The sequence below is a fragment of the Lissotriton helveticus genome, chromosome 2_1 (assembly GCF_964261635.1).
Source record: "Lissotriton helveticus chromosome 2_1, aLisHel1.1, whole genome shotgun sequence".
NCBI lineage: Eukaryota > Metazoa > Chordata > Amphibia > Caudata > Salamandridae > Lissotriton > Lissotriton helveticus.
In genome coordinates, this window is record NC_136059.1 from 1,842,821,624 (window position 1) to 1,842,965,802 (window position 144,179).

Consider the following 144,179-nt stretch of genomic DNA (forward strand, 5'->3'; position numbering starts at 1 on the left):
TAGAGAGAAGAGAACTTTCTTCAGTAAACTTCACAGCCAATCCTATACCCGGTGGGGTAGCATGGGAAAAAACTGATTACGAAATCTATGGTCCGGTTGAGCTTCTGAAGTATCCTCATCAATTTAAGATTTCATTAGGTGACTTTGTAAAACCAAGCACATTTTCTGATGATTGGGACTTTGAAAGTATTAATGATATGATGTCTGATCTAGTAATGTCAGCTAAATTTACAGAACATGATTATTTGCAAGGTTCATCTAATTACGATCAAATGTTTTGTTATAACCATTATGGTAACCATTATCTGCACAAATCTACTCAACCTAGAAATGTTTTAAAATTTAACCAATGGGAACATTGTGCAACTCCACCAAAAGGCAGTTCAAAGACATAATTTGATAAATATTCATACTTTTCAGGGTTCAACACAAGTAATGCAGAATCATTTTATTTCAAATTGTTAAATAAGACAGGAGTGAAAACCATGCTTACAAACACAAAATTAATATATTCAGACTCATTCTTTGAAAAAATGAATACATTTGGTTTTGATTTCTGGAACAATAACATTGAAACGAAAACGATATGGGGCACAAAAGATTGGCAAGTGCAAGGTATAGAATCATTATTTAGAGCCTGCATGATCCCGGAACAAATTATATTTTTGAATGATACAATTCAACAGACATCCTGTCTTGGCCTAGCCAAGATTAAAGACTTAAATAAACCGTCTATTCCAAAACCAACACCTAACAGTAATAGCACTACGGAGGTTGAGATAGACGTATCCCATATTTTAAACCAAAACAGAACACATGCTGATTGGAAGAAATGGTTGATCTGGCCGACAGACACAAATAACTGTCAAAATACATACCTGAACAAAATACAGGGGTTCACATTGACCAGGCCAGACCCAAGATACTCCCAGAGACAACATCCAGGGATTGTAACTACTTATAGTGTGGGAAAACTCTGCCTTCAATGGCTACATACATCCACACTGTCAGAAATTAAGCAACACTTAACTTTACTTAAAGAAGGTGCTGACTTGCGTGATTTCATCATGGGACCACGCAAACAGCGTCTAAAACATTTCATAGCGGCTTCTATATATGCAGCTTACAACGAAGCTTGGAAAGTAACTCAAATTGAGACAGCATAGAAAATACGGGAAATTGACCATGTTAATTTGGAAAAATCACTTTCTGTTGTAGACAATGGGTTAATGACTCTGTCTTCCAGAATATATTCACTGGACAGTATTGTATCTTCTGCAATCGATATAATAGAACAAGACTTACTGATGTTGCAACACGGTCAGTCTCAATTACGTTCTATTGTACAGCTTGGCTGGACGTTACAAAATCTGCGTTCAGGCTATGTGCCTTGGCGTTTAATCAACACAACGTCACTATTTAATATCTTTAACCTTACTGATAAACAAATCAGTTTGGCACAAAAGGGTGCTGACTATACAATTCTGAGCATTGAAAAACTTGAGAGATTACCATTGACAATGTCAGAACGACCTGTCATTGAATGGATAATACATGGGATAATAAATATTCCGATAACAACTTTCCAGTTTCAATACTGCCAAAAATATATACAGGCAGGCCAGTATGAAAGGTTGGGTAAAGGATACATTAAATCCACATGGAACTTGCCCTATACACACACATGTGTCAGTAATAACGGACAGAGTGTATTTCTTAGTGGTAATAATTGTGAAAGATCGCTAAGTGGCATACTTCTGTGTCAGGGTATTAGTTTGCATGGGGCCTGTGAAGGGACTTCAAATAACCTTTCATGTCACCAGTTAGGCACACCTGCAACACAAATAGAACCATTCTTTAGAAGACTTTCGAACTGGAGTTACATTCTAATTGTAGATCACAGATGTTGTGGCTTGCTGCCAGGAAAACCTTATCTCATAAGCGTGACTTCCAGGGTCATGTGCTGTGAAAGAGTATTGTTCCCGAATGATGCTCCAGACAGGGAGGGAAGGTTATGGCCCAGTTTAAAAATCTCTTCTATTCGAATTGATACTTTAAGCAGAATGAAGACTGTGCTCCACCAGACGCCAACCCAGTTGACGTCATCAAAAGAAACGTATGATCTCCAAGTTGCAAGGAAAACGGCAGAGATTCATTCAATGTTATCAACAAATAGCCCCCTACACTTCGCAGAAATGTTGAACGAAATCTTAAATATTTCTGATACAAGTGGTATCGCCAGTGTATTTAAGACAGTTTTTTCAGGCTCTTTAACACCATTCAAAGCGATCCTGGGTATTTTTCCAAATTTCGTCCATTCCATCTTTGGCGGACTTCCTCTCCTGTTGGGACTCGTAGCAGGCATTTTATTCTTGCTACTCTTGCTTCGTTATGGCAAGCCATGTCACAGACAAAACTCCAGCTACAATGGAAGAAACGATCCTAGCTAACCGCTACCGGGACCGCATAACTAAAGTCCTTGGCTTAGCCCGGCTACTAGATCTGAATATGACCTGGTTTCTTTCATTCCGACCCATCTGGCAGAATTGTGTTATGCCTGTATTAAGGTGCATGCTATGCGGCGAAGAATGCGTGTTAGACACCTGTCTTACACTACAATCAGACGTACCATTGGATGCAGAAACTTTGTTGGGTCCAGTAAAGGCTCATGCATTGTGCTGTCCCCAGCGGCTACCTATCCTGATGACGGCATTCGTGGAAACTTCACCACTGCGATTGAAGGGTAGTGAAGTACAAGGTGAAAGCAGCATCGACCAGGTATGACCTTTTGTAAGCAGTTCTGATCAAACCATCAGTGAAAGCAATCATGCGCGTGACTGCATGGTAGCGACATTTTCTAACCTAGTCGAACTCTCACCTAAAGCTGTAGACTGTTTTTTGAGAATCTATCTGAAATGATGTTTTCACCGGAACAGAGAGAATGATTTTAAACAAACTTGCACACGGCGTTCCCTGAACTCTGAATTTGGCCTTCAGTCTTTTGAAAACAAAGTGACTGTGAACTATTTTTTCTCTTCTCCCCTGAATAGCAAAAACTTTTTTTCCAATATTCCAAAATATTTACCTTTTTGGCACTTATCTTCTGCTTAAAGTAAAACTATTCTTAGAGAACAGAACTTCTATTCTTAGGAATACTAGAGTAATTACATTACCTCAACCTCTAGTTTATATGCAATACATTGTGTTTATATGTGATGAGATGGTCTCGCAATTTTTCTTCTGTATCAAGAGCCATTTCATGTGTAATTTCGCAAATCGTTCATGCTGATATAAAATGTGCATCTCCTTATTGAATGATTATACTGCTTGAATGCATACAGTACCTATATTCATTTCGTGCATTTTGCATACGCCATTTTTCAAAACAACAAAAAAATGTATATGTTTTTTGGGGTGGTACGGTATACATATGCACTGTTAGTTATGCTTACTATTGCTTAGGTTAGTAAATATGTACATAATTTCGTGGAGTGGGTGTAGTGTGTTTATCTAGGTACCTATATTGGTACTCCTATTTCTGACCCTTGTCCGGTTATTAATTCACTAGTGTCCATACAATGGCACAGAAACCCGTCTTCAGATTAGGTCATAGCGCATGCTGTCACATTAAGCAAGCACTATCCCTTCAGCCCCCTAGAGAAGCACACCGAGTTCTCAAAACAAATCAAACCTCCAACAGACCTGGGAAATCCCCGCGACCATTGTTTTGATTTCGCTCGAGAACTCCTGCAAAGAATGTAAGAACGACCAGTCCTTATGACATTCTTGCTGACGTCTTATGTCCATCCTTACGTCAAACACGGCACCTTTCAGGTATAAATATACCGACGTTGCCCTAAGCTAAGACACGGTGGTGACGAGCTTGGAGCAGCGCTACTTGCCGGAGAGCCCAGCTGAAACAGAAAAGCCCACGGACGCTGCCCCTCCCTTTTGACGCGCTGAGAGAGACGCTGCCTTTTCTCCTGCCGAGAAATCCAGCCTCTGGCGTTTCCAGCCGCCCTCGCGGGTAACTGGGATATCGAGTCCTGAGACAGAGATACCAACCCTCCAGCCTTCCAAATCCCAGGTACTGAACTGACTAACCCCTTACAGAGAATTCTTGAGTCAGATTCTTGGCAAAGCAAACTTAACTTAAACTGCTACTTACTTACTCCCTCCCAAGTATTAGGCTTAGGTCAGGTACACCGGGGTAGGCGTAGTTAGAAGCACCAGTTGAGTACGATTAGTCAATGTATATATGTATGTATATCTTTTATCCATTTTAGTATCATATGGCTAAGAAACCATATAAATGCTTTTACAGTATTATTTTATAATTCTGTTTTTACTGTATGCACTTTACTTAACTATAAGTATTGCAATAATAGCGATTCATTTCTCTTGTATGAGAAAAGAGACTGATCAATAAATAACATCTTTTATTGAACCACGCCCATCTCTTATTTCTCTACAAACTGGTGAAACTAAGAATGCACGTACTGACTGAGTAAAATAAGTTGTCTTTTGTTTTCACACGACTCTGGAGATATACTCTTGATTAGGGGAGAGCAAAGTTGTCATGTTCTATGGTTGTCAGAAACTAAATCCCTTCTTGTCTATCCAGGGAGGTTAAACTCCTCCTTGCCTATTCGAGAAAGTTTCTAGTGAACTCTGAGCTAGCTGGCACACATAACTTTAAGTCTAATATCATCAGTAGAAGACCTAGTTAACCACAGTCCTACGTCTATACTATTGAAGATATTATTCCAATGCGCAGAGCCTATTGGGAAAATAGGAACTACACTACAATGTTATACATTGCTAAGCTACATCAGTACAAAATGTATGTATAATTCTAGACACTTGACATATACTTTAGTGACTTGAAGTGATTGTTTACATCATGAAATGACCAAAACAATGTTAACCTATTTTACATTTTTGCTAATATTGGTACAACATTGCAGCATATGTTGAAAGACATTGTTTCTTATTTTATTTATTGATGATGATAACTATGCAGATTTTAGGGCCTACTGATTGCACAGCACAAAGGTATTGTTGGTGTAAGTCCTTTTCGGTGACATGAGTTCACTATTCCAAACAACAAAGGCCACCCAGTCTGAGGTGTGCAACAGTTCCTGGAGAGACATAATTATGGATAAGAAACAACATTATTCATGATACTGAAGCTTTCATAAGAAATGACATAACTGTGACCAAGTGTCTTCTGAAAATGCTGCCTACATGCATGTACTTATGTTTTTGTAGGACCAAAGTTTGAGAGGTTTGAAGCAGGTGAAATCTGAACACTTGGTAACTGTTTTGTGGTCAGATTTCATGATATGTTCTGTTTACACAGATCCAATAACGCTATTGTATATGTCATTTTAGTATCATACAGGGCAGGCAAAGAAGAAGTTTTCAACAAAGGTGGGGAAGCAGCTTGCGATGGTCTTTCCAGTGCTGACACCACAGACAGAGAGGGAACCAGTGACTGGGAAGGTTAGGGGACTGCAACAGAGTCCACCAGCTGCTCCACATTTTGTTTGGAGGCCTTCTCCAGTAAGCACTCCTTTGTGGTTGAAGAGCCTACTGCTCCAGTTACACCGGCATCCTTGTCCGCCACCCAGACTAACTACTTGACCCTCCCTCTTGCTCCCCTTGAGTTGGCCCATCCAGGTCAGCTAAAAAACCTGGGTTTTCCTTTGCTGCAGTCACCTACTCCCATGCCCCTGGCTCCCCGGCTGTGCTGAATGAGGATGCCATTGATCTCCTCTAGAGCATTGCTGTAGGCTAGATACAACAAATGGTAGCTTACCTGGAAGTCATTCACAGTGGTATATCTGTTCTACTTCAGTCATTTCAAGCTCTGGCTTCCTCATTCACTGCAGCCTCCCAGCCATACCACCCTTCTGTCCCACCTCCTGCTCCTTCCCCATCCCATTTCCCTGTTCCCAACCCTGTCCAAAGCCCCCTCATTTTTCATGTACCCACTCAAACAGACACAGCAAGAAAGACATAAACACAACAAAAAAACCTCAGGCAGTCAACCAAACATACAGACAGTGTACCCACTACCACAAACAGATGCACCACACTCACAGAAAGCACACTGACAAACAGCACACCCGCAGACAGAACACCTAGAACCACACACACATTTACCACACCCACAGACAGCACACTGACAAACAGCACCCCTACCACACACACCCATGCACCACACCCTCTGACACCACACCCTCAGGCAGCACACCCACCACACACACACATACATCACATCTACCACCAGTACACCGACAGAGAGCAAACCCACCACACACACATGCACTATACCCTCCAAGTGCACCATAACAACACCAAGCACCTCCACAGTGAACACATTCACAGACACAACTACCTTAGAATACACACCTGAAAGACACAGATGCTCACAATCAAAAGAACAACAGACACCTATAACATAGAACACACCCAAACAAGCGACACATACACCCTCAACACACACATACACATCAGACACTGCCACTCCCTATATCTCCCAAACCCCACTCACTCCCCAACAGTCTCCCAGGTTTCCCATTTGGATCTCAGTTTTAGCCTTGCCCTAACCACTCCCACAACCCAACCCACCCCTTCCACATCCCAGTCTGCCACTGCCAAGCTGAAATCAACACCTTCAAAATCACCACCCACCCCTAAAATCCTCAGGAGTACCCTGCCCAAAACCACAGCCCCCCTCCCAAACCCAAGGACAACCTTCCCAAACATAAGCAAACCCTTTCCAATCCCAAGAGCACTCATTTCAAATCCATAGACACCCCTCCCATGGGTAATAGTCATTTGAATTTAGATGCAGGAATTCATAACAGGAATGGCGATTTGCTCCAACTATTTGTCATTAAAAAAATAATTTGGGTTGTGTTACTACAGGTGTGTTTGTTTCACCTTAATTACTGATCATCACAATGACCATATATGCATGACACCTTAATTGTGAGTATTGATATTGTATACAGTACAGGACTTGCACTAGACAAGGGGAAATTATCAATATATGGATAATTTGTGACTGACATTCATTTTACTATTACATTGTAAGGTAATGTTAACACCTTGTCTAGTGCAATTTTGACATCATATTGCATTGCACCTATCCTTATGATGCATGTTGCATATGTTTTTAATGTTGGAATTTTCAACATTTCTTTAGACACACCTTTAGATTTTTAGCGGGATATCCTATTTTTGTGCCAATGTCCATTTATTGAATGGTAGCTTGCACCAAATTCATACATATAATATGTTGCTATAGGTGCGTTTTTTTACATTTCCAAGACATCAACATTACAGACATATGCATTACACATCGGTATGCAATTGCTTGTATGAGTGATTTCTAAACGCACAAGTCCTGTGCTCTGTTCAAATTTTATCAGACTAGTCAATGAGTAACAGATAACAGTCTAGCCTACCATTGATTGCCGATGATGCTTTTGTTTGTCATCAAGCAGCAGAGGTAGGACTTGCCAGATTGGATCCATGGCAAAACAAGGAAGTGTGAAAGTGAGAAAAGGTGATTATCAGCCTTATATCCCATCCATTATACCAAGTCAGGTGTGGAGGTTTTACCATCACGTAGGCAGGAAGTTAGATCATGAATGGGCCTGAGGGGAAACCGTCGGTCCACCCTCTGACAGCTTCTTCTGCCTATTCCGCCATTGATACAGTTCTGCCTGGCAGTGATGGTGGGACTGCGATGCTCTTTCATCTATGGACCAGCTAACATCTAAATAGGGTGAGCTGACTAAAAAGCAGGCGGATGGGAAGACTGCTGAAAAAGCGGTGGTCAAACCGATTCCACCTATATCTACATTAGGCTCTAATAATTTAAAATGTATTCATATAGCTTTTGTACATTTTAAACGATTTTCACTTTTGTAATTTTTCTTGCTTGCATAACTCTGCATAATCTTATCCTTTCATATCCTTTTTTAGGAGTAATGCTAAGGTAGCTTTAGCTGTCTCTTTAGAATTATGTGATTAATAATATAATATAATATAATATAATATAATGTAATGTAATGTAATGTAATATAATATACATTCAATTATTAGAATGTGAGTCATCATGAGTGACAACATTTTGGCCTCTCTGAGTAGGCCTAGGAAAGGGTCTGCAGTTGAGAGGCAAAATAGTCTGCCTTTTAAAGGAGCCATCTTGAAAAGGGGACCTTCATCATTAAAATCATTAAAAGCATTGTGAGTCATGTGAGAATCAAAAGCGTACTTGAAATGTTAAGTAGATATGAATGTAAGTTAAGTATTAACTAGTATAGTTATCAGATCACAGTCTCAAGCATTCTATATTTTTAACTATTAAACTAAAGAATACTTTTCTTGATAAAGAGGATGTAAATAGTTTGATTTAAATACATATTCATCTCATGCTGGTATTGCTTTAGAAGGAAAAATCATTCTTTCCAAGATGGCTAATTTGTTTAAATACTTGAATTATATTTATCCCTCATGGCCGCATATCTCTCCTCCTCAGAGACCTGTCGAGATCTTCATACCTGTTCTAGCTTTCTTTCTTTCTCCATTTGAACAGGTCCCTAGAAGAACCCTGACCCTTCTCATTGCTACTGATCAGAACACTTATGTGAATCATGCTTCTTAATTCCATTTCATAGTTGAAGGCATCCCCATTTAAATGATTCTGGAGACAACCCTGTTTCATTACCCATTACTAGTGAGTGCTTTAGTGAGAGTACACTTCCTGAACCATGCGTCTGTTGCTTTTGAGAACCTAATGCAGTCAAGGTTTCAAGTGAGAGCTCAACATACATAGGTCAAAAATGTAAATGTCGGAATTTGTAAAGCGCACAGCTACCTCCACTGGAGGTGTCCCGGCGCTGTCCATATACCGCTTAGGAACCCTTCCTGGCTTTCCTGGGAAATGTCCACTCCTGGGCACCCCCCAGGTGCATCCAGGCATCCCAGCGCTTTTGGGGCCGTTGTGGAGACTAAGCAAGCTATTGCCCAGTGTTGCAGCACGGGACCCATGATCAGAACAGGCACTGAGGCGAGAATATCCAGTCAGGGGAATTAATGAGCCAGAGCTCTGCATCAAGGGCTGCCTGCTCTAACCATTGAGCCACACTTCTCCACTCAGGTCAGCCATTGCTGCTTTTCTTCTATGGTATTCTCTCTTGTCTCACCCACTGTCAAGGAAAAAGTCTTGGAGGTGTCACCCTAGAACACATGAAGCAATTGTGATAAATAAACTCACTCAAGACCTTTTTCTTGATACTGCACACCTTGTAGAATATTGTACTATTGCTCTCCATCGCCCAAGTACATATCCAGCCTTTGTGCTTCTGTGCCTCTGCCACAGACAACATGGCTTCTCCAGCATGTTTTGTTTACCTTTTTTCACTTCTCCTACTCCAGATCTCAATGTCTAAAAGAGAAGTCCTTGCAAAGAAAAATGTAAAAAAATACTGTTTTCAGTTTGGGACAGCGCTCCTGTGCTGGATGTAGTATTCTTGTTTGCAGATATTTCCCTTTTAATACAAATTCCAATGTTGTACATATTTCCCTTTTAAATAGAATGTCTCTTCATAGCTGCTCATGCACATTGTGCTAAGGATTCCATTTAGAATTGTTATGGTCTGAAATGGATTGGGGTGGAGAAAAAGGACTGGTAACTTGGAGAGTGGATGTACTGTGCTGCAGTTCAATAAACCTTGGATTTTACTTGAAATTATCTTGGATTTTCAACCTCTTTCTAACAAAATTGGCGACAAGGGTGTCTAGTACCTACTACTACAGCAGCAGAGGTGTGGTACACCTGATTTTGAAAGGATTTTGGATTTTTACCTGATCTTAACCTAGTTTGGATTTTATAAAATTTTGAAGATTGGAGCTTGGTTCATTCCTACATAGAAGACGTTGCTATCGACTATCCTACTTAAGGACTGAAGGATTTAAAACTTTATTTTACTTGGAATACTATTTACACCTACTCTCACTGGTGTACAATATTCTATTGGTAACGCTTTTCATCTTGGAGACTGCACGGTTGAGGACGCTGTGTTTACCGTAAACTCTGTATCATTTCAGAAGATTTATGGATGAAAAGCATGAGTGAGGATGATGTCTTGTGCAAAGTGAGAGATTATGTGAGTGTGGGTTGGCCTTCTAAGGAATTAATTCCAGCTGAAATTATACCATTTTACAATGTTGCTGATGAGTTGGCCATAGAAGGAAATCTACTATTCAGAGCTGGAAAATGTATTCTACCTTTTGCGGTAAGAGATGTTATTTTGCAAATGAGTCATGAATGTCACATGGGCATGTCATCCATGAAAAGATTAATTAGGTCAAATTTCTGGTGGCCAGGAGTGGATAGGTTTGTAGATAAATTTGTTAGAGAGTGTCCTGAGTGCATTGAAAGTGATAAGACGTGCAAATGTGATCCGGCACCTTTGACTCCTGTGAAGTGGCCAGATCATCCATGGCAGAAATTAGGGATCGATATTGTTGGCCCATTCAATTTTTTACCACAGGAGTGTAGATTCGCAATAGTTGCTGTGGATTATCACTCCAAATGGCCTGAGGTCAAACTGGTACCTCATCCTAACACTGAAAGTGTTATTTTATTTTTGAGAGAGATATTTTCAAGAGAAGGATTCCCAGAAAGCATTGTATCAGATAATGGGGTACAGTTCAAATCTTCAGAGATGTTGGAGTTTTTGAGTACTTATTGTATAAAGCATTGCACCACTGCTCTGTATGAACCACAAGGAAATGGGCTAGTGGAGAGATATACCAGGGTTCTCAAACAAGATATCCTATGGGCTCGGAAGTTTGGGGGAATGTGGACGGAGAAATTGAGAGAAAAGTTATGGCTGTACCGTATAACGCCTCATGCCACTACAGAAGTTTCTCCTTTCCGCCTACTAAAGGGTAGAGATCCTGTATCTAACCTATGTCCTTGGTGGTTTAAGAAAAGTGCTGGTTATCGCATGGTTGATGTGAATGTCAAGGATGTAGCTGAGAAAGTGGAACTCAAACAGTGTAAATACAAAAGTGATTATGATACTAGGATGAAAGTCAAACAACCTGCTTTTATGGTAGGTGATGTGGTTAGGATTCGTAAACCTGGTTATATTACCAAAGGTGAGACAAAGTTTGGCAAACCTATGAAGGTTGTGAAAGTTTATCACAATAGCGTTGTCACACAAGATGGCAAAAGATGGAATGTTAGAAGAGTATCCAATGTGTGTCCTAAATTTTCTATTATAACCAGTAGTTTCTTTTATGTGTAAGGATTTGTTTTTTTTAATGTTTACGTAGTCACTTAATTTTCTTTAGGGGGAAAATGTGTAGTATTCTTGTTTGCAGATATTTCCCTTTTAATACAAATTCCAATGTTGTACATATTTCCCTTTTAAATAGAATGTCTCTTCATAGCTGCTCATGCACATTGTGTTAAGGATTCCATTTAGAATTGTTATGGTCTGAAATGGATTGGGGTGGAGAAAAAGGACTGGTAACTTGGAGAGTGGATGTACTGTGCTGCAGTTCAATAATCCTTGGATTTTCCTTGAAATTATCTTGGATTTTCAACCTCTTTATTACACTGGACCTGTCAGAATGAAGGTGACCGTCCACCAAAAATGTTGCCCTCCTCCTCCATTTTTGCTGCTCTTCTTTAGCTAACCTTCAGACTCTGTGGACTTTTTCACTGATAAACAGTGCTGAAGTTCATGTGCTCACTGCTTAAAACATGGTAACATTGGCTTATCCGCAAATGGCATATTTAAGTTACTTATAAGTCCCTAGTAAAGTGATACTACATGTACCCAGGGCCTGTAAATAAATGCTACTAGTCGGCCTGTTGTACTTATTGTGAAACCACTTAAATGGCACTTTAAACATGTCACAGGCCTAAGATTGCAGCATGTTTTCACATTTTTAAACTGCTATTTCGACCTGGCAAAATAAACCTTTTTGCCAGGTTTAAACCTTCCATTTTAATACAAATAAGTCACCCCTTTTGTAGGCCCTGGACAGCCCAGAGGCCAGGATCCAATTTATTTAAAAAGTTAGGACATGTACTTTTAAGTTTTACATTTATTGATAGTCTAAAACCTTTAAATTAATTTCTCACTATTGCAAGGCCTACCTATCCAATAGGATAACATTGGAGATACCTTATTATATTAAATTAACTGTAACTTTCAAATGGGAAAAGGAACCCATTCATGTTTAGTTTATTTGGAAATGTAATAAAAAATCCTATCCTAGGGTAAATTTGGATGTTAAATTGCAATTTTGAAGATGCTACTTTTAGAAAGTTTGCATTTCCTGTCTTAGGGATTTAATGCCTGAAGCTTGTCTCTGGGTCATATGCCTGGGTGGAGCTGACAGTTGGCGTTTGTGTATTCCTCTAAAACAGCCAAACACAAAAGAGATATTACGTGTGCCTGGATGGGCAGTCACTGGCAGGATAGGAGGGTCGATCTGAGCACAGCCCTACTTACACTTGATTGGGTTGTACCCTGCCTCCACACAAATTGCTGCATACTCCCTTTTAGTTATTCCGGAGCCAGGACAGGGGAAGGCAGGAAAGCTGTGCACTTCAAAGTGAAACCTCTTGAAACGTATCCCACTTTAAACAAGGCACGTTCTATAAATATTGGACCTCATACACCAACTAGTCAGTACACTTCTGGACCTGTGGAGATGCTGCCAGGAATAACGACTGCTCTGCTGCTGAAAGGACTGCCACTCTGCTCGAGTGCTGCCCTGCAGGACATCTGCCTCGCTTAATTGCTGCCCTACTGCCCTGCTGCCCTCCTGCCTTCCTGTCAGAGGGATTTAGACCTGCACTTGAGCCCAGTACTCTTAGAGTAACTCCAAGGGTCAGTTACTGGTTTCCTGTTCAGTGTCACGGGGACATAACAGGCTACCAACTACCTGAACCAGCACTCAGATCTAGCTGGAGTAAGCCCCTGACACCCAAGGTGGTGCCCCCCATGTCCTCGACCCTTGTTGTGCATCAAAGAAGCAGACTTGAAGATATTGGGCTCTTTGTGACTGCAAACGGGCACTCAGGTACTGAAACTGTACCCAAATGTGAAGTTCTTCAGCCTACCCTTTATGCTACAGCATTGATCACAATTTTTTTTAATATAGTGTGAACTAGACCCGAGACATCGGGTATTAGAGTACTTTACATGAGCACCAGTTTTGTTACAGATGACACATTCATTTTTGTTAAGCACGGGGAGATTAAGTGATTTGCCCAGAATCACACGATGTTGAGCGTCGTTGCTGAGAATCAAACACGGTTCCACAGATTCGAGGTCAACTGCTGTTGCTGCAAGGCTACACCCAGCTGCAAAGCTCTGCCCGACTGCGTAATGACAAAATGAAGTTCCTTCAGTCTGACCCTTTACACTACAGCATCAACCACTTGCAGGGAGCACCACAGTGAAGACTTCAGGTCGGCTCTTCGCAATACATCAATGACTTTCTTTGATGCTTTCCTGCTCCTAGAAGCCCCATCCACCATGAACGGGAGTCTTTGCATTGGACTGAGAAAGCAACTTCAAGCAAGATTAACCTGGTTAGCCTGAACTTGTGACTTTTTCCCAGACTCACACAACCAGATAACCGCATCAGTGCGATGGTCATTTGTGTTTTCACTTCAATCTTTAAAATTATTATCTTTGGTTGTAGTACTTGGATTTGTTTTATTTAGGTCTTGATTTGCGTATTTCACTTTGCTCTATTTTTCTACATTTGTGTGAGATTTTTCTTGTGTTGTGTTTTTACTATATTACTGTTTGAAGTGCTGTATATATACTTTTTGCATTGCCTCTAAGTTAAGCCTAACTGCTCTGTGCCAATCTACCAAAGGGTTGAGCACAAGTTAATTTGGGGTTTGCTTTTGCCTCAACCTGACAAGAATTGTGGTTACTACTTGAGTAGGGTTTCACCCCTTCAACCAGTAACCACATTTCCTACATTCTGCTTCTTCCAAAAACAGCTTATGCACCTTTGTGAACACATTATTCCAATCTACTTTACCTTCATGTCAGCTTTTCCACTGAGGTACATAAAGAGGCAGGGAATTGAATGATAACTCAAGGCAGGGTATGTTTCTCTTGGTTGAGAGACTGATAGCTTTACTGTGATAAAAGCACGCATATTGAAGAGGTCCCAGGCATTTCCTACCTGTGGAGCAGTAATAATAGAGCGGAGTCATTTTCACTGCTTATCAATTGTTTCTTGTTGGAAATGACCATCTTTGCCTGGCATTCCCCCAGATCATGGACTTCTTTTACTGAAGCAATTTTTGTTCACCATACGACTCTGCACATTAATCCTGCTAAACAGTGGTAAAGTGTCTGTGCTCTCCCTGTCAAGCCTGTTAAAATAGATATAATCCTGACTGGCACATTTAATTTACTTTTAAGTTCCTAGTATATTGTACTACATAAACCCAGGGCTTGCAAATTAAATGCTACCAGTGGGCTGTAGCACTCATTGTGTCATACACTAAAGAAGCACTGTATAAACGTGTCTCCATGCCTGCCACTGATGTTTGGGTGTGCAGTTTTAAACTACCATTTTGACCTGTCAAAGTAACCCTTTTGACAGTCCTAACCCTTCACTTTATGACTTATAAGTGACCCCTAAAGGAGACCTTAAAGGTTCATAGTGCAGGGTGCATTATATTTGACATGTCCAGTCAGTGAAAACCATCAAGGGATGTTCTTCACCGTGGCAAGGCTGGCTCTCCCATAGAAAAATAACAAGCAAGTTACTCCATATAGAATTCATTGTAATCATATCTAATAGGTGTCCACAAATCATTTCATCTATTGGCCACCCTATCGAATTCTTGGATGTAACACCATATAGTTCGTGTACGCGTTTCGATGGCCCTTTTGTGATTGTAAGCCACCTTCTTCAGGACAAGGTTTATAAACTGTGCTCTTTCAATGAACAAAACACCCGGTAATCCTAATAAAAAAACATATAGGCAGTGTGTTATTATTTGTTTAGACATATCATATCAAAATTCAAATACATATTCTGATATCCCAAAATTAATAATCTAACCAACCCAGCCCACAATCATAGGACAGAAAGCAGTAAATCACTTCTGTTTCTTATGTAAATTACATTACATTCCTCCATTTAAAAAAAAAAACATGTTCATTTATAGCATAACTTAAAAAAAAAAATATGTAAACAAACTTTTTTGGGGCCAGTAAGCTAAGAGCCCTATTATCCCTCTTTCCACCTTGATATTGTAAAGCATAACTGTCCACGGGGTCCTTTTACCATCATTCATTCATTCCATATACATACACATACATGTCCTCTTTCATACCTATTTCTCATCATATTTCCTGGCCAACCCAGAAAAAAACATGATTCTACCCACCTCGCGATATCACTCGGGGGGATCAGGAAATAACTATTTCACAATTTTAATTTTTTTGCATATCAGTTGTCTTTTGAATATTGTTCTACATAATTGACTATAGGGGCCTTAGATGATTCTTTTTGGTGTTGCTTTCGGTGACACTATAGCTGTTGTGAATGAATGTCGTTGAGTGAAGATCAATTATTTCTACGGATCTCAATATAGTGTTATCTTGTTCCCAGGAGAAATTTGCTTGTTATTTACCTGTGGTACCCCGTCTCTTGGGTGTGGGGTCGCTCCCATTCTTTTTCTAGTCTCCCATAGAAAAGCATTGGTTTACATTATTACACTCAATTATGATCAATTCTGTTTGGGAATACTTAGGTAAAAATGTCAAAGACCTATCTGAACAGTACTATAAAATCCAATTTAATTATAAAATGTTATATTAATGTTTTAGGTAATACACTTTTTTAAGTTGTTTTATTCCTGCCTAAAATAAACGGCTCTTTTTGCCAGTGTCTAACTGTCACCTGAATACTGATGGCTCCCCAGCACTGCTGTATTGCTCCCTCCCAGATACTGGCTTAAGGAACAGCATGTGGGAAGGGAGTTTCCTTCCTTGATAGGATGGCCTGGATGCTGTGGCCAGCCACTTACTGAGTTTGAAAGAACGCCTAGCCTTCAATGGCAGATGAAGCTCACACCTAGGCCTGCCTCCCTTTTGTCTTTCTAGTCAGGCTGGCTTCAAAACCAGTGGAAGGTGGGCCAGTGCTGACAATGGGCAAAAAAGTGGCATCTCAGAACTCTCCTCTAACACTCCTTGAGCTGAGAAGGATCAGAAGAAGAAAAGTCCTGACTCTAGGATCCCAAAAGTATCCACAAGGACCAGTAGGTTGACCTCTTGTTTAATCTAAGAGGTCAAAGCAAGCTTTCAAAGGCCTTCCCTGCAACAGCCTAGATGATTAGCACCAACTGGACCAACCTAGACCTTACTGCTGTTCATCGAAAGGTGGAAGGTGCACTCGTTGAAACCAAACGCGAGCTCACTTAGTCACAAAAAACAATTTTTTCTTTATTCTGGTAATCTTTAACATGAACGGTACACAGCCAATGCATTTAGTTCCCAATAGGAACTTCGTCAGGGCTGCAATGATCACAAAGAAAACAAACATTTAACAAACTACATATATAAAATCCATAAATAAGGACACATATTGTACATAAACAAACAATTTTGAAGATGAATGGCTCAACAGAACAAACATAGAAGATACAAATATTCTATTTACACATGAATAATTACATATATCTATAGAAAAACACTCAAACATTACATTTGAAAGACCAACAATATAGAAACATCATTAAAACAAAACTTTATCTAACATCCATATCTTAAAGCAAGTACCTAGAAGTAAAAAAAAAACAGGTATGCCATTTATATAAATAGAGAACATCTGATGAGAAGGAAGAAAAGACCAGCAAGAGAAGGAAAAGAACAAGAAAGATAATAGTTAAAGATACAAATCACATAGTTTTCAAAAGGACCCTGAAGGACTTCATCATTAGTTAATAATGATTTGACTAAATGAAGAGGTAGACCCAAGTAATAATTGGAAATCTCTAAATACGAATAAAATACAAGATCCGACCCATAATAATACCAGACTTGTGTCCCAACCGGATTGAGGCACCAACCCACCCTCAAAGGGTACACAGAACTACCAACAGTAACACAAAAGAAGGTAAGTACATCTCACCTCCACATATAAATAGGCCACATCGGCATTGAGACTAATCCAAACCAATACAAACAATAAGTTCCAAAAAGCACAGGATGCTGGTTTGCTTCAGTAATAATGATCTGAAAAAAGAAAAAATATATGTGTAAGGAGCAATTGGTGAGGCAAATAGTGCTCCTGTGCGTGATCCTGAGGGATTCTCTAATATGCGTGGGTGTTGAACCACACAGAATAAGAAAAATTATGTAGTTGGTAGAATCTCACCTATTGTGTTGATACAAAAGATGACCACAAAGCAGTAATAATATCCACGCGAAACCACATTTCCCCAGGAGAAAAGTCAAAGAAAAATATGTTCCTATACCTAAAAAAAGGATATATATTTTTGTTTTTTTTACAAAAGAGCAAGATAAATACCAAAACACATATGATGTTGGCCATGAGAGTTAATGATGGCCCAGATGTAAATACCCCAGCCGGAAGGTCTCACCTAATCTATATGAAACCTCGCAGTATCAGGAAAAGGTAGCAGATATGATGAGGATTTATTGCGATTAGAATAACAGATACAGGTGTACTAAAATGTCTGAAAAACAGAGGAAAAAGAAAAAATAACCAAGCTCAATGGTCAGTGTACAAAGACATAATTCACTCTTCTTGCAGGGATAATTTAATATTAAATATTAAACAAGAGACATGTTACGATGCATTAGACCCATCCGCAAGGGTACGCACAATATGAAATATACTCAATAATCTGTCATAATAGCGTGCATACAAGCACTTCCAAGGAGGATTAACCAGTATGAAACATGCATAGTAATTCATTAATTAATTCAAAGTTTTTATTTCGAGTTTTAGAAAAATCATAAAAGACATCATCATAAAAAAAGATTTATGACAATGTTAAAACAGTATTTAAGGGTAAGCAGCAGTATTTGAACAAGATAAAAACCAATTAAAACAGGAGAACAAAGTTTAAAAGATATATACAAGACAACAGCTTTCCTGAAGGAAGAGATAAGGCGGGCATTTCATGGGAGAGCTAATGGGAGAGTTTCATTGTGTTAGCTCTAATCACCCAGGCCCATCCCAGAAACGTTGCCACTGCTACCACTGTGGCTTGTTCCATGTCAGTCCTAAGAACCCTCAGGGCTGCCATGGCTACCCTGAACTCCAAGTTTTTACAGATGGGGTTCAACCACTTTAGTCTGGGGTTTCGATAGGACGGGCATATAAAAAAGAAGTGTGCAGTTGTTTCCAACACTTCAGGGCAGAACAGAGAATGGCCTCCGCATCCGCGTTTCCAACTAGCTATATAGAACCCCAGGGGTAGGGAGCCCACCCTGAACTGATGGTACAGTTTTCTTTCCATGGTGCTTGTAATTAAATCCAAATATGGCTCAAAGGTCAAGGTAATTTTAAGCTCTAAGAATCCTGATGTTAGGGTGTTATTGCTCTGGGATAATCTCCTTTTCTCTATGTGGTTCCAATAAGCTTCTTTTAGTGTCTTCTTTGAGGGGAAAACCACAGAGGATGGAGATTCCCATAAGGTCCTCATACCCATGGCTACTAAGGTTAGTTTAGGCTCCCTAAACCACGGAATCTGGTCAGAAGTGATCATAGACTTGACTTCACTCAAAGCCTGTGCATACTGTGTCAACTCGGGAGTCATCCAGAGACGGCACCAGTAGGCTATGGGGCGAAATCGAGCCTGGTCCCTAATGTTCCTACTGCCCGTGTCAAGATACAAGGGGACCAAAGGTGTGGATTTTGGAAGCCCCAGAAGCGCTCGGAGGAAGTTGTTATGTGCCACAGCTAGGGGTGATAGGTCACTGAAGCCCCATAGTTCCGCTCCATATAGAATTGAAGCTCCCACCCTAATATAAATTTGTAATGCCGGGGCAATAGGCTTAGATTTAGATTGTTTGTGCTCTCTAAGCAGGACACCCGCCACTTGTGAGTGCTTCAAATTCATTGTATCTATATGGGATTTCCAGGAAAAGTTCTTCCCTGTTGTTAAACCTAGGTACGAGAATGTATCTATTTGCTCTAGAGGGGCTTGGTCCAAGCTAACCCTCCCCCTCATGGTTTTGTTCTTGTGAAAAACCATGAATTTAGTTTTGGACACATTAATAACTAAGTCCTGGTCGCGACGGAAAGCCTCAAAACAATTTAGGGCGTCTTGCAATTCCCTTTGAGTTCTCGTCAACAACAGAGTGTCGTCTGCGAACATCAAAAGGGGAATGTGCAACCCCGCAATTCTTGGTGCATCTGTTGGTTGTTTATCAAAATATTGTGTTACTATGTTGATAAACAAAGGAAATAAAGTGGGGGCCAGGACACACCCCTGCCTGACTCCTGTCCTGACCTTGAACTTGCTCATCCCATTACCCTGCTTCCCCCATCGTACCTGCGCGTAGTTAGCATGATGGAGCCTAACAATGATATTCAAAAGTGCTGGTGAAAGTCCCAGCAAACGAAGGGCCTGCCATAGTTTGGCCCGGGGGATTAGGTCAAAGGCTGTTTTAGGTCAATAAAGGCGGCATAGAGCGACCCCCCTCCCAGGGTTACAACCTTCCAATGAATAGCCGCAAACCTGATAGCCTGGTCAACTGTGCCAGTGTGGGGGCGAAAACCGGCCTGTAAGGGTGTCAGAATGGTATTGTCCTCAATCCAAGATTCGAGTCTACCCAAGACCAGTCTTCCCACCACTTTCTGGATACTGTCGATCAGGCTGATGGGCCTATAGTTGTTGGGAAGGGAGCGATCCCCTTTTTTGAATATTGGGATTATCTCCGCTCCCGCCCACGTTTTTGGCGGGGTTGCTCCACTGGGCGCAGCATTGGTCAAAAACAGTATGTAAGAATCCCAAATATCTGGATCCGATGTGAAAAGATCAGTCGGGACATAGTCTGGACCCAGAGCTTTTCCACGGGGAATGCGTTTCAGGACTTTTAGGACTTCAGTTTTTGTAAATAAAACACTTGGTTCTGAAGTCAATTCCATTAGAGCAGTGGAGTGACTGGAAAGGCCTCTAAATTGAGTTTCAAAGTAGGAGATCCACACCTCTGGGGAAACATTGTTTTCAGGAGCAACAGAAATAATGCCCCTGCTCCATTTTAGAGTATGTCAAAATCTCATCATGTCCCTGTCTCTGCTTGCCTCCAGCAGGTCCAACCAATATTTTTCCTCCCAAGCAGTTCGGGCTAACTGTTGGTGATCTCTGTATAAGCGCCGGACCAGTCTAATGGCTGTACCCGTCATGTGACTTGTTTGCTCTGGCCAGGGTCTTGTAAGCCTTCCTACTGGTGCCATTATACCAAGTTCTTCGGGGTTGGGGTCCTTTACTCTGCGTCTGGGGTTTAGTAAAATATGACCTGAGAACCCCAAACAAGGTTTTGTGTAACCCAGTGATCGCACTATTAATGTGCTCCTGGGAATCACAGGCATGGAGAGAAGAGAGAACATCACCAACCAGAAGTTTCATTTATTTCCTAGTCTCTTCATTGTTATTAATATACAGCCATCGAACTCTTCTCATGTTGTTAGTGAGAACGAGTTCCCATGAGCTAGTTTTGGTGGGGCAGTGAGAGGTTGTGGTTGTGGGCTGGAGTTTAAGGCTCAGGACTAAGGGGTCACGATCACTTTTGCATCTTGGTAGGACCACCATGTCTATCAGGGTGCACAGACATAATATCGACTCCAAAATATCGTTTGGACAGAATATCGAGTTTTAAATATCGTTTGGAGAAAATATCGACAGGACAGAATATCGACAGCCAAAATATAGTTTTTAAGGTAAGTGAAGTAATATCGACTGTAAATAATATAGAAAGTGAAAATATCCAAGTATATAATCTAGATAGTAAAAAATATCGTTTTTTAAATAATATGTAATTATTTATAGTGTTTTTATGTTATAATATGTGTGAAAAGTGTCATTTTATGTTATAATTATTTTTAATTAATGATTTTTTTTTTATTATTGTGTAATTTTATTCTGTAGCGGGTTGTGGGTTTATAGGGGAATAGGGTGGGAAGTAATTTAATTATAATTAATTAAATATGTAAATGTATTAATTGGTAGTAATAATTAATTAATTGGTAATTAAATAATATATGTTAATTATTTAAAATTTAATTGGTAATTAATTTAATTTAATTTAATAATTGCTAATTATGTCAATTAAAATAATGTATTTCCTGTAGCGGGTTGTGGGTTTATAGGGGAATAGGGTGGGAAGTAATTTAATTATTATTTATTAAATATGTAAATGTATTAATTGGTAGTAATATTTAATTAATTGGTAATTAAATAATATTTGTTAATTATTTAAAATGTAATTGGTAATTAATTTAATTTAATTTATTAATTGCTAATTATGTAAATTAAAATAATGTATTTCCTGTAGCGGGTTGTGGGTTTATAGGGGAATAGGGTGGGAAGTAATTTAATTATTATTTATTAAATATGTAAATGTATTAATTGGTAGTAATATTTAATTAATTGGTAATTAAATAATATTTGTTAATTATTTAAAATGTAATTGGTAATTAATTTAATTTAATTTATTAATTGCTAATTATGTAAATTAAAAAAATGTATTTCCTGTAGCGGGTTGTGTGTTTATAGGGGAATAAGGTGGGAAGTAATTTAATTATTATTTATTAAATATGTAAATGTATTAATTGGTAGTAATATTTAATTAATTGGTAATTAAATAATATTTGTTAATTATTTAAAATGTAATTAGTAATTAATTTAATTTAATTGATTAATTGCTAATTATGTTAAATTAAAGGGGTATTTTTAGGGTTCAGGGTCAGTTTTTAGTTTTTGGGTAAAGTGGTATTTTTAGGGTTCAGGGTCAGTTTTTAGTTTTTGGGTAAAGGGGTATTTTTAGGGTTCAGGGTCAGTTTTTAGTTTTTGGGTAAAGGGGTATTTTTCGGGTTCAGGGTCAGTTTTTAGTTTTTGGGTAAAGGGGTATTTTTAGGGTTCAGGGTCAGTTTTTAGTTTTTGGGTAAAGGGGTATTTTTAGGGTTCAGGGTCAGTTTTGGGTTTTTGGGTAAAGGGTTTCTTTAGGGTTCAGGGTCAGTTTTGGGTTTTTGGGGTACAGGGGTACAGTGTAAAAATAAAGTAAAATTAAATTTACATTAATTTAATTTAATGAAATTAAATTAAATTAAATTATATTTAAATAATTTTAAATAATTTAAATTAAAACAATTATTATATACTTACCAATACTTACGTTGTAATGGTAGTGCGTTGTAAAAGTTGCGTTGTAACGTCATATATCCACTGTTGCACTCTTTGCAGTGGGAATAGTAATTTTTACTCTTTTGTATTTGTACGTTAATAATATTGGCTATTATTTAATTAAATTTTGTTACTATATATATATATATGTTTTAAGAAATATGATTAAAAAAATATTATTTTTTTACTTTCATTAATTATTTAATTATTAAAAGTTATTTTAAGTATTGTTAATTATATTTTAGTAATTAATTTTTTATATTAATGTAATTAAACATTGTTTTTATTAAAGTCGATATTTTTTACAACTATATTTTTGTAAACGATATTTTGTACTCGATATTTTTGTACTTACCTGTTTGTACATACAAACTCGATATTTTGGTTGTAGATATTTTTTCCTCGATATTTTGGGTAGTCGATATTTTGGTAGTCGATATTATTTCAGTGATCCGTCTATCAGCATAGGCCAAAGGAGCATACTTAAAATAATATAATCAATGTGACTACCTCTAGAACCTAAACTGAAGGTATTTCTGGCCGTTCTGTCCGAAATTGCTCTTCCATTTGCAGCCCTGAGGCTTTTAGCTAAGCAAAAACCCTTAAGGTGCAAAGCAGCATCGGTCCATTTCTTTATAGGCGGGATAGAAGGCTGGGGAATATCCTACTTAATATCCTCCTCCCATCCTAAATCAGTATCGTCACTGTCTAAAGGCTCAAATGTACGATTAAAATCTCCTGTTAGAATAACATTACTTGAGCTACCAAGAGTTCCTAGAAAGTTTTCTAAATCTACCATTGCTGGCGAAATGTTTCCACCTGGAACCCCTCTGGCGTAGACATTGATCAGGAAAAGATCTAGCATTCCCTTTCTTTTAAACTTTAAGACCAAAATATCTGAGCTCTCAAGAGTAACTTCCTGAACAGTCCAGCCCCTGTCTTGTCTAACCGAAACGGTCAAGCCACCTGATGGCCTACCCCTTTTCCCAGGAATTGCTTGCTTTGAATAATTAAGAAACCCTGGGAAGAAAATGGGCATTAATGTCCAGGTCTCTTGAAAGAGCCAAATATCACAGGTCTCAATAAACTCTGCCCAATTGGCAGAGCCAAGTCTTGAAGAGAGACCTGCAATATTCCATGAGACCATGATGGAATTGTGCTGGTTTAATGGGGCTTTAAGCGGTAAAGTTAAACAACCCACCCCTTGGGAGTGGTCTCTCTCAACTATCCCGCCCTGTAGACTGGTACAATTATCGGGAACTAGAGGAGCTAGAAGGGGGTCAAACAAGCATGAGCAAATGGGTTCCTTGGTTAGAACAACCTCATTTATGTTAAATAAAGCCTGGGAATCTTCCCCATTACACAATTTGGAATTCCCTGTGATATCTTCGTCGCAACCAGCGGGTACACTAGGAGCTGAGTACAGAGGAGAGGGCATAGGCCAATGGTCTTTTTAAGACTAACATGCATAGTAGTTTAATGCAACCCCTTTATATACAGTCGTATGGGTGGTTGCACGTTCAGAGGTGAGCTACGCATAACCATCCAGGCACCTACATCAAGGATCAACCAAAAAGGTAAAAGGTAGCTCAATGTGACCACTTTGACTACATTTGCATAAGGGATTAAAACATTACGTGTTCTAAAAGAAAAAGCCCTGGATCTCCGATAACACAAATGTCAAAGAACACGTCCAAAGGACTCACCTTACAAATATATTTGAAAGTTGATGTGTAGACAAAAACGCACTTGTGAACTCCCGGTAATAATACACACAAGGATGGCAAAACGGGTGGTGGCTAGCATATGTTAATCTATCAGCACAAAATGCCATTATTGAAGAAAAAAGAGAGAAAACATATATATATAACAGAACGGGCTATATTAGTGGTAGTGCGTGATGAAAGAGTCATGTGTCCCACTATTTAAAACATCATGACCAGCAGGTAACAAGCGCTTGGCATGAAGCAACTTAAATGATCAAATTGTGACAACCAAAGCAGGTAGCAGCATAGCACATATACGAGGGCTATGACCTGTGTCAGCCCACTACACAGAACCGCTATATTTAAAGGAAACAAAACATGTCCCCCGCAGTCACGGCGGAACGTCACGGGCATTCACAAATTATGACGAACAAGGCAAGATACCGCACCGCACCTCTAAGAGGTCTTGGACCAGTATCAGCCCACTGCACAGACCCGCTATATATAAAAGAAACGACACACATCCCCCGCAGTTACGGCGAAACGTCACAGGCATTTACAGGTTACCACATAGCACTTATATGTGAATAGTTACATCTACGTGCAAAAAAAGGATTAGAAAAGTGACACCCTTACCGTCAGTAGCATAGCGAAATAAGGAACCAAAGTAGGTAACCCGACACCGTTTACAACCCAAAGTTACAGAGACCTGGTTACATGCGGCTCACATCAGTACTCGCTATAAACCCAGACTAAACCATAAGGAGCACATAATTCCCTCCTACCTTCGTGTTGGATGGCGATTCCCGGCATATTAACAAGAGAACCTCAAACGCTAGTAGCAAAACGCTCCTCCTTTTTTAAAGCCCAAATGCGCTCCCGTGTCTGTACGCATATGTAGACCCTACTGCTGACCTATGCCTGAGTAAATCCTGATCCACAAGAAACCATACCTCCCCCAGGTACTGAAACTTTGCTTCATGTCAGACTGTACTCATCCAACCTAAAAACGGCCAGAGTAGCACTCCATGTGAAAATACAGAGGCTTCAGGTGAACAATGAGAGGTTCTGCTGCTTTCTAAAAACGCCCGATCCAAATGGACCTGACCGACCTGAACTTGTCCCCTCTGCTGCTCTAGTGTGAGTGAGTACTGACTCCTAAGTACTGTCCCCAAGGTACTGGGTCCTTAACAGTGATCAGAGTGTACACCTTCCTGCCTAACTGAAAGTTTCACTGGGATTGACATGCCTTGACGTCGAACAGCACCCGATCAATGACTCCATTGAACTCGACATCAACAGAACCCTTTTTACTGCCTACCCAGACTCGACTCAGCGCCAATCCCAATCAATGCCAACAACCCTTGTCGACAGCTTCACTGGACCCAATGCTGAGCAGCCTCCTATTGGCTTCAAGATCTCGTGTAGCAGCTTCTCAGCATTGTCAAGACCTTCCTCAGATCCGTTTGACTACCTGACCCAGCTGAAGATTTCATCCTCTATAAGAGTCTCTAATTCAGAAGGTAAGCTTTTCACAGTGATGAACCTGGTACCTGTATATGCCCGGCGAGCCATCACTGTCAGCCTTAACTTCTGACTCTGATCCTGTCCAGGGCTAAAAGTCTAAATTAGTTGGGGATTTTTATTGTGTTCTGTTCTCACTTTATTACTGTTTGAGTACTGCATAAATACTTTACATATTGCCTCTAGGTTAAATCCGACTGCTCTGTGTCAAGCTACCAGGGTCCTGAGCGCATGATTATTTAATGACTTTAGTGGCTCACCCTCAGAAGAACTGTTGAGATTATTCGAGTTGGGCTCGCACCCTCTCAGCTAGTAACGTACTTCTAAATATGGTACCCATGTTGAAGGTACAACCTGCGGTCAACAGCAGCTGCAGCATTAGGCTGACCCACTGAGCAATTCCCACGGAGCTAATCTGTGCATGGTCTCATGGCAAATGATATACGGTATGAATAAATAAACATGAACTCAACAAATACATTGTAGTGTGTATTTATTTTTATCGATAAAATAGCCTGGTTCACTCTCTGCCTTTCATGCCCTGGCTCACTCTCCCTGCATGCAGCTGTCTTTCAGTTTATTTCATCACAATCCTAAAAGCAGATTCACACCCCCACAGCATGTTTAATCGCTTAAATATTATGATTTCATTACCTGGAGTGACCTGAAGAAGAGCTTCAATGTGACTAATTTAGAGATTTCATGATGGTTTTTTTTGTCACTGATGAATAAGTTTGATCAAATAGAATAGAATGATGAGGTTGTTCTCTTTTCCCCTCGCCTTGGCTACGTTTACCAGATGGCACTGTGTCACCAAGGATACGATGCTCTAGACCTGGTAAGTTATTTTACAAATCATTGTTTCCGGGTGTCTTAGTTCATTTACATCAAGTGAATTGCATAATGCAACTCCTAGAGGACTTTAAATTGTTAAATGAAACCCCATAACTAGAGTTCTGCGTCCTCGTGAAATCTAATGATCTCATTCATGGATCTCCCTCATACCCATTTCCCTGCCCTTTAGAGTGATTGCTGGATGTAAGCATGAGTGTCTCCTTTGACTGAGTCAGGGAATTTATAGGAGGAAAAATAAAGTGAAAAAAATAGTATGTTTGATTCTTGTTCTACTTTCTGCGGGGTGGTGGTATTGTAAAAACAATCAACAGGTTCAATTATTCCTGAAGCAGTACCTTGAAGATGCAACTGATGTATCATTTCCTTTACACATACTTTGCTCAACTTGTGTTTTACTGCATAACCAGAATAAGCTAGATAGAAATACTAATATACCTGTCGGTTAATATTAACGACAAAAATGACACTGTTCCTTCAGTCCTCCTGCCCCTAAGAGTGATGTCAGACAAGGGATTAGCTAGAAAAATGTAAATACCCCCTGTTGGAAATGGCCCTTTTTGCAGGGTTATCCCCGAACTTCTTGCTTCTAACTCCTTTACTTTTCCTGACCAGTGGTTGTTGGCAATAGGACTCTGGGCACTTTACCACTGCTGATCATTGCTATAGTGCATATGCTCTCTGTATAAATTGGTATTGTGATTGGTTATCCATGATTGGCATATTTGTGTTACCAGGAAGTCCCTAGTAAAGTGTACTAAGTGTGCCAGGGCAGGTGATCACTATTGTAAGGCTATCTTGCCCATAGGCTAACATGGGGAATGCTGGCTACAGTGGCTGCCTGCATATCTTCCCATAGGAGCAAGATAGGACATAAAAGTCTAGTATCCCTGAGCTCAGAATTTAACAACACATCTTTTAGGAAAGGTGTTTTTTAAATCCTATGTTTGAGAACAGCACTTTTTTGAAAGTTGCTGTTCTCTTGTCTGACCTTTCTGCCTTGGCCTGTTTGTGAATTGACTGTCTGGTTTGTGAGTGACAGGGCTGGGGAATTCCAGGAGACAGAATGAGTCCGCCCAGTGGTCAATAGAGAGATCTGCATCTAGATGGGAGGGAGGAGTTGCACCTGGGACCTGAATAGGTCTGTGCCTGCCCCCCACAGTGCTAACTCCACCCCCTGTGGTGTATCTGATGTTTCTGTTCTGCAATGTGAAAGGAAAGAAGGAGTCATGTAAACAGAGTGCTCAATGAACACCCAGAACTGGTTCAGACCGGGCTCAGAGCCCTTCTGCACAAAGGGAACAAAGACTTTTAGGGGTATAAGTATAGGACCCCAGACTACAGAAAATGAGATCATCCTGGAATCAAGAAGGAACCTCTGCCAAGGAGAAAGCTGGAAGACTGAAGAAGGAAGACTGTCCTGCTGTTGCTTTGCTGGACTGACCTGCAGTTGCTTTGCTGCCAAGAAGAGGAGAAGGAGTTTGCTTTGTGCTGTGTCCCCTTGTTTAAAGGAATCGCCAAGGGCCTGAAGAAGAGCTCCCTGTTAAGAAGTCCCAGGAACAAAAGGACTTCACCCCCAGCTTCCCTGAACTCTGCTGAGAGAGTTCTGTCCTTCCTCGAGTGCTTGGGCCATTTGTGGTGCCTCTGGAAGTTGTACCTGTGTTGGGAAGTTGGAAACCATGATTTTAAAGACTTTCTACAAGTTATGACGCATTGCTCGCTTGCGGAGCGCATCCCCGTCAGTGCGAGGAAAATCCCGCCGCCGCGAAGGCCGAGATCGTTGCAGCACCTGTTGCCACTGCCAGAGTCATCGCATCCTTCACTTGCGGGACGTACCAGTACGGTGCGGAACGATTACCATCGCCGCGAGAATCATCGCAGAGCCTGTCATCACTGGGTGAAATCATCGCACTGCTTGCTTGCGGACCGCATCACGTTGATGCGAGAGTCATCGCAGAGCCATATCATCGAGGGGGCGCGAGAGGAGAAGATCAACGATGAGCCATGCATCGTTACTGCACCGGAGATCGCCACCGCTCCAAAGATTGTCTCATTGTACCTTGTGCACCGGAATCCACGCAAGGTATCGCATCCCTCCTCATACAGACCGGAGTCACCGCAACACACCCGCTATGTCCAGTGGGGTTGTCACATCGCTTCCCCAGGGACTCAGTAGTGACGCATCGCTTGCTTTTCAACACTACAGCTTTCACTTGGAACTGTTGTCGCATCTAAAGGTACTGTTGGCTAAAACGTGACGCAACTGTGGATTATTTAACTGAACCTTAAGAATTCATTTAAAACCATATTCTGTGTATGTATTTTTTGTCGTTTTGGTCTTGTGTAGTTTAGATTAAAATACGTTTATTTTTCTAAACTGTTGTGGAGTCAGTTTATGGTGTTTTCACTGTGTTACTGTGAGTGTTGGTACAAATACTTTGCACATTGCCTTTGACAAGCCTGCCTGCTCGTGTCAAGCTACCAAGGGGGTGAGCAGGGGTTATCTAAAGAGTGTATCCTCCTTACCCTGACTAGAAGCAAGGGTCCCTATTTGGACAGTGGTACCTACCTCTGCCAACTAGAGATCCCCAGTTCTAACACCCCCACTTTGAACCACATCTTTAGTCACACGGAAGATGGAAAGCAGACCTGACCCTCTGTAGGAGAGGCCCATTCACACTTTCTTCCTCCTTCCAACCATCTTTCCAAACATAAACTCATCCTTCACTCTATCCATCCATCCATTCTTCTTTTCACATTTCTATTCACTCACCCATCGGACTATACCTTCTTCAATCCTTCCACCTCTTCACATATACATCAACCCTTTCACCTATAAATATATCCATGTATCTATCCATTTTTCCACCAATTATTTTCTCTTCCTTCTCCATCTTTTCACCTGTCAACTCTTCCATACACTCATACTTTTATTACTTGTTTGATCTGTTCAACTTATCTCTATTCTTGATTTCACCTTTCCATTCATCCTTTTACCAGTGCATTCTATCCATCCTTTCAGCCTGACATCTATTCTTTCACCCTTCCTTCCATCCCTTATCCTGCCTTTTGCCTTTTCTTCCTCCTTTCTGTTATGTTTCTTCCATCTTTTCACCCTTCCTCCCTCCCCTCTTTCCTTTATTTCCCCTTTTCACATCCCATTCTCCTCTACATCTGAGTGTCCGTATTTTTATCTTTTTTTTTAGAGGTTTATATAGCGCATACTAGACCCAAGCCTTCGGGTATCAGAGTGCATTACATAAGCACCAATTTCGTTACAGATGGACACATTCATTTTTGTTAGGCACCGGGAGATTAAGTGATTTGCCCAGAATCACAAGATGTTTAGCGTCCTTGCCGAGACTCGAAGCTTCCCCAGCTTCGAGGTCGAACGCTCTAAACATAAGGCTACATGCTCTTTTGCATATAGAAAACCCTATTTTACATGTTAGATTTGTCACCCTAAAGTGTGCATTATACGCAGCCATGTCTGGGTTTCTTAATAAATAAAAATGCGGTATTATATAGATATATATTGACAACAGTATGCCCTCATGACAAACTATTACCCAAACGCTGTTTTCACTGTTTAGGTAAAGTAGCATTTTTCATGAATGGGTGTAGCTATAAATAAAATATTTATTTTGTATCTCTACAAAATGCAAGAGAAATATGATTTTGGTAATATTTTACTCAGTTAAAAAATATCAATCAATTGAAAGTAAAATTTTCATAAATTTAGTTGAAGAGGAGTTTATGAAAGAGTATTGCCTGAGAGAAAACTAGTTTAGAAAACGTTTTCCTCTCAGCCCTACTGGAGAGACATAATATGTATCCCTGGCTAGTTGTTATTGCACTCCCTCCCGCTTTACCATGGTTTGCTCTTCGGAACCACAATGTAGGGGTGTTATCAAGAGCTGGACCTTAACAGAAATTAGCGATCTGTGAAGGGGTCAAGAACAGCTGGCAGAAACCTCATCCTTAACGTTTCTTTTTTTGACTTGGTAATGTCAAAATAGGACAGCAGATACTGCTCATCTTTATTCCCAGGGCCATCATAGACTTTCTGGCTCCAACCCCAGCAGAGCATAAAACCAGTTTAGAACCAAATGCAAGGAAGGTCACTCATCTGAAAATAGGGGGACAGATCTACAAGCCCCCTGCGCCACCAGTATGTCACTTTTCGTAATGTACTGGTGGCACAGGGGCCTCCTCCATATTTACAAGGAGAGGAAAAGCCACCCTGCGTGTCTTTTCCTCTCGTTGTGAATACAGCCCTTTCACACGCAGCACTTTGCGTTGAAGGGACGTTCCATGGGTGCTGCTGTGGGTGTTCCCACGAAACACCCATGGAACAAGACGCATCTCCAGATTTACGAGAAATCGTGAATCTGGTGATGTGTCTGAATGCTACGCCACCCTAGAGGTGGCGTAGTGAGGCGCAACAAGGAGAAATGTTTTCATTTCCCTAGTTTTTTCCTCTTTCAATGCGTGCTGCATTCTACAGCACGCATTGAAAGAGGAAAATGCCTGTAGTGATTGTGTTTGGGCAGGAAGGTGCCCCTTCCTGCACAAAAACAATCTCCCTTTAACGCAGGCATCCTTGCACACTGGTGCAAGGGTGCCTGCACCAGCGCATGGCTACGGTTTGTGCGCCAGTGCAGGGGGCAACACATAGATGCAACATATTCTTGCAAATATGTTGCATCCCTGTGCTTTGGATGTGCTGCAGCGTGGCGCAACCAAAGGGCTGCGATGCCACGCTGCCCTTCCTTGTAGATCTGCCCCAGGATTTGCTAGACAAGGACCAGCGTGTCACTCCATATGGGAGAAGGCAATAGCTATCTTGGATTTGGATTTCTAGGAACATTCCGGTAAATGAACATGGGGTAAGTGTGTGAGAATAGTCATGATTGGGTGCAGGACATTTTTCAATCACTGGCTAGTGCACGAGATACAACTGGCCTTTTTGCACCACAGACACAAAACATTCCTAGACCTGGGACCAAAACCTATTTAAAGAAGAAGACTGAAACCTGTATGTAAGAAGACCCAAAGACTCTTGGCTTATGCAAGCAATCAGCTTTCTGAGACTGAAGTGCTTGGCCTACTGTTTGCATGCTACAGATACACAAAAAGTAGCAAACCACTATCTTCAACAGGGCCCAGCTGACCACTGAGGACTGCGCCCTGCAGGATCCCTTGCTGGAGAGTGACCTGGAAGCATATCACATAAAGTGTACACTGAAAGTGCAAATTTAAGACAGGAGAGTCCCAAAGCTTTGTGTTGACTCATGTCTTAAATAATGTAAGAGCTAAAGCGGAGCTAATTTTTGCTCGTCACTGCATTTGTTATGACATTTAGTGCCTTTGGAATGTAGCAGACTATGTCGACATACCTAAAGTAAACAATTAGAGATAGCACAATACCATACACAAATCAACATAACAACACAGTTTAAATGTAATAGGGCACAACAACAATCTCAATAAAAACTGAAAGCAACAAAAAACCCACAGTACAAACAACACAACATTACATTGCAATAATACAGCACAAATACACAGGACAAAAAAAAACAATAAAACATATCACCACCATACTAAAATGCCACATAACCAATATGCACAAATATTCTTGACACACATTACCACCGCCATAAGTTGCTTTTATAATACGATGGTCAAAATATTTACAGCAAGCACTGCTTTACCATACCACTAAGGACATCAAAACGTGCCAGTCAAATATTTTTTATTTACAGGTCACATGTGTTCAAAAGTCTGCCAGAGGAACAGAGAGGTTCAAGAATATCCAGTTAGTGTTCTTTCTGCAGTTTGAGAAAAGTGAGACTTTTTTACACTAACAAGAATGGCCCTCTACAGCTTCCAGCCTTGTACCGCTGATGTGATTTGAGAACTAAAAATGTTCAGAGTGAACATATTGTTCAGAACAAGACAGCAAATTCCAGCAATGAAGCAACCTTAACTGGTACCACAACCAGTAGCTTTAGCGGGAGCTCGGTGGATATGTATCAGACTTTTAGGTAACCTCTCTAGCTTCAGCTTTATACCCTCCTCCTTCTGGAAGACTTTGAGCACCAAAAGTCAGAGTTATTGGTATCTTTGTCTTATTGAACTTGGCTCTAGTTTTATAAATTGGTTCGGAAATGCTAATGTGTAGGTTTCTTGACTTTGAAATGGTTGGTACTGGTTGAACTGAACACACATATTTCCCACATAAGCCGTAGGTTACAGCACGTCTCGTTCTACAGTGGAACGATATGGACCCGATGATGAAGCATGCCACAAAGGGTTAATGCCTGCCTGGTGGGTGAGAGTTTTATAAGAAAAACTTTTGTTTTTCATTCATGGAGAGTAGTTTGCACGAACACAAAACTGAACTGGGTTTTCATATTTTTTGGGATAAAGTATATGTATGTAGAGGAGGACAAAACCCAGAGAAACCTCTTCCTCCCACCTTTTTTGATTTGTTAGTGTCACATGTAAATCGTTTTGGTTGCTGCAATCGATATAGGGTCAGATTTACCATTCTTTCATGCAATGCACCGCACCAAGGTAACACTGAAGTGCGTTGTGTGAAAGGGAGAAAAGAAAACCTCTATATTTAAAAAGAGTTGGAGCTTTTCTGTTTTTCCCCGTGTAATGGCATACTGTGTGCTGCCTAGTGCCAATGCACGTGCCCTTGCACCATAGTGCAACGGTGTGTGCATTATGGGCAGGATTGTTTTTGTGCAGGGAAGGACATGCAGTGTCATATTTCTTTTTCTGTGCATACTGCAGAAGTCAGCAAATGTGGAAAGAGGAATTAAGAAGGGGAAAGAAAGATATGTCTCCTCTTTCCACTTCTGTTGTGCACGTGCACCATTATGGTGCAAACACAGGTTTACAAGTCTTTCTAAATCTGGGTTTCCATCCAACTACATGGGTGGATGTATGGGAGCACCTTTGCTCCTCCACCCGTGTAACACCTCCCCTTTGCAAAATAATGGCAAGATAGCACTATCCGCTGCATTACGTTAATTTGTATTCATCAAACCACCCAAAGTGGTTTAGCCTGGTTCAGCAAATTCCAGTTAAGGACTTGCGTTGCCATGCGGGGACTTGCGAGGCAACAAAGAGCCATATTATCAAGGAAGCTGCGGTAGTTTATCACCACTTTACCGGCAGGAATCTGCCGATAAAGCGGCGATAATGGGTTTGATAATATGCGATTCGAATTTCAATCGCAGCCCAGGTTAGATGTGTGAACATCTAACCTGGGCTGCGATTGAAATTTGAATCGCATATTATCAAGCCCATTATCGCCGCTTTATCGGCAGATTCCTGCCGGTAAAGTGGTGATAAACTACCGCAGCTTCCTTGATAATATGGCCCAAAATCCCTTAGGAAATCTGCCCTGAGGTGTTTATATTTGTTTGGTATGGTAGGGAATGAACCTTTTCCCCAGTGCTATGCTATTTTTCTTTTTTACGAAGTAAACATCCAGCTCGGTATATTTTCTTACATATTTAGGTATTTCATAAACATATAACAGGAGAGAGACAAGTGGTGTAGGTTGTGTCTCCAGCACCACAAGCTGTTTTTACTAATGTTAGGATGCTAACGAAACATTTCCGAAGGTGGTTTGGAATTAATGTTCTTGTTTGATTTCCTTTAAACAGAATGAACATGTGCTGAAAAGCATGATGAGAATATCCATCTTTGTAGGATTGTTTGTTACGTTTCAAACATTAACTTGCACCTGAGGGGAGACTAGGTTAATTGAACATTAGTTGAAGCCAAACACAAGGTGGTGGAAGAGCATGCTCTTTGGAGTCGATCCTAGAAGCGAGTAGGCATTCAACAGAAATCCCTCATGCAAGATTGAGGGGTTTTGCATTTTCACAGTCAGTCGGTGCATGCCTCTAATAACGAAGTAATCAGGAGATGCTTACTTTGCCTCATGCTACCTCAAATATCATTTAAGCAAGGGAGGTTATCAGTCAAGTGAGTTTCTTGATCCCAGCTGCGATAGCGTCTTGTCCTGAGAGAAACATCTGTGTGTCTCGCCTGTTCTACACATATTGGCAGATCCTTACTTCTCTGTAGTGCACTGTCACATGCAATCACAGCCATCGGTTTCATAATGAAGTGAAGGGAACATTGCACATTGACATGAATTGAAATAATTGCCTAATTAAGCCATCTCTGCAGGAGAACAGAACTTCCTTGAATAATGCATGTGAAGTATATATACATGCGTTTCCCAAGTTTCTATTTTGCAGCGTTCATTTGCATCTGAAAAGGTGCGCTCCAATGGAAAAATATGTATGTACACTTTAAATTTGTAATCATACAGCAGCTGCTCGGTAATCATGTTTATAAAAATATACATGTTTTGAATAGAATAATATATAAATAGCATGATGACTGTAGGCTCGTGAAATGCCTTAGTAGATGGAAAAATGCCACCTGGGAAATTTAGTAATAACTACTAGGCAAAGACTGGGGCACTGTGTCCAGGAGTGGTCATGTGCTCTTCATCCACAGTAGTGGATGTGCAGAGGTCTGGATCTGAATATATGTGCTGCACAAGATGGGAGCCCATTCACAAAGTTCATTTTGTAGTAAGTTTAATAGTACTGCAAGAGTACTGCTAACGTACTACAAAATGCTCTTCACAAACCTAGCTGCAGAGGTTCTGGCTCCGCCTCCCGTATCTTTTTAGATGCAGAGATCCACTCCTCGACTGCAGAGACTCTGAACATGTAAGTATTCATTTTAGTAGCAAATGTGGGAGGGACAGTAAAGACTGATTGGAAAATAGTGAATACTTGCTACTAAAGGTGAAAGGTTAAGGTAGGAACAAAGGGAGGTTAAGGGAGAGATAGAGAGTGGTTTAGGAAGGGCTGTGCACCCAACCACAAAAGAGTAAGCCCGTTGCTATTCATAAAATACACTTCTAAAGTTACTGCTGCCAAAAAAGACCCTAAACTGTAATAAATATACACCAGCTTAGAGTTGGAGTAAGTCCAGCACCTCAGATAGCCAACCATGGTAATACAACACTTTCCCAAAGAAATCAATGGAGGGAGAGACTTAAAATGGAACCCTGTAGGTAATAATGTTTATTCAAAACTATTTATTTCAACTTTAAAAAAAAATGAATTAAATGAAATGTTACAAAAATATCTAAAAATAAAACATTATTATTCTTTAATTTTAAAATATTTAAAACCCATTTATGTGTAGAAAATGTAATATAACTTTAATTCTAGTAACATATAATTAAATAAGGGGTTCAGTGTAATCGTAGGCCTAATTCGTAAAGATTGGTGCATGATTGTAAGAAAATAGGTTATTATTTTGGGTGGGTGCCTGCCCACCTGAAGGAATAAAACCACTTCTTGAAAGGGTTAAACCTCAAAGTTACTAAATCAACGTGAGGGCAAACCACTGATAGATATAACACAGAGTAGATAGGTTAAACTTAGTGCACTGTGTAAATTATTTATGGAGTACCAAAACAGTAAAACACCATCCAATAAAAATCCAAAACCGAAGTAGAAAAATAAAGTAAAATTAATTACCAAAATTACATAAAAATGACAAAAATCCAATAAGGGTATCCAGAGATTAGAAGTCTTAAGTAGAAATATAGACTAAAAAAAGCTCTAAGCTCCAATGATATTCTATTGAAGCCGCAGAACAGGGCTCAGGAGCCCTGATCAGATGCACCAAGAATATTCGTCCTGGTGAAAGTCGGGAAGACAAAAAGTTCATTGTCCCACTTCAGGAATGGACTTTGTTTCTTTTCTGAAGAAAACTGTTGAAATTTCCTCTAAGTCTAAGAATGTGATTTTATCACTATTGATGAAGAAAAACCATTTCCGTGTGGGCCGCTACTGAAATTGCTGGTGCCGTCATAGAACAGAATGCTGGATAGCTGAAGCACTTTGGTCAACCTAGAAATCTCATACTTTATACATTTCTCAGTGAAATTCTTTTAAGTCCCAACACAGATTAGAACCTTTGAAAAGAACAAAGCTGAAAAGGCAATCTGATGCTGTGGAACTGCTATTCAATAAAAAAAAATTCTGGCAGGTCCCACTGAAGCTCTGAATGAAAGTATTCAAAAGTGTTCATACTTTTTCTGATGCCCAAATAATCACATACCTACACTTCCAAGGCCACCAGGACAACAGAGGAAGGAACTTAGAGGCACTCTGTGCATCAAGCAGATGCCAACAGCTTAGTTCAGACCAAGTCCAGTTGCCACGTGTCCACTGAGCATTTAAAGGAAAAGACCACTTGCCACCTGTTGTTTCATTCTAGCCATTTAGGAGGTCAACCAACTGATCCTTAGACTGCACTTCTTTGTTCTGGGCTCAAGAGGGAGTTGGTACTGTCTTTAAGGCAACCTCTCAGGTCACAGACAATTGGTCTTGTCCTCTTCTGAGCCTTGACAGGCCCGGGAAAAGTTGTCAGGATGCTGTCTGAGGATGCCACATATATTCTTTGCACAAGCTAGTGAATGGAGTGACACCTGATGATTCTGTAACCAATGGGGTAAATGGTCCAAGGGGTAATAATATCCACTTTTTCAGCAGGTCCTGTACACCTTAATGCCAACAATACCACAGAACCCCTCACTCTAAACATTCAAGGTAGGGAAAGCCTTCTCCCCTGAGCACAGTGTGTGCACCCTTGCAGAGGTGTGGCCAGGGAAATGAGCAGTCACCTCTGTTGTTGTCACTCAAAACTGATTATAAAGGTAGTTTCCCCCACTGGGTTTTGTTCCAGCTTGGCTATGTGGACAAAGGATGAGCCTTTCAAGGTGTTACCTAACATTTGCTTTTGACAGGGCAGACCCCTTTGAAGTTACCAAAGTTCCAGGGTCCACCATTGCAGGTCTTCCTCTGAGGGGAAAACAGCACCTCCCCTCTCCCAGGTCATTGTCTCTGCTCTGACTGCAGTATTCACACATCTTTTACACCTAATTCAGGCCAAGTGCAAGCTGGGCAATGGCTGGCGTGCAAAAGCAAATTAGTCTCCAGCAGCTTAAGGAGGGGTAAAGTTAACTTCCAAAACATATGGTTCCAATATGATGAATTCAGATCTGACTTCACCATTAGATTGGATGTTTATTAAATCGAAAAAGTCTTTGAACAGAGTCTGTGGCTGGTTCAGGTCAAAGGTTATAGATTTAGGTGCATACTCTATAGTATGACTTTTCCTATGTACAAGATACAGCCTGACCAGTGACAATGTCATTTTCAGCCTAATCAATGGGCTAACATATCATTTCTAATGTTACACATGTCCCACTTTTAAACATTATGCTGCCTACTTTGTGGGCAACAAGTTGTGCTTAGGGGTGACATAGTTAATATTTAAAATAAGGTTTTCATACCTGCCAAGAAGGTGATTTTGACAGGCCTCTGCAGCAGGATTCAAGTCCCTGCTGCCACGCTACACAGGGTAGGCCCGGAAGCCATGTTTTCACTGCCACTGTAGTGGTGCACACAATAGATGATGTTGCAGTTCACAGGTGGCAGTTAACTTCCCATGCCAGGGGTGTGTTTTTGCACCATATACCATGGCCTTTTAGGAATGTTAAAAGTGCAAATCAGGTTTAAGCCAATTTCAACATGTTTAAAGGGGAGCACAGAAACGTTACTCCTGTTTAACAAGGGCAAAGTTCACAGATAAGGCATACAATAGAGGACATCACACAAAAGGTGGTAATTTCTTGCAGCGACTAAGGGCCTGATTACGAGTCTCTTGGCCTGATTTGTAGTGGTGTGGCAGTGGCAGTCCAGGAACTGCCACAGCGGTGGTCAAACCACCTCATTATTAATTGGGCAGTCGGACTGCAATGGGCTGCTGCCAGGGAACCGTCATTCCCTGGAGTTGGCGCGACAGTCAGAGGGCGCAATATGCTTGGCGGACCGCTGACATCCTGCCAAGCATATTACGAGTTTTCTCTACACAAGCTGTGCCATGGAGGTTCCTTCTCCATGTTGAACCCTGGCGGAGGAAACAGATGGGTCCTAGAAGGCCCTCCACCTCCCCTGCTTGTACATGCTCATAGGGGGGCATAACATGTGCCTGCTTGTGTGCATGCACAAGAGGTCCTGCATTGCATGGGCTTTTTAGTCCATACCATGCAGGAACCTTGTGAGGTGTTCCCATTGTGGTGCCTTTTTCAAAGGTGGCCTTTGAAAGAGGCACCACCCTGGAAATAAAAGCAAACACAAGGAGACGATGGACGGAGTGCTGTAACTTTTCAAACACTTACCTCCTGTCACAGATCTGGGTTGAATCCATCCTCATTCTTTAGCTCACTTCACCACCCCAGTTTGGACCCAGCAATATGCAAAACAGTCTTGTCCCTATGCCTCTTGGGAACAGTCCAGAACGAACTGCCAGGCCAGGTCCTCACTGGACCGGAAACAAGCATCCTGGAACTGGCTTTGGGGTATCACCCCTCATCAGCCAGGCTAGCTGGAATCCAGTGGCAAAGTGAGCAAGGGACCCACGTCTGGGCATACCCTGCCAACTTAGGGCAAACAAAGCAAGCACTATGAAATGATGGACGCAGTGCTGAAACTTTTCAAACACTCCTTACAGTCACAGATCTGGGTTGAATCCACCATCATTATTTAGTTCACTTCATCACCCCAGTTTGGATACAGCCATATTCAAATAAGTCTTGACCCTGTGCCTCATGGGAACAGTCCAGCTCGAACTGCCAGGTCAGGCACTCACTGGACCGGAAACAAGTGTCCTGGAACCGGTTTTGTTCCAGTCCAATATTTGTGTGTGTTTTGTTTGCTTGCCCCTAGTGCTCCGGGTATGCCCAAACTTGGGCCCCAGGCTCACTGTGCCACTGGATTGAAGCTATCTTGGCTAATGAGGAGTGAAACCCAGAAACCGGTCCTAGGATGCTTGTTTGCGGTCCACTGAGGACCTGGCTTGGCAGTTCGGGCTGTACTGTTCCCACGAGTCACAGGGTCAAGACTGATTTGCACATGGCCAGGTCTAAACTGGAGTGGTATTGTGAGCAAAAGAATGATGGATTTAACTGAGATTTCTTGACTGGGGGGGTATTTATTCCACATTCCGTCCATCAGTTGCGTGTCTTTTACCACCCTGGGAATGCCACACCGTCCGCTCGACAGCCTACAAATAATTGCAATCTGGCGGGCGGTAGCAAGTCTTGATGGTGCTGGGCCGCGGCGGTGGAGTACCGATGCCCTCGCACTGCCAAAACTTGTAAACGGGCCCTAAGTGTGTGTTTTTTCTGATAGTTTTCCTGGCTTACTCATTAATTTCAGGGGTAAGGGGGTAGTACTTCGGAGTCACTCATATCTCCTTCTTGAATCCCAGAATACTACAAGAGTTAGTCACAACCCATACATTTTTTCATCATTGCCAGGTTCTGTTCTCAAATGTTTTCAGCACCCTTTCAGAGTAAAGTATGCTAATCTTTTTTTTATTTGCAAAGTTCTGTTTTAGTCATAATAATAAACGAGCGACCAAACAATAGCATCCTGTCCTTTATGTCAGGACATGGCTCTGTAGGGGTTCCAATAAAGGCATGCTTGAAACTTATTCCAGCTTAATGGTTTGCCCTTAATATTCCTCTTGTTTTTTTTAAATGCCTTCAGTTTTAACATTCTTTTTTTATCTGATGTTTTTCATATTATGAAATTTCCAACCTCTTTTCACAATACAAAAATATACATATGGTAACAATATAAATATATATATATAACTTTGGCCATTTTCTGTGGAGCATCTAAAGCACCCTGGGGTCTTATGAAGTGGGCATGCTTGACCCACATATATCTGCAGAAAACTGCAGAACAGTGCTGGCTCTTATTTGCTCCATAATTCCATCACATTAACAACTGCAGCATGATGTGTTTTGGATGAATAATCACATGTTCTCATATATATACGTTTATAAACATATATACACACACACACACACACACACACACACATATATATATATATATATATTACCTACTGGCAATAGCCAGTAGGTATTTATAGTTAGGACCTAGCTACCACAGGAAAGCCGCAACATTCTATTGGGAATAACTTTGGCGCCGGTTGAGGAATTTGCATGTAATTTTCCAAAATTGTGGCCAGCTCTGCTGCGCTCCTTCCCTGAAAGTTTCGGGGGGATTAGTGAAGTGGGTGCTGAGATAAAAGGTGGGTCCCAAAACGTGTTTTCCTTATGTTAATTTCCATAGGACGTTCTGACAAGGCTACAGCCCGAACCGCTTAACGGAATTACACCAAACTTGGCAATATTGTAGGGACTGGTACGCAGAAGTGCCTTTGCTATATTTGGTGAAAATTGCTCAAGTGGTTTTTATGAAAATTAACTTCAAAAACACATATATATCTGGGCGGAGCCTAACCACACATCTCACCGTGAGATCTGATTGGCTGTCAGCACTTCATCCAAGAAGTGTTGGCAGCCATCTTGGGACCAATATACATGATAGCACCTCATTAAAAAGCATTGTAGTTAATAGAGGGTTTAAGGACTTTAGTTACATTATAAATCATTTGTTGATGGTACCATACTCATTTTAGGAATTGTGGTGTGTTCTAAGGTGATTTTACCATGTGAAAAAGCCTTCTGCTGGAATATCATGAATCATGTTTGAAAGAAAACTATTATCTCATGCTTTTCCCACAGTGGTTTGGAAGGGGATCTATAAGCTAAACTGAAAGCATATTTTCTGTAAATTCACATTATCTTTCTCAGTCATGTGAGCATGAAGTCTGACATCTCAGTCAAACATGCACATCCAACAAGGACAGAGACTGTCAGTTGATTCCTTTGTGTGCTACTGCAGCCTCCTAGAGTGTTCTAAAGAATAACTAGAGCGCTAACAGTCCTACTTATTACAAAGGTATGGCACACCTGAAGCCATCTTGATTGGAATAAAGTGGTAACTCTTAAAACATTTAATTTAAAAAGGAACACAATGAGGGGGTATATTTTCCCATAGAAAGTATGATTAGTGCTGCAGAAAGAAAAATTAGGGCACATTTTGAGTGACTTCCCAAATCCTCTTCTATTTCATTAAAAAATTCTGACATGCAGTCTTCCAAGATGGCCACCAGAGACAAAAGAGCCCAAATGTAGCCCAAATATCACCCAGATGTAACCCAAGTATAGCCCAATGACAGAATGTCCCAGAGTGTTCTAAAGAACAACTAGAGCGCTAACAGTCTTACTTATGACAAAAGTATGGCACACCAGAAGCCATCTTGATTGGAATGAAGTGGTAAGTCTGAAAACATTTAATTTAAAAAGGAACAAAATGAGGGGGGAATTTTGCCATAGAAAGTATGATTTGCAGCAGACTTCCCTGGTGAGCAGTAGCTTTACTACAGTGATCTAAAGAGCAACTAGAGTGCTAACATTCAGAATTTATGGCAAATGTGTGACACATCTGAATGCCTTTTTGATGGAACCAAAGTAAACAAGCATTGAAAATGCAATAGATCTCGCCCTCGTTTAAGTTAAAGCCATTCTGTTTGTAATGAGGTGGCTTTTTAGCTTTGCTTTTATTAGTGTTTTTAAAACTTTCATGTAAATAACATGCATATGTATGCATATATGTATATGTATGCATGCATTTATATTTGTATTTATATAGATATGCAGATTATATATGTTTATATATGTTTGTATATATATATATACGCATACATAAATGCATATGCATATATATGCATATATATGTGTATATGTGTGCGTGTAGAGAGAGGTAGAGAGGTAGAGGTGTAGAGGTAGAGAGGTAGAGGTAGAGCGGTAGAGGTAGAGAGGTAGAGACTAGTAGAGAGAGAAGTAGAGAGAGGTAGAGAGGTAGAGAGAAGAGAGTAGTAGAGAGCAGTAGAGAGAGTAGCAGAGAGTGAGTAGTAGAGAGTAGTAGAGTGAATAGTAGAGTGAGTAGTAGAGAGTAGTAGAGAGTGAGTAGTAGAGAGTGAGTAGTAGAGAGTAGCAGAGAGTAAGTAGTTGAGTGAGTAGTAGAGAGCAGTAGAGAGTGAGTAGCAGAGAGTAGTAAAGAGTGAGTAGTAGAGAGTAGTAGAGAGTGAGTAGCAGAGAGAGAGAATAGTAGAGAGTAGTAGACAGTGAGTAGTAGAGTGAGTAGTAGAGAGTAGTGGAGAGAGAGTAGTAGAGAGTGAGTAGTAGAGAGTAATAGAGAGTGAGTAGTAGAGAGTGAGTAGTAGAGAGTAGTAGAGAGAGAGTAGTAGAGAGTGAGTAGTAGAGAGTAGTGGAGAGTGAGAAGTAGAGAGTGTGTAGTAGAGAGTAGTAGATAGTGAGTAGTAAAGAGTGAGTAGTAGAGAGTGAGCAGTAGAGAGTAGAGAGTAGTAGAGAGTGAGTAGTAGAGAGTAGTAGATAGTGAGTAGTAGGGAGTGAGTAGTAGAGAGAGAGTAGTAGAGTATTAGATAATGAGTAGTAGAGAGTGAGTATTAGAGAGTAGGGGAGTAGTAGAGAGTAAGTAGTAGAGAGTAGTGGAGAATATTCAAAAGTTTGGCACAGCACCACTTGCACAATAAGTCCAATCAAATCATATCACTTAGAATCCTTATTGAAGCGCTGAATCTTGGTGTATATTCAAATGCTTTTATTTTCCTTACGTTTATGTACCACAGTCAGCTGACGCGTTACGTTCTGTACAACAGAACTTCTTCAGGGCGTTCTTATTTCCTTCAAGTTATGTCGGTATCCTGTTGTCATATAACTAGATATTTCTTCCAAATGTTAGGCGAGACGTAAGTACATTCTTATTCAAAATGACTAGGTATCAATTTTACCCACACAATTCGGGCAGACTTGAGTAATTTATAGCATCCTCAAAGTCAGTCTTTCAAAAATTCCAAAGTATAGGACATGATAATCCAAATCCAAATGTTTCTCAAGAAAAGTCATTTTCAATCGTTCGGAATTTCGGCGTTTGGGCAGATATGACCCAGGGACCCCCAGTATGCAAGGGGAATTAGTCCCCCCTCTGCAAACTCGCCAGTGGCCTGCGTTGCAGAGAGGTGTAAAAAGAGACATAGCCTCATTACACCTCTGTGCAATGCAGCCCCCAGGCGCCTACTGGAGGTTCTAGGTGGGCTAGTTGGCCCCCGGGACCCCCAGTATGCAAGGGGAATTAGTTCCCCCTCTTCAAACATGCACGGGGGCTGCGTTGCAGAGAGGTGTAAAATAGGGTGTGGCCTCATTACACCTCTCTGCAGTGCAGCACTCTGGCGCATACTGGAGGCTCCTGGTGGGCTAGTTGGCCCCCAGGGACCCCCAGTATGCAAGGGGAATTAGTTCCCCTTCTGCAAACGCGCCAGGGGGCTGCGTTGCAGAGAGGTGTAACAAGGGGCATAGCCTCATTACACCTCTGCAATGCAGCCCCCTGGCGCATACTGGAGGTTCAAGGTGGGCTAGTTGGCCCCCAGGGGCCACCAGTATGCAAGGGGAATTAGTTCCCCCTTTACATACATGCACGGGGGCTGCGTTGCAGAGAGGTGTAAAAAGGGGCGTGGCTTCATTACACCTCTCTGCAATACAGTCCCCTGGCGCATACTGGAGATTCCTGGTGGGCTTTTCAGGTCTTATATAGTTAGGAATTAGCATAAAAAACCTTTGAAATTCACTGAAAAAAACATAGGTTTCAGGCCTTATATAGTTAGGAATTAGCATTTAAAAAACCTTGCAAATTCACTGAAAAAACCATAAGTTTCAGGCCTTATATAGTTAGGAATTAGCAGTTAAAAAACCTTTAAAATTCACTCCAAAAACTATAAGTTTGAGGGACATTTGACTCATACAAAACCATTGAAATTGCTCCTATATAGTTAGTTGTACTAACTATATTTCGCGCACCCGCAATCCACTGCTGATGATGTCACATATTACATCATTCATGACATGGTCAGGACACAAATAGGAGGAAAAGAGACCCCAGAAACAACAAAATTAAGGGATGATATGGTGACAAGATTGGCTAAGGAAGAAGAAATAATCAAGGCCAGAAAAATTCATAAATTTAAGAGAGATAGAAACGATTATGCCAATGGGCAAATATTTACATTTGCAAGACGCTATGACAATGTAAGAGCGGCCACAGCAAGTAAACGGGGCACAAAAAATTCAAAAGTAGCCCAACCGGAAGATGATGAATCGGTGGTATACAGCTCCGCTGTGGAAAGTGGTTCAGACAATGAGGGTCCAAGAAACAAAAGCAACGTTACACTAACCTTGGGGGAAGATTTGGAAATTTTAAAAGACAGCAGAAGGGACACCCTAAGGTCACGATTCAAGGGCAAAACAGCGCAACAAAATCCCAACGCAGGAGGGGCAGGCGCAATGCCGCAAAACAAAGGAGATCAAAGCAAGCGTGGTCAGGGTCGGGGAGCCACCCGGAAACCACGACAGTAAATACCTCTGAAGAATCAGGAATTGGGGATAATACTCAGGCAGAGGATGTAACAAACACAACCAAATTCAAATCTAAATCTATAATTAACCTGCGTACCACAGCACTAACCAAAGCGGAGGAGCAACTCTTTAGTTTGGACTTAAGTTTTTGCCCGGAATCCAACTTCTGTAACACAAGAACAAGAGCTGATATATATCAGTATATACGGAAGTTGAAATTGAAGAAACAGTTTCATCACAGATCTTCAAATACAACTACTGAACCACCTAAAACAAGAACGGGCAATGAAGAATTAACAGTGCGGGATATTGGCCTTTTTCATTATTTGTTGCAATTGGGAAATGAGGACAGTATGGGGACACAGGAAAGAGTTGCACTAAGTGGCCACATGAAACCAACGACCCCATTTAAGCCAAAGTAAAAATATATCCCCCTGGCAGCCCGTGATGGATTAGATGCCTTTAGTGAAGCAGTGGTGTTGCAAATAAAAAAACTGGCCCACGAGAATAACAAAAGGGAGAAAAAATATACAAGCCAAGAAAGAAAATTAAATCAGTTGGTGAACAAGCTACATGAGGCAGAATTGGTAATCCGTAATTCGGACAAGGGCAGGAATATCGTCCTATGGCCAATTAAAGACTATCTTCAAGAAGCGTATAGCCAGCTGGATGATATGCAGTGCTACAGAAGAAGCAACCCACAAAAATACAGGACAATGCAGGAAAATTTGTGTAAAAAGTTGGTGGCCTGGAAGGGGCTAGGTATGTTAAGTGGGGATGAGTTCAAATACATCAGGAATGATCACCCTCTAACACCATATATATATTTTATACCAAAGGTACATAAAAATCTTACCAAACCGCCAGGAAGACCTATAATTGCGGCATGTGATGGACCCCTGGAAAATCTTATCGAGATATATAGACTATTTCTTGCAGGCCCACATGAAATCACTGAACTCATATGTCCAAGACACCAGTGATTTCCTGCGAAAGATTGAAAAGATTGAGTGGAAATCAGACTTTCTTCTAGTAACACTGGATGTGAGTTCCTTGTATACCTGCATTAACCATATGGACGGCCTACGGGCATGTGAATATTATCTAAGTTGCATGCCAATGGAATTAACTCACCACACTAAAATGCTTCTCGAAATGCTTTCTTTCTGCCTAGAGAACAACTTTTTCATGTTTAATGGTCAAATGTTCCAACAAATCCAGGGTGTAGCCATGGGGGCCAGTTTCTCCCCAAGTTATGCCTGCCTCTTTATGGGGTGGTGGGAGGAACTGGTCCTCAGGCGAAAATATATGCACTATTGTACATCCAACATAATAACATGGCTTCGTTTTATTGATGACCTTTTTATAGTGTGGCATGGGACTGAAGAAAGTGTTTTAAAATGTATACAGGAAATCAATGTGACTGATCTTAATTTGAATTTTACTTCAAGTATTAGTAAGGAATCAGTGACATTTTTAGATGTGCAGGTTTTTTTAGCTAACAATGTTCTTAGTACTACCCTTTTTAGAAAACCGACGGCGGGTAACACTCTTTTACATGCAACGAGTGCCCATCCACAACACCTGATAAAGTCAATCCCATCCGATGAGATGCTTCGCATCCGCCGTATATGTAGCAATGATGAGGATATGAAGGTGAAGCAGAATGAAAGCCTGTCTAGATTTGTGAATAGAGGTTATGGTACTAGACTAGTAGAAACCGCCATCAGAAAGTCACGAGTAAGAGCTAGAAGTGATCTCCTAAAATGCAGCCCAAAAGTGAGTCAAACCCAGAGTGTAGATACCAACCCAGTTCGTCTAATACTGACATACTCCAAACAAGAAAAAGAGTTGAGGAGTATAGTCAGACGTAACTGGCACTTTGTAAAGGATGATCCAACTATTGGAGAGTTGATACCCGCCAATCCGTCAATAACCTTTCGCAAAGGAATGAGTTTGGGCACAATTCTAACCAAGAAGAGTCAGGAATGCCTCGGTAAAGAACCCTGGAGACCCATCAGTAAAGGGTTCTACAAATGTTTTACTTGTAAGGCATGTCAGTATGGTGTAAACACCAAAAAATACACTACAGTCATTCCAAAGACAACCAGGGAAATCAAACAACACCTGACTTGTAAAACAGAATATTGTGTATACATCCTTGAATTTGAATGTCGGTTGAAATATGTGGGCAGCTCCAAGCTGCCGGTTCATAAAAGAATCCTGCAGCATATACGTGCAATAATCAATAAAGATCAAAGCTACCCAGTTGCGAGGCATTTTGAGGCATGTCACAACAGTAAGCCCCATGTCTAAAATACTACGCAATTGAATCTATCCCGGTAACAAAACGAGGAGGGGATAGGGAGGCCCACATGCGTAAAACCGCAACCAATTATATTCTGGAGTTTGACTCTAAGTGGCCTGGGGGATTGAATACTACGGAAGACCTGCACACATACTTATAAAAGACCTATAAGTAAAGCTATATGTGAGATACTCAGTAGGAATATGGGGTTGAAAGTTAAACAATATAAACATTTAATATAGAGTATGGTATAATAGGCTGAATTGGATTATCAACTTGCTAGATTTGCACAAATTTTGTACTTACAATATTTAATTCTTTTAAACAATTATCGTTTTTTAGATATAGTACATGTGTAGAAATTTCATCAGCAGTAGCCCACAATCAATTCCAGTTGCTCTTTTAGATATCAGGGTAGGTTTTATCTAGATGTCTATTAGATAGTTGGTTTTAATTGTGTCACCGATATCCTTCCCCCCCTTTTTTACCAATGTATGGTATGTATTAAAGTGTTTTAGCGCAACTACAACCTTGTAAACCAGGGTGGTATATAATTTAGCTACAAACTAATTATACCGCCAATCAAATGAAGTACTGTATAAATTATCTGTGAACACGATCATTAAAAGAACATCAAATGTTATGAATTTTCTCCCTCCCCTCCAAATATTTCCGATATTACACTAAAAACCATGAACAAAACTTATATTATTATGAATTGACGATTGATAAGTTTTATGTGGTTTGATCAATTTTGTAAGCATGAGTCACTTTAGTAGATTTGCACTTTAGCACAAGGGCACTTTTAGCGGTATCATGGGAGGGGACCCTCCTATGCAAGTTAGACAATTATGTGATAAACGCTACAAGTATTCTCTATTTATTGCTGAGAATAATTCGTCAATAATGTTTAATGACTCAAGGTACACTTTCAAAATTAACTCCTATGAATTCTTAATTTTCATTATATTTTAGGATTTTTTCAAAGTTGTTTTTTATTATGATTTACAGTTTGTGCACGAGGGGGTGAGCACGTATTATAATTAACAAACATGGCAAGTTGTTACTGATTTTGTGAATGATGACTTGGATTATGGAACAAGCATTCATGCTATTAGTTATAAATAGAATCCAGTCATCAATTTGTGCTAAAGACATTCACAATTGACTAGGTGATTAACTGTCTCTCTAAATGTATACGTATTCATACTGTGAGAAATGAGACAATGTAACCAAGCTTTAACAATGTATTTAAACAGGTAGTATTTTTTCCAGTTTCATTAGCGCATGTGATGCACTTGCACTTTAAATGGTGCTTAGTAATTGGCATTGTCATGTGACCAAGGCCGCAGGGACGGCCGAAACGCGTCATGACTAGCTGTTGGGGAAAATAAAGTATATGCTACGAAGAAGTGGCCCATGCCTTGTTTTTACACCTAATAGGTGGAGCGCCGCGAGGTATTGCGGATATATATATATAGTCTGCTTGTATGCTGCTTGCAAGTGTTCTACGCGGGTAGCGGTCTTTTCGAGCAGTTATCCGGATATATATATATATATATATATATATATATATATATATATATATATATATATATATATATTCATTGAAAAAACCATAGGTTATAGACCATATATAGTTAGGAATTAGCATTTACAAAACCTTGAAAATTCACTGAAAAAACCATAGGTTATAGACCATATATAGTTAGGAATTAGCATTTAAAAAACCTTATTTTACTCACACAAAACCAATGAAATTCCATATATAGTTAGTTGTACTAACTATATATCGCGCACCCGCAATCCACTGCTGATCATGTCACATATTACATCATTCATGACATGGTCAGTGACATCACTGATGACATTACTGATGACATCTCAAATGACATCACTGATGACATCACTGATGACATCTCAAATGACATCACTGATGACATCACTGATGACAACATCCAGTGACTGTATTTTTCTGTAAAGTTAAAATATGTCTTACATATTGAAGAATGAGTGGATGTATAAGTGTCTGGATGAAGGATTTAGTAGGTGCATGACTGACTGACTGTATGAGTGAGTGGTTAAATGTGTCTCATTGAGTGCATGGGTTAGTGACTAAACTGTCTTAATTTGTGCATCATTATGTCTGTTGTTCTGTAAACTGCTGCATGTGTTGATCAGTAGCTATATGAGTAACTATATGGGTTATTGATTGGTTGCCCAAGCATTTGTATGGGAAACTGGGAGTGTGTGTGGGTGGCTGGGAAGGTGTATGACTCTGTGCATAATGTATGGGTTCAAAAGTGCATGTGGAAACAGCTGTATGGGTGGTTGACTGTGTGCATGACTGTATTGGTGAGTGAATGGATATCTCAGTGCTACATGTCAAAGTAAGTACATATGTAAAACACAGTACATGTGAGAGTTGACATATATAAATAACTGTGCATAAGAGCCAGTGAATGTGTGAGTGGCTGTATGGATCATTGTGCTCTTGTATCCAGGATTGTATAAGTGAGTAAATATGTTTAGTATATGTTTGAATAAGTAAGGTGTGTTTAACTGTATAGTTAAGGAAATGGAGGTGTGATTGATTGTTTGCATGACTGACTAGGTGTGTGTGTAACTTCATGGATGAGTGACAATCTGCGAGTCTGTGTTTACACTGAGTGTATCTAAGGTTATATTAGAGTCTGAAGAGGTTCATCGTATTATCACATGAATGATGTCATCAGTGATGTGATCAGTAATGTCAAATGAGATGTCATCAGTGATGTCATCAGTGATGTCATTTGAGATGTCATCAGTAATGTCATCAGTGATGTCATTTGAGATGTCATCAGTGATGTCATCAGTGATGTCATTTGAGATGTCATCAGTGATGTCATCAGTGATGTCACTGACCATGTCATGAATGATGTAATATGTGACATGATCAGCAGTGGATTGCGGGTGCGCGATATATAGTTAGTACAACTAACTATATATGGAATTTCATTGGTTTTGTGTGAGTAAAATAAGGTTTTTTAAATGCTAATTCCTAACTATATATGGTCTATAACCTATGGTTTTTTCAGTGAATTTTCAAGGTTTTGTAAATGCTAATTCCTAACTATATATGGTCTATAACCTATGGTTTTTTCAATGAATTTCATTGGTTTTTTAAAAGCTAATATCTATAGCTGTAAAATTTATTCTTCTTTAATTTCAAAAATATATTTTATATGTTTATTAATAATTTTTTTTAAATATTTTTTTTGTTTCGCTCCCGGTCCGCGAACCGGGAAGCTTCCCGTTAGCTCAATTTGATTCCGCGATCCGGTCCGCGAACCGGTAAGAAATCAACATAGTGACGGTATCGCGTTGCCGCGTAATGCGTCTTATGACGTACTGCGTTAGCGCACCCGGAAGTGCCCCGGGGCGCGGACCGAGGCGCGAAACGCAGCTCCCCGGAAGCGATCCGCGGCGCGAAAGCGCGACGTATCGCGTTGCCGCGAAATGCGTCTTGTGACGTATCGCGTTAGCGCACCCGGAAGTGTCCCGGGGCGCGGACCGGGGCGCGAAGCTTAGCGACCCGGAAGCTAACCGGGGCGCGTTCCGCAGCGCGTAACATGAGCGTGAGAGGTCATGTGACTTGTTAATAAAACTTTTCATTGGTTCATTTCACTTTTAGTTTCATAATTATGGAAGGCTAGGTCAGGTGACCTAAAAATAACACTTTTCATTGGTTGAGAAGTATTGTTTTTTCCAAATGATGAAAACCCCTCCTTCTTTCCTCACTCTGACTTTCATCATTGTGAGAGGAAGACCTATTTTGCTTGTTGGAAGACCTATTTTGCTTGTGTGAAAATGGCTTCATTGGTTGCTTCAGCTGGTGGACCCCCACCACCACCTCCACCTCCTCATGGGAAGAGAGGACCACCTCCCCAGGTGATTACCAACACTGAGGAGGAAGATGAAGAAATGGATGAGGAGGGAGAAGAACCACAATTCCTGGAAGAGTTGCCCCGGGTTTCCAGAAAGAAAGCCAGTTTCATCTGGCAGTTTTTTTCGATGCCTCGTGGACAAAAAAAAGTCAACGCGAGATATGTCACCTGCCTCATATGCAAGGAACAATTGTCCAGAGGGACGGACAAAAAATACAGTTATGGTAATCACACCATGCATAGGCACATGACGAGGAAACATCCCCTAAATTACAGCCGGGCGGAATTAAGGGATATGCTGGACAATCCTAGACCAACTCCTGTGGCCAGACCAACAATACCGGTTTCTTTAACACCAGAGGAGGCACGGGAAACTGTGCCAAATATCCAAGAAAATTTTAGTCATATGATACATTTATGTATGCACTGTCGTGCATTATTAGCTTGTGGCAACATGAGCATCAATGCACTCAACCTTTCATATGAACACCATGATTGCCCTAACCGCCCCCAGTAATTTATTTTTGCTCCTGTTGAGCCCTTTTCAACGCCTGTTTTTTGTTGTTTCCCCCCCCCCAAAAAAAACAAAAAAAATATAAAATTGTTCAAAAAATACAAAAAAAACAAAAAATGTTCAAAAAAAAAAAAAATATATAAAACAACAAAAATATAAAAAAAAAAGTTCTTTTCAGAACTACCTTCCCTTTCAAAAAAAATTGCTACAATGTTTAGCACTCTGACAAGCTCTATTTCTTTTGGTTCGCTCCCGGGTTAGCTTCCCGGTACGCGGACCGGGAGCTAACCCAAATTTTTATTTTATTTTTTAAAAAGTGTAAGTATAAGGAAAGTAAACAGAGAGTGATGTTAAAAGAAAGACAGCTATAGGGAGTAAAGAAGAGATACTGTTTAATAGATCTATTTACCGAAGAAAAGACAGAAGAGGGTATAATTGTGAAAAACAAAATAGATAACGAAGTGAAAGAAAAAAAAAGAGAGTATAACATTAACAAAGAAGAGTTTCTTGGAGAATGTGAGTGAATGTTCAAAATAAGATTAAAATATGGGGAATAACAGAGAGAAAAAATAGAAAACAGAAAACAAAAAATAACAGAAAAAGATTAATTGAAACAGCAAAGAAATGTAAGTAACATAGAGCCATATCATCAACATAGGCAATAAAAGTTTTGCAGCTTTTATTGGCAGAAATGTGTCGCTAAAGCCGCTTTTGCGGCAGAAAACTGACGCTAAAACCACTTTTTAACCAGTTTTCTGCCAATAAAAAGAGCAATAATTTTATTGGCTGTGTTCATAATATTCCCCTTAGAGTGCTTCAACTACACAGAGAAAGCATTATGAACAAGTAGTGATAGAGTGATCAGTCAAAGACACTAAGAGTAATAGAGACGGAGTGAGTGAACAAGAGTGAGGAACTATGAGAAGAGAGGGACTGAGAAAAAGAGTGGAAGGAGTTGAGTAAGTAGATAATAGAGAAAGGAATGAGGGAAGTAGCAAAGGCAGGAAACTGAGGGTTAAAGAAATGAAGCAGTGGAACTAATAGAAGTTCAATGTGATAGAAATGTAACGAAAAGAGTACAAAATATTTACCTTATAATTGTCGTTAAATTACTCACTTTTTGTTTTTATACTTTCAATCTGTGAAAGAGAGAACAAACATTTGAAAAATATTAAAACATGTATTTAAAAATTACAAAAGACAAGGGCAAAGATTGAAGGACAAACAGTTTTTCAACAACTTTGACACTTACAGAAGCTTCTGCTTCTCCAGGCCCCCTACACAGTCCTAAAGATATACATTTTAAACTAACAGTATCTTGATGCAGATGAAGTGAGGCCTATCTTAAAACATGGTGCATATTTTGCATTGCTGTTGTTTCAGAAAAGTGTCGCAAGACACTAAAATTTTAAATAATTGCTTCAGGGTGCCAATAAGATGTCTACTATCCAGAGTTTTGTTTCAGGTGAGGCCTACTCAGGGTTGCAGATGAAATTTTGAGTTGTTGAAGAGAATAGAGGACATAATACATGTGAAGGTCTACCAATGAAGTGAGTCATGTCCACTGCACTCTTCAACAAAGTCCAAACCTCCTATGTTTCCCTGGACAGACCTAAACTTGATCTGCACAATGTGATTCGTAATGATAGGAAACACAGGTGATCTAATTGAAATACATGCAATTTATTTTGCTCATTTCTCAATCACATCACTTGCGTTTCCTTTGCTTAGGTATCTCATTGTGCAGATGTAGTCTAGCATATGAAAGAATACGCAGAAGTGCAGCACTGCATGCAACAACTTTGACACTTACAGAAGCCTCACCTTCTCCATGCCTCCTACACAGTTCTACATATACATCATAAATGCAAACAGTACAGAATTAATTATACATGTTAAATGGTTTATTTTTGCTGTTCTCAGAATGTATCAAAATTCACTAAAAACAGTGACTTGAAGGTATTCATCATGTAACAGCGGGGAAAAAAAAACACAATCAAAATGATTGTGTTTAAAAAACCCATACAACATCAGAAATCAAAATTCAGAACTCCTTAAAGTTAACTTACTTTCCATGACGTCCAAGGATGTCCTATGAACAGCTTACTTTCTTTTGTGCTGTTATTACTTTCAGCCCGCCACTTTCTGAAAGAAAATCTCCATAGTTTTTAAAAACACGTTACATGCAATAAATGACTTCTTGCTCTCTACCACAATTTTCCTCAAGGCCAAATCTTGTCAGAGCCATTTATAACTCTTGGATTTCTTGTAAGCCAATCCCGTCATTTGGCATTTCCGCAACTTTCAGAATTAAAATGTTGAAGATCATTTTCACAATCCTGGAATAGTAATATCTTCCCCTTCTTGCTCAGTCATGTTCTACTTTTCCTATGACACTGATACAAGCAGACTTACACTACCTCTATGATTACTACAATTATTTAATTCTCTACATCACTTTTAATCACAAAGCAATGTAAAACAGTAGACAGCATTGCAGACTTACATTCCCTCTACTCCATGTTTTGATTGGCTGCTTCAATTAGTTTATAAAAAGATACAGTTTTTCTGAACTCATTCAAAGTGCACGTATTTCTCCATAATGTCCAGTCCTATGGTTAGAAGTTATGTCTCTGAACTACACTTATCCTCAAGGCCAAATTGTGTAGGAGCCATTAGAACTTCTTGAAATTCCACAGAGCACATCCCGAGATTATTTCCCTAAAATTTTGGTTTTAAAAACACCAGGTAAGAGTTTTTAAGGTCATACGGCAATTTTTTGTGAAAATTAAAACAGAATCATTGCAGAATGACCAGCCATTTCTAGACTTTAAATAAGCTGTGTAATGTCCTGATGTTATTGAAGGGCCGTCATGATATATAATTGCTGCAGTTACAAAAGTCCTTCCTGATATTGACAACTGCGAAGCTACAAAATTTTTAATTAAAGTTGTCAATTTTGTTCCATCAGGCCTACATCGTTGGAACATTAAAATGACATACTGGCCATATGTTCGTATAAATAATGTGGACATCATTTCAGATTTACATTGGCTATACTCCATGTTGTGATCAGCTGCTTTTACTAGCTTATTAAAGGAGACTGATTTACTGTCTGGCAAAGTTAAATATATAAATCTTTCTGAGTCTACACTAGTAGTACTTGATACCATACAGTTCTCGCAGTCATGCTGCCATTGATAAGAAAGCCCAAACAGCTGATCTACATCTACACCTTCAGCATGTAATACATCAAGCATATACATTAAAAACTCCTGACAATCTTGCTGAATATTTTGAGAGAATTGTGTTTGGCCTGAACATCTGTCTAACAGATTTCGAATTTCAGACACACTTTCTATGTTTCTTCTATCAGTGGTACATTTCTCTAACACAGAATTTAACAAACTGCAAAATCTTTGATCAGAATTGACCACAATCTCTTCTTTTACATTTTTTAGAGAAAATAAAACATTAACCACTACATTAGCATAGCAGTTGACACCAGAACTGTTTTCAAACTGAAAACCAACAACATCTTCAACAGAATCCTTTTTGTTTCTGCTTGTAATTTTAGGTTCATTGACTTTTTGTCTTTTTGCTACAACCTCCCCAGTATTGTTCTCATTTCTTCGTTTCCGGCCTACCACACGTTTCTCAAACAAAGGATACTGAGGCAAATGTGGCGCATACTCTCTTCTTAACCTATTGTATACCTTAACACAATCTAGATCCGCACAAATGTTTGTGACATCACACTCAATCAAGTACAATCCCGATAAAGTTCTAACTCGTGACAATGCCACATATGCCATACCCTCCTTGAACACAGAACTGCCAATATTCACCAATGCACTGTCTACACTTAAACCTTGCGATTTATGAATTGTCACCGCATATGCCAAGCAAACAGGAAACTGCTTACGGCGAACATATAAGTCTTTTACAAGCAAAAATCTAGCAGAACAACGAGCAATTAGCTGTACTTCCTCAATGCCATCAAATTTAATTTTTAAAAATTCAATTCCATCTCTATTTCTGTATTTCACAAAATCAACAACATTACCCATTGATCCATTTACCAGACCTCTTTCAACATGTAAATTCCTTCTTAAAATTATACGGCAGTTCAAGCACACATTCAGAGTCTTTTCAAAACCTGCAGTTTTAGATATACTCTTCTCTAATGAATCCAATTTTGTTTTCAGATTCTCAGACAAAATAATTGTTGATCCCATATGCTCTACTCTATCAATAGCTTCCAGTTTCACAATCTCTTGCTTTTCTAAATGCAACATTTTGTTGTTAAATTTGGCACATTCTGCAAGAGTTGGCATCAAACATATTCCAGATTTCTTCTCAGTAATTTTCTGAAAAATATTCTCAGGCACAACATCTTGTTCTGGATATAAATTTGACAGTAATCGTGCATGTAAAGCTTCTTTCCCATGCTCGGTCACTTTTCCAATTCTAACATCTTGTAGAATAGTCTTGTAAACTTCATCCTTCGCCTGACGCATATTTTCATGCAGTTCAGCATAATTGAAGTTTAACCATATATTGACGTTGCCAATGCTGCCTAGGCACTTCCTGGTATCTTCATGCGTGAGCATTTTGAACACAGGTTGCCCTTTCACTGGTGTCAGCTGCAGAAGATCTCCGAAAACAATGATGTGTTTGCCACCAAATAACACATCATACTCTGTTTTGAAAACTTCTTGCATCCTCAAATGCACAAAGGCAAGCATGACATTGGAAACCATGCTTACTTCGTCAATGATAAGAAGTTTCATTTTCCTCAAGATTCTTGAAACTTTAAACAAGCATCTCCAGATAGCTTGTGATATTGTAATTTGTTGTCATGCTCCACTGGCAGCATCAGTAAACGATGTAAAGTAATCCCTTTAATGTTATGTGCTGCCAGTCCAGTTGGAGCGGTGACAACACAAGACAGCGATGACTCTGTCCTTTCCTGCAAATAGCATGAAATTGCTTTAATGAGGAAACTTTTTCCAGTTCCCGCTTCTCCACTCACGTACAGTCGGACAGGCTTCAACGACGTACATGAGCACTCTTTCTTGTCATGACTTAATCCATGATCAATTTGCATGGTAACTTCGTCATATATTTTCCTCTGCTCAACGTTGAGTTGTCTTTCCAACTCTTCTAAGTTAACCGCATCCTCCTGAGCATGTGCCATGGCTCTTTCCACTTCATTCATAGCAGTGGCAGCTTCATTTTCAATAACAGGTCCTCCTAGTGGATCCTGACTCAATGAAGCAGAACTCTGACTGTCCTGAGAACTGTCTATGGCAATCTCGGCTGCAATCGTTGCTTCCTGCTCAATTTCCGCATTCAACATTTCTACATATTTGGGAAAAGCAGGACATTCTATGGTCTCCTTGGCGGCATTGAAAGAGTCTTCGTAACAGAGGAAATCTCCTAGCAGTTCCTCTTCTGCACGCCAAGGCTTGAAAAGTTGCAAAAGTGCTAAATAGAAAAACTCCTTTTTTTCAGGAGAATCACCACTCAATTTTCGATGGTTTACCAAGTGGCATTTTCTTTGCTTGACCAGACATCCCTCACTTCCTATTACAGCATACACTCCTTTCTCAGTATTTTCTTTGATGTTCCTCTTGAATATGTAATTTTGCAGAACCTCATACAGACAAACATTCTCGAGGTGACTGCTTCGATTTGGATAATATGTATCCAACATGTTTGTCTTCAAAATGTCGGTACTGTTTGGCTCCTTTTCCGCCAAATACTCAATTTCCCGCACAGGTTTGAGAACTCGATTACGCGTTGCTGCAAGACCAAGACTCGCCCAAACGATACTCCTGGACTTGGCATAGAGACTTGCTGAAGACAACCGGTCAGAACATTCGTACGCTCCGATTTCTCGATGCGACAACATCTTCAGACTGAAACTGTACAACTTCTTGCTGAGGCTCTTTTCATGGGAAATGTCCTCCCACATATCCTTCAATTCTGTCTTCTCTTTTTTGGTGATGTAAGACGTCACATACCGAGCCACAGCCATACAGTTATCAGCCACAAACTGTATATCCATGTTAGCATTCCACATGGACAAAATCACCGGGTTGTAGTCGTTGATGTACTTGGACTCTTCGTTCCTCTTCAAATTGTAAGTGTTTTTAGGTGATTTCTTCATGACATTGTGTCGCAGCGAAGACATCAAACTGTTTACTCTTCCTTTAGAAATCACCGGTCGTGGAAAGCCGAAACGACATTTGGTGTAGAACTTGTCTTTGTTTCGGAATTTACGACGGCAGTACTTTCCACATCGATGGCTTTGGAAACGCAGAACTTTTTCTCTTAGGCTTTTCTTCTCCTTTGCGTTTGGAACAGCACACGTAGAATACTGTTGGATGAAACTCATCACTGAGTCTTCTGGATCCGTTCCAAATTTAGGTGCATCCTTGATCCACAGCAACATATGTATATGAGGAGCACCTCTTGCTTGGTACTCTTTTCTCCAGAAGAAATCCAACACCTCTCCAAGAGGTGGATTCTTCTTATTCATGATGAAAGACATCATAGCTTCAAATCTATGATTGAAGTACCTACATACATTGACTGGATCCAAAGAGCACAGTTCTCCGGGTGTCTTGAATTCGATGTTATCTACGTTAGCATTTGCCTCTCGTAGAAATTCAAGTAAGTCTTCCCAGCCATACTCGGCACAGCTCAGAGTGAGGAACCACGTGGGAGTACCTAAGTACCTCAGCATACATTTTAAATCACCATGACGACGGTACCAGTACTCATTAGTACCACGCTGACACGCCATGAGATTAATCAGGTGAGAATCCAAAATACTATCTTGGACATTGACTTTATCCATAAAGTCACTTGCCGAGATGTTTTGCATGTGTATACCACTTTTCAAGATGTGGTTCACTGCATATGACAGTCCAGACAGATCGCTTTCAAACAGGAGATGAAACAAATAAGGAATGCATTGTCGAAACCTAGCATCTCCTGCATACAATCGCAAAGTCCGGTATTCAGAAGCAGGAATTTGATGAGGTCGCTCATCATATCTTCCTCCCTGACCTGTTGGAAAAAGCTGTGGGAAACACCGAGCTTCCAAACTTTCCTCCCAAACACTAATGGGACTCCCTTTGGCTTGTTTCATTTGAAACAACTCAATAGCATTCCCCATGACTTCCTTGGAATGCAAAGGATGAACACTATAATGTTCATATATTTCTTCACTAGTAGAGGGTTCTACTTTCTCAATTTGACCAGCACACAAATCGCTATCCTCATCCTCACTTACTTCCTCTTCTGCAACATATACATTCTTATAGTATTTATTATTTTTTTTCAAATACAATGTTGCCTTTTTAACTTTCCTAACATCTACTAAATCTTGCCATATTTTCTTATTCTTTGTCGGAACCCCATTAACTAAGATAACCAGAGGTTCCTCTTCCACTTTTTCTACTCCAATTGTGTTAATGTTTTTCTTCAAATCTAGAGGCAAATAAACAACTCTTCCCTTTAATCCTCTCTGTAAATCTGATGGAGGCAATTTCCCTGTCTTTGGCTCCATTCTTACAATAGCCTGAAAGGGATGGATACTTTGAATCAAAATAGATTCATAAGTATTTAAATCCTTCAATTCAGAAGGAATCTCAACCAATTCCAGATTATTATGAACTGCTCTAGCAGGCATCTGGTTTTGATTTAATTTGCAAGAACAATAAGTACACACACGTTGATCCAATCCCAAATCAAAACAATTTTCTACCATCAAGTATGTTGCAAAATCCTTCCATTCACTATTATTTTCCCTTTCACTTTTTGCATATAAATCCACTAACTTAGTCTGATTCTTATAATAAGTGCGTCGACAACACACACAAGTGAAATTCGGCCTCTCACTTGATTTCACCTCAAACGTCGCAATTTCCCTCTGGAAATTATCTGTACTGGAAACCTGTACACTATCTTCCACAAGACCCTCTTCTTCTTGCTCAATTTCAACATTCTCCTCTTTACTTCCAAAGTAACAAAACTCAATTTCTTCACATATATTCTTCACATCTATTTCAGAACCATGCAAAAGAGCAGCGCATAATTGTTTAAGCATAATTGCTGGACTCTTAGCATAATACAACATTCTAACTAATTTCCTCACTTTGTTATGATGCACTGCTAGCATCCTGAAATGATGAAAAACACTCTGGCATACTCTCCTGGAAAGACAAGCCAGTGAATGTCCATGCAAACCTGTCACTTCTCTTACTCTGCAAGGATCTAATTCTTGCAACAACATCATTTTCTGCTTCAAACTTTTCTTATTAAATGACCGTACAAAATCACAAAGCAAATTGATGGAATCCTGTTGCACACTGCAAATACTACTACACTTCCAGGTGTACACAGGACCCTTAGCACGTCTTCCTAAAACCTCATTACCTAACACCTCTTCTGCCTCTGTTGTCACAAGTTTTTCTTTTTCAACTGGACAACCATCTTTCACTTCATAAGCACGACCACTGGTGTCAACTGCATGCACCAAATCATTATCCTGGAAATAACTCTCCTCATTAAAAAATGCCTCAGAGCTTGAACTATGCATCCATTCTCCAGAAAAAACTTCACAAAAATTACTACGATTAACTATTCTCTTCCATCTACTATTTCTTTTGAAATCAAAAATTGCCTTGTTTAGCTTCCTAATTCTATTGATTATCAAAATAAATAACTTTCGTTTAATTTCAAATGCCTGATCAATAACTTTCTCAACTTTTTTTTTTGTCTTATAAAAAACTAGTTTATGTTGACCTTTCTTAATATTTTTTAACAAATTGCCAATTATCCTGTTCCGGAACATTCGTTTACGAATCTCCCTAAACTGTTGTTTCCTTCTACTATCATGCACAGAGTTATCTCTTGCTCTAGCAGTAACATTTTTCATTGGCCTTTTTTTCCATTTGATTTCCTTCTCGTTTTATGGACTGAAACATTTTCTGTAGTAATATTTTTTTTATTACACATATTTCTTATAAAGTGTTTTGTGCTCTTACCCGGTGCTTTCTTCGTGACTTGACAAATCTTTTTGTTAGAGGACTGCTGCGTATTATTTTTCACCTGCTGTCTTTGACGTTTTGCAGCCTTTCTCTGTCTTTCTATTGTAGGCATGGTGAAATCTTGAAATGATCTGCAGTTGAATCTGTGGAAAAATATAATAAATAATGTTATTAACCATTATTACCAAACAGTAAATCAGTAACAGTGATAAAAAACTTAACACACTACTTGACATTTTAATTAGAAGATTTTTTAGTCGTTGGCAAATTTACAATACAGAAATACCAGAAAAGAAATGACATTTATATTTATGTTACCTATGCTATTTTATATGTGAATCTGATCTAATTTTATGAGCATATTTTAATATTTTATTGAAGACACTACACATAACCTGCTTTTGAAGGTGTCTTTATTTTTAAATTAAACGGTTTACCTTTTTACTTTTTATTAATTATAAATTTTAAAAATTAATGTTTATAGTTCCAAAGGCTTAAGCAGGTCAGCTTCCCATCCTATATCATATAATTCGGACAAATCTGCATCCTCATCACGCTCTTCTTCATCCTCAGGATTTAAATCATCCAATGGATCAACATCCACTGATGTTTCAATTACAAGTTCAATGATGAGGTCAAAATCAACTGATTGCAGATTGTCGCTCATGTTGAGGTTGTCTTTATCTTTAAAGAAAGATAACAACAATGAGATGTTGCAGAGTAAGAGACAAATCTCACAGATTATAATAGTAAAATTGTTTAACAAGAGTAACATTTTGCAGCTATTATTTAGCCATGTCCAGCGATGCTGAGCAGGTGAAGCCTATGTCTAATTTTTCACTGAACAGGACTCATCTGTTCTTAACCTTGGATAAGCCTCACCGACTCTGTGTCCCCTGCACATACTTAAATGTAAAGGGGCAGATTTATGTTAAATGGCACATCCCCAGGCATGCACCAGTTAACGTGCACCACTGCTCTGCCACCCATGGTGTGCCGCATTTACAATCAGATAGGAGAAACCTGTGTCAAAACCCTGCGCCTGCTTGAAGCAGGCATAGGTCTAGACGCAACATTGTGGAGATGGTGCACCCCTGAGCCTTGCTGGAGCTGCATCGCACTTGCGATACAACTCCAGCAATGCGCCACCTTAACGGCACAGATGCGTCAAGCATCTGTGCCGTTTTTGCCCCATGCTGCGCCGCATTGTAAATGCAGCACACCATGGGTGGCGGAACAGCGGCGCAAGATGACTGGCACATCCCTGGTGATGCACCAGTCATCATAAATCTATCCCTAAGCTTCTTATCTTGTTAGAGATGAACTGCCATATGTATCATCAAAATATTTTGCATTTCCTAAATAGCGAATTTTAAGGAATAAATAGCGATTCTTTACCATTCCTAATTTGCGATGAGCAAATTGCTAATTGCAAGTTACCCATTCATTTCCATGGGCTAGGAGGCTCATAGGAATGAAGGTTTAATTTGCGATTAGCAATTTGCTCATCACAAATTAGGAATTTTTCCAAGGGTGCAGGGGTGTCTCAAGAACACCCTGCTGCACCCCTGAAAAAGAAATTTGGGGGCATATGGCACACATACATGCCCTAAGGGCACGTGTTGGCATCATATGGGACCTTTTGTTTTTTTAAAAAAAAGCTTTTTGAAAAGAATTCACAAATTACCACCAATTTACCACAATAGTTTCCAAATCCTTAATGTCATTTTTTACATATTTTTTGTTTGATACATTGCATTTAAGTAGTCACAAAATTTGCAAATCCTTCAGTGCAATTGCAAAATAAGGAATAGCAAATTTTGCTACTCCTTATTTTGCATCAAACTTGTTTGATACATACCATTTGTCTAATTAACATTCGCAAAGGCCAAAATTCGTAGAATTTTGATCTTTGCGAATGCTAATTAGCTTGATACATATGGCCCCAAGTGAGGCCTGTCTTACGACATGGTGCATCTTTTGCATCACTGCTGCATCGGTTTCATGTGGTACGTTTTTTTTACACCATGACATATCTGCCTAAATGCATCAATTTGTAATGTTGTCGCCTCATAGCAAATCTTTTGCACCACCGCTGCATCATAAAAGTGACGCACAGTGGCACAAAAGAGGCATACACCTATCATAAATCTGTCCCTAGCATTTTAAATGATTAATCCAGGATGACGATAAAGTGTGGCCTATCCAGAGGTTTGTTGAAGGTGAGGCCTACTCAGGATTGCAGATTAAAGTTACGCTTGATGAAGAATACAGAGGAGATAATACATGTAAAGGCCTACCAATGAAGTAAGTAATGTGCACTTTATTGCGCCAGTCATCATAAATGTATCCCTAAGCTTCTTATCTTGTTACAGATCAACCACCATATCTACCATCAAACTATTTTGCATTTCCTAAATAGCAAATTTTAAGGAATAAATAGCAATTCTTTACCATTCATAATTTGCAATGAGCAAATTGCTAATTGCAAATTAGCACCGCCGTTGCATCATAAAAGTGACGCACAGTGGCACAAAAGAGGCATACACCTATCATAAATCTGTCCCTACCATTTTAAATGATTAATCCAGGATGACAATAAGGTGTGGCCTATCCAAAAGTTTGTTTAAGTTGAGGCCTACTCAGGATTGCAGATTAAAGTTACGCTTGATGAAGAATACAGAGGAGATAATACATGTAAAGGCCTACCAATGAAGTAAGTAATGTCCACTTTATTGCGCCAGTCATCATAAATGTATCCCTAAGCTTCTTATCTTGTTACAGATGAACCACCATATGTACCATCAAACTATTTTGCATTTCCTAAATAGCAAATTTTAAGGAATAAATAGCAATTCTTTACTATTCCTAATTTGCAATGAGCAAATTGCTAATTGCAAATTACCCATTCATTTCCATGGGCTAGGAGGCTCATAGGAATGAAGGTTGCAATTTGCGATTAGCAATTAGCTCATCACAAAATAGGAATTTTTTCAAGCGTGCAGGGGTATCTCAAGAACACCCTGCTGCACCCCTGAAAAAGAAATTTGGGGGCATATGGCACACCTGCATGTATGGGCGTCATATGGGACCTTTTGTTTTTTGGAAAAAAATGCTTTTTGAAAAGAATTCGCAAATTACCACAAACTAGAAGTTGGTGGTAGTTTCCAAATCCTTAATATCATTTTTTACATATTTTTTGTTTGATACATTGCATTTAAGGAATCGCACATTTTGAATTAAGGACATTTTAAGTCATTTCCACATGTGCAGTGTTTTCAAATTATGATTTGAAAATCGTTTTTGGGGAAAAGTAATGGTTTGCAAATTTATGACAAGGACCTAATGGTGTATGCTTCTCTATAAGGCATTTCAGTGTCTCTGATGTCATTTTTCCCATATTACATTATAAGACCTTTCCCCATGGAGCACATTCCTTGTAAATATGCTCCCACCTGTGCATGGCGAATTTAGATTTTGACTGTTTGAGTCACATAGCCATGTTAAAAGTGACCCAAAACAATTGCAAACGTTTTAAAAAAACACATTCATGTGTCTTAAGGACATTTTAAGTCATTTCCCCATGGACAATGTTTTCTAAGTGGCGCAAAAGAGGCATACACCTATCATAAATCTGTCCCTAGCATTTTAAATGATTAAATCAAGATAAAAATAAGATGTGGCCTATCCAGAGGTTTGTTTAAAGTGAGGCCTACTCAGGATTGCAGATTAAAGTTACGCTTGATGAAGAATACAGAGGAGATAATACATGTAAAGCTCTACCAATGAAGTAAGTGATTTCTACTTCATTGCGCCAGTCATCATAAATGTATGCCTAAGCTTCTTATCTTGTTAGACATCAACCGCCATATGTATCATATAACTATATTGCATTTCCAAAAAAGCGAATTTTAAGGAATAAATAGCGATTCTTTACCATTCCAAATTTGCGATGAGAAAATTGCTAATTGCAAATTACCCATTCATTTCCATGGGCTAGGAGGCTCATATAAATGAAGGTGCAATTTGCGATTAACAATGTGCTCATCACAAATTAGGAATTTTTCAAAAGCTGCAGGGGTGTCTCAATAACACCCTGCTGCACCCCTGAAAAAGAAATTTGGGGGCATATGGCGCACATAAATTTTAACAACATTCCTTTACCTCAAAAACGATTTTCAAATCATAATTTCAAAACACTACACAGGGGAAAATGACTTAAAATGTCCTTAAGGCACATAAAAGCGTTTTTTGATTGCCTTTCCTGCATGGTTGGGTCACTTTTAACATGTATATGTAACACAAACATTCAAAATCTAAATTTTCCATGCACATGTGGGAGCATATTTACAAGCAATTTGCGCCACAGAGAAAGGTCTTACACTAAAATGAGAAAAATAACATCAGGGACAGTCAATTGCCTTATAAAGAAGCATACACCATTATGTCCTTGTCATGAATTTAAAAACAATTCCTTTACCCCAAAAACGATTTTCAAATTATAATTTCAAAACACTGCACATGGGAAAATGACTTAAAATGTCATTAAGACACATGAAAGCGTTTTTTGATTGCCTTTCCAGCATGGTTGGGTCACTTTTAACATGGCTATGTAACACAAACATTTAAAATTTAAATTTACCATGCACAGGTGGGAGCATATTTACAAGCAATTTGCGCCACAGAGAAAAATCTTACATTAAAATGGGAAAAATAACATCAGGGACAGTCAATTGCCTTATAAAGAAGCATACACCATTATGTCCTTGTCATAAATTTAAAAACAATTCCTTTACCTCAAAAACGATTTTCAAATCATAATTTCAAAACACTGCACATGGGAAAATTACTTAAAATGTCCTTAAGCCACATAAAAGCGTTTTTTGATTGCCTTTCCTGCATGGTTGGGTCACTTTTAACATGGCTATGTAACACAAACATTTAAAATCTAAATTTTCCATGCACAGGTGGGAGCATATTTACAAGCAATTTGCGCCACATAATTCATAATTTTCTCCTTAAAGCACACTATTCTCTATCTAAATTAAAGAAATATTTTCTCACCTTAGCAAATACTTTGAGTTTGAAAACAGTCTCAGAAACACACCAATTTGTCTTCAGCAGAGCAAAAGGTATGCACTCCAGAGTCTGCAGCTATCAAAAGCACAGAAATGCTGTAATTCTTCACACATATTTCTCATGTCACCCAATCAAAACTCTTCCCTCACTTTTTTTCAAATGAAAACCCTTCCCCCCTCTGCCCTTTCTGTCTTTTCTGCATGGCAACCACCTCTTGGAAGACTTCTGGTGTTTGCAAGTTCACACAACTTTGTTGCAATTGAACTCTGAACTCTCAGTGCACCTGCATATCCAGTGCATTCTTTCATTTAATGATTTTTTATTGACCATTCAAAATACATCTTTCAAAGAACACATCCGTGCACCCTAACTTTCTGTTTTCAGCAATCAAAATCCACCAATCACTGTTACTGCTTCATGAACACAGAAACTCCACAGTTTTTTTCATTTTAAACTCTCATTTTTTCAAATGCCATTTCATTGCCACACTTCATCTGACTGCAGGAGAACCTTCTCTCACCATGTTTTCTGTCTGAATTGTTGGACATAGTTATATTCACTGGGCTCAAAGGTACGTTGAAAACAGGAAATTACCTAACCTCAATTTACAAGATGTGGAAATTAAGTGGTTTGGCCACAGAGGATTAAAATGTCACCAATTGATACCATTGGTGAAAACCTTTATGCATTTGCCCAAACCTGACCTGTTAATTGTGCACTGTGGAGGTAATGACTTGGGCACTTTGACTGGTGTAGGTCTGGAAATGCTTTTAAAGGACACCTTTGAGCAATTAATGGCACTTTTTCCTCAGACTGCCTTGGTATATTCAAATATATGCCAAAGACAGAAATGGAGGTGGTCAAACCAATTTTGTCCACAAATTGAGAAGTCGAGGAAGCATGTAAACAAATCTGTTTCAGCTTACATGAGAGACCATGGAATGGGCTCCCTGTACAACAATAACTTGCGTTACTACATGCAAGATATCTACAGAGGAGATGGAGTTCACTTCTCAGATGAGGGCAACAGAGTTTTCACTCTGAATTTAAGAATGTGCATTGGTACCTACTTATAAGTACCTAAATGTACCATAAACCCAAAAGCTCTTCTCAGAGCTACCCTACATCTGATCACTCACAATTATTATTTTACTCTAACATTTTTCACTAATTTCCAACAAAGTACGCTCCCTGGGGCGCTACCCGGTACGCGAACCGGGAGCTAACCTCGCGAAATTTTTTTAAAAAATTGTTTTTTTCCGCACATATAAGCCTCCTCAGCCACCCTCACAAAACCTAGGGTGTCAAGATAAGTCTACCGTGCCCCCTTCTACCCATTCTGAACATTATTTGCCCTCCATCTTGTATCTTAATTCGACCGAAACACAAAATGGTGGACTCCCGTTACGCTTAAGGTTCGCGAACCGGGGCGCTCAACGGTTCGCGTACCGGGTCGCTCCCTGGGAAGCGCACCATCAAAAAAGGTGGGAAAGTAGTTCACAGAAAAGCCACTGGAGACAATTTCACCAAATATAGATTAGCTCACACTACATACCAATCCCTACCATTTTCACAAATTTGATTGGAATTCCATTTAGTCATTTAGCCTGTAGACCTCTCTAAATACCCTGAGGTAAATTACTTCACAAAACACATCTGAAGTGTTGGAATTGACAACCAATGAAAATGTTACTTGCATTTTCTATTTTTTTTACCTGACATTTCATTGGTTATATACCTGAATATATATAAAGGAAGAGAAGAAAACACAGCCATTTTGACTACTACTTCTTGCTGTACATTTCAATAGTATTTTCACTAATTCCTTCAACTTCTTTCTAAAGGTAAGTTTTTATTTTTAAAACTGAAGTATATTGTGCACTATAAGTTAATATGGTAAACGTTTTCTGATAGATATATACTATCCCTCTGTAGTAGTTATAGATTTAGAGAGACTTCTCTGTTATAGTTATGGATGGAGTTAGGCTTCTCTTGTATAATTATGAATTTACTTACGTTAAATCACATACACATTTTTATATTCCTACTTCCACTCTGATACTATACACTGCCCAAAGATAAATTCTCTGATAAAAAATGCCTATCTAAAATTATTCCCAACATTGCCCTATCTCTACTAATATATATTTTTTTAATTCAAATTTCAGGCAAAATGGAAGGCGAAAACCAAGTTTCTTTTGAAATGGACCTGCAAGAGAGCAGCCAAGAATTGATTGATACAATTGATCAAATTGACATTGAATTTTTCGATGAAACTTGGGACAATGAACTACTGCAATGTGTACAAGCAGTAGATAACCTCCTTGCAAATGAGGACATTTTACACCCTCAGAGACTACAATGTATATTCCATGATAATTATGAAATTTCTGACAATGAAATGTTAGAAAGTTTAATAAATTATGAAACCCAATCACATTAAAAAAAATGCTTAAAAAATAAAGAAAATAAAAAATAATCAACAAAAACAACAATCAATTAACATACAGCATTTGAAAAGTCTATCATTCATTTTTCATTGCAGTACGCTGCCCAGAATGCTTCCCGGTTCGCGGACCGGGCGCTCCCCACGCAAAAAAACCTCCACATTAAACCTAGGGGGGTCAGGGAGGATCTAGTATGCCCCCTTATGGTCATTTTCGCCTTTGTTTTGGCCTCCTCTTGTCTCTCAATCCTACCGAGAGACAAGATGGCGGCCGCTCCGGACTGTTTAGAATGTTGACAGACACCGGAGAGCCAATCAGCTTAGCTACGCGAAGTTCCGGTACGCTTAAGGTCCGCGGACCGGAGCGCTGCCCGGAGCGCGCTTACAGATATATATCTTTTTTTAAACGTTAATTTCTCAAAATCCACTGGAGCACATATATTGAGACCTAGAAAAGGCACATCAGGCTACCAGTCCCTACAATTTTGCCAAGTTTCATGGAAATCCATTCAGCCGTTCGGGCTAAAAGTGAGGCCAACCGCCCTATGGAAAACTCAATGTTAAAAACACGTTTTGGGACCCCCCTTTTTTCTCGGCCCCCCCTTGACGAAACCCCCCCAAATTTCCAAGGGCTGCTCAGAAACAAAATGTTCCATTTTCCAGAAAATTTCAGCCAATTCTGTCCACAAACGCCAAAGTTATTAGACATAGAATTTTCAAAAATCCCATAGGGAAAAAATCCTAACTATATATACCTACTGGCGATATATATATATATATATCCAAACAAAGATTCCTTCCGCGGAAGGAATCTTTGTTTGGATTTATAGCGGTTGGGCTCAACCGCAGGAGCAACGCGGCCACGATTAGCAGCGCCAATTGAAAAAGAAGCGAGCCATATGGATTAAATATATATAAATATATATATATGTATATATATATATATAAATATATATTCAGGAGTTATTTATTGCGACCACACACAACCTGGTAACGTGTTTCAACCGCCAAGCAGTCTTTGTCAAACATGGGGTTGTAGCCATTTTCTTGTGTTTTTATAGACCAATAAAGTTTCAACAACATTAAAGCGACAGTACATAATAAATCAGTTAAAGTGATACGTGCATTCCCTGCTATATGGTGAATTTTCCTATTCCATGTGCAAAAAGAGCATTGTTGTTAAGTGCTAAAATTGCAGTTCTCTACATAAAATGCACTAAAATAAATATATAACACTGCAACATTTTGTCTATGGCGACAGTTATTTCCAACTGATTGAAAATATAAATAAGTGCATGTAAAATCCCTTAGTCATCATTGACAGTACTAGTCATGGGCCAGTGCCCAATGTCACTCTAAGCTCCCAAGACCACAACTCAAATAAGACACTCTGTTTTGAGTGACCTATTCATTCTCCCTATTGTAGGATAAAGTGACTTGTGCCGTGTGCAACAGGAGCATTACTATTAAAGTGCTTTGGTTAAATTCTCCCGATATTAATTAAAGCGAATACAATCATTTCACATTGTAATGATATATATATATGGTGAACTAAAATGAATTAGAAATTTCTCAATCCTTATTAATATATCTAATATTGGGCCAATGCCCAGCACCACAGTATGCTCCTAGAGCAACACTACATATCAAACCCTCTAAATGAAAGTTACATGTGAATTTTCCATTCTTGATAGTGAAATGACATCTACCTCATAACAAAGAGTATGTTGTTAAAGTGCTACAATAACTCTGGTGCTCCCTTGGAGCAGACGGTAAGTTGTAATTTCAATGACTAATGCCTTTCACCGTCTCCCGCTCTAACAAACTCTTTATGTATGTATAGATTATAACATAGTTTTACACAGTTTGTATAACAGATCAAGTGGATGATTTATACAATTTTCCTGCTGATAAAAAAGTTCATTGGCTTCTACTTTATCACATTCGTAATGGTAATTACAATTTTTTATTTTTTTATTTTCATTCTCTTTTTCTTTTTTTGATAACATATTTATGGAATGTCCTCCTCTTTCATCTACTCAAGATATTCCAGAATCCCCCACGTTTCATAAGAAAAAAGTATACCTGTAGTAACAATGAAAAAAAAAATTTGCGTGTACATATATTTAGTTCTTATAAAATGACAATTCCATTTAAACAACCAACAACTTCGCCAATCTAATAGAAGGGGAAATTACACCAAATTCTGCTATGTCCCATTATTAATGTCAATTACAATTACAACAGTTATTTATTTATTTTTTTGTGAGTGGTTTTTTGTAATTACATAATCAGTCAAATTCCTTCTATATAGTCTCCTCAGAATGTGCTCGCTCCCCATAATTTCCAGGACATCAGTACGTGATCTATCCAAATACAAACTTCTCGTAAGCTTGTTTTCTTCATTTCAGCTATCCATTCCGTGCACTTGGTGCTAAAATATGATTTTCAGTAAATTAGAAGTACTGTATTTAAAGAAGGAATGTCATATGTAGCATTGTCGTGAGTTAGAGCACTGTCTGGTTAGTTGTTGATGGAATTTGATGATAAGAAATTTAATACGGATGCAAGCTGTGTAAGAGAGTACAATCAATTAAGCAGCGCATACGTTCCTCATGTAGGCCATTATCCTGTTTATGAGAAATGTATAATCTGTCCGAAGTGGAAGATTACAAAAGAGTGTACAGATGCTGAAGAAAATAAAGGACACAAGGATAACCTAGATGCTGTTAAGACGGGGAAACTAGAAAATGACGGAGACATTGTAGGTTACCATTGGAAAACAGTTGAGGTGTCAACTGCTACGCAAAAGTTGTTCTCATGTACTGTTTCACTTACCACATCTAGTTAACTAAATTCAACAGAAACCAGATTGGAGATTGTGTTCTGCACTGTATCACTTGCTCCAGTGTTTAATAACTGTGATACATTCTGCTTCAGGTATTCAAGATCTTTTAGATATACGTAGCAAATCAGTAATGTTTACTCTCAACAGTCAAAAAGACGCACAAGAATTTATTATGGTAATGTTTGGCTTTTTAGAAGATGTAAATATTTGATAAACAAAGTTCATTTAGAGGATGCAAATATTGATTCATTCAGATACGGCTACACAAGGAACCATTGCTGTGAAGATAGTTTTATTCATCTACCACTCAAAAAACTCTAAGTATTTTCTCCATTTGACAATACCAGATTCCAAAAATGTGCCTTTTAAAAAATTGTTGAAGAATGCTAACCTAAATATGACTGAAGAAAAGATGTTATGTCTGCGTTAATTATAAGAAGAACTGGAAACTTCCTCATAGTATTTCAACAATGATGCACAGATGATGATTCCAAATTGGAAACGCAATTTCAAACTTCAAAGCGAGACAAATATACAATTCCAGAAGAACCTTTAGTACTTTAGGTATCATCTTTCACGAAGGAATTACTACAATCTCTGGTCACTACACTGTCTAGTTAAAGAGTGAAAATTGATGGGTGGATGGAATGTAATGACAACAAACAGTAATTCAAACCAAACTTCCTTTCAAGATACCAAACTCTCATCTTTACTTTCTTCAACCAAAGTTCTAAGGAGGAATTCTGGATAAAAAAGTGGTGTACGGTGTTTCTTCTACAGGGTTCATCAGTCTTTTAGATATTATTTGGCCTATTGGTGGTAATGTCTTTAAAAACTTGAACAGTCTTTTTATCCACCAGAAAGCACTTAAGATCACATCTAAATACTACACCATCTAATTAAAGTCTGAATCTAAAATCGACATCATCCAATTACAGTACACTTAGGTTGAAAGCAATACACTGCTGTGGTGACTAAAAAATAACGCCTTTTGTTTCATTAATCAAACTTCTAGGTACTATTTGTGCAAAAAAATGACAGTACAGCATTTTGTATACATGAATCATTAGCATTTTAAACATTCTCTGGCCTACCAGGGGTGATGTTTGCAAAAGGATCTCCAAAATGGAGGAGTGTTTTATACTTATTTGTAATATTCTACCAGATGTAATATTTTAAGAAATATTTTCTACATAGATTTGTTTAGATTTGTGCAGTACCTCCAGATAAAATAACTGATTATTGAATTGTAGGGAGTGCAGCACATAGTGCCACTTAATTAAAGTGATGTACTGTGCAATTTTGTTTCTTTTTTTTTACAGTCCATTGATTGTTTTTTCCCCACTGTTCAAGGATAATGCTTCATACAGACCACCGTGTATGATGAAAAAGTATGAAAGCTTATGTTGGAATGTGTAAATACAATGTCAATGAATACCATTATATGTGGAGCCCCAACAACCAGAATACCAATAAATGCAATGTAATGTATGTCATCCCAGTGCCCGCAGCACAATGTCAACCCCCATAAATGCAATGTCAATATATGCCATGCTCTGTGCCCGCACAACAGTGTTGATACCAGCAGTAACAATGTCAATGTATGCCATAATCCATGCATGACTGACAGTGTTGTTACCAGTAGAACCAATGTTGATGTTATGTTATGTTATGTTATGTTAAGGGGATTTTGTATAGCGCACTGTCACCGGAGGTATCATGGCGCTGAAAGGGTGCTGAGGAAACAGAGGGGATTTAGCAGGATTGTGGGAAAAGCCAGGTTTTTAGTGATTTGCGAAATTGAATGAGAGTACCGGAAGTCCTAACTGGGAGGGGGAGAGAGTTCCAAAGTTTGGGGCCGAGAAAGGCAAATCTTCGACCCCCAGATCTACAGAGTTTAAAGGGAGGGACCACCAGAAGATGTAAGTGAAGTGATCTAAGGTTACGTGAGGGACAGTGAGGTCGGATAAGGGATTTCAGAAAAGCGGGGCAGGAACCAGAGAGAGATTTGAAAATAAGACAGCCAACCTTAAAGGCAGCCCTTAGACTGACCGGGAGCCAGTGTAGCTTGATAAGGAGGGGTTTGGCGGACTGCCACTTCGGAATCCCGAGGGCCAGTCTCGCCGCCTGGTTTTGAATGACTTGCAACCTATTGATGGAACATTTGGGCAAGCCGTGGTAGATGGAATTTGAAAAATCCAGGCGGGAGAGAACAAGGGCCATGATGACTTGAAGCAAGGCATCGGGAGTAAGAAGGTAGGCCACCTTCCTAATCCTGCGTAGTTGGAACATGCAGGAGGAGACCACTGTCCCCACCTGCGGCCCCAGAGAGAGCCCAGCGTCAATAGTGACCCCAAGGCTTTTCACCGAGGTTACCGGAGAGGGAGGAGAGCCAAGCTCTGTCGGCCAGAAATGTGGACCCCAGTGGACGGCGCTCTTACCCGGCAGGAGGAGCTCCGTCTTACCAGGGTTCAATTTCAACTGGTTCTGACACATCCACTGGAAGATGTGGGACATGACTGCCTGAAAAGTGGGGATAGCAGAAGAAGAGTTTAGAGAGAAAATGAGTTGTAGGTCGTCCGCGTAGTTGAAGACGCGGACGTCCCACTGCCTCAAAGAAGAAAGAAGAGGGCGAAGATAGAGATTGAAAAGAAGAGGGGACAGAGAGGAGCCCTGGGGGACCCCACAAGGCAGATGTTCCCTTGGGGCCCTAAATGTGCCTAGGCTGAGGGACTGGGATCTCCCCATAAGGAAAGATTTCACCCAGGCCAGCGCCAGGCCCTGGATGCCGGCCTGTTCGACACGGTGGAGAAGGATGTTATGGTCCACCGTGTCGAAAGCGGCCGACAGATCTAATAATACCAGGGCCTGGGAGGTACCCTTGTCAGCTCCGTCTCTCAAGGTGTCTAGGACAGCCAGGATCACAGCCTCCGTAGAATGACCAGGACGGAAGCCGGCCTGGTTGGCCTCGAGAAAGATGGAACTCTCGATGAACCCCGAGAGGCAGGCAGTCACATGGGCTTCCAAGATTTTTGAGAAAAAGGGTAAGAGAGAGATAGGACGATAGTTTGCCGGGACGGCAGGGTCGACTCCAGGCTTCTTCAACAGGGGCACTAGGACGGCCTCCTTGAAGGAGCTGGGTACCGTCCCAGAAAGAAGAGAAGAATTGAGCAGAGGAAGGATGCAGTCGGGTAGAGAGTGGCAGATGTCGCAAAGTATGGAAGGTGGACAGTGGTCGTCAGGAGAGCCAGACTTGATCCGGGCAGCCAGGTTGGCTAGAGATATAGCGTCTAGTGGGGGAAGCTGGGTGATAGAGAAAGCATTATGGGGGGATGTGGTGGAAACAGCATCCAATGAAATGACCGGGATAGTGCCCTTAATCAAAACAATCTTCTGTAGGAAGAAGGTGCTAAGTGCATTGCAAGATTCCTGGGTAGGGGCCTGGGACAGGAGCGTTCTGGCGTCAGACGTGAACTCGTCCAGAACTCTGAAGATCTCCTTCGACTTACAGGGAGCTGACAGGATACGCTCGGAGACATATGCTTTCTTGGCTGCAGAGATAGCGGATTTATACCTATTACGAGCTGCCACATAGATATCTCTGCTTGACGGGCAGTAGTCTCTTCTCCATCTGCGTTCAAATTGACGAAGTTCTAACTGTAAAGTTTTAAGGAGTGGAGTAAACCATTTATGAAAATGGTTATGACGAGAGCGAGGGAACTTAGTTAGTGGGGCAAAGATGTCGCTGGCTGATATGAGCCAGTTAGAAACTTGCCCATCTAGCTCATTAATGTCAAGGTTATTGAGGGAAGGGGGACGTGTGTGAGACAGGTAAGTTAGCAGTTTGGAGGAGTCGACGGCCTTCCACTTACGAGCCATGCCACCCTCCCGCGAAGGGATCCTGACCTGACCAGCCATCGAGATGGTGGTGTCGATAAGGCGGTGGTCCGACCACACGCAAGGTGTAATGAGCGGGTGGGAGGGCTTCACCCCATAGACCCAGATATGATCAAGTATATGGCCACCACTGTGGGTGGGGGAGGTGACTAACTGGCTGAAGTTCAGGCTCGAGAGACCTTCAAACAATTCGAGAGCGTGGGGGCCAGCGTCCCTGTGCTGAAACCAATAATTAAAGTCCCCAGCAATAACTATGCGTGGAGAGGAGGTAGCAATGCTAGCAAGCTGCTCAATAAACAGTGCGGGGAAGGAGGGCATGGATTGTGGGGGGCGGTAGAGTACCATAAAGGTAACTGCGCCCACCTCGGTTCCAAGACTGAAGACAAGGTTATCTACATCGGGAAAGGTCATGGAAGTGGGGGTGATAACCTGAATATCCTTACGTATTACCGCCGCGACCCCCCCTCCAGGGCGACCCCCATGGCGGTTGGTGTTAAGCAGGCAGTAGTCAGGAGGTAATGCTGCCAGTATGTCCGGGAGGGAGTCGTCCGTAAGCCAGGTCTCAGAAAGTAAAAGAACGTCAGGCCTTTCAGTCGTAAGTAGATGGAAAATGTCAGTTTGATGCCTGACTAAAGAACGAGTGTTCAAATATAGTAGGCGGATCTGCGACTCAGGAATAGTGAGGGAAATGGGAGGAGTGAGCGGGCCAAGGTGGGGGGGTAGATTACCAGTGATTCCTAATGAAGTGATCCGCGTCCAGGTGTCAAACGATAAGGGGCAGTCAGCAGCTCGAAGGTGCATAAGGGCGGGGGATGAATAGGAGATGGTAGTATCCACATCCCTAGGCCCTAGGCCCGTCCTGGCGCGGACGGGCGCAGACGGGCTTGACTCTGGTGCGACTCCGGTGCGCCTACGTCGCGCCCGCTGCGCTCGTCCGCTGCGCTGACACATGAGGCCCGTCTAAGTAGGCGATGACGCCGAGGTGGGAGGAGTCAGGAGGGCGGGGTGGGGGAGGAAAGTTAAAACACAAAGTGTGCCACTCACCGCTTGTAGTCAGCGGGGGAAATGAAGTTTGAAGCTGCTAGCACTCAGCAGCAGAGAGGCAAGCAAAACAGAATTAAAATAAGGCTTTACAGCGCTCAGCGCGCTAAACCTCTGCCCTCTGCCACAGGGCTTTGGTTAATCGCGAGGCAGAAGTGGGCGGAGCCTAAATAGGCGATGACGCCGAGGTGGGAGGAGTCAGGAGGGCGGGGTGGGGGAGGAAAGTTAAAACACAAAGTGTGCCACTCACCGCTTGTAGTCAGCGGGGGAAATGAAGTTTGAAGCTGCTAGCACTCAGCAGCAGAGAGGCAAGCAAAACAGAATTAAAATAAGGCTTTACAGCGCTCAGCGCGCTAAACCTCTGCCCTCTGCCACAGGGCTTTGGTTAATCGCGAGGCAGAAGTGGGCGGAGCCTAAATAGGCGATGACGCCGAGGTGGGAGGAGTCAGGAGGGCGGGGTGGGGGAGGAAAGTTAAAACACAAAGTGTGCCACTCACCACTTGTAGTCAGCGGGGGAAATAAAGTTTGAAGCTGCTAGCACTCAGCAGCAGAGAGGCAAGCAAAACAGAATTAAAATAAGGCTTTACAGCGCTCAGCGCGCTAAACCTCTGCCCTCTGCCACAGGGCTTTGGTTAATCGCGAGGCAGAAGTGGGCGGAGCCTAAATAGGCGATGACGCCGAGGTGGGAGGAGTCAGGAGGGCGGGGTGGGGGAGGAAAGTTAAAACACAAAGTGTGCCACTCACCGCTTGTAGTCAGCGGGGGAAATGAAGTTTGAAGCTGCTAGCACTCAGCAGCAGAGAGGCAAGCAAAACAGAATTAAAATAAGGCTTTACAGCGCTCAGCGCGCTAAACCTCTGCCCTCTGCCACAGGGCTTTGGTTAATCCGCTATGACCTAGGCAAAGTTAACTTTGTCAATATCAGTAAAGACAATGTCGATGTATGCTATAACAACTGTACGCACAATGTTGAGAATGTTGATAGAAATGATTTCAGTGACTGCCATATTATTTTTAGGAGTTCCAATGAACTCACATTATTGCTCTCAAATTAATCCAAGATGACCTCCCCATCAATCCAGAGTCAGAGATATGTAGTCAGGCAGGCCCTGCGACCCACACCCATGCCTATCGAGTAACAGGTCACAGGTGGGGGCTCTCTTAACCTAAAGACAAACGCGCACCTAGGGAAAACCCTGATTGATCCCACAGACAGATGGTTGCACCACACACAGGTCCGAGGAAATTGGTCCCAATAAAACATGTTTGGCCAAAGGCTCATGTTGCCTAAAAATACGACAAAGTTACATACTGCATGTAGATAGGAACACTCAGACAATCAGGACACAACATACACACCACACGTAGTGATCACACACTCCTCATGCCAGACCTCCAGACACATATACACTGGCCCATACTAAGTGCTCCCCGAGGTCGAGAGCCATTTGTGTCCTAATCAGATGCCCAACCCTGTTGATTTATGACTCAGATGCTTTTCACCTCACAAGACTATCACCGGAAGCATGCCGCCAAGACTCTCCCTTCTGCTGCATTTAATGAAACCATATTGTTCATAACATAAACAATTGGAACAATGGTGGACTGAGACGACCAAGGTCCCCTGTAGGCCTGGGCGGTGAACTCAGCTTCGTTCGCGGAGTTTGCAAAGATTTCAGCACTCTGCGGTTCACGGAGCTCTGGGAGTGCAGAAACCTCTGCTTCTCGTAGTGCAGTGCCGTTTTTCCCCCACTCGCACTTTTGAACAGTAAGTTCACAAGCACGAGCTGCTGCGTGGGTAGAATTTCTACCCAAGCGGCAGTAAGACCAGCACGAACAGCAGTTTGCACTGAACTCTGTGCCTTGTGGAACTTCGCAGAGTGTTTTTGTCACTTTGCGGAGTACCGCGTAGCAAACTCCACAAACTACGCCATGCCTGGTCCTGTACACCACTCATCCAGTACATGCTGTTGTTCGGTACAACTGTTCAGCAGTTTTTCGAAATTATAGTAAATGGAGGGGTGCACAGTAAGAGATTTGAAGTTTATAAAAAACATACAGTATATATAATCCAAAATAAGATATTTAATCTTACTCTGCTTATATCCAATTTCAACAACATCCAGCCAATGCTTTTCATTCCTGTCACATTTATAACTTGACCAGGGCTATATATTGTAGAGCGCTAATACATCTGTTTTCCATCCAAATCATAACATTTTTTGGTGAACTGCTTTGAAATATATCATCATCTTCCGAGATATTAGGTGCAACATGTATAATAATCCGTGGGATACCTTGGTAAGTATCCATTCTCCCATATACTGTTGCAACCGTAAACCATTTACTAAAAAACTTTATGAGACAGACGTAGATAATTATTTCCCTAGTCAGCATGCTTGAGAACCGTAGCAACATTTTTTTTAGCATGAACAGTTGGCTTGACACAATAATACACCCCTGAGCCTTGGTGCAATAAAGGGTTACTTTTTAGCTTGAACAGTTGGGCGTGTCACAACAGTACACCCCCGATCTGTGGTGTTTTATATAGGGTCACCACCTTCTGCTTATTTTTTTGTCAAATTGGTTTTCTTCAACACTTCATGGGTTTCATAACATAGGGTGTCATTTGAAACGTTAGTAAAAAGTTAGGCTTTGGTGAAATAAGGCACAGCTTGCGTCCAGCCACAGAGGGCCGATAGTTGTCATTTAATTCCTTTTTCAGTACATGTGCTTCTATCTTTGTCCACCGAGCTGATAGTGACAGGCTATCACGCTCACTTAGCTCTGCTGAAATACACGAAGGATCCCCCTCTCCTCAAGCTGTAGGGTCTAGGAGGGGCTAAGGTTTTTTTGGACAAACAAATCATTTTTCTGTCGACTTTTACTTTCTTAGTCTCTTAGGGGCATATTACCAACAACTAGCGATAATTTTTGTCTCTAACTTGTTTAGAGACAAAAATTATCGCCGCACATCGGCGATTTTTATCGCAGATAAACCTTGCTATTAGCAAGGTTTATCGCAAATGCGATAAAAAACGGCCGCAATGCATGAATATCGCTGAAAAGTCAGCGATATTCATGCATTATCGAGCAAATGCTCTTAGCCATGTTATCCACCTCCCATTGGTTAACATGGTGAAGAACTGCTCAGGGCAGGTGTTAGCTTTTGGAGATATTCGCGCCTAGCGCGAATATCTCCAAAAGTTGGTAATAGGAGATAGCGATGTTAGCGACTGTTTCCAGTCGCTAACATCTTGGCACGCCCACTTTGCATGTCATTAGTGATAAATATCACTGACATGCAAAGCGGGGCCCAAGATGGTCGCTATCTCCTATTAGCTGTCACTAACTGGTGTTAGCGACAGCTTGGTAATAGGGAGATAATTTTATCTCCGCTTTCTTGGCTTTTAAAGCCAAAAAAGCGGAGATAAACCCCCTTGATAATATACCCCTTAGTCTCTTTTAGATTTTTCCATTTTATGCATTTATTGATGTTGTGGTGCTGTTATATTTTGTAATATGCTGCATGTTTAAATGTTAACATCATGTTAGTAAGTCTATGCTTTATAAAATAAGAACCATTTGTTCCTAGTCTGAATTAACTTTTGTTAGTTTACTGCTACAAATCAACTCATACATCTCCGAACTAACAATTGCATTCTGTTACAGGTTGCTACTATTTCATTGCATTTGTTTTTGTTAAGTGTTAAATGTTCTTTTTCTAATGCATTGATTAATTATAGAGCTCATAACTAGTAGATTGTTTTTGGTACCACCCCAAGTACGTTTCCCAAAATTAGAGTAGAATTTTATTAGAGTACAACTTGTAATTATTTAAAGAATCTCAAAACAGTCCAAATTTGCAGATCCTTAAAACAAGTACCACAATCCATCATTGAGACTCAATTAAGCCACATGCAAAAGAGGTTGCCCATCCAGGCTAGGAAACTAGAGAAGCACTGCTGTGAGTGGCACATCCATACCAAAGCGCACGTCTTTCCCTGGACTGAGGGGGGAACATTCAACAACAACACCATAGAACATACAAATACATACAGACCAGGTACACAGGACATAAGAAGGCTAAGTGGCAGGTCCAACTAGAACTGTGGGTAAATTTAGGGGGGCCTCGGCCTACAAGGCTTGCCCTTAGCCTGCAAGTAAGACATTTGCACCTCCCCCACCATACACAGGGAGGGATGTGCTCTCACTGATGTCAACCATCCCAGTCGCCCTGGCGCTGGGTTACACCAATCAACTGGGTGACCAGGCTACTTGACCTTCCCCTTGGGCAGCAAGCTACCAGTCTGGGAGATATATTACAGGCCCCACCAACCCTAATAGTTAGAGCTGGCTCAGTCCTGTGCCATGCCCCTTAGGGTTCGATCCCTCACCCATCAGATGTGATCCATCAGGTATGAGACGGACAGGGAGCAAATACTCCAGAGTGCCACACCAGGTGCCATTAGGTCAGAGGGGGTTTGTGGCCCTCCTCTAAGGTGATTCCACCTGTGGAGGTGAAGAAAATACCACCAGTCCTGCAAAGTCCAACTCGGAAGGGGGATCATTGGGTTACACTCCACTCATGCAAGCCTGTAGCACGAGAAAGCATTAGGGAGTGAGCTTGAGGCCAAGACATTGCTAGAAGAACATCACGTAGCACTGAGAGTAGGCAACCCAGGTGGGAGTTTGAGGAAAGGTGAGAGCTATTAATGAGAGGGACTGCCATATTATTTTTAGGAGTTCCAATGAACGTGCATCATTGCTGTCGAATTCATCCAAGATGACTTCTTCATCAACCTCGAATCAGAGATACGTGGTCAGAAAGGCCCTGTGGCCCTCACCCATGCCTATCGAGTAACAGGTCACAGATGGAGTCTCTCGTAACCCAAAGACGAACGCACATCCAGGGAAAACCATGATTGATCCCACAGATATTGTTGCACAATAAACAGATACGAGGAAATTGGCCCCAATAAAACATGTTTGGCCAAAGGCTCACTTTCCCGAAATATACTACAAAGCTGGATACCACATGTGGATAGGAACAATAAGCCAACCAGGGCACAACATGCACACTATACATAGTGATCACATGCTCTTCGTGCCGCACATCTGGACTCATACACATTGGCCCATACTAAGCTCTCCCCAAGGTCGAGAGCCACCTATGTCCCTATCAGATGTCCCAATGTATTTATTTATGACAGAGATGCTTTTCAGGAATGCAGAAATTACTTTATTGTGTCTCAGAAAATGTATATTAAGTCAGCCAAAACTTTGTACACCGAGAGACTTTCATCAGACGCATATTGAAAAAAACTCTACAGGCCGCTGAATTTAATTAAAACAATTTGTTCCCGTTTTGTCAAATGCCATGTGTCTTTTAAATTCTTTAAGGTAAATTCATGTCCTAAAACTGAGAACAGTAAAAAAGGAGATAATTATATTTTTACTACATTGTAATACAGTATAAGTAATGTGTATTGTTATGTTTCTGTAATTTTGAAGATTAAATACTAACATATATTGATGTTTGTTTTCTTTTTCAATAGTGGCAGAAGTTGAACATTGTTAGATGTCTCAAAACACTTTTTCTACGACAGACATATTGGTTAGAGATATCCATGGAGAGTGATTTACAAAAATCAGGCTGAGATAGTCAATTCGCACCTTATTAGTCCTAATTAAGGTAGTGCATGGATATAAAAGATTAACCTCCTAATCTTCCACATAGGAACACTGCTCCATAGAACAATTTGCAAAGAAATGATTAGCACCTAGCATCCATCATGTCAAATACATTAGCATTCCAAAATGACTAAGTTACATTGTGCATGGACTACATCAAGGTTTTTCTAAAAGGGTTCCTTTAGTCACATCTTCATATTCTCTTAAAACGTCTCTTCCATGTAGCCAACATTTTTTGTCCCTTAATAAAGTCTTCTTCAGGGCTTTATGGAATGACAACACATTTGTCAGCCGAAGACACAGAGAGACTTGCAGCATAGCTAGCATTATCTGTGATTTTTTATGACCTTTCCAAGGTGTCAGGTCTCCTATTTGATTTATAATTGGTATTGATAATGTAGGAAACCCTTTATTCCTGTGTCCTAATTCAAAGTCTCCATCTACTGAACGTTCATCAGCGTGTAGTATCCAAGCCCATGCAGGTATCTGAACCTGTTTATGCTGTTAGTTGACAAGTGGCAAAGTGGGGCCAAAGGCAAATTCAAAATTCAAATCACTTTAGAGAATCTTGATGGAGTCTGTGCACTATGTAACTTAATGGATGGGAGGTGTTGTTCATTTCTTTCCAAATTGATTCATGGAGATTATTTTTAAACATAAAGTGCTCTTGCTATAGCTTTCTATTAGTTTGCTTTGCTTATATTGATATTACAATTTTCAGTGTAACAGAGCAGATTTACAGATGATCACACAACAACTGACACAATCATTCATGCACTTTTTCATGAAGGCATTTACACAACCCATCACTTACCCATACAGCCTTTCACACAAGCAGGCACTCACCCATACAACCACGCATATACCTATTATTTCACTCATACAGAAGATCATATCTTCTCAAACAGTCACTGACACACCCATTCACTCACCCATACTCTATTCACGTACTCACATATACAGTCAGTCTCATACCCACTCACTCACCTATACACTCATTGATGCACCCCATCATTCACCAATGCAGCCAGTCACATAGCCACTTACACACCCATAAAGCCTCTTACACAGGCACTAACTCACCCATACAGCCACTCATACTACCACTCAGTCACCCATACAGTCACTCACATAGGTACTCTTTCACCCATACAGCCACTCACATATGCAGTCATGTACCCATACAGCTACTAACACAATTGTTCCCTCACCTATACAGTCACTAAGACACCCACTCATTCACCCATACACCAATCATACACTCACTCATTTACTCACATAGCCACTGACACATCCACTCCCTAACCCATACAGCACACAATCTTTTGGTCACTCATACAACTGCTCACACAACAGCTCACTCTCTCATATGGTTGATGAAACACCCAGTCACTCATCTAGCCCCTCACATATTCGCGCATATACCCATACAGCCACTGACACACCCAGTTACTCACCAGCACAGTCGCTCACACAGCCACTCACTCAACTATAAAGTTACTCATATACCCACTCACTTACCCATACAGTTACTAACACACACTCAGTCACTCATATACTACTGATTCACTCACTCACTCACCCCTACAGCCACTAATATAACCATTCACTCACCCAAATAGCCACTCATTCTCCCATATGGTCTCTCTCACACACACACACTTACCAATACAGCCACTGACATACCTACTCGTTTATCCATACAACCACTCACATACCCTCTCACTCACTCATACAACCACTCACACACCCATTCACTCACCCATACAGTCACTCACACAATCACTTACTCACCCATTCAACCACTCAAACATCAATGCAATCATCCATACAGCCACTACCACTACTACTCACTCTCCCATACAAAAACTCACACAACCACTCAGTCACCCATACAGCCACACACACTAGCACTCACTCACTCATACAGCTACTCATGTATCATCTCACTCACTCACACAGTCAATAATGTACCCTCTAACTCACTCATACAACCACTCAAACATTCACCCACTCACCCATACAGTCACTCACACAGGCACTAACTCACAAATACAGCCACTCACAAAACCATCTACTCATCCATACAGCCACTTCCCCAACCACTCACTCTCTCATATGGTCACTCACACAGCTACTCACTAACCCATATAAACACTCACACTAGCTCTCACCGACTCACAGCCATTCACAGAGGCACTTACTCATACAGCCACTCACACAACTATTCACTCACCCATAAAGTCACTCACACACCCATTCACTCTCACTTCTCCTGAGGCGGAAAGCCGGGAGGAAGCTCGTGCAAACTGCGTTTTAAATTGAAAACTGTGTATTCTGTGTATTGATTTTAACAAATACCTTTAGTCTGTTGTTTGGACCTGTGTCCACCGCTAATTCTGCCGCATTCTCCTGACGCCGCCATCAGCGGTGAGGCCGCTAGCCTCGCCCACTCGAGGCCACGCCCCCTGCCCACCAGCTTATCAGCGCTGACTGCGAGCGCTTGGTAACTCTCACTTCTCCTGAGGTGGAAAACCGGGAGGAAGCTCGTGCAAACTGCGTTTTAAATTGAAAACTGTGTATTCTGTGTATTGATTTTAACAAATACCCTTAGTCTGTTGTTTGGACCTGTGTCCACTGCTAATTCTGCCGCATTCTCCTGACGCCGCCATCAGCGGCGAGGCCGCTAGCCACGCCCACTCGAGGCCACGCCCCCTGCCCACCAGCTTATCAGCGCTGACTGCGAGCGCTTGGTAACTCTCACTTCTCCTGAGGCGGAAAGCCGGGAGGAAGCTCGTGCAAACTGCGTTTTAAATTGAAAACTGTGTATTCTGTGTATTGATTTTAACAAATACCTTTAGTCTGTTGTTTGGACCTGTGTCCACCGCTAATTCTGCCGCATTCTCCTGATGCCACCATCAGCGGCGAGGCCGCTAGCCATGCCCACTCGAGGCCACGCCCCCTGCCCCTTTCTTCTGGCACTCATATATAAATGTGCAACCCTAGGAAGCGCAGCGGACGAGCGCAGCGGGCGCGCCGTTTGCGCCCCGAAGACGCGCCGAAGGCGAGCCCGTCTGCGCCCGTCCGCGACGGGCCGGGACCCGGGACCATACCCCCTGGCCCTCTCCCATCAGGACCATTTTACATCTACTCTAGGGAAGCCCTCCTTAGACTCATGCCATCCCAGCATGCTCACTGCACTATCCTTAACCCTCACTGCCCCCCAAGCACCTGCCAGACCTGCTTGCTTCCCCTTACCTCCCTCCCTTCTACAACCAACATAGCCACTTCTAACTTCCCTCCCGCATGCTCCAAACCTACGGTTGCAGACCAGACCCAAACCAGGATGCTGATTAGCCTTAACTGCAGATCTCTAGGTAAACATAGTAGAGAAATTTTTGATCTTCTTGTCTCGGAGAAACCCGCAGCCCTTTTTCTCACAGAGACATGGCTTAAAGATCACTCTGGCCCAGATATTGCGGCCGCTCTCCCTGACAATTACACCTACGTGGGAAAAAAGAGACCAAAGAAAGAAGGTGGAGGTATAGCCATAATCTATAATAGACGACACTCCTGCAAATGGGAAGACTCTGCAATGCCTAACTGTGAGGCCGGTCTGTTCAAGCTCTCGCTCTCCCCCAACTTTACCCTCTCTGGGCTACTGATCTACCGGCCTCCGGGCCCGGCGAATTCCTGGGCAGCCTCCATTCCCGAATATATAGCACCACTAATTCAGACCTCAACCAATTTTTCTATTATCGGTGACCTCAATCTGCACCTAAATGACCCCTCATGCACTATAAGCAGCAATCTCTTACAAGATTTAGCTGCTTTAAACATTTCTTTACACAACTCTGGTCCCACGCACAAAGCAGGGAACCTTCTGGACCCCCTCCTATCTAACCTGGAGGCCATCGATTGTAAGGCTCCCTCACCCATCATATGGTCTGACCATTACATGGTGACATTTACTATCAAACTAGGTCAGCAACTTAACAACTCCCACAACCCCGCAGAACCCAGGCTATCCAGAAACTGGAATAAATTGGACTTAAACAAATTCAACATCTGTCTCGAAAATACTAGACCTCTTATGGAAGACACTAGCACTGCAACGTCCGTTGCTATAAACTCCTGGCTTACACAGGCCGCCGATGCATGCCTACCTCTACGCATGCTATCACACAATTATCATAATCCTCCTGCACCCTGGTTCACTGAAGCGTTAAAAAAAGAAAAAAACATCTGCAAGGGTCTGGAGCGCAAATGGCGTATAAAATATGACTCATACTCTAAACAAAGCTATAAAGCCGCTTTAAAAAAAATACCACTCCCTATGTAAAGATGGCAAAGCTGAATATGTTAATCACACTATCCTTGAAGCAACAAATCGCCCAAAGACACACTTCAAGGTAGTGCAAAAACTCTCGGGAGTACTTTGCCAGCCCAAAGCTCCCTGTCTTAATACATCGCAATGCAACTCAATAGCTGAATTCTTCACCGCCAAAATTGACACCATCTACTCCAATTTTGGCACCTCATCCCACTGTCCCACTTTACCCAACTCACTGGCCCCAACCTCATCCCTCGAGCAAGAGACACCAGATGACTACAGCCCCACTCACTCCTTACCGACCCCCTCCTTTCCACCTACGCCTTCCCGTGACTCTATGCTCACATCTGATACCTGCCCTCCGATCGCTCCATTGATCGACACATGGGTCCAACTCAACATTGAAACTCTCTCTGATATCATCAATAAAATAAAATCCGGTTCCCCAATAGATCCTATTCCTCCCCAAATTCTAAAAAAAACTGGACAACGCCTCCCTCGAACTCATCATGGAGCTTTTAAACTCCTCCCTAAAAGAAGCTACGGTACCTTCCGCATGGAAACATGCGATGATAATACCTCTACTAAAAAAAAGCCAATGCTGATCCCAGCATTTTAGCCAACTTTCGCCCCATCTCACTTATCCCATTATTTTCAAAAATTTTAGAAAAACATATTAACTCTCAACTCTCCACCCACGTTGAGCTAACGGAATCTTACATCCATCACAGTCAGGTTTCAGAACCGGTTTTTCAACGGAATCTACCCTGCTGGGAGTCTCAGAAAACATCCGTTTCCAAGTCGACAGGGGGGAAACCATGGCACTCATCCTATTGGATTTGAGTGCCGCATTTGATACGGTTTCCCATCCCATCCTCGTTAACGCCCTCCGATCATCAGTCATCACCGGCTCTGCTCTGAACTGGCTTATTAGCTTCCTATCTAACCGTACCTTCCAAGTGTTCTCCTCCTCTTCTGCTTCCCTAACCTTTACATCTGCGTATGGAGTACCACAGGGTTCCATCCTGAGCCCCTTGCTCTTCAATCTATACGTCAGACCTCTGGCATCCATTGCGGAGCAAGCTGGGCTCACAATTTACTCCTACGCAGATGATACCCAGATCATCTACTCCCTTTCCTCAGACCCCCATACCCCCTCATCTGCCCTCTGCTCAGGACTGAGTAACATTGCAGCCTGGATGTTGGACAACAAACTCCAACTGAATGGGGGAAAAACAGAACTTCTTCTGTTCGGACATAATACCACTTTATGGGGACCCCAACACTGGCCCGCCCAAATGGGCACTCCTCCCACTCCCTCTAAATCAGCTCGAAACTTAGGAGTGATCTTTGACGATCAGCTATCCATGAAAAGCCATGTGATTAAAACCTCTTCCACCTGCATCACAATCATCAAATGGCTGCGTAAAATCATCTGGATGCTGCCTGTGGATACCCAGAAAACTGTTGTCCAGGCTCTTATTACTTCTAGACTGGACTACAGTAACATCCTTCTCCTGGGCGCCAGCAAAGAGGTAACCCGTAAACTTCAAACCATTCAGAACATGGCGGCACGACTACTCTGCAGACTACCCAACACCGCCCCCACCTCTAATTCCCTCCGTGCACTCCACTGGTTACGCATTGAAAATCGCTCGAAATTCAAAGCACTCTGCATTATGCACAAAATAAACAACAGTTCGGCCCCACCATATCTCACATCTTTAGTCCATCATCACTGTCCCCCCCGCACTTTGCGTTCATCTAACCAACACCTTTTCTCAGTACCCAGAATCAGAAAAGCAAGAATGGGAGGCCGTTCCCTTGCTTGGCTTGCCCCTTCACTCTGGAACTCTCTCCCCCTTCAGTCACGAAAAGAACCCAATTACCTTAGATTTCGCAAACAAGTGAAACACTGGCTATTTAACATGTAAGCTTCCTCCCCTCTCCCCTTCCTCTCTCTGTTTGTTGAGTTAGCGCCGGGACACCTACGGGTAGCTGAGCGCTTTACAAATTTAAATATAATAATATAGCTACTCACACATCCAAATACTCAAACAGCTACTCAAACAACCATGTATTCCCTCATACAGCCACTCATGATCCATCTCACTCACTCATGTAAGCCCTCACACACTCACTCACTAATACAGCCACTCAGATACCCACTCACCCATACAGTGACTCATGCACTCACTTACTGTACCATACAGCCACTGATATACCCACTCCCTCACCAATACAGAAACTCATGTATCCTTTCACTCACTCAAACAACCACTCACACACCCACTCATTCACCCATACAGGCACTCAAAATAGAGCTCACTCAACCATACAGTTACTCACATACCCACTCACTCACCCATACAGATACACACACACCCTCTCACTCACCCATATACCAGACGTGATCTTTTTTAACCATAAAAGGTGTTTCTGACATGAACCTTTTTTTCTTCTTTGTTATTGGAACTGCATTTTGTTTTGATTTTCTAACCTTTTGTATTTTATTTGTATTTGTATCAAACAAAATGGCAATGGGGGGGAGGGGGGGGGGGTAAAGCATTGTAACCAGAAACACAAAAACAATGCAAAAACTGGGATCACTAAAAAAAATGTACAAGTATGTTGCCTTGCAGCTTCTTGGATGGCATCACCACACTGCTCACCAGGTGTGAGTGTAGTGCTGCAGTCAAGTCAATATGTGCCGACACGCCGTAATTATGGTGCGATTTGAGGAAAACGCCTCTCCACTTCAGTAGGCATTCCCTGCCCAGGGACAGATGGTGTAGCCTCTCCATCTCTGTCCTTCTGTGCCCTCTTCAAGCTAATCCTATGGTTAAGTTTAGTTTATAATATGCAGTAGACATTTGAACAATGACAAAATAATAAGTAATTTCCTAGTATAAAGTAACGCCGATGAGTACACATTCTACAGAGAACTGTCAACTTTTGTCATATCCTCATGTTCATTTTAGTTCACTTAAATCTCTACATGAAACATTCAAAATTATAAACTTAGCACGTGCCCAAGGCAAAGCTCCACTTGAGAGAAATGGAAACACATCCATCTTCTTAGACTGGTTGAAGGGAAACTGTTGGACCTGGCCCTTTTTGCAGGGTCATCCCTGAACTTTTTTGCCTTCCTCTTGTATTGTTTTTGACCTGTTGTTGGCTGTTTTATTACTCCGGGCACTTTACCACTGTTGATCAGTGCTAAAGTGCATATGCTCTCCATTGTAAATTGGTGTATGCATTGGTGACTCCATGATTGGCTGGTTTGGTTTACTTGTCAGACCCTAGTACAGTGCACAAAGTGTGCCCCAGGCTTGTAAATCAAATGCTGCTGGTGGGCTTGCAGCACTGGTTGTGCCACCCACAGAAGCAGCCTGTAAAAGTGTGTCTCAAGCATGCCATTGCAGAGCCTGTGTGAAGCTTTGACTGCCATGCTGACTGGGCACGTGTACCCACTTGCCAGTCCCTAAACCTTCCCTTTTCTTCATATCAGACACCCCTATGGTGGGCTCAAGGGCAGGGTGCATTGTAGGTAAAAGGTAGGACAAGCCCTGATGTGTGTGGCATGTCCTAATAGTGAATTGTAGCAATTTTCATTTTTCACTATTGCAAGGCTACCTGTTCCCCATAGGCCAGAATGGGCAGTTTGATTATTACATCTTATAATCCTAACTGACTCAGGGAGCCAGGTAGAAATTCGAGTTTAGTATGCCTGAACTCCAAGTGATGAAATACATCGTTTAGTGAAGTTGGTTTTAACATTATGTGTTTGAAAATACCACTTTTAGAAAGTAGGTATTTTCTTGTCTAACCATCCAATCCTGCCTCTGCTAGGTTGTGTATTCCTTGTCTGGAGTTTGAGTGACAGGGGCTGGGGATTCCAGGAGACAGGATGAGTCAGCACAGGACTGAATAGAGAGATCTACATGCAGATGGGTGGGAGGAGTTGCACCTGGGATCTGAATAGGGTTGTGCCTTCCCTTCACAATGATGCCTCCACCTCCTGTGGTGCATCTGATGTCCCTGCCCTGCACTGTGAAACGAAAGAAGGAGTCATGTAAACAGAGTGCTCCAGGACTGACCAGAACTGGTTTGGACTAGGCAAAGCCCTCTCTGCTTTCAGAGAACAAAGAGAAACTGTGTAAAAAAAGGGGGACCCAGAACCCAGTACTTTAGATCACTTTTGGGAAACAAAAAGAAACCTTTGCTGAGGACAGGAACCAGAGAGGAGAGACTATCCCTAAGCTGATGTGCTGCTTGGGGGGAATGACCTGCAGTGGTTGCCTGACTGCCAAAGAAATAGTGAGGAACTTTGTGTGTGCTTTCATCAACTTGTGATGGATCTCCAAGGGCTTGAAATAGAGCTTGCCTCCTGCTGAAGTCTCAGGGACAACAGACTTCACCCACCAGCTCCCCAAGAGTTCTTTGGAAGTGCCTGCAGTTGTGTTGGGCTTTCTGAGGAACTGCGTGTCACAAGGAGCTGGAAGCGCGACTCACGAAGAAGAAGCAGGTCGTCGCCGCAGCCGCTGTCGTCACATCGCCGGAGAAGAGGATCGACGTCGCACCACACGCCGCCACATCACCGGGAAGTGTGTTGCAGGGCCTGTCGCAGCTCAGAAGAATCGGTGAGGTGCTGCACGGCCGTCGGGCATGCACCCATCGTGTTGCATCAAGAAGAAGATGCATCTTTGTTACTTTGCACTGGATCTTCATCGCATCAAGGTGCTGTTCATCACATCGCAATGGAAGTGCAGTAAGAAACCAATGCATCACCTCCCTTCGCAGAGAAGAAGCAACGCATCCCCTGCGCATCAGTAGGACCAGGCGCATCACCGTTCTTGCATGTAAGGAACCGACGCATCACCTTCCCTGCAACACTTTAGTTGTATAGGAAGGGTGGGCAGCCAGCTACGCTCCGTGCACGGAGTGCACGTAGTGCCGTCTCCTACGCATTTTGCATAGCGGGCGTAGCCAGGCGGCACTATGCGCGCGCCGCAGACTGTGCGTAGCCGGCCGCCACCCGCCTCCCTCCCGCCCTCCCTAAATATTTAAATAAAATGATAGAAAGCTTTTAAAAACACTTACCTTGTCTGCCGCGTCCCCGGGGCTCCCTCTCGCCGTCCCTGGATTCGCGCCGCAATTTCCGATACTAATGCGCATGCGCGGGCGGCCGCGCATGCGCATTTCTCATGAGAAATGCGCATGCGTGGGCACCCGCGCATGCGCATTAGTATCTGAAATGGCGGCGGCGAGAATCCAGGGACGGCGAGAGGGAGCCCCGGGGACGCGGCGGACAAGGTAAGTGTTTTTAAAAGCTTTCTATCCTTTTATTTAAATATTTAGGGAGGGCGGGAGGGAGGCGGGCGGCGCGTAGTGGGGCTACGCGGAATGCGCGGGTGGGCGTAGTTTTGCACCCACTTCGCGTAGCTCCGCGGAGCCCCACTCCGCACACTACGCCCAGGGTTATTGTATAGCATTACGCATCCTAAGGTACATTGGATTCAAAGTGTTGCATTTTACATCTTAAGAGACATTAGCTCATTCTACCATTTTTAAGTACAGTATTGTGGAATTTTGTCGTTTGTGGTCTTGTGTTAAATCTATATAAAAATACTTATTTTTATACTACAACTTGTGTGGTGTCCATCTGTAGTGTTGTCAGTGGGCTACTGTATGTGTTCACACATGCTTTACACATAGCCTCTGAAATAAACCTGTCTGCTCGTGCCAAGCTATCAAGGGGGTGAGCAGGGGTTATTTTAGGCGTTACCTCCTTACCCTGACTAGACGCATGGGTCCTTATTTGTCAAAAGTACCTACCTCTGCCAACTAGAGACCCCCAAATCTTACAGAAACCAAACATGTTCCCTCTAAAAATCCATATTGAAAAAAGATCTGAAATCCGTAACTGAGGTAAATGCAACATCCATACATTGGAGTAAAATCTGAACTTAAGTGAGTGTAACAAATTAATTCTTTAATGGCATCTCCTTCTAAGAGGACAAAGTGCATGCTTCTTTCCTTTCAAATATACTGAGTTTGGAAATGTGCAAAATCCGAAGGATCACTTGCACACGCACTCACACACCCATAAACTCATTAACATTCACACACAAAGATCCAAAGCAGTGCTCACATTGCCTCTCATACATACAGTCTTTGACATAACCAGTGACAGATCCACAGAGGTGTTCACGCAGTCACTTACAGACCCACACATGGATTCATAGACTACCTCAGATACCCACTGACACACTCCCCCTCCTACTCAGAGATCCACACATACAATAATAAATATTGCCAGCATTTGTAAAGCGCACAGCTACCTCCAACAGAGGTGTCCCGGCGCTGGGGGCCGTCAGGAAGATTAAGCAAGCTGTTGGCCGGAGTCACATGGTGCTGGGCTAACCTGCCGCCGGAGGCGGGGATCAAACCATGAACCCTGTGGTCCGGAGTCAGGCACCCTGGCTGCTGCACCACACCTCTTCCACACTATACCCACTAACAGACCCACACAGGTGCTCACATATCCACTGTGAAATATTACAGGTTTTCAAATATGGAAACATTCTTAGAAAAACCTTAGAAATTCATGGAAACAAACAAACATTACAGGGAAGTTATAATTAGGAAATATAATGTATAAAACCTTCGAAATTCACATAAAAAAGAAAGGTTAAAGGGATGTTATAGTTAGGAAATAGATTTAAAAAAAACGTAGAAATTCACCAAAAAAACAAAGATCACAGTGATGCTATGGTTATACTCAGTTTTCACTTTTACAAAGCCAGTCAAATTTAGGCAGTTATAGTTATCTGACCTAACTATAACTTATGCCCCTGCATTCCACTGCTCATGACCACACATATTATATCACTCATGACATGGTCAGTGACATCACTAAGGACATCACTGATGACATCTCAAATGACATCACAAATCTAGATCCATTGCAGTGCTCACTGCAGCCCCAGTGTGAATCCATGAGGAATCAGTGGACCCAGAACCCAATGAAAAAAGAAATACACCCACGCACATAATCCCTTACATACTTACATACCCTCTTATTCTGAGAAAACTACTCACATACCCACCTATGTACTCATTCAGCCACTCACACACTCACACCCAGACCCACTCAAACACCCAGACTCCTACATCCATTCATACACCCACTGACAGACCCATACAGCTGCTCACTCACTCACTAACAGACCCACACAGCCATTAACACAGCCAATTACAGACTTACAATACCACTCATTCACCCACTCACAAACTCACACAGCCACTCACACAGCCAATCACAGACCCAGAAAAAACCCTCACCTAGCCACTTATAAACCAATACAGTGACTCACATAGCTACTCACACACCCATACTACCACAAACTCATCCACTGAAAGACCTATACAACCACTCACACACCCACTCATAGATACATAAAACTCCTCACTAATCCACTAACCCTTACAACTACTCACACACCCATACAGCTGTCACTCATACACCTACTTACAGACCCACACATCCTCTCACACACCCACTCAAAGACCTAAAAACCTCTCACTCATCCACTCACAAACCCATGCAGCAAATCACATACTCAGACAGCCACTCATATGCTCACTGACTGACTCACAAAGCCACTCACAAACCCCCTACCTGAACCGCAAAACCACTTGCTCATCCTTTCATAAACCCATATAGCCGCTCACACATCTACTCCCATATATATACAGCCATTCGCACACCCACTGACAGACTCACAAAGCCACTCATACATCCTGTCATAGACCCACAAAATCATAGACTCAACTGCTGACAAACTCATGTATATACTCACATCCATAAAGCCACTCACACACTCACTGACAGGCCCTCACACCCACTCAAAGACCCACAACACCACTCATTCGCCCACTCACAAACCCATACAGTAACTCCCACACACCCAGATCCCACTCACACACTCACAAAACCAGTCACACACTCATTCACAGACTCTACATATACTCACATGCCCCCGTGCATACTCTTTCATCCACTCACAAACCCACACAGCAACTCACACACCCATACAGCCACTCACATACCCACTGACTGACTCATAATGCAACTCACAAACTCCCTCACTGAACCACAAAACCACTTGCTCATCCTTTCACAAACCCATATGGCCACTCACACATCTACTCACATACCCATACAGCCATTCGCACACCCACTGACAGACTCATAAAGCCACTCATACATCCTGTCACAACCCACAAAACAATAGACTCAACTGATCACAAACACATATATATATACTCACATCCATACAGCCACTCACACACTCACTGTCAGGCCCACACACCCACTCAAAGACCCACAACACCACTCACTTGCCCATTCGCAAACCAATACAGTAACTCTCACACACCCAGATCCCACCCACACACTCACAAAACCCATTCACAGACTCTACATATACTCACATACCCATGTGCATATTCTTTCATCCACTCACAAACCCACACAGCAACTCACACACCCATACAGCCACTCACATACCCACTGACTGACTCATAATGCAACTCACAAACCCTCTCACTGAACCACAAAACCACTTGTTCATCCGCTCACAAACCCATACAGCCACTCACATACCCATACATCGATTCACACTCTCACTGACAGACCCACAAAGCCACTCATACATCCACTCATAGACCCACAAAGCCATAGACCCAACTGCTCACAAACCCATATACCTACCCACATCCATACACCCACTTACACACTCACTGACAGGCCCATACACCCACTCACAGACCCACAAAATCACTCACTCATCCAATCACACACCCATAAAGTAACTCTCACACACCCAGATGCCCACTCTCACACTCACAAAACCAGTCACACACCCATTCACAGACTCTACATCAACTCACATACCCACTTGCATATTCTTTCAGCCACTCACACACTCATACACCCACTCACACACCCTCTCACAAACCCATTAACACATTCACATACCCACTCACGGAACCACAAAGTCAAACTCACTGTTTTAAATGTGTTGTTGTTTTATATTGAAAGTGTGCTTTTGGTTGGGAATGGATCCATGGATTGGTTGCGGATCCACCTGCTATATAGCCAGCAGACCCCTTATTTGGCTGAGGATACACAATGGATCTGCAGATCTGAGTAAGAAATTGGAAAAAAGAATTTGAAATGAAAATGAACTATTGTTTGGGATAAAGGTTGTCTCTTAAATAAGAGCCCTAGTGTTTATGATGTGGAGATGATTAGACATAGAAAAAAATGATGCCTGTTAAGTTGTTGAGGGACTCCCTTTTGCCTCCTTCTATGATATATACTCCATCCTTTCAATATATTCCATCCATATTGAAGCATAAGTTGTTGTGGTATATGGAGCTCATGTTGTGGTCTGGGAGGAATGCAAAAACAGTTTTATTGACATGTTTCCTGGATTCCTCTAACTGTGGACAAACTTCAGTTGACCACTACAATTTCTGTCTTTGACAAACGTTGGAGAACACCAAGGCAGTATGTGGGAAAAGAATCATTAGTTTACCAAAGGTATCCTTCATTAGGATTACCAGTCCTACCCCAGTAATTGTACAGAGGTTATTCCCACCGCAGTGCACAATCATGAGGTCTGGTTGTTGACAATGTGCAATGCTTTTAACCAAAGGCAGCAATTGCTTCAAATTCAACTCTCTGTGGCCAACCCAAGTAATGTCTATACTGGGTAAACCTAGGTCCCTGTGAATGCCTCTCTGTCTAGTACTCTCTCTGACCCAAACACAAAACTATGACCCACAATCCACACGCTGGCCATTTTAGAAACAAGCGGAAGTAGCACACAGGAATAGTCTGCAGCAGATTGAGGCAGTTTTGAACATTAAAGGGTGTTAAAATGGAAGACTGCACTTAAAATGTAAAAGAACATATTTGATTGGGAGATGGAAATGGTCAGGGAAGTAAAATTTGGTAGTGAATTTAAGAGGAAAAGTAACTAACTATGTGATTGTCTTTGAAAAAATGAATAAAGTTATGTTGTTTGGAATATGCTCAGAAATGCAAACAGTTAACCACACCCCTCATGCACTATAAGCAGCAATCTCTTACAAGATTTAGCTGCTTTAAACATTTCTTTACACAACTCTGGTCCCACGCACAAAGCAGGGAACCTTCTGGACCCCATCCTATCTAACCTGGAGGCCATCGATTGTAAGGCTCCCTCACCCATCATATGGTCTGACCATTACATGGTGACATTTACTATCAAACTAGGTCAGCAACTTAACAACTCCCACAACCCCGCAGAACCCAGGCTATCCAGAAACTGGAATAAATTGGACTTAAACAAATTCAACATCTGTCTCGAAAATACTAGACCTCTTATGGAAGACACTAGCACTGCAACGTCCGTTGCTATAAACTCCTGGCTTACACAGGCCGCCGATGCATGCCTACCTCTACGCATGCTATCACACAATTATCATAATCCTCCTGTACCCTGGTTCACTGAGGCGTTAAAAAAAGAAAAAAACATCTGCAAGGGTCTGGAGCGCAAATGGCGTATAAAATATGACTCATACTCTAAACAAAGCTATAAATTTGCTTTAAAAAAAATACCACTCCCTATGTAAAGATGGCAAAGCTGAATATGTTAATCACACTATCCTTGAAGCAACAAATCGCCCAAAGACACTCTTCAAGGTAGTGCAAAAACTCTCGGGAGTACTTTGCCAGCCCAAAGCTCCCTGTCTTAATACATCGCAATGCAACTCAATAGCTGAATAAATCACCGCCAAAATTGACACCATCTACTCCAATTTTGGCACCTCAGCCCACTGTCCCACTTTACCCAACTCACTGGCCCCAACCTCATCCCTCGAGCAAGAGACACCAGATGACTACAGCCCCACTCACTCCTTACCGACCCCCCTCCTTTCCACCTACGCCTTCCCGTGACTCTATGCTCACATCTGATACCTGCCCTCCGATCGCTCCATTGATCGACACATGGGTCCCACTCAACATTGAAACTCTCTCTGATATCATCAATAAAATTAAATCCGGTTCCCCACTAGATCCTATTTCTCCCCAAATTCTAAAAAAACTGGACAACACCTCCCTCGAACTCATCATGGAGCTTTTAAACTCCTCCCTAAAAGAAGCTACGGTACCTTCCGCATGGAAACATGCGATGATAATACCTCTACTAAAAAAAAGCCAATGCTGATCCCAGCATTTTAGCCAACTTTCGCCCCATCTCACTTATCCCAGTATTTTCAAAAAATTTTGAAAAACATATTAACTCTCAACTCTCTACCCACGTTGAGCTATCGGAATCTTACATCCATCACAGTCAGGTTTCAGAACCGGTTTTTCAACGGAATCTACCCTGCTGGGAGTCTCAGAAAACATCCGTTTCCGAGTCGACAGGGGGGAAACCATGGCACTCATCCTATTGGATTTGAGTGCCGCATTTGATACGGTTTCCCATCCCATCCTCGTTAACGCCCTCCGATCATCAGGCATCACCGGCTCTGCTCTGAACTGGCTTATTAGCTTCCTATCTAACCGTACCTTCCAAGTGTTCTCCTCCTCTTCTGCTTCCCTAACCTGTACATCTGCGTATGGAGTACCACAGGGTTCCATCCTGAGCCCCTTGCTCTTCAATCTATACGTCAGACCTCTGGCGTCCATTGCGGAGCAAGCTGGGCTCACAATTTACTCCTACGCAGATGATACCCAGATCATCTACTCCCTTTCCTCAGACCCCCATACCCCCTCATCTGCCCTCTGCTCAGGACTGAGTAACATTGCAGCCTGGATGTTGGACAACAAACTCCAACTGAGTGGGGGAAAAACAGAACTTTTTCTGTTCGGACATAATACCACTTTATGGGGACCCCAACACTGGCCCGCCCAAATGGGCACTCCTCCCACTCCCTCTAAATCAGCTCGAAACTTAGGAGTGATCTTTGACGATGAGCTATCCATGAAAAGCCATGTGATTAAAACCTCTTCCACCTGCATCACAATCATCAAATGGCTGCTTAAAATCATCTGGATGCTGCCTGTGGATACCCAGAAAACTGTTGTCCAGGCTCTTATTACTTCTAGACTGGACTACAGTAACATCCTTCTCCTGGGCGCCAGCAAAGAGGTAACCCGTAAACTTCAAACCATTCAGAACATGGCGGCACGACTACTCTGCAGACTACCCAACACCGCCCCCACCTCTAATTCCCTCCGCGCACTCCACTGGTTACGCATTGAAAATCGCTCGAAATTCAAAGCACTCTGCATTATGCACAAAATAAACAACGGTTCGGCCCCACCATATCTCACATCTTTAGTCCATCATCACTGTCCCCCCCGCACTTTGTGTTCATCTAACCAACACCTTTTCTCAGTACCCAGAATCAGAAAAGCCAGAATGGGAGGCCGTTCCTTTGCTTGGCTTGCCCCTTCACTCTGGAACTCTCTCCCCCTTCAGTCACGAAAAGAACCCAATTACCTTAGATTTCGCAAACAAGTGAAACACTGGCTATTTAACATGTAAGCTTCCTCCCCTCTCCCCTTCCTCTCTCTGTTTGTTGAGTTAGCGCCGGGACACCTACGGGTAGCTGAGCGCTTTACAAATTTAAATATAATAATATAGCTACTCACACATCCAAATACTCAAACAGCTACTCAAACAACCATGTATTCCCTCATACAGCCACTCATGATCCATCTCACTCACTCATGTAAGCCCTCACACACTCACTCACTAATACAGCCACTCAGATACCCACTCACCCATACAGTGACTCATGCACTCACTTACTGTACCATACAGCCACTGATATACCCACTCCCTCACCAATACAGAAACTCATGTATCCTTTAACTCACTCAAACAACCACTCACACACCCACCCATTCACCCATACAGGCACTCAAAATAGAGCTCACTCAACCATACAGTTACTCACATACCCACTCACTCACCCATACAGATACACACACACCCTCTCACTCACCCATATACCAGACGTGATCTTTTTTAACCATAAAAGGTGTTTCTGACATGAACCTTTTTTTCTTCTTTGTTATTGGAACTGCATTTTGTTTTGATTTTCTAACCTTTTGTATTTTATTTGTATTTGTATCAAACAAAATGGCAATGGGGGGGAGGTGGGGGGGGGTAAAGCATTGTAACCAGAAACACAAAAACAATGCAAAAACTGGGATCACTAAAAAAAATGTACAAGTATGTTGCCTGGCAGCTTCTTGGATGGCATCACCAGACTGCTCACCAGGTGTGAGTGTAGTGCTGCAGTCAAGTCAATATGTGCCGACACGCCGTAATTATGGTGCGATTTGAGGAAAACGCCTCTCCACTTCAGTAGGCATTCCCTGCCCAGGGACAGATGGTGTAGCCTCTCCATCTCTGTCCTTCTGTGCCCTCTTCAAGCTAATCCTATGGTTAAGTTTAGTTTATAATATGCAGTAGACATTTGAACAATGACAAAATAATAAGTAATTTCCTAGTATAAAGTAATGCCGATGAGTACACATTCTACAGAGAACTGTCAACTTTTGTCATATCCTCATGTTCATTTTAGTTCACTTAAATCTCTACATGAAACATTCAAAAATATAAACTTAGCACGTGCCCAAGGCAAAGCTCCACTTGAGAGAAATGGAAACACATCCATCTTCTTAGACTGGTTTAAGGGAAACTGTTGGACCTGGCCCTTTTTGCAGGGTCATCTCTGAACTTTTTTGCCTTCCTCTTGTATTGTTTTTGACCTGTTGTTGGCTGTTTTATTACTCCGGGCACTTTACCACTGTTGATCAGTGCTAAAGTGCATATGCTCTCCATTGTAAATTGGTGTATGCATTGGTGACTCCATGATTGGCTGGTTTGGTTTACTTGTCAGACCCTAGTACAGTGCACAAAGTGTGCCCCAGGCTTGTAAATCAAATGCTGCTGGTGGGCTTGCAGCACTGGTTGTGCCACCCAGAGAAGCAGCCTGTAAAAGTGTATCTCAAGCATGCCATTGCAGAGCCTGTGTGAAGCTTTGACTGCCATGCTGACTGGGCACGTGTACCCACTTGCCAGTCCCTAAACCTTCCCTTTTCTTCATATCAGACACCCCTATGGTGGGCCCAAGGGCAGGGTGCATTGTAGGTAAAAGGTAGGACAAGCCCTGATGTGTGTGGCATGTCCTAATAGTGAATTGTAGCAATTTTCATTTTTCACTATTGCAAGGCTACCTGTTCCCCATAGGCCAGAATGGGCAGTTTAATTATTACATCTTATAATCCTAACTGACTCAGGGAGCCAGGTAGAAATTCGAGTTTAGTATGCCTGAACTCCAAGTGATGAAATACATCGTTTAGTGAAGTTGGTTTTAACATTATGTGTTTGAAAATACCACTTTTAGAAAGTAGGTATTTTCTTGTCTAACCATCCAATCCTGCCTCTGCTAGGTTGTGTATTCCTTGTCTGGAGTTTGAGTGACAGGGGCTGGGGAATTCCAGGAGACAGGATGAGTCAGCACAGGACTGAATAGAGAGGTCTACATGCAGATGGGTGGTAGGAGTTGCACCTGGGATCTGAATATGGTTGTGCCTTCCCTTCACAATGATGCCTCCACCTCCTGTGGTGTATCTGATGTCCCTGCCCTGCACTGTGAAACGAAAGAAGGAGTCATGTAAACAGAGTGCTCCAGGACTGACCAGAACTGGTTTGGACTAGGCAAAGCCCTCTCTGCTTTCAGAGAACAAAGAGAAACTGTGTAAAAAAAGGGGGAACCAGAACCCAGTACTTTAGATCACTTTTGGGAAACAAAAAGAAACCTTTGCTGAGGACAGGAACCAGAGAGGAGAGACTATCCCTAAGCTGATGTGCTGCTTGGGGGGAATGACCTGCAGTGGTTGCCTGACTGCCAAAGAAATAGTGAGGAACTTTGTGTGTGCTTTCATCAACTTGTGAAGGATCTCCAAGGGCTTGAAATAGAGCTTGCCTCCTGCTGAAGTCTCAGGGACAACAGACTTCACCCACCAGCTCCCCAAGAGTTCTTTGGAAGTGCCTGCAGTTGTGTTGGGCTTTCTGAGGAACTGCGTGTCACAAGGAGCTGGAAGCGCGACTCACGAAGAAGAAGCATGTCGTCGCCGCAGCCGCTGTCGTCGCATCGCCGGGGAAGAGGATCGACGTCGCACCACACGCCGCCACATCACCGGGAAGTGTGTTGCAGGGCCTGTCGCAGCTCAGAAGAATCGGTGAGGTGCTGCACGGCCGTCGGGCATGCACCCATCGTGTTGCATCAAGAAGAAGATGCAAATTTGTTACTTTGCACTGGATCTTCATCGCATCACGGTGCTGTTCATCACATCGCAATGGAAGTGCAGTAAGAAACCAACGCATCACCTCCCTTCGCAGAGAAGAAGCAACGCATCCCCTGCGCATCAGTAGGACCAGGCGCATCACCGTTCTTGAGTGTAAGGAACCGATGCATCACCTTCCCTGCAACACTTTAGTTGTATAGTAAGGGTGGGCGGCCAGCTACGCTCCGTGCACGCAGTGCACGTAGTGCCGTCTCCTACGCATTTTGCGTAGCGGGCGTAGCCAGGCGGCACTACGCGCGCTCCGCAGACGGTGCGTAGCCGGCCGCCACCCGCCTCCCTCCCGCCCTCCCTAAATATTTAAATAAAATGATAGAAAGCTTTTAAAAACACTTACCTTGTCCGCCGCGTCCCCGGGGCTCCCTCTCGCCGTCCCTGGATTCGCGCCACCATTTCCGATACTAATGCGCATGCGCATTAGTATCTGAAATGGCGGCGGCGCGAATCCAGGGACGGCGAGAGGGAGCCCCGGGGACGCGGCGGACAAGGTAAGTGTTTTTAAAAGCTTTCTATCATTTTATTTAAATATTTAGGGAGGGCGGGAGGGAGGCGAGCGGCGCGTAGTGGGGCTACGCGGAGTGCGCGGGTGGGCGTAGTTTTGCGCCCACTTCGCGTAGCTCCGCGGAGCCCCACTCCGCACACTACGCCCAGGGTTATTGTATAGCATTACGCATCCTAAGGTACATTGAATTCAAAGTGTTGCATTTTACATCTTAAGAGACATTAGCTCATTCTACCATTTTTAAGTACAGTATTGTGGAATTTTGTCGTTTGTGGTCTTGTGTTAAATCTATATAAAAATACTTATTTTTATACTACAACTTGTGTGGTGTCCATCTGTAGTGTTGTCAGTGGGCTACTGTATGTGTTCACACATGCTTTACACATAGCCTCTGAGATAAACCTGTCTGCTTGTGCCAAGCTACCAAGGGGGTGAGCAGGGTTTTTTTTAGGCGTTACCCCCTTACCCTGACTAGACGCATGGGTCCTTATTTGTCAAAAGTACCTACCTCTGCCAACTAGAGACCCCCAAATCTTACAGAAACCAAACATGTTCCCTCTAAAAATCCATATTGAAAAAAGATCTGAAATCCGTAACTGAGGTAAATGCAACATCCATACATTGGAGTAAAATCTGAACTTAAGTCAGTGTAACAAATGAATTCTTTAATGGCATCTCCTTCTAAGAGGACAAAGTGCATGCTTCTTTCCTTTCAAATATACTGAGTTTGGAAATGTGCAAAATCCGAAGGATCACTTGCACACGCACTCACACACCCATAAACTCATTAACATTCACACACAAAGATCCAAAGCAGTGCTCACATTGCCTCTCAGACATACAGTCTTTGACATAACCAGTGACAGATCCACAGAGGTGTTCACGCAGTCACTTACAGACCCACACATGGATTCATAGACTACCTCAGATACCCACTGACACACTCCCCCTCCTACTCAGAGATCCACACATACAATAATAAATATTGCCAGCATTTGTAAAGCGCACAGCTACCTCCAACAGAGGTGTCCCGGCGCTGGGGGCCGTCAGGAAGATTAAGCAAGCTGTTGGCCGGAGTCACATGGTGCTGGGCTAACCTGCCGCCGGAGGTGGGGATCAAACCGTGAACCCTGTGGTCCGGAGTCAGGCACCCTGGCTGCTGCACCACACCTCTTCCACACTATACCCACTAACAGACCCACACAGGTGCTCACATATCCACTGTGAAATATTACAGGTTTTCAAATATGGAAACATTCTTAGAAAAACCTTAGAAATTCATGGAAACAAACAAACATTACAGGGAAGTTATAATTAGGAAATATAATGTATAAAACCTTCGAAATTCACATAAAAAAGAAAGGTTAAAGGGATGTTATAGTTAGGAAATAGATTTTAAAAAAACGTAGAAATTCACCAAAAAAACAAAGATCACAGTGATGCTATGGTTATACTCAGTTTTCACTTTTACAAAGCCAGTCAAATTTAGGCAGTTATAGTTATCTGACCTAACTATAACTTATGCCCCTGCATTCCACTGCTCATGGCCACACATATTATATCACTCATGACATGGTCAGTGACATCACTAAGGACATCACTGATGACATCTCAAATGACATCACAAATCTAGATCCATTGCAGTGCTCACTGCAGCCCCAGTGTGAATCCATGAGGAATCAGTGGACCCAGAACCCAATGAAAAAAGAAATACACCCACGCACATAATCCCTTACATACTTACATACCCTCTTATTCTGAGAAAACTACTCACATACCCACCTATGTACTCATTCAGCCACTCACACACTCACACCCAGACCCACTCAAACACCCAGACTCATACATCCATTCATACACCCACTGACAGACCCATACAGCTGCTCACTCACTCACTAACAGACCCACACAGCCATTAACACAGCCACTTACAGACTTACAATACCACTCATTCACCCACTCACAAACTCACACAGCCAATCACAGACCCAGAAAAACCCTCACCTAGCCACTTATAAACCAATACAGTGACTCACATAGCTACTCACACACCCATACAACCACAAACTCATCCACTGAAAGACCTATACAACCACTCACACACCCACTCATAGATACATAAAACTCCTCACTAATCCACTAACCCATACAACTACTCACACACCCATACAGCTGTCACTCATACACCTACTTACAGACCCACACATCCTCTCACACACCCACTCAAAGACCTAAAAACCTCTCACTCATCCACTCACAAACCCATGCAGCAAATCACATACTCAGACAGCCACTCATATGCTCACTGACTGACTCACAAAGCCACTCACAAACCCCCTACCTGAACCGCAAAACCACTTGCTCATCCTTTCATAAACCCATATAGCCGCTCACACATCTACTCCCATACATATACAGCCATTCGCACACCCACTGACAGACTCACAAAGCCACTCATACATCCTGTCATAGACCCACAAAATCATAGACTCAACTGCTGACAAACTCATGTATATACTCACATCCATAAAGCCACTCACACACTCACTGACAGGCCCTCACACCCACTCAAAGACCCACAACACCACTCACTCGCCCACTCACAAACCCATACAGTAACTCCCACACACCCAGATCCCACTCACACACTCACAAAACCAGTCACACACTCATTCACAGATTCTACATATACTCACATGCCCCCGTGCATACTCTTTCATCCACTCACAAACCCACACAGCAACTCACACACCCATACAGCCACTCACATACCCACTGACTGACTCATAATGCAACTCACAAACTCCCTCACTGAACCACAAAACCACTTGCTCATCCTTTCACAAACCCATATGGCCACTCACACATCTACTCACATACCCATACAGCCATTCGCACACCCACTGACAGACTCATAAAGCCACTCATACATCCTGTCACAACCCACAAAACAATAGACTCAACTGCTCACAAACACATATATATATACTCACATCCATACAGCCACTCACACACTCACTGTCAGGCCCACACACCCACTCAAAGACCCACAACACCACTCACTTGCCCACTCGCAAACCAATACAGTAACTCTCACACACCCAGATCCCACCCACACACTCACAAAACCAGTCACACACCCATTCACAGACTCTACATATACTCACATACCCATGTGCATATTCTTTCATCCACTCACAAACCCACACAGCAACTCACACACCCATACAGCCACTCACATACCCACTGACTGACTCATAATGCAACTCACAAACCCTCTCACTGAACCACAAAACCACTTGCTCATCCGCTCACAAACCCATACAGCCACTCACATACCCATACATCGATTCGCACTCTCACTGACAGACCCACAAAGCCACTCATACATCCACTCATAGACCCACAAAGCCATAGACCCAACTGCTCACAAACCCATATACCTACCCACATCCATACACCCACTTACACACTCACTGACAGGCCCATACACCCACTCACAGACCCACAAAATCACTCACTCATCCAATCACACACCCATAAAGTAACTCTCACACACCCAGATGCCCACTCTCACACTCACAAAACCAGTCACACACCCATTCACAGACTCTACATCAACTCACATACCCACTTGCATATTCTTTCAGCCACTCACACACTCATACAGCCACTCACACACCCTCTCACATACCCATTAACACATTCACATACCCACTCACAGAACCACAAAGTCAAACTCACTGTTTTAAATGTGTTGTTGTTTTATATTGAAAGTGTGCTTTTGGTTGGGAATGGATCCATGGATTGGTTGCGGATCCACCTGCTATATAGCCAGCAGACACCTTATTTGGCTGAGGATACACAATGGATCTGCAGATCTGAGTAAGAAATTGGAAAAAAGAATTTGAAATGAAAATTAACTATTGTTTGGGATAAAGGTTGTCTCTTAAATAAGAGCCCTAGTGTTTATGATGTGGAGCTGATTATTAGACATAGAAGAGAATGATGTCTGTTAAGTTGTTGAGGGACTCCCTTTTGCCTCCTTCTATGATATATACTCCATCCTTTCAATATATTCCATCCATATTGAAGCATAAGTTGTTGTGGTATTTGGAGCTCATGTTGTAGTCTGGGAGGAATGCAAAAACAGTTTTATTGACATGTTTCCTGGATTCCTCTAACTGTGGACAAACTTCAGTTGACCACTACAATTTCTGTCTTTGACAAACGTTGGAGAACACCAAGGCAGTATGTGGGAAAAGAATCATTAGTTTACCAAAGGTATCCTTCATTAGGATTACCAGTCCTACCCCAGTAATTGTACAGAGGTTATTCCCACCGCAGTGCACAATCATGAGGTCTGGATGTTGACAATGTGCAATGCTTTTAACCAAAGGCAGCAATTGCTTCAAATTCAACTCTCTGTGGCCAACCCAAGTAATGTCTATACTGGGTAAACCTAGGTCCCTGTGAATGACTCTCTGTCTAGTACTCTCTCTGACCCAAACACAAAACTATGACCCACAATCCACACGCTGGCCATGTTAGAAACAAGCGGAAGTAGCACACAGGAATAGTCTACAGCAGATTGAGGCAGTTTTGAACATGAAAGGGTGATAAAATGGAAGACTGCACTTAAAATGTAAAAGAACATATTTGATTGGGAGATGGAAATGGTCAGGGAAGTAAAATTTGGTAGTGAATTTAAGAGGAAAAGTAACTAACTATGTGATTGTCTTTGAAAAAATAAATAAAGTTATGTTGTTTGGAATATGCTCAGAAATGCAAACAGTTAACCACACCTACTGCAGTTAATTTGAAGATAGTATGCTGTTTAGGGAAAGTCTTGTGAACCTACGACCTAGTGCAAGCAGACAGTGTTCCAAACAGAGCTAAAATACTGTGGTGGGAAGGAAACAAAAGAGACTGCACTGTGAATCTAAAAAGCACAGTGGTGTACAAACACTGCTCATTAGGGAGTGTTTTCCTTCTAATTCAGTATTTTTTACAAAGTGAAACATAAATACAAAGCATTAATAGCAGATTGTTAAACAATTGTAAGGGATTCTGTGTAGATCCACCACAATTTTACATGGGGGCTGCACTGGGTGCCGTGGCATATCCGTGGATACATCCCCAAACACTACTAATTTGGAATTTTTTACAGGAGACTTAGAAAGGGTTAAGAAATACTGACCATTTGGAAGTGGTACACGAAAATGAATACATGAAAGGCACTCTGTGATTTGGTAAGTACAGCAATGTGAGTGAGAGAAGAGCCGGAAGGGTAGCCACTCTAGCCGGGTATTTTTTACAAAGTGAAAGAGAAATACAAAGCACTAACAGCAGAATGGTAAATACTTGTAATGGATTCTGTGTGGATCCACCACAAATTTACATGGGGCTACACTGTGTGCCATGGCATATCTGCAGATACATCCCTAAACACTACCAAATTGGACTACTTTACAGGAGACTTAGAAAGAGTAAAGAAATACTGACCATTTGGAAGTGGTGTAAGAAAATGAATACATGAAAGGCAACCTGTGATTTGCTAAGTACAGCAATGGGAGTGAAAGGAGAGTCAGAAGGGTAGCCACTATTGGTAGGGGAAGTCACTTACTTACTGGACCTTGGCACACGTAGAAACCCCTGGAGGGTGATACATGTAAATTGCCTTAAATCCTACAATGACAGGTCTGATGTGACAATGCTTATGGTTAGAGATGAGGAACAGCAGGTAGAGAGTGAGCCACTCCCTGCTCTCCTTTCTCACAACCCTGAAGATGGGTCAGTTGATGAAGCTGTCTTTTCAGACAAGCTCACTACCCAACAGCAGACTGATTGCAGGCAAGTCCTAAAGCAGTTTGCTGAGCTCTTTTACTTGACCCCTGGACATACCATCTGGAGTACACTTGATGTGGACACTCATGACAGCCTACCTGTCAAAACCTAAATATACTGGCAGTCTGATCAAGTCAAGGAAAGCATCAAAGCTGTGGTAAGCAAGATACTGGAGTTGGGTGACATTAAACCCTTAAGGAGCCCCTGGGCAATCCCATTTGTGTTAGTCCCCAAGCTTCATTCCCACTTGCAGTTACCAAGACAGATGTCCATCTAATTCCAGGGGTTGATGGGCTAATTGACAGAGTAGGGGCAGCTACTTAATTGAGTACCTTTGATCATAAAACTGGCAGACAGGTCTGACCCCCGGAGCAAAAGAAAAATCAGCATTTTCCACTTCAGATGGGCACTCCCAGCTCATTGTGATGCCCTTAAGTTTGAAGAATGCCCACTTCAATCTTTCAGACATTGGTGAATAACTTCCATGCTGGATTGGAAGCTTTGCTGCATGGTGTATTTAGCCCTGCCTGGCAAGATCACTTGATCTACCTCCAAAAGGTCCAGGAAGCTCTACAGAGAACCAATCTCACTATCAAGTCAAGCAAGTGCCAGGTAGGGGAGGTCAAGGTTGTATACTTGGGCTACCTTGTGGGGGGAGGCCAAGTTCAGCACCTATAGCCCAAAATCAAGGCCATTCTGAATTTGGAGCTCCAACCACCCATACCCTTCCTTGGCTTGACTATGTACTACATGAGGTTTGTGAAGGAATAGGGGTCCTTTGAGTCTTCCTCACAGAACTGACCTCTAAGAAAATACCCAAAAAGGTCAACTGGACAGTGAGATGTATAAGGCCTTTGATACCGTGAAGGAATAAATGTGCTCAGCACCCATTCTAAAAGCTCCAGATTATTACTAGCAGTTCATAGTGCAGACAGATGCCCCTGAACATGAGATAGGAGCAGTATTTTCCCAGATTTATGATGATGGTAATGACCAATCTGTTGCTTTCATAAGCATGAGTATTCTCCTCAGAGAGCAGCGTTGGAGTACCATAGAGAGGGAATCATTTGCTGTGCTTTGGTCCCTGAAGAAGCTGAAATATTACCTGTTTGGTTCTTACTTCCTTGCCCAAACTGACCGGAGACCTCTCAGATAGCTCATGCAGATGAAAGAAGAAAACCCAAATTGTCCTATAGGCAATTGACTTTACAGTGGGACACAGACCTGGGACTGATCATGCCAATGCAGATGGCCTTTTTAGGTTCTTCCACTTAGAAGATGAAGACTCTCAAGGGAAAGGTTATTCTCATCTTCTTACATTTGGGGGATTCGAATAGGAGAGTGCCTCTTTTCTCATGGTTAGCCCCCACTTTTTGCCTGCTGTGATTTTGATCCGCACCAGGTCCCTGCTAATTAGGTCCCCAGTGACAGTTCCCTTTCCCAAAACACTGTACCACAATTGGTACAACTTCAGCTACCCCTGTAAGTTCCTAGTAAGTTATTCCCCCGGAACGTAGGGCATGAGTACAGAAGTGAATCCTCAGGGCTGCAGCACTGGTTTTGCCACCCAGGGCCCCCTCACAAAGGCTATGCACTCTGTAATTGCAGGCTGCATCTTTTGGGGCAGGAAAATCCAAAGAGTCAACATGGCACACAACCTTTACTGATATGCAACCATACACTGCATACAATATAGGAAATTCACCCCTACTTCAGGCCTTTTGCCCTAAGGCAGGGTACACTATATCCTATGTTTTGGCATATCATCATGAGCTGCTATTCCTATAATGTGCAGTTCGTTCTGTGATGTAAGTGGAAGGGGAAGCCATGAGGCGTACATGGGCTGGATACTTGTCAACACAGGTTTACTAGCTCCATGATGGCATCACTGATTTCTACGATGTTTAGTACCAACATCTTAATTAATCCTCACTGATACCTGTATTGGATGTATTAATAAATTCCCACAGGAGACTCTTTTAGAGGATCCACTGAAACCAAACCAAACACTACTGAGGTATCTGGCTGTTTTTCACCATCCTGCCACCACATGACATGTTTCTGACATCATGGATGAGAGCCAGTGGTCTCAGAGGAAAAGAACAATACTTGCTCTTGGTGGTGGTGCTTCACACCTCCTCAAGGACAGGATGGCCTTCCCGGGCGGGAAGCTTAAAAGGCAATGCTTCTTTTGAAATCCAACACAGATAGTGGGGGAGGCCAAGTCCCCTTGGCAGTTCCACTTTTGATGGGTGTAAAGGCAGGACAATTAGTTTGTTGAGGAAGAGGATCCCCCTCAGCCTGTACCACCCATAGGTTGGGGCAGGCAAGGTGAACCCTTCTCCTGAAGCTACCGTCTTGAGATGGTGAGAAAACCGCTAATCAATAGTGGTTCTTCCCACAGGAAGTGGTCACTAAAGGGTGCAGGCACCCTAAAGAAGATAGCCCACTGGCTATTACCTGTCTCCCCTTGTAACACCCCTATATTCAGTATTTAGGTGGCTCCCCAAGACCTGAACTTCAGATTCATTTGACTAAAGAAGCCCAGGACAAAGAAGACTTGCTTCATGAGAACTGAACCCCTGATGCAGAAGAAAAAGGTGTCAAGCCCAGCCAGCTGCTCCAATGACTCGACAATCACTGCCTGCTGTATTGTCCTGAACCTGCAAGCACTCCAAGAACCCCAGAGCACCGACAACCTTCTAGTAATTACAGAGAACCTCCCTTGGAGTGAATGGATCACTCCCCTCAACACCGCAGGCACCGATCCTTTATAGTCTGGTTTGTGGAGGTACTTGTTCCCAATGACCTCAATGCAGCACCAAAGCAAGAAGAGGTAAACAGCTCCAGAGGTTCAGATCTGCCTCTCCACCAAGTTTGGAGGAACCAGGACCTACCGGAGTTGCAGCATACCGATACCCGGGGTAATGGACACCGAACGGTAAAAACCAAGAAGAAAAGTACTCTCTGGACTCCCAAAGCACCAGAGGCAAGCACCCATCGAGGGACATTGAGACACCTGAGACCAACTTCCTGAGTGGCCCAGCTGTCTCTTGATTGCATCTCCAAGTTGCCTGCTCCTGACCACGAGGACCCTGAAGATGCACTGCACCCGGTTGAACTGCTCGCTCTGCACCCAGATCCACTGTTTCCAGCAAACAACCAACCAGCTTTGCTCCCTTGATCCCCAGGCCCTCGCAACCTCCTCCTTCTAAAGAGACCCACCAGACTTACCTGTAAATCCACCTGTGTAGTGCATTTTCTAGTGGCCCCCTTTGTCTTTGCGCACCAATTTCCAAGACCCTCAGCATTCTGCTCTCACCCAATCCGGGATGCTCCCCAACTTCCCCTGCTGGAACTTTGGACCAGGTGCCAACATTAACCTAAAATGAAAAGGTGAACTTTATGATTCTAAAAGCACTTTTTTCCCCTTTTTCCCCGTTGATTCCTTTAGTGTCCAATTGCGCAGAAAAGTGATTTATTTTCAATACTTTGAAAAATCGTAACTCCATCAGCAATTACCGTAGAACTTTGCTCTTGGGCTTAAAAATATATATATATAAAATGACTTTATTTTTACAAATTGGTCTTGGATTTATTCTTGAATGTCTGTCTCACTTAGTTCCTCTGTTACTACAACAAATATAACACTACCCTCTTATACGCCTAACTGTTAGCACATAATTCTACAACAAGAGCATTGGAATTATCTGCTTTTACCTTTGTTTACCATTTGGGGATTCTCCAACCTCTCTGCCCTGTGTGCTTTTTTGTTAGTACACTATATAGCGAGCGAGCTTCCTTCAGCTTCCAGTTGTCAAACCCCTCTGGTGTCAACTTCTATGCCTAAACATATTGTTTGCATTACCTGGTGTTGTAGATAAAATTGAACAGAAACAACAGAAGGCATTGTGTTCTGCACTGTGAGTCTTGTTGCAACGTCTGCGTAGTGACTGAACTAAAACACAATGTGGCATATTTACAGGATGCTCAGCAAGTAGAACTATCTTTATTTCTCCTTGTTTTTCTCTTTCTTTGTGTGTATTCTGCATCTCACATACAAAGAGGAAAAAGCTGCTCAGTATTGTTTTTGTGCAGGAAGGTGCCCTTTCCTGCATAAATCAATCTTGCTTACAACACAGGCACTCTGGTACCACAATGCAAAGGTCCAAGCACTGGTGCTAGTCTGCCAAAACGGCACCAGTGCAAGGAAAAAGGACAGGACTGCACCATATTGGATAAGTACAGTGCATTCCTGCCTTTTCCCTGTGACACAGGGCAGCACAACAAGGTGACTTGCTGCTCTTCCCTGCACCACAAATGTCATAAACATGCCCCTTTATGTGTCACACATTTGAGACCTTGTAGATATATGCAGTGGATTTGTACATTTCACACAAAACACTAAAGTGGGTGCACAGGAGTTTTTAATGGCGATGTTTGCTCTTTTAGAAGAAGAGGAAATACCTGTTGACAACTTATTTGGACTTAGTTCTTCATGGAACTATTAATGTGAAGATTGCTCATACAGATCAACTACAGAAATTAATTCAGAGCGTTTTATTTATTTAACATTATCAGACTGCAAAAGTGTGACTTTTGATAGATTGCTGAGACAAGCTACAAAAAACAATGGATGCCCAAATATTTGAAGAGATCTTGTATCAACTTTATGTGTAGCAAGAAGTGGCAAGTATGTAATTTTAATGCTACAACAATGCAGAACAGATAAAACTAAATTAAAAACTGAGATTACGAACTTAAAAGCAGGACAAATATCTATTTCTGGTAAAATGTATATCAATCACAAGAATTTGTATAGTGTGCTACTCACCCATAAGGGTCTCAAGGTGCTGAGGGGGGGGGGGGGAGGTCGCTATTGCTCGAACAGCCGGGTCTTGAGTTGTTTCCTGAAGGAGAGGTGATCCAGGGTCAGCGGTAGGTGAGTGGGGAGGGAGTTCCATGTCTTGGCTGCCAGGTAGGAGTAGGATCTTCCTCCGACGGTGGATTTCCGAATTTGTGGGACAGAGGCGAGGGCGAGGCTGGCGGATCGGAGCTGGCGGGTGGGTGTGTAGAAAGTGAGGCGGCTGTTGAGGTACTTCGGGCCCATGTCGTGGAGAGCCTTGTGTGCGTGGGTGAGGAGTCTGAACGTGATCCTCTTGTTGACGGGGAGCCAGTGCAGGTCTTTCAGGTGGGCAGAGATGTGGCTGCGGCGAGGGATGTCCAGGATGAGTCGTGCTGAGGCGTTCTGAATGCTCTGGAGTCTTGTCTGGAGTTTGGCTGTGGTTCCAGCATAGAGGGTGTTCCCGTAGTCCAGACGGCTGGTGACAAGGGTCTGGGTGACCCTCTTCCTAGTTTGATGAGACTGCATTCACTTGCTTGGTCATCGTGAGGGAGGAGTCCAGGATGAAGCCCAGGTTGCGTGCGTGGTCCGTTGGTTTGGGTGAGCTGCCCATGGCAGGAGGCCACCAGGAGTCGTCCCACGCGGAGGGACATGGTCCGAGTATGAGGACTTCCGTTTTGTCTGAGTTCAGTTTCAGACGGCTGATCTTCATCCATTCTGTGACATCTCTCATTCCTTCCTGGAGGTTGGCTTTGGCGGGGTTGTTGGTGAGGGAGAGGATCAGCTGGGTGTCATCAGCGTAGGAGATGATGTTGAGGTTGTGTCGGCGGGCGATGGCTGTGAGAGGGCTCATGTAGACGTTGAAGAGGGTGGGGCAGAGTGAGGATCCTTGCGGGACGCCGCAGATGACTTCGGTGGCTGCGGATCGGAACGGGGGAGGCAGACTATCTGGGTTCTTCCGGCGAGGAATGAGATGAGCCACTCCAGGGCCGCTCCTTGGATTCCGGTGTTGCTGAGGCGCTGTATCAGGGTGCGGTGGCAGATGGTGTCGAAGGCTGCTGAGAGGTCCAGGAGGATGAGGTCAGCCGTTTCCCCATTGTCGAGCAGGGACCTGCTGTCGTCGGTGGCTGCGATGGGGGCGGTCTCGGTGCTGTGGTTTGCTCGGAAGCCGGACTGTGAGGGGTCGAGGGATCCGTTGGTTTCGAGTAAGGCGGAGAGTTGTCTGTTGACGGTGACTTTGGCTGGAAAGGGGAGGAGCGAGATGGGGCGGAAGCTCTTCAGGTCTGTGGGTTCCGCGGTGGGTTTTTTGAGGAGGGCGCTCAGCTTGACATGTTCCAGCTCTCCGGGAAGGAGGCGGATGCGAAGGAGCTGTTGATGATGTTCCGGAGTTGGGGTGCGATGATGGAGTCGGCTTTGTTGAAGATGTGGTGTGGGCAGGGGTCGGTGGGGGAGCCGGAGTGGATGGTGTTCATAATGTGGGTGGTGTCTTTGGTGCTGACAGGGGTCCAGGTGCAGAGGGTGGTGGTTGGGGGTGCTGGTTCGGCGGTTGGGTGCGTGGTTTGTGCGCCGAAGCTGTTGTGAATGTCGGCGATCTTGCGGTGGAAGAACGAGGTGGGAGAGTCGCAGAGGTCTTGCGAGGGAGTGATGTCAGTGTTGCAGGCGCTGGGATTTGAGAGCTCTTTGACGATGCTGAAGAGCTCCTTGCTGTTGTGGGTGTTGTTGTCCGGTCTTTCTTTGAATGCTGTCTTCTTGGTGGTGCGGATCAGCTGGTGGTGTTTGCGGGTGGCGTTCTTGAGGGCGGTCATGTGTTCTGTTGCCTGGTCGTGCCGCCAGGCTTTCTCGAGGGTGCGGCAGGCTTTCTTGGAGTTTTTTAATTCGGTGGTAAACCACGTGGCTTTCCTGCTGCCGGATTTGCTGGGAGGTTTCTTCAGTGGTGCGAGTTCGTCTGCGCAGTCCGTGAGCCACTGTGTGAGGTTGCGGGCTGCTTCGTCGGGGTCCGTCGTGTTGGTCGGCGGGTTCTGGCTGAGGGTGGTGGCGGGCTGGTCGGCAGTGATCTTGCTCCGGCTTCTGCGGGGAACCTGTTGCGGGTGGTGGTGGGTCGTGGTTCTCCTGAAGTTGAAGTGGACGCAGCTGTGGTCTGTCCAGTATAGTACTATTTCTATAATTTTTCATGAAGGAGTTAGTATTAGATCTGGTCTTTATATTGTCATTATATGTGGATAGACCGGATATAATTATAGGAATTTTAAATTTATGTAAGTATTGTCTTGGAAGTTCTATCTTGGTTTCTGGAACCAAAGTTCTAAGGAGGATTACAGTCTTGTTATTCTCGATGCAATATTAGGATTTATGGCTTCATGCAGCCATCAAAGGTTGATGACTTTATGAGGTTCTGCCTATGCTAGCGATTCTTATATATGTAGCAGTCCTTCTAATGATGACATTCTCATTTTTAGCCTATATTTCTTTGGATCAAGTGCAGGTAAAATGATCCTTTAAAAATTTGTAGTGAGTGCAATGTGCTGTGTTGCTTATTTCAGTGACAAACTGTGCATTTTCGTTTTTTTACTACATTCTATACAATACATTTTTTCTCAATGTTCAATGATGATTCTTCATACCGTACATTATTTATTTTTTACAAGTTTAGGAGTGGAGAGCAGTAAAAATGGGAAAATTAAAAAGCTTATTTTAATTGTAACATAGTATAACAACATTACAAATGTGTACTGATTTATTGCTTTATACAGTTATCCATTATAAGCGTAATTTATAATTAATACATGAGAATACTAATTCTTTGTTTTATACAGATGAATGGTACCAGGTATTGGAATAGTGTGGTTTGCGAATTAGTTCTTCCAACGCTCCATTAGATTACATTGCCAGGGTATTCCAGACTGCAATTGAAAAACATTCATCCACTTACACAGTCACATACCCACTTACCCTCCCAAACAACCACTTGCAAACCCATAAACATACTCAGATAGCAAGTCACACACTGATAGACCCACTTACACAGCTATTAACACACCTATAGAGGAACATACACATACATTTACATACCTAATATAGACATAGAGGCACTCACACTGCTACTGACATATTCACACAGCCACCTACACACCCATTATATACTCATTCACACTGTTGCACACCCACAAACACCCCATTCATAAACTCCAATACCCACTCATACACTGATACAGCCACTCGCACACTTAAACACTCACACACTAATACAGACACTCACAGATGCTACAGCCAGTCACACACCCACTCACACATGATACAGCCACTCACATACTGATACACCCAGTCATACCTTAACAGACACTGATACCCCATCTCATACACTCAAACATCTACTTACATACCCACATAGATATTTACATCCAAACAGCTTCGTATCCATACACAGCTACTGACATACCTGCATAGCCACCTATACATCCACCATACACCCCTTCACACTGTCACATACTGACCCACACCCCCATTTACATACTCAGATACCCAGTCACACACTGATACCACAACTCACACACCCACTCACACACTGATATAGCCACTCACATATTGATGCCGACACTCACACACCCACTCACATACCCACACAGTCACTCACACACCTATTCACATACCCACAGTGACACTACAAACGCACTCACATACCCATGCAGCTACTCACACACCCATTCACACACCCATATATACTCAAAGACCCGCAGACACTCACAAATCCACTCACATACCCATACAATCACTCACACAAAATCACACAGCACTACAATCACTCACACACCCATTCTGACACTAATATAGTCAGTCACCCACCCATACATGGATACAGCCACTTTCATACCCACTCACACACTAATACACCTAGTCACACACACGCACTCTTACACCCACTCACACACCAATCCAGACACTCAACAAACCATACCTACACAGATACTCACATACCACTCACACACTGATACAGCCACTAAAACACACACACTGACCAGTTTCTTTAGACCTCTTTACTTTGTGATAAATTACTGTTGTAAAAGATTGCCATAAATTCATCTGTTCACTAAGCTGTATCTCTTTGGTGATGGCTCAGTGTAGTAGACATTTACAACAGACTGACCTTTAACCTCACATCTTTCTCAGAATGAAGTTATTTTACTAGTGGTTTGTAAGACAGTGACCTCTTCACTGGTTGTGTGTTGTAGTGGTGTGTGTAGATCTGACATTTACACTAAAACCTCTTTCCAGTTTCACAAATGGTATTGTTGTGCTTTGCAACAGACTAGCCTATACAGATACACATTTTATTTGGGTCAATCAATCAATCAATCTGGAATTTATGAAGTGCAACTACTCATCTGTAACGGTCTCAAGGCACTGGGGGTTGGGGTTTGCAGGCTTCAGTTCATTGAGGAGGGGGTCCGTCTAAGAGCGAGGTTTTGAGGTTTCTTACGAAGATGGTAAGTGATGCGGTCTGTCTGCGGTGGAGGGGAAGGGCATACCAGGCCCTGGCTGTGAGGAAGTTGAAGGAGCGGCCTGCTGATCTGGTTTTTCTGGTGTGAGGGACCACAGCGTAGGAGAGCTGGGCTGATCGTAAGGTCCATTGGGTTGCGTGGAAATTGAATCGACTGTTCAGGTATGCTGGTCCGGTGTCGTGAAGGGCCTTGTGTGCGTGGGTGAGCATCTTGGAGGTGACTCTTGCCTTGATGGGGAGCCAGTGCAGTGCGCAGGTGCTGGGAGATTTGGCAGTGTTTTGGCAGGTTAAGAATTTGTTCCTTTGCAAATTAAATGTTTTAAGTGTTACCACTTCATTCCAATCAAGATGGCTTCTGGTGTGCCATACTTTTGTCATGAGTAGGACAGTTAGCGCTCTAGTTGTTCTTTAGAACACTCTGGGACATTCTGTCATTGGGCTATAGTTGGGCTACATCTGGCTGATAGTTGGGCTACATTTGTTTTTTTTTGTCTCTGGTGGCCATCTTTGGGCTACATTGGGCTACATTGGGCTACATTTGGGCTCTAACATATATATAGCCCAATGTAGCCCAATATATATTTTTTCAAAGTTAATTTTCGTAAAAACCACTGGAGCACATATCTTGAGACATAGCAAAGGCACATCGGGCTGCCAGTCCCTACAATTTTGCAAAGTTTGGTGGAAAACCATTCAGCCGTTTGGGCTAAAAGTGAGTCCAACCGCCCTATGGAAATTAACATGGGGAAAACACGTTTTGGGACCCCCCTTTTATCTCGGCCCCCGCTTGACGAATCCCCCCCAAACTTCCAGGGAAAGACCGGAGCGCCGCGAGGCAAAGTTAAGGAAAATGTCAGGAAGATTCCTCAACCGGCGCCAAAGTTATACCCAATAGAATGTTGCGATTTCCCTATGGAAAACAATCCTATCTATATATACCTACTGGCTATCGCCAGTAGGTAATATATATACATGTATATGTATATATATATATCTATATTCACTGAAAAAACCATAGGTTTCAGGCCTTTTATAGTTAGGAATTAGCATTTATAAAAACCTTTGAAATTCACTGAAAAAAACATAGGTTTCAGGAGTTATATAGTTAGGAATTAGTTTTTAAAAAACCTTTGAAATTCACTCAAAAAACTATAAGTTTTAGTGGTGTTATAGTTAGCTACCAAAGAAATTGCTCCTATATAGTTAGTTGTACTAACTAACTTTCGCGCACCCGCAATCCACTGCTGATGATGTCACATATTAGATCATTCATGACATGGTCAGTGACATCACTGATGACATCTCAAATGACATCACTGATGACATCACTGATGACATCATCCAGTGAATGTGGTTTGCTTCGTTATTTAAATATGCATTATATATACAGCAATTTACATTGAAGAATGAGTGGATATATATAAATAAATATTTGGATGGAGGATTTAGTAGCAGTGTAATTGACTGTTTACTTGACCAATTTATAATGTCTCACTAAATATAGTGGATAGTGACTAAACTGTGTGAATATCTGTATCACTTTGTCAGTTGTTGTGTAAACTGATGCTTTAGTTGGTTACTAGCTATGTGAAAGTCTATATTAGTTATTGATTAGTTAACTGAGTATTTGTATGGGAGTGTGAAAGTGTGTGTGGTTCAGTGGGGGGTGTGTGACTGTCCAAAGATGTGTGAATAGTTGATTCAGTAGATATATGAAGTTAAAACTACATGTTCTAACAGTTTGGGTGAGGGAATCTCTTTATGGGCGTGGTGATGAGCAAATATATTTCTCAAAGGTACAGGTCCAACAAACTAGAAAAATAAAAGGCAGTGTATGTGTCAGTTGTTGTATATAAATAAGTATACATAAGACACAATGATTGTGTGAGTGACTGTATGGTTAACTGTATACTTGTAATAATGATTTTATAATTCACTAAGTATGACTTACTATCTAAATGAATAGAAGAAGTGGTGTTTGTATAAGTGTTTTGCTAAGTAAATATGTAAGTATGATCCATTGTTTGCATAAGTGAGTAGGATGACTTCATATGTGAATAGGATGCGTGCTGTTGTTTAATGTCGATATAGATGTATAAGTATTTTTGATAGTGTTCTATTGTTCATTGACAGCATGTATGAGTAAATCCATAGGTAAGTGATTAGATGTGTGTATACATCTATGAATCACTGAGTGGATTTTTAGATACTTGTATTGCTGTGACAATGGATTTAAATATGATACTCTGTATTTTACAAACAGTGATGAAAAATTGTAATAGTGTATGAAAAGGTGTATGTGATTGTCACGTGGATGATGTCATCAGTGATGTCATTTGAGATGTCATCAGTGATGTCACTGACCATGTCATGAATGATCTAATATGTGACATCATCAGCAGTGGATTGCGGGTGCGCGAAATATAGTTAGTACAACTAACTATATAGGAGCAATTTCTTTGGTTTCGTATGAGTAAAATGTCCAGCTAACTATAACACCACTAAAACTTATAGTTTTTTGAGTGAATTTCAAAGGTTTTTTAAAAACTAATTCCTAACTATATAACTCCTGAAACCTATGTTTTTTTCAGTGAATTTCAAAGGTTTTTTTAAATGCTAATTCCTAACTATATAAGGCCTGAAACCTATGGTTTTTTCAGTGAATTTCAAAGGTTTTTTAAATGCTGATTCCTAACTATATAAGGCCTGAAACCTATGGTTTTTTCAGTGAATTTCAAAGGTTTTTTAAATGCTAATTCCTAACTATAACTGGTGTGTAACCTATGTTTTTTTCAGTGAATATATATGTATATAAAATTTGTATGGCAAAATTAAACCCCTCATTTTGTTCCTTTTCAAATTAAATGTATTAAGGGTTACCACTTTATTCCAATCAAGATGACTTCATGTGTGCCATACTTTTGTCATAAGTAAGACTGTTAGCTTTCTAGTTGTTCTTTAAAACACTCTGGGACATTCTGTCATTGGGCTATAGTTGGGCTACATCTGGCTGATATTTGGGCTACATTTGGGCTCTTTTGTCTCTGTTGGCCATCTTGGGAGACTGCATATCAGAATGTTTTTCATGAAATATAAGAGGATTTGAGAAGTCACTCAAAATGTGCCCTAATTTTTCATTCTTCAGCACTAATCATAATTTCTATGGAAAAATAAACCCCCTCATTTTGTTCCTTTGCAAATTAAATGTTTTAAGTGTTAACACTTTATTCCAATCAAGATGACTTCAGGTGTACCATACTTTTGTCATAAGTAAGACTGTTAGCGCTCTAGTTGTTCTTTAGAACACTCTGGGACATTCTGTCATTGGGCTATAGTTGGGCTACATCTGGCTGATATTTGGGCTACATTTGTTTTTTTTTGTCTCTGGTGGCCATCTTTGGGCTACATTGGGCTACATTGGGCTACATTGGGCTACATTTGGGCTCTAACATATATATAGCCCAATGTAGCCCAATATATATTTTTTCAAAGTTAATTTTTGTAAAAACCACTGGAGCACATATCTTGAGACATAGCAAAGGCACATCGGGCTACCAGTCCCTACAATTTTGCCAAGTTTGGTGGAAAACCATTCAGCCGTTCGGGCTAAAAGTGAGTCCAACCGCCCAATAGAAATTAACATGGGGAAAACACGTTTTGGGACCCCCTTTTATCTCGGCCCTCGCTTGACGAATCACCCCCAAACTTTCAGGGAAGGAGCGGAGCGCCGGGAGGCAAAGTTAAGGAAAATCTCAGGAAGATTCCTCAACCGGCGCCAAAGTTATTACCAATAGAATGTTGCGATTTCCCTATGGAAAACAATCCCAACTATATATACCTACTGGCGATAATATATATATATATATATATATATATATATATATATATATATATATATATATATATATATATATATATATATATATATATATAAGCTACTGGCGGTCGCCAGTAGGTATATATAGTTAGGACCTAGTTACTATAGGAAATGGCGAACATTCTATTGGGAATAACTTTGGCGTTGATTGAGGGATCTGCCTGTAATTTTCCTTAAATTTGCCTCACTGCGCTCCGCTCCTTCCCCAAAAGTTTCGGGGGGATTCGTCAAGCAGGGGCCGAGAAAAAAGGGCGGTCCCAAAACATGTTTTCCCCATGTTAATTTCCATAGGGACATTCTGACAAGGCTACAGGTCTAACGGCTGAACGGAATTACACCAAACTTGGCAAAATGGTAGAGCCTGGTATGGAGCAGTGCCTTTTGTATGTTTGGTGTAAATCCGTCCAGTAGTTTTTGAGAAAATTGAATGTGAAAATGAGTCCAATACAATATTGCATTGGACCTTTAGACACAGCTACAGCCTGAACGGCTGAATGGAATTACTGCAAACTTGGCAAAATTGTAAAGACTGATATGCAATAATTTATTGTGTATATTTCGTTAAAATCCCTCCAGTAATTGTTGAGAAAATCAACTTTTTTCGAATTATATATCTATAGGCGGGACACGGTGCGCGCACAGCTTGCACCGTCCTTGCACTGTTCTTGCACGTGCACGGACATTAGCGTGCACGCGCAGAATTCTGATTGGCTGTTGGACGTCTGTCAACATTCCATTCAGTCGAAATGAGGAAGTGTTGACCGCCATCGTGTTTTTGTGGCAGATGATAGTGGTTGTAAACAGAAGTGTAATAGTTGACAAGGAGGCAGGGTACAGATTCCTGAGCCCCCTAGGTTTTGTCATGGTGTCTGTAAAGTAACCCGAAGGTTGAACTTTTTTTTTTTTTAAATCGCGGGGTCCGCGCACCGTGCTCGGACCGCGGCTCAAAAAGACAAAAAAGAAATACATTAAAATAACAAGTTTCAGTGTTTAGATGTTGGTTGAGTGCAACATTGAGTGATGACTCTTTCACCTTTGGGTTTAGGTGGGTGTTTTGTGGAGAGTTAGTATGGTAATTGGTAGAGAGAATTGGGGGTAGGTTGATGAATATGTGAGTTTGAATGTGTTGATAACTTGAACCAACTAAAATGTTTCTTTGGTTTTGATTTTGTGTGTGATGAAATGTGATTGGCTGGGTATTTGAATATGTATGAAAAATGAGAGGGAAACACAGCCATTTTGAGATTTTAGTGTTTGAGGTATACTTCTGAGGTGTGAGATTGAGACAGAATTTACTGTACAACAGTTTTCTAGAAGGTGAGTTGTTAATTTGTAAGGAGAACTCTGTTGTTCACTTTAAGTTAATAGGAAAAATGTTTTCTGTTAGTTATTTAATGTTTTTCTGTTATACTTATGGATTGAGTAGGGCAACATCAGATGCAGTGCTTTATATTTCTAATTCTTGCTTGATACTATACATTGTCCAGGGAAACACGGCCATTTTGTGACTATAGTGTCTGAGGTACTTTTGTGTGGACATTTTGGTGTTCAATTTCTGGTGTGAGATTTACACCGTAGTAACTCTTCTTATAGAATTTAATAGTTTTTCTCTGCCCTATCTCACTCTTACCCTGCAACATCTCACTGTCTTTTTCTTTCTTTTATTAGTACACTTACATCAATAATGGTTGAAAATGAAGAGTCATTTGACATCGTTATAGACATTTTTGTGACTGTTATTGAGGATGTTCCTGTTGATGAGAGTAATCCTGAAGGAGAGCTTTATGATGGAGGAGATGGCATGGACAATTTCTATGATGAATCCTTGGATTCAGATTTAATGGAAGCTTTGGAGATCATTGAGTTTGAGGATTCTTTTTGGGAGATTTTCAATATTGACATTGCTGATGATGCAATCTTAAACGATCATTCCCAACAATAAATTTAAATTTAGTATATAAATATTGTATGAGAATATATACTTAACTAAATGTAATTCATGAGGTAGTAGCAAACTGATAATTGTTTGTGTTGCATAGTAAGTTTACTCATAAATACTTCCGATCTTCCCCAAAATTTTCTTAAATGTGTATTTGACATCTCTTCTTCATGTCCTGCATCCTTTCTCTCACTGTCTGTCTCTGATGCAGACGATTGCAACAGAAGTAAGTTTAAAGATCAGCAAGTGTGTCTCACCAGAGCAAGAAATCATGCAGTAAGCGCTGTTTCTCTTTCTTTTAATAGTACACTAACATAAAATGATGAATGAAAATGAGGAGCCTACCAACATCTTCTTTGAAATAACAGCAACGTTTACTGAGGCAACTTATTCTGAGGTGTATTTGAATCCTATAGATGAAACAAATCAAGAAGAACATGAAGCAGATACCATGGCAGATTTTTTTGATGAAACACTAGATATGCAATTAATGGAATGTGTAGAAGTTGTCGAGTTTGATGAATCATTTTCAGACACTTTGATGGATTACATTTCTGATGAAGAAATCCTACAAGTTCTTTTAGATTTTGAAAATTCTGATAAATAAATGTTAATTTAGTAAATAAAAAATTGTTTTGAAAATTATACTGATTCAAATGTAATTTATGAGGTTGTAGCAAAGTGATACAATTTTGTGTTCTTCATGTCCTGTATCCTATCTGTCACTGACTGTCTCTGATGCACTAGTTTACAACATAAGTAAGTATATAGAACAGCAAGTGTGTTTCACCAGAGTAGGAACTCATGATCCCCTACGCCAATTCTGACCACACATTGAGAAATTGAGAAAGGAAGGAATCATGTGAACAAATCTGTTTCTGCTTTCCTGAAAGACTATAGTATGGATTCAATACACCACAATAACTTGCATTACAACATACAAGGTATCTACAGAGGAGACGATGTCCATTTCCATTTAGTTTTTTTTTTTTTTTTAAATTGCACTAGGTCCGCGCACCGTGAGTGCTCGGTAAATGCACGGTGTGCGAACCCTATCGCCGCCATTTTGTGGTTTCAGAAGAGAGTGAAAAATATAACTTAAAAACGTGGGAAGGGGGGTAGGGTAGAGTGTCCCTGACCCCTAATGCCTTCTCAGGGGGTCGTTCAAGGACTCCTAAGGTTAAAAATAATGGTTTTTTTTTTTTAAATAACAGAAAACACGATAGGTCTGCGCACGGGGAGTGCTCAGTGAGTGCTCGGTGCGCGGACCTCGGTTAAAATTTATACAAAAAATAAAGTTAAATATTATATTTGAGTGTTTACATGTTAGTTGGCTCTAAAAAGAGCCGTTGTGTTCATTGTGTTTTTTTGGGTACCTACAAGTAAGTACCAATGCAGAGTCTGATGTTACAGAGATAGACTCTGTTCCCTTCATCAGTGAAATGTACACCATCTGTCCTATAGATGCCTTGCATGTTGTAACGCAAGTTGTTGTGGTATATACAACCCATTCCATAGTCTCTCATGTATGCAGAAACAGATTTATTTACATGTTTCCTTGCTTTCTCAATCTGTGGACAAAATTGATTGGACCAATTCCATTTTTGTCTTTGGCATATATTGGAATAGACAAAGGCAGTTTGAGGAAAAAGTGACATCAATTGTCGAAAGATGTCCTTCAATAGCATTTCCAGACCAACCCCAGTCAAAGTGCATAAGTCATTTCCACCACAGTGCACAATTATAAGGTCAGGATGTGGGAGATGCATGAAGGATTTCACCAATGGTATCAATTGGTTACATCTCAATCCTCCCTGGCCAATCCATAAAATATCCACATTTGGTAAATCAAGGTTTAAAATTCCTCTGTTTGTTGCATACCTTTTAGACCAGAATACAAAACTGTGATCTACAAACCATACTGAAGGCATCTTCAAGGCAGGTCTGGTTGTACTCAGATGAGGGCTGTAAATGAAATGGCAGTTGGAAAGCTTGCATTGTAGAAAAAAAAGAGGAGGACATTCACTGCACTTGAAGCTTAAGAAATGATTGGTGCTTTCTGAAAATGGAAAAGAGCATATTAGGGTGCATAGTTTTGTTTTTTAAAAGAAGCAATTCTATTGGTTCAGAAAAGGTCATTGAAAGGAACATTGCAGATGATTAGCTGTTATTTTGAAAGCTCTAACAACCTTGGTGGATTCATTTGCAACAAAGTATAATGAACTTTTAAACTCTGTTCTTCCTTAGGTGGGAGTTACCATGGTGACAGGTTGAATGAGCACTAGGGGGATAGGTGAATATTATGTGAGTTTGAAATTGTGGGAATGTAGAACCAATTGAAATGTTAGTTTAGTTTTGAAATAGTGTGGGAAGAGATTTCATTGGTTAAGACCTGAAATATGTGTGAAGAATGAGTTGGAAAGTGTGCCATTTCTGGTTTCAGTATCTGAGGTGCATTTCAGAGATTCTGCTTAAGAAAATCTGCTGTGTGTTTGACACTGTTCTATATTTTCAAAAGCGATTTTAAAGGTGAGTAATATAGGGAGAGTGCTGTTTGCAGTATTGGGTAGCATAACAAGCATATTGGGCTTCATTCCTGTTGTATTTTGAAAATGAGTCAGGTTTCTGCATTGTAGTGTAGTGTTCATTTAAATGGGTTGTGCTCTGTGTGTAAAATGATTTACCATGCTAAATGTTTTTTGATAACATGTGTGGCTTAAAGATTTTTGACAGGGATCACAGTGAGTGTCTGTTTGAATTAAGGAATATTTTTTTTACCTTTTTCCATAATGTTAGCTGTGTGTGCTTACAGTTTGTATTTTTTAGTTTATATGGTAGACTTTTTTTAATTGTTTTTTATGCTTGGATTCAATGCTGGAATGTAAGATAAAGAGGGGCATATTTACAAGCTGCTTGCACAATGTTTGACATTAATGCTGATATAGAGATAATGTAATGGTTTCATTGGCATATTTTCAAGCCCCTTGCGCAATGTTTGACATTAATGCTGGTATAGAGATAGTGTAATGTTTTCATTGGCATATTTACAAGCCGCTTGCACAATGTTTGACATTAATGCTGGTATAGAGATAGTGTAATGGTTTCATTGGCATATTTACAAGCCACTTGCGCAATGTTTGACATTAATGCTGGTATAGAGATAGTGTAATGGTTTCATTGGCATATTTACAAGACCCTTGCGCAATGTTTTACATTAATGCGGGTATAGAGACAGTGTAATGTTTTCATTGGCATATTTACAAGCCGCTTGCGCAATGTTTGACATTAATGCAGATATAGAGATAGTGTAATAGTTTTATTGGCATATTTACAAGCTGCTTGCGCAATGTTTGACATTAATGCTGGTATAGAGATAGTGTAATGGTTTCATTGGCATATTTACAAGCCCCTTGCGCAATGTTTGACATTAATGCTGGTATAGAGATAGTGTAATGTTTTCATTGGCATATTTACAAGCCACTTGCGCAATGTTTGACATTAATGCTGGTATAGAGATAGTGTAATGGTTTCATTGGCATATTTACAAGCCGCTTGCGCAATGTTTGACATTAATTCTGATATAGCGATAGTGTAATAGTTTCATTGGCATATTTTCAAGCGCATGCGCAATGTTTGACATTAATGCTGGCATAGGGATAGTGTAATGGTTTCATTGGCATATTTACAAACCCCTTGCGCAATGTTTGACATTAATGCTGGTATAGAGATAGTGTAATGTTTTCATTGGCATATTTACAAGCCCCTTGTGCAATGTTTGACATTAATGCCCACACAGCTCTCACAGCCCACACAGCTCTCACAGCTCACACAGCCCTCACAGCCCACACAGCTCACAGCCCACACAGCTCTCACAGCTCACACAGCTCTCACAGCTCACACAGCCCACACAGCTCTCACAGCCCACACAGCTCTCATAGCCCACACAGCTCTCACAGCTCTCACAGCCCACACAGCCCACACTCTCACAGCCCACACAGATCTCACCGCCCACACTGCTCTCACATCCCACACAGCTCTCACAGCCCACACAGCTCTCACAGGTCACACAGCCCTCACAGCCCACACAGCTCACATCCCACACAGCTCTCACAGCCCACACAGCCCTCACAGCCCACACAACTCTCACATCCCACACAGCTCTCACAGCCCACACAGTCCACACAGCTCTCACAGTCCACACAGCTCTCACAGCACACACAGCTCTCACAGCTCTCACAGTCCGCACAGCCCACACTCTCACAGCCCACACAGCTCTCACAGCCCACACAGCTCTCACAGCCCACACAGCTCTCAGAGCTCTCACAGCCCACACAGCTCTCACAGCCCACACTGCTCTCACAGCCCACACAGCCCTCACAGCCCACACAGCTCTCACAGCCCACACAGCTCTCACAGCCCACACAGCTCTCACAGCCCACAGAGCCCTCACAGCCCACACAGCTCTCACAGCCCACACAAACTCACAGCCCACACAGCTCTCACAGCCCACACAGCTCTCACAGCCCACACAGCTCTCACAGCCCACACAGCCCTCACAGCCCACACAGCTCTCACAGCCCACACAGCTCTCACAGCCCAAACAGCCCTCACAGCTCACACAGCCCTCACAGCCCACACAGCTCACATCCCACAGAGCTCTCACAGCTCTCACAGCCCATACAGCTCTCATAGCCCTCACAGCCAACACAGCTCTCACAGCACACAGCTCTCACAGCCCACACAGCTCTTACAGGCCTCACAGCCCTCACAGCCCACACCGCCCTCACAGCCCTCACAGCCTTCAAAACTCTCACAGCCCACACAGCTCTCCCAGCCCACACAGCTCTCACAGCCCACACAGCTCTCACAGCTCTCACAGCCCACACAGCCCACACTCGCACAGCCCACACAGCTCTCACAGCCCGCACAGCTCTCACAGCCCACACAGCTCTCACAGCTCTCACAGCCCACACAGTCCACACAGCTCTCACAATCCACACAGCTCTCACAGCTCACACAGCCCTCACAGCCCACACAGCTCACATCCCACACAGCTCTCACAGCTCTCACAGCCCATACAGCTCTCACAGCCCACACAGCTCTCACAGCCCACACAGCTCTCACAGGCCTCACAGCCCTCACAGCCCACACAGCTCTCACAGCCCACACAGCTCTCACGGCCCACACAGCCCACACAGCTCTCACAGCCCACACAGCTCTCACAGCCCACACAGCTCTCACAGCTCTCACAGCCCACACAGCTCACAGCCCACACAGCTCTCACAGGCCTCACAGCCCTCACAGCCCACACAGCTCTCACAGCCCACACAGCTCTCACGGCCCACACAGCCCACACAGCTCTCACAGCCCACACAGCTCTCACAGCCCACACAGCTCTCACAGCCCACACAGCTCTCACAGTTCTCACAGCCCACACAGCTCACAGCCCACACAGCTCACAGCCCACACAGCTCTCACAGCCCACACAGCTCTCACAGCTCACACAGCCCACACAGCTCTCACAGCCCACACATCTCTCACAGCCCACACAGCTCTCACAGCTCTCACAGCCCACACAGCCCACACTCTCACAGCCAACACAGCTCTCACAGCCCACACAGCTCTCACAGCCCACACAGCTCTCACAGCCCACACAGCCCTCAGCCCACACAGCCCTCACAGCTCACACAGCCCTCACAGCCCACACAGCTCACACAGCCCACACAGCTCGCACAGCTCACACAGCTCTCACAGCCCACACAGCCCTCACAGCCCTCACAGCCTGCACAGCTCACATCCCACACAGCTCTCACATCTCTCACAGCCCATACAGCTCTCACAGCCCACACAGCTCTCTCAGCCCATGCAGCTCACAGCCCCCACAGCTCTCACAGGCCTCACAGCCCTTACAGCCCACACTCTCACAGCCCATACAGCTCTCACAGCTCTCACAGCCCACACAGCCCACACTCCCACAGCCCACACAGCTCTCAGCCCATACAGCTCTCACAGCTCACACAGCCCTCACAGCCAACACAGCTCACATCCCACACAGCTCTCACAGCTCTCACAGCTCTCACAGCCCATACAGCTCTCACAGCTCTCACAACTCTCACAGCCCACACAGCTCTCACAGCCCACACAGCTCTCACAGCACACACAGCTCTCACGGCCCACACAGCCCACACAGCTCTCACAGCCCACACAGCTATCACAGCCCACACAGCTCTCACAGCTCTCACAGCCCACACAGCTCACAGCCCACACAGCTCACAGCCCACACAGCTCTCACAGCCCACACAGCTCTCACAGCTCACACAGCCCACACAGCTCTCACAGCCCACACAGCTCTCACAGCCCACACAGCTCTCACAGCTCTCACAGCCCACACAGCCCACACTCTCACAGCCCACACAGCTCTCACAGCCCACACAGCTCTCACAGCCCACACAGCTCTCACAGCCCACACAGCCCTCAGCCCACACAGCCCTCACAGCTCACACAGCCCTCACAGCCCACACAGCTCGCACAGCCCACACAGCTCGCACAGCTCACACTGCTCTCACAGCCCACACAGCCCTCACAGCCCTCACAGCCTGCACAGCTCACATCCCACACAGCTCTCACAGCTCTCACAGCCCATACAGCTCTCACAGCCCACACAGCTCTCTCAGCCCATGCAGCTCACAGCCCCCACAGCTCTCACAGGCCTCACAGCCCTTACAGCCCACACTCTCACAGCCCACACAGCTCTCACAGCTCTCACAGCGCACACAGCCCACACTCCCACAGCCCACACAGCTCTCAGCCCATACAGCTCTCACAGCTAACACAGCCCTCACAGCCAACACAGCTCACATCCCACACAGCTCTCACAGCTCTCACAGCCCACAGAGCTCTCACAGCTCTCACAGCTCTCACAGCCCATACAGCTCTCACAGCTCTCACAGCCCATACAGCTCTCACAGCCCATACAGCTGTCACAGCCCACACAGCTCTCACAGCCCACACAGCTCTCACAGCCCACAAAGCTCTCACATTTCTCACAGCCCACACAGCCCACACTCTCACAGCCCACACAGCTCTCACAGCCCGCACAGCTCTCACAGCCCGCACAGCTCTCACAGCCCACACAGCCCACACCGCTCTCACAGCCTACACAGCTCTCACAGCTCACACAGCCCTCACAGCCCACACAGCTCACATCCCACACAGCTCTCACAGCCCACAGAGCTCTCACAGCCCATACAGCTCTCACAGCTCTCACAGCTCTCACAGCCCATACAGCTCTCACAGCTCTCACAGCCCATACAGCTCTCACAGCCCATACAGCTGTCACAGCCCACACAGCTCTCACAGCCCACACAGCTCTCACAGCCCACAAAGCTCTCACATTTCTCACAGCCCACACAGCCCACACTCTCACAGCCCACACAGCTCTCACAGCCCGCACAGCTCTCACAGCCCGCACAGCTCTCACAGCCCACACAGCCCACACCGCTCTCACAGCCTACACAGCTCTCACAGCTCACACAGCCCTCACAGCCCACACAGCTCACATCCCACACAGCTCTCACAGCCCACACAGCTCTCACAGGTCTCACAGCCCACACAGCCCTCACAGCCCACACAGCTCTCACAGCTCACACAGCTCTCACAGCTCACACAGCTCTCACAACCCACACAGCCCACACAGCTCTGGCAAAGATAATACCAGCAGCGAACAAGCACTGGCAAAGACAATAACGGCAGCAAACAAACACTGACAAAGACTATAACGGCAGCAAAGAAACACTGGCAAAGACAATAACGGCAGCAAAGAAACACTGGCAAAGACAATACGGCAGCAAAGAAACTTTGGCGCCGATTGAGGGATCTGCCTGTACTTTTCCTTAAATTTGCTTCGCTGCGCTCTGCTCCTTCCCTGAAAGTTTTGGGGGGATTCGTCAAGCGGTGGCCGAGAAAAAAGGGGGTCCCAAAACGTGTTTTTCGGTGCGCGTACCCTCGCGATTTTTCGGGAAAAAAAATGTACAAGACAAGAATATGAAATGCTTTGAGAGATCCGTAAAGGATTTTACTAATGGCATAAATTGAGATAGAATATACAAAAAGGAGAGGCATATTTACAAGCCCCATGCGCAATGTTTGACATGGGTGCAAGCAGAAAATGCATGCAGAGTAATAAAATTGGCACACAGACAAGAATATGAAATGCTGTGAGAGATGCGTAAAGGATTTTACTCATGGCATGAATTGAGATAGAATATACAAAAAAGAGAGGCATATCTCAAGCCCCTTGCGCAATGTTTAACATTATTGCTGGTATAGAGATAGTGTAATGGTTTCATTGGCATATTTACAAGCCACTTGTGCAATTTTTAACATTAATGCTGGTATAGAGATAGTGTAATGCCAATTTTATTACTCTGTATGCATTTTCTGCTTGCATCCATGTTAAACATTGCGCAAGGGTCTTCTAAATATGCCCCTTTTTTGTATATTCTATCTCAATTGATGCCATTAGTAAAATCCTTTATGCATCTCTCACGGCATTTCATATTGTTTTCTATCTGCTATTCCTATCCCGCTGAATACATTTACTGCTTGCATCCATGTTAAAGGTAGCGCAAAGCGCTTGTAAAAAAGGAGCATATTTACAAGCCTAATGAAACCATTAGCACTAACTCTATACCAGCATTGAATTCAAGCATGAGAAACACTTTAAAAAGAAGTCTACCGTATAAGGTAAAAGATACAAACTGTAAGCACACACAGCTAACATTAAGGAAAAAGATGAAAATATAATTCCTTAATTCACGTACACACTCAGTGTGATGCTTGTCAAAAATCTTAAAGCCAGTCATTTCAGCAAAAAACATTTAGCTTGTTAAATCGTTTTAGGCACAGAAAGTGAGATGACACACACACAAACAGACAGATGGTGTAGGCAGAGATTGAGATGACACACACATACAAACAGAGAGATGGTGGAAGGAGAGAGTGAGATGAGGCATGCAAAGAGGGAGATAGTGCAGGCAAAGAGTGATATGAGACACACAAAGAAAGATGTGAACTAGTGTTTATAATGTTTAGTTAATGTATTTGCTATGTGTTATGTTAGTAGTGGTCTATAATATGTCACATTTTTCTTTTCAACAGATTGTGAATATCTACAGAGTCATATTAGATTATGCCTATGAAAGACCACCAAAAGAGACTTTATAAGAAAGTTTTATCGACCAAGAGGACTCAATTAGAAGATTCATGCAAAGGACAATCTTCAGAGAAAAGAAAAAATGCTCCTGGTAATGCACCTGTGCTTCCTGTTGCTTCAGAAGAAGTGCTGGGAGTAGAGCCCTGCTCCTCTGATGATCTTTTTATTACAGCTTTACTCCAATTGTTTGGGTGTATATTTCGGACATGTCCTTCCATGCTATAAGTTCCAAAGCTGTACTGTTTCTGTGGATTCCCTCTTGAAAGTACTGTGTGACAGATTTTACATGAGACAAAAGGTGCATTTACCTTTTTCTCTCTTTCTGGGGTTTTTAAAAATTTCCGTACTATGGACTCTCTCTGTGTTCTAGGGGTTTTAGGAACAAACTCTTCTGAAGATCCTCAAGTTCCTTGTGTTCAGAATGCTCTTGTCCAAAGGCTATTAGTTTCTGGCAACGAATGCATTGCATCACCAAATTGTTAAGTTCAGGTTGGATATTTGCAACCATTGATGCTTGCATTGGTGGTGCTGTTGCTTCAGAAGAAGTGCTGGGAGCAGAGCCCTGCTCCTCTGATCTTTTCATTACAGCTTTACTCCAATTGTTTGGTTGTATATTTCGGACATGGTGTTCCATGCTATAAGTTCCAAAGCTGTACTTCTTCTGTGGATCCCCTCTTGAAAGTACTGTATCACAGATTTTACATGTGACAAAAGGCACATTTACCTTTTTCTATTTTTCTGGGTATTTAAAAAATTTCCATACTATGGACTCTCTCTGTTCTAGGGGTTTCTCAAGTTCCTGCTGTTCGGCCATTTCAGTTGATTTTTCAAGAGCAAAGTGCTGATGAAAAAAGGTGTTGCTTCCTCGAAAGCCAAAGAAGAATGATGAAGATGGGAGGGGTCTTTCAAGAATTAGAGTGGGAAGTATTATAAACCAATAAAATCTTTTGTTATAAGGTCACATGGTTGGACGTAAGCTTACGGAGTGTTTACGGAGCGTTTACGGAGTGCTCACGTAAGCTTATGTTGCGTTTACATTTTATTTACGGAGCGCTTACGTCATCTTATGATGTGCTTACGTGGTACACTCCCTTGTGACATTTATAATTGTTTAAATAAAGTTATATATGTTGTTTAAAAGTTTAAAATAAACATGTTCTTTATTATCTCAGTTAATATGTTCCTTTATATTGTATAATGAATATGTAGATATAATGATTTAGCACCCTTGTGATATTTATAATTGTTTAAATAAAGTTATATATGCTGTTTAAAAGTTTAAAATAAACATGTTGTTTATTTTCCCAGGTAATGTGTTCCTTTATATTGTTCAATTAATACGTAGATATAACGATTTAAAGTTTATAAAACTTTCAGAGGTAAATAATGAATTCCTGTGTATATGCATATCTCTGCATGTACATTTGTGCCATGTGGCACACATACATGTCGTAAGACCATGTATGTGTGTGACATGGCACACAAGTCAGAATCAGGGGTGCAATAGGCTGTCAAAGTGACAACCTGTCCCCCTTGTCAATTCGGTAATTTTACAGATTCGGTATTTACTGATTCGGTAATTGCCATTGATTCCTATTGGCCTCAAGACTTATAGGAATCAATGGCAATTACCAAATCGGTAAATACCGATTCGGTAAAATGATTGAATTATACAGATTCGGTAATTTCAAAAGAGAAATTACCTACATCCAAATTACATACTCTTAAATATTGAAGTGTTGTGATTTGGTATGTATGAGTAGGTAAATCGAGATTACGTACATCTGGCCCATTGAGTTGTAACATATTTATATACATAAGTTACATTTCAGTGCTTTGGAAGTAGTACAGTATACTATAGGAAAACACCTTATAGGTTTATGTTGTTCCACATCCTTATAGTTTTGCACTTTGACATTCAGTATGACAAACATTTACATACAAACATAGAAATTTAGTTCTTTTTTTAACCAGTAGAGGTAGTTGTAAAAAGAACTGTTTGGTACGCACCCTTACAAGATTTGTAATTGCTTAAATAAAGTTATATATGTTGTTTAAAAGTTGCTTAACTAAAGTTATATATGTTGTTTAAAAATTAAAATAAACATGTTCTTTATTTTCCCAGATAATGTGTACTTTTATATTGTACAATGAATATGTAGATATAACGATAACACTTTTGGGGGTAAATAATGAATTGCTGTGTACATGCACATCTGTGCATGTACATTTGTGCCATGTGGCACACATACATGTGGTAAGACCATGTATGTGTGTGACATGGCACAGAAGTCAGAATCAGGGGTGCAACAGGCTGTCAAAGTGACAACCTGTCCCCCTTGACAATTCGGTAATTTTACTGAATCGGTATTTACTGATTCAGTAATTGCCATTGATTCCTATTGGCCTCAAGGCCCATAGGAATCAATGGCAATTACCGAATTGGTAAATACTGATTCGGTAAAATGACTGAATTAAACAGATTCAGTAATTTCAAAAGAGAAATTACCTACATCCCATTTACCTACTCTTAAATATTGAAGTGGTATGATTTGGGACGCGATGTAGGTAGGCATTTACTGGTCGGTAACGGCTAAATTTGGCCGTTACCGACTGGTAAATGCCTTTTCCTATGTAGGACGCATTTATTTACAGATTTGGTATTTTTAACGATTCTGTATTTACCAAATCGGTAAAATTACCGAATCGGTAAATACAGGCTCGGTAAAAATACCAAATCTGTAAATGAAATGAAATGATTACGCAATTGTATAGCGCACGACTACCCGTAGGCATCTCGGCGCTTGTACGAATACCGCTGAGGAACCCTTCCTGGCCTTTCCCTGTGAGGAATCCACTCCTGGGCACCCCCAAGGTGAAGTCAGGTATCCTCAGCGTTGTTGGGGCCGTTGTAGAGATTAAGCAAGCTATTGCCCAGAGGTGCAGAGTGGGACTCATGATTAGAATAGGCACCGTGGCGAGCATTATCAGGTCCGCGGAAATTGAGCCCAAGACCCGCCGAGGCGGGAATTGAACCCTGGTTCTGGCCAGACTACTGCATCAGGGTCTGCCGCTCTAACCATTGAGCCACACTTCTCTAATCTAATTCTAATGTAGGTAGCACTGTTGATCGTGCTAGAAGCGTCTAAGAATTCATTATTTACCACTCAATACAATTGGGTGGTAAATAAGGAATTCCTGTGTACATGCCCATCTGTGCAAGTCTACCTGTGCCATGTGGCACACATACATTCCTTAAGGGCATGTATGTGTGTCACATTGCACACAAGCCAAAAACAGGGGTGCTACAGGGTGTCAAAGTTACACCCTCTTCCCCCTGGCAGGATTCGGTATTTACCGATTCGGTAATTACCGAATCGGTATTTGCCATTGATTCCTATGGGCTTCAAGGCCCATAGGAATCAATGGCAAATACAGATTTGGTAATTATCGAATTGGTAATTACCGAATTTCACCAAATCGGTAATTAATTCGGTAAAAATACCTACATCCCCATTGCCAGTTCTTAAATACCGAATTGGTATGATTCGGTATTTAAGAAGTGGTATTCTGGGATTACCTACATCGGGCCCTTGGTATTTATGAGTAGGTAAATCGAGATTACGTACATCTGGCCCACTGAGTTGTAACATATTTATATACACATGTTACATTTCAGTGCTTTGGAAGTACTACAGTATATTATAGGTAAACACCCTATAGATTTATGCTGTACCACATCCTTATAGTTTTGCACTTTTACATTTACTATAACAAACTTTTACATACAAACATAGAAATATAGTTCTTTTTTTGACCAGTAGAGGTAGTTCTAAAAATAACTGGTTTTTTTTTGTATTTTTTTTTGGTTGCTAGAAAAACGGTGTAAAAAAATGGACTTTATAACCAAAACAATTGTTCAACATGAACAAACCATGAAAAATAAAGAAAAAAATTATTTGGTGGACTTGTGGCTCCTGTTTTTCTGCAAAATAACTTCTATGGACTGTTGTCCAAAGGAAACTAATTTATTGCACTGTATGCACTGCAACATTAGATATTTCAATTCCGGCTGGATATTGGCAATCGTGGAAGCTGGCATTGGTGGTGCGGGTGGTGCTTGGTAGTTCGGACTGGACTGTTCCCATGAGGCACAGGGTCAGAGCTGATTTGCATATAGCCAGTGTCTAACCCAGGGTGGTGTGGAGTGCAAAAAAACGATGGATTTAGGCCCAGTCCTTGTACTGGGGTGAATGTATGACATTGTTCTACATTCTGTCCATCAACTGTGTTTTTTGCAATTTTCACCCCGAGTGGGCTGGGTATGCTCAGACGTGAGTCCCAGGCTCTCCACACCACTGGAGTCAAGCTATCCAGGCTGAATGAAGGCTGATAGCCAGAAACCGGTCCTTGGATGCTTGATACCGGTCTGGGAAAGACATGGCTTGGTAGTTCGGACTGGACTGTTCCCATGAGGCACAGGGTCAGAGCTGATTTGCATATAGCCAGTGTCTAACCCAGGGTGGTGTGGAGTGCAAAAAAAACGATGGATTTAGGCCCAGATCCTTGTACTGGGGTGAATGTATGACATTGTTCTACATTCTGTCCATCAACTGTGTTTTTTGCAATTTTCACCCCGAGTGGGCTGGGTATGCTCAGACGTGAGTCCCAGGCTCTCCACACCACTGGAGTCAAGCTATCCAGGCTGAATGAAGGCTGATAGCCAGAAACCGGTCCTTGGATGCTTGATACCGGTCTGGGAAAGACATGGCTTGGTAGTTCGGACTGGACTGTTCCCATGAGGCACAGGGTCAGAGCTGATTTGCATATAGCCAGTGTCTAACCCAGGGTGGTGTGGAGTGCAAAAAAACGATGGATTTAGGCCCAGATCCTTGAACTGGGGTGAATGTATGACATTGTTCTACATTCTGTCCATCAACTGTGTTTTTTGCAATTTTCACCTCGAGTGGGCAGGGTATGCTCAGACGTGAGTCCCAGGCTCTCCAAACCACTGGAGTCAAGCTATCCAGGCTGAATGAAGGCTGATAGCCAGAAACCGGTCCTTGGATGCTTGATACCGGTCTGGGAAAGACATGGCTTGGTAGTTCGGACTGGACTGTTCCCATGAGGCACAGGGTCAGAGCTGATTTGCATATAGCCAGTGTCTAACCCCGGGTGGTGTGGAGTGCAAAAAAACGATGGATTTAGGCCCAGATCCTTGTACTGGGGTGAATGTATGACATTGTTCTACATTCTGTCCATCAACTGTGTTTTTTGCAGTTTTCACCCCGAGTGGGCTGGGTATGCTCAGACGTGAGTCCCAGGCTCTCCACACCACTGGAGTCAAGCTATTCAGGCTGAATGAAGGCTGATAGCCAGAAACCGGTCCTTGGATGCTTGATACCGGTCTGGGAAAGACATGGCTTGGTAGTTCGGACTGGACTGTTCCCATGAGGCACAGGGTCAGAGCTGATTTGCATATAGCCAGTGTCTAACCCAGGGTGGTGTGGATTGCAAAAAAACGATGGATTTAGGCCCAGATCCTTGTACTGGGGTGAATGTATGACATTGTTCTACATTCTGTCCATCAACTGTGTTTTTTGCAATTTTCACCCCGAGTGGGCTGGGTATGCTCAGACGTGAGTCCCAGGCTCTCCACACCACTGGAGTCAAGCTATCCAGGCTGAATGAAGGCTGATAGCCAGAAACCGGTCCTTGGATGCTTGATACCGGTCTGGGAAAGACATGGCTTGGTAGTTCGGACTGGACTGTTCCCATGAGGCACAGGGTCAGAGCTGATTTGCATATAGCCAGTGTCTAACCCAGGGTGGTGTGGAGTGCAAAAAAACGATGGATTTAGGCCCAGATCCTTGTACTGGGGTGAATGTATGACATTGTTCTACATTCTGTCCATCAACTGTGTTTTTTGCAATTTTCACCCCGAGTGGGCTGGGTATGCTCAGACGTGAGTCCCAGGCTCTCCAAACCACTGGAGTCAAGCTATCCAGGCTGAATGAAGGCTGATAGCCAGAAACCGGTCCTTGGATGCTTGATACCGGTCTGGGAAAGACATGGCTTGGTAGTTCGGACTGGACTGTTCCCATGAGGCACAGGGTCAGAGCTGATTTGCATATAGCCAGTGTCTAACCCAGGGTGGTGTGGAGTGCAAAAAAACGATGGATTTAGGCCCAGATCCTTGTACTGGGGTGAATGTATGACATTGTTCTACATTCTGTCCATCAACTGTGTTTTTTGCAATTTTCACCCCGAGTGGGCTGGGTATGCTCAGACGTGAGTCCCAGGCTCTCCACACCACTGGAGTCAAGCTATCCAGGCTGAATGAAGGCTGATAGCCAGAAACCGGTCCTTGGATGCTTGATACCGGTCTGGGAAAGACATGGCTTGGTAGTTCGGACTGGACTGTTCCCATGAGGCACAGGGTCAGAGCTGATTTGCATATAGCCAGTGTCTAACCCAGGGTGGACTGGAGTGCAAAAAAACGATGGATTTAGGCCCAGATCCTTGTACTGGGGTGAATGTATGACATTGTTCTACATTCTGTCCATCAACTGTGTTTTTTGTTGAAGTACTAGGAGCAGAGCCCTGCTCTTCAGATCTACGCACCACAGCTCTAGCCCAATTGTTAGGGTGCATATTCTTAACATGGCGTTCCATGCTATAGGTTCCAAAAGAGTATTTTTTATTTGGATTGCCTCTTGACAATACTGTGTCACAGATTTTGCATGTGACATGCGGTGCATTGACTTTCTTCAAACCTTCTGGGAATGAAAAAAACTTCCAGACTATAGACTCTTTTTTAGATGGATGGGGGTCCTCTTCCACAAATTCTTCTAAAGAAGAATGTTCTGATTGCTCATGTTCAGCCATTTCCAAACAAGCCAGGAGCTGTTGAAAGTAGATGTTTCTTCTCTGAAAGCGAAAGAAGAATGATGAACATGGGACGGGTCTGTCTACAATTGGAGTAGGAAGTATTATAAAACAATAGAATGTCTTGTTTTCAGGTCACATGGTTAAACGTAATCTTACGGAGCGTTTACGGAGCGCTTATGTAAGCTTACGTACGCTTACGGTGCGTTTACGGAGCGGTTACGTTATCTTACGATGCGCTTACGTAATACGCACCCTCGCGAGATTTATAATTGCTTTAATAAAGTTATATATGGTCTTTAAAAGTTTAAATTATCATGTTCTTTATTATCCCAGATAATTGTACCTTTACATTGTGCAATGAATACGTAGATATAACGATTTAAAGTTTATAAAACTTTCGGGGGTAAGAGCTCGGAGCTTTTACGTTGCACGGACGGAGCTCTTACGTTGCGTGCACGTGCGACGCACCCTCGCGAGATTTGTTACTACTTTAAAAAGTAATATACTGTTGTTAAAAGTTTGAAAAAAACATTTTCTACATTAAAGCAAATATTGTCTACCTTTAAAATCAATGTTAAAAACGTAGATATTATGTTTAAGAAATGTTTTAAAATTTGTTGGGGTAAGAGCTCAGAGCGTTTACGGTGTGCTTTCGGAGCGCTCACGGTGCGCGGACCCTGTAATCATATAAAAAAAAACTTGAAAATAAAAATATATATATTCACTGAAAAAACTATAGGTTTGAAGCCTTACATAGTTAGGCATTAGCAATTAAAAAACCTTGCAAATTCACTGAAAAAAACATAGGTTTCAGGTCATATATAGTTAGGTATTAGCATTAAAAAACCTTGGAAATTCACTGAAAAAACCATAGGTTTCAGGTCATATATAGTTGGGAATTAGCATTTAAAAAACCGTGCAAATTCACTGAAAAAACCATTGGTTTCAGGTCATATATAGTTAGGTATTAGCATTTAAAAAACCATTGAAATTGCTCCTATATAGTTAGTTGGACTAACTATATTTCGCGCACCCACAATCCACTGCTGATGATGTCACATATTACATCATTCATGACATGGTCAGTGACATCACTGATGACATCACTGATGACATCTCAAATGACATCACTGATGACATCACTAATGACATCTCAATTGACATCACTGATGACATCATTCATGTGATAATACGATGCACCTCCTCACACTCTAATTTAACCTTTGATACACCCAGTCTTAAATACAAACTACCATTCTTGAAACCATTTACACACCAATACCAGTTACTACATACGCACTCACTGATTCCTAGTTCTACACACACATCCACTCATTCACCCATACAATCACTCATACATAGAGTCACTCATCAATACAATACTATCATATGCACTTATACACCTATAGAGACACTCACACACTTTCACTCATCCATGGAGTTTCTCACACACCTAGTCAGTCATGCCAAGAATCAATCACACTCCCATTTCCTCATCTTTACAGTTATACACAAAACACCTTACTTATTCAAACATATACTAACACATACTTACTCTCTTAAACAATCACTGATACAAGCACACATTGATCCATACAGCCACTTGCATAATCACTGGCTCTCATGTATAGTCATTTATATATACCAACTCTCACATGCACTGTGTTTTACATATGTACTTACTTGGACATGTAGCACTGAGATATACATTCACTCACCAACACACCAATGCACAGAGTAAACCGCCCATACAGCTGTTTCCATATGCACTCTTGAACTCATACACCTAGTGAATCAACTGCTCACACATCTATGCACAGAGTCACACACCTGCCAGTCACCCACACACACTCCGTCTCACATACAAATACTTGGGCAACCAATCAATGACCCATATAGCCACTCATATAGCTACTGATCAACACATACAGCATCTTACACAACAACAGACATACTGATGCACACATTCAGACAGTTTAGTCACTAACCCATGCATTCAGTAAGACACATTTAATCACTCACTCATACAGTCAGTCACACGCCTACTAAATCCTTCATCCAGACACCTTTACATCTACTCATTCTTCAATATGTAAAACATATTTAAACTTTACAGAAACACACAGTCACTGGATGATGTCATCAGTGATGTCATCAGTGATGTCAATTGAGATGTCATCAGTGATGTCATTTGAGATGTCATCAGTGATGTCATCAGTGATGTCACTGACCATGTCATGAATGATGTAATATGTGACATCATCAGCAGTGGATTGCGGGTGCGCGAAATATAGTTAGTCCAACTAACTATATAGGAGCAATTTCAATGGTTTTTTAAATGCTAATACCTAACTACATATGACCTGAAATCTATGTTTTTTTCAGTGAATATGCACGTTTTTTTAAATGCTAATTCCTAACTATATATGACCTGAAACCTATGGTTTTTTCAGTGAATATATATAAATGTTCATCAAACAAAGCAGTCAAAGCACAAAAAGAATGAAATAACGATACAGTCTCCTGGGCTCTGAGTTCAAAATGCATTTAATTGGCATCTCTATTCCACCAATGCATCTCTGCTATTATGGCCTTGATCAGGGTGGTAAGCTGTTAACAATTGTGTTAAATGCATTTCCCTTTTATCCCTTCGTAGGAATCCTCGTACTTTTAGTGCCTTTGATTTTTAACCTTGAAGTAATAAATAGATTTTTATCATTGTGGAATACAAAACAGTTTATGTTTGATTCTAAATCCTGTACGAACATTGCTTCAATATATAAGACCATTTTTTGCAAGTTACTAGCGTCTCTGATTGAGGCAGATCAAAATTGTTGCTCCAAAGCTCACAACCCCTTCTCATTACCAGGGTTGCATAGGTTTGGGAGATGTTTGTGCCAAAGAAATGCCTTCGCCATCTTGGGTGAGGCTATCCCTGGCATTTCTTCCATCACTGGGAAAACACTGAGGTGTCATTTGACGTTTCTTGCCTACTCAGGCTTATTAAGTCTTCAAGTGTTGGCACACATGCAGGAGACTTGTATCCCTTGTTGTTCCTCTGCGATGAGATTAACGTTTTTAAACAGTTCACCACGTTCTGGGTGCGGCTGCTGATTCACTAACATTAGGCAAAGCAGTTAAACCAGTGTGATTGAACTGCTGGTGCCAGCACTGGAACATAACCAGTGTTCCTAAACAGTAGTTACACAAAAAGAAAGAAATTACGGTGCACTCTTGTGGGCTTCAAGTTCAATATGCACTTAATTGGCAGCAAAGTTCCAACAACGCATTGCTGCCATTATGGCCTTAATCACAGTAGTGACCTGGGTAGGGCCAGGGAACTCAATCAAAAAAGTAAAAAATAAATAAAGGTGTCGCCAGCTCCAGTGTAGCAGGCCCCCAGCAAAAAAAAGAAGCAGTGGGAGTCCTGGGTTGGAGAGAAACATAGAAAACACAATAAAAATACATGAGAAAGAATAATAAAGGAGCAGCTGGAGATGCACATTTATTACTCCTAGCTCCTGGCAGGGGTGCCTTATATGCATCAAAATGGAAGGTTTTGGTCTTCAAAATGTAATACTTTGCCATGTTGAAATGGCAGTTTAAACGCAGACGTACAAGCTAAGGGTCAGGCCTGAGATAAGTATTAAAGTGTTACTTCAGTGGTTGCCACAATGAGTGCTGCAGGCCCACTAGTAGTACTTAAGTTACTGGCCCTGGGTAAATGTAGTAAAAGTTTACTAGAGACTTACAAGTAAATTAAATGTGCCAATCCGGAGTCTGTCACGTTTACCATGTTTATGGGAGAGAGCACAAGCACTTTAACATTTGTTAGCTATGGTAAAGTGCACAGTCGTAATGCCGACAAAATGAAAAAACAAAACAACAGAAGCTCTAAATGCCCATAGGGAAAGGTACAGGCTATTTAAAAAGTAGGAAATGTCCTAGCAGTGAAAAACTCCCAAAGTCATTGTTCACTGTAACAGGGATAGCTCTTCTTTAGGCTAGCACTGAGTTAGCTCATTACACTTATTAAGTGATAACTTTGGCTTGGGAGCAAATAAAGAAATACTTCTTCAACTCACTTGAATTGCAATTTTAAAAATCCACATTAATGGTAAAGTTGAATTTTAAATTACTGTTCTGAAAATACCACTTTTAGAACGTTGCAATGTTTCTGTCTGAAACAAATGTGTCTCTCTGCCACTGACCATGGAGACATGACTGTTGATGGCTCTCCTGTGGTGTGAAGTGTATTCCTTCCAGACGAGACAAAAAGGCCTGGGTTGTGGGGAAAGGTGGTCCTCTCCTGAGCAGGATGGTCTTGGGGATTTACTCAGTCCCTCCTGGGCATCAAAATGTAGTGTGACGGCTGTGCCCACCTCCTTCCTGACTTATTAAACATCCTACCCTGTCACTGGCAAATGCAGCCCACACCTGGGGTGCCTGCCCCTTGTTATCCTAGACAGATTGGATGCAGACCCAGGAGAAGGGAAATAACTCATCAGAACCAGATAGGGTTAGACAATAGGGGTTACCCCCAACATGCAGACTGGCACTGGATATAAAGGTGGCTCCTGCAGACCTCTTATTAGAATACTCCTGGACCAGTGAAAGATTCAGAAGAGCTGTCCTTCTGTCTGGTGAAGGAAGACTGGACCGGTGTGCCTTTAACGCAGGATCCCAGGAGTGACTCCAAGGGTTGGCTGGCTGACCTCCTGTTTGAGACACAGGGACACCACCCACTTCCAGAGACCTTCCCTCCAACTGTCTAGCTGACCCACAGCAATTAGACCTGCCTAGACTCTGCAAGGGTGCATCCTGATCCCTAAGAGGTGCCTCCCCTGGGTCCTGTACATGTACAACATAACATATATATTTGTAAAGCGCATGTTTTCCCCTAAAGGGGCATCTTGGCACTGAATAACAGATGTTTGTTGTTATCCAACTCAATG